The 125,140-nt window shown below is 38.4% G+C and overlaps 3 protein-coding genes and 1 long non-coding RNA gene across 10 annotated transcripts; 3 read left to right on the forward strand and 1 right to left on the reverse strand.

Annotated features, from left to right (window-relative positions):
* Positions 1-7,000: 7,000 nt before the first annotated feature.
* On the forward strand, positions 7,001-30,110 carry LOC5575858 (ORM1-like protein). Its single transcript, XM_001662217.2, has 3 exons — positions 7,001-7,354; positions 7,447-7,598; positions 29,497-30,110. The coding sequence occupies exons 1-3, from the start codon at positions 7,184-7,186 to the stop codon at positions 29,630-29,632; spliced, it is 459 nt and encodes a 152-aa protein (XP_001662267.1). The 5' UTR covers positions 7,001-7,183; the 3' UTR covers positions 29,633-30,110.
* Positions 9,486-10,652, reverse strand: LOC110678008. Its single transcript, XR_002501378.1, has 2 exons — positions 10,276-10,652; positions 9,486-10,004 (listed from the first exon to the last, which is right to left on the reverse strand). It is a non-coding gene; the product is annotated as an uncharacterized LOC110678008 (long non-coding RNA).
* On the forward strand, positions 15,786-18,977 carry LOC110678007. The gene is made up of 6 exons (XM_021850341.1): positions 15,786-16,769; positions 16,834-17,172; positions 17,231-17,526; positions 17,593-17,743; positions 18,209-18,557; positions 18,623-18,977. The coding sequence occupies exons 3-6, from the start codon at positions 17,453-17,455 to the stop codon at positions 18,784-18,786; spliced, it is 738 nt and encodes a 245-aa protein (XP_021706033.1). The 5' UTR covers positions 15,786-16,769; positions 16,834-17,172; positions 17,231-17,452; the 3' UTR covers positions 18,787-18,977.
* Positions 30,111-55,866: 25,756 nt separating the features above from the next.
* On the forward strand, positions 55,867-121,604 carry LOC5571882 (transcriptional activator protein Pur-beta). 7 transcript variants are annotated; one of them, XM_021855136.1, is made up of 5 exons: positions 55,868-56,206; positions 77,317-77,608; positions 78,236-79,033; positions 105,055-106,065; positions 120,254-121,604. In XM_021855136.1, the coding sequence occupies exons 4-5, from the start codon at positions 105,245-105,247 to the stop codon at positions 120,348-120,350; spliced, it is 918 nt and encodes a 305-aa protein (XP_021710828.1). In that variant the 5' UTR covers positions 55,868-56,206; positions 77,317-77,608; positions 78,236-79,033; positions 105,055-105,244; the 3' UTR covers positions 120,351-121,604. The 7 variants fall into 7 exon arrangements, with proteins under 7 accessions (XP_001662270.2, XP_021710828.1, XP_021710824.1 ...); XM_021855132.1 differs by having other exon boundaries at positions 55,869-56,206; positions 78,223-79,033; XM_021855133.1 differs by having other exon boundaries at positions 55,870-56,071; positions 78,223-79,033.
* Positions 121,605-125,140: the final 3,536 nt, after the last annotated feature.

Here is a 125,140-nt window from a genome sequence, read left to right on the forward strand (position 1 = left end):
TTTCAATGCCGAATCTCGGTACTTATTTTACCGAGATTTCGGCAAACCAAATTTTTTGCCGAGATCTCGGCGAACGTTACCGAGATTCGGTAAATGTTTACCGAAATCTCGGTAAAAGTTTTACCGAGAATCGTCAAATTATTACCGAGATATCAGCTGTTGGGTTCTCGGCGAATCCGTTTAAGTGTGTATCAATCATCCGTGTAAATGCTTTTGTATTCATTTCAAATTATATCTTTATCGTTTACTAAAACGAATCCTTTCCCACATCCAAAATCCCAGTGTTTTCTTGTGGAAGTGCAGAGGACTCCTCGGCTTCTATAAAGCAAGTTACACGTCAACATTTCCCTCCCATCCTCAAATTGACCTGCATTCGGACGCAGCCGGCGCCGGTATTGTTTGTTGTAATAATGAGAACACCAGTACTTACACATTGAAGATGCTACTGATCCCGAGTAATGTCTGTTGGTTCCATGTGTAAGTACAGCTGTTCTTGCAATAACGGAGTAGCAACTGCGGGCGGTCAATCATGCTCATGCTCATGCTCATGCTCAAACAAATAAGCTTTATAAAAACGAATTCGACTGATAATTCTTTTACTTTAAGAGATAGAGAGGTGCAATGTTCAGCAGAAACACGCGTTTTAAGATGTTTAACAACTTTGTAGAAAACATGAAAAATGTTAAAAATTTAAGTAAAAAGTTATGAAAAAAAATTATTTTAAACGAGTTTTTTTATACAAATGCGTGTATTTTGTGTTAAAAATTTGTTATTCTTTTACAAGATTTTTGTGCTTATTCAGTGCGGCGTGTGAGGCGAGACGAGTCGAATGAGGTGACAGTTGTTGACTCGCTCTCATTTGATGAACATTAGCCGCTTCACGTCACCCGAGAATGACTTGTCTCGATCCACACGCCGCGCAGAATAAGCACAAATGACATGGAGAGACTGGGTCATTCGGTTGACGCCTACCAAAACAGTACTGAAAAGTGCTACTTTTCAGCACCGAAAAGTAGCATTTTTCAACACTGTTTCTTTCGGTAGGAAAAGTAGGCCGTTTTGATGATCAACTTCTCAATGAAAAGTTCATTGATTTACAACGGAATTGCAAAAATACTGTTCTAGTTTCCCAAAAGTACAATTAAATTTCAAGAGAACTCACGTGGACATACATCCATGCGTATGTATCAATAGTTTTTGATCACGTAGGCTGTGATACAGTAGTACGAATGTCACAAACTTTCTCGCTCCCATCGGTATCATACAAATGTTTCATATTTATGCGTAGATCAGGTAAGACGTTGCATATAGATTCTGCTGCCTTCTCAATGACCGTCATGTTGTTCATATCTTTGATAAAACAATATTGCATATTAGTTTTTTATGCAACAAGTGGCAAAATGATGTTTTTTTCAGCACGATTTGTACATTTGTCCAACGAGGTTTGCCAAGTTGGATAAATACGACAAGTGCTGAAAAAATCGAGTTTTGCAATGCGTTGCATACAACATATTTTGCAATTACGAAAAATGCTGTTCTAGTTGGACTATTTTTAGAAACAGAACGCAACCCACATGGATAAAAATCCACGTGTTGTATAGACTCAGAGTTAACAATCACGTAGGCTATGATACTGTTCACAGAGGCTGTCACAAATTGTCACTCACATTGGTATCACATTTGAACTACATCCAGAACAGGTAAGACGCTGAGCCACGAGAAAAAGAAACAAGGTATTATATTCCGAAAAGTGACATTTGGTAGTGACGTCATTCCTATCGCAAACTCGAACGAGTGCAAAAAAAGCAAGGCCTGCTCTCTTTTACTATCCTTTAAGGCTACCCAAGCAACCTGAAGTTCGAATAAAAGGGCATGTTTTGGCTTAATCAGCTCACGTTTTAAGTAATTAACCGAAAACTTCACAGTTTACATAAAGTTATTTAGATTTCTAGGAGAATGATATTGACCTTCAAGTAAATAAGAAGTTCAATTCAAACTTGTTCTGAACTTTCTAGTTGTTGACAAGTTCACGAGTTACTCTCTCCAGAATGAAGTTCCGTAGTGTTCTCTTAATCAGCGATAAAGTTTCACTGAAACTAGATTTATACCAAAAGGGATCTTCGGAGTTCACTGCTTAAGTAAAATCCGAACTATTGGTTGCTTGGGTAATGCTCGACGATAGGAATGACGACACATGTTTTGATTGAAAATCGTTGTTTACACGTGGGAATAGCCTACCTTGATGTGTATACCGTGACGCTGAGCATGCAATTTTCTGCCATATGTTATCCACAGTTGATTCTCATGCTGGCAGATGACCCGAGCAAAGTCCAGCATAAAAAAGAAAGCAAGTCGAAAACATATTCGGTTTTCAGCATCAAGGTAATATCATAATTTAATATCAATTTGCCATTGAAATATTCGATATCATATTTTGTTTTCGTTTTGCTATGATTTTAAATGTTTGGCAATGTGTTCATTTTATACAATTATAAATTAATTCATGCTACATGTTTTAATACTATGAGAATATAAAATATGAAGCATTTATTTAATCGCAGACTCGTTTCAATATCAATCGCAAATATGTACATCTAAATGAGTTCTCAATTTGCTCTCCATGATAGCAGAAACAGTTTTCAATTTGCTGTAACCGATAGCAAAAATAATTTTCAATTTGATTTAATGGGAACATTTTTCTGCTCTCAGTTTTGATATTTTAACCGTTAAAACGACCAAAATTACAGCAAACTGAGTGTTGAAAATTCGCGACATCACAATATCAAAATTACTTCTCAATATGATCCCAAGCTTTGCTCAAGGAGGCCCGCATGAACCGCCGCAGAGAGATCCGGATTTTTTGTGAGCTAACTTGCTAACTTAACCACATCTTCTACGTCCGCTAGACGATCCGATTCTTAATTAGAAATGCTCTTCTGAGTCGGATTTGGATCGCCTAATGGATGTAGAATCAGCAAGTAGTTGGATAAGTTTATGAATAATCCAGAGCATGTAGAGAAGAGACGTGTGATAAGACCTATTCAATATTTGACGACTCCAAAAATAGTGCTGAAAAGTGCGATGGATAATAGCGGTCCCAAAAGGATTCCTTGGGAAACCCCAGACAATGCAGCAAAGCTGTCCGAGAGATTGTCTCCAATCTTTACGCTTAGTATGCGGCCGGTCAATTAAGAGCAAAGCCAATCTAGAACAGCTCCGTTGAAATCCACAATCTCGACAATTTTGCGATAGCGATATCGTGGTTGATTTTATCAAAAGCGGAGGATAAGTCCGTATACCTAAATGGCATCCGTCGGCAACCCGTGCGCCGTTCCGTCGATTACGTAAGGGGCTGTCCATTAATTACGTAAGGGTTTATGGGGGGAGGGGGATCTGAGACGTCTTACGCGCCATACAATTTATTTTTGATTTTCATACAAAAAATGTTACCAAGGGGGGGGGGGGGTTTAAAAACCCCGAAATTTGTCTTACGTAATTAATGGACCGCCCCTAAGTTGTGAAACAGAACGGATTTGACCGCTTGGGCATGAATCCGTGTTGATCGTTAGAGATGAACTGCTTGCATTCATAGAAAACTGGTTCAAGTATCACTGATTCGAACAGCTTCGAAATAGCATAGAGAGCAGAAATGCCACGGTTGTTGTAGATGTTGCTCTTATCGCCCTTCTTGTGTATAAGAAACATGTAAGCATTTTCCCATAGCGATGGGAAAGTATTGTCGCACCGCCACCAAACCGGATCGCGCCAGTGAGACTCGCGACGCGCCTCAACTCGCCGCATTTTGAAATCAGTTTTTTAGTATGGCGCTGCATTTTTACGATTTTTATGAACACAGCGCACTATTCACATATTAGCTGCGACGCACGGGGCCCGAGAAAACAACAATTTTAAATAAATGTTGGTCTTGATTTCTACGGGATACATAATACTGGTATTTAGAGAAAGCTGAAATATATGCTGAAGAGGAGTGGCTAGGTTCACGATGGATTTCTTCACCAGAACGGTATACCCCGTCAGACCTGATTCACAATGATGCAGGTAGTTAGGTCGAATGCCGTTAGGCCGAATGTCGTTAGGCCATTAGGCCGAATGCCTTTATGTCGAACGGGCCGTTAGGCCGAAGGGGCCATTAGGCCGAAATAATAATTTACTACTATTTCGTATGGCTAATACATTCATAAGGGTTTTTTCCTTGTTTTAAACAAAAGCTGTTCTTCCTAGTTATATTTCACAGCTGATAGTGTGGGCTTCTTGTAATGCAAATTATCCCGATCTTATAACTATCAATCCATTCGACTTTAAAACTCATTTGGCGGCTTCTAGGTAATGCAAATTATCCTGACCTATACCTATACGACATTCGGGCTAACGGGATAGAACCGATTCACAAGACCTGGTAGTCACTTAAGATAGGGAGAAAATGTAAGTTTGTAGTGACTGTTGCTACTAGAGACCGAAAATACCTCTGATTCGTCACAATCATCACAGGAAGGGTATTTTTCGCGGGAAGAAAAAAGATGTGGGAGTCATCTTTGGTTGATAATGCGATCCATGGATGAGGAAGAACGCGAGTTGAAATGTAATTTGATCACTGTACTGCGTGAGCTCTAGGCCAAATTTGAGTTATGCTTATTTATTGGTCGCTTCATACATGAATAAACCGACTTTCGATTATATGAAAAATTATATATCCATTAAGAATAAATCTTTTGGAAATCTATCAACTGGAATCGATAGATAGGATACCAGTACTTGTTTTAAAAATGTAAATTAAAATTCTTTGAAACAGCATGCATAAATATTCAAGTTTTCTTCGAAAAAACTATCAAAGTTACCCCGTTTTACGGTACGCGCAACGTCTTTGAATTTTCTGCTCAACAGGTATTCACAAGAAGCACCAATCCCTCTAGGCCCATCGAATTATTTCAAACTGATTACTATAAAATCTTCGCGTATATAGTTAAATCTTGATGTCTTTTGATTTACATCTACACCGTAACTATACCATATAGGGTGCAGAGCTACTTGGACACTTCAATGACTCACTTTGGCATGGGGGGTTTTTTCTTGGCCGATTTGTCTGAAACTTTAAAATAAGAAGCATTTCAATACAATGCATGTCGTGGCCAAATATGAGCTCGGTAGCTTTCAAAAGACCCCACTGCCAAAGCGAATCAAAAGTGCCAAGGATGGGCTCCGGCTCCCTAGTCATAAAGTTTGTCTGAATCTAAACTTTTGCGGGAGTGCATAAGGAAAGTTATGTCTATTTTCAAAATGGTGTAGAACAGGAATAGGGGTTTATGCCGACACGTGTAGTGACGAAACATCAATAGCTTGTGTAATAACTACCATGCCCACACAGTTACGGATCACCCACAGTGTTGGATCACTTTGGCGTTCAACATCTGATAACTCGCTCAAAACATAAACGTTGATGTAAAACATATTTTTCCTATGTTAAACTATTTGTTTTCTACCATTTGTAATGTTAAGCACAACATTCAACCACTAAATAATGGTGTATTTGACAAATGTTTAGTTGGTTCCACACAGCTATCATTATATGGTCGTTTTCTGTAAGAAGTGTCGTCAGCATTCATAAGCTCTCACAGGTGGTAAAATTCAAATGTTATAGCATAAAACATGCTCGTTCGCTTCGGTTTAGTATGAATTCATCTTTTGAAAACATTTTTCTCGATTGTTGATTCTAAATACCAAATATAAGCAATTTTAACTAGTGATCCATAATATGGATCAGGAAATGATTGTTTACCACGGTTATGGATCACTTCCAAAGAATGTAGATTTCTGCCATTTTATTGGATTCAACATTTTCAGATAATAGCACTAAGGATTAAACTACTAAAACATCAAGGTTTGTCAATTCCGTTTTTTAGCAGGCAAAAATGGGTGGAAAACTTGGTGTGGAGCGAAAACAGTTCATGTCTCAGTTACTACAATGCAGTATCACAAAGGGTTTTTTATCCTTGTTTCCAGCTCTAACACTGCTATTTTTTGCAGTAATATGTGACACATTGTTAACTTTCGCCAAATCATGCAATACAGATGCATTGAGTTGAAAATCTCTTGATTTTGCGCGATGATCCGTAATATGTCACAATTTGATCCATAATATGAAAATTGATCCATAATATGGTTTTCAGAAACCGATATAATTTTTAATTTTTGTGCAATCCTATGTAAATATTACACTCAAAACAGTTTACTAATCGAAGTCTCAATTTGAAACAAATCAATTCGTGCTTTTAAATTACAATTTTACATTTTCCATGTCGTTTTATTGAATTTTATAGGTTGGACTCCACACTATTTGATCCATAACTGTGGGGTCATGGTACATAAATGTAACGTTGCCACGATAAATATGAGTGTAATCATTAACATGGAACGAGCACACCATCCTCCACTGAACAATTACAACTTCAGATTTTTGGTTTTCTAGATTTTTTTGTTCTCCAAATTCCTAATTTGGATTCGATCCAGCAGCTGAAGTGAACAAGTAAATGGGCAATTCTTGAGAATCCATTCTTCTTCTTTCTGGCATTACGTCCCCACTGAGACAGAGCCTGCTTCTCAGCTTAGTTCTCTTATGAGCACTTCCATAGTTATTAACTGAGAGCTTACTGTGCCAATGACCATTTTTGCATGCGTATATCATATCGTGTGGCAGGTACGAAGATACTCTATGCCCTGGGAAGTCGAGAAAATTTCCAACCCGAATAGCTCCGCTTGGTCTGCGCGTTTATCGCTACGGATATCTGGGCCCAATCCTTTATGGAGATAAATTTCAGCTTTTCAAATTTCATTCATCGTCTTCTTTGCCATGGAATAGCTGCTTCACACAGGCTTAACTGAACCGATGTCCGATAAGCGCACGTATAGAAAGCATTACGATACCTGTATGTGTACCATCCATTGCAACTGAAAATAAAAACAAGCCAACCTCTGTACCTCCACTCCACATTCCGTTCCATTTGGAAGGGCAGCAACATATCACATCTGTTCGTGGCATCGTCACAATCAAAACAAACCTGAGAGGAACATCGTTCTAGAAGGTTGACGAAAATAATTTTGAAATTTACCCACTATTTTAAGGTAAAATTATCACCGAGCCCAGTGCAATAGTGCATTTTTCGCAGTCATGATCGCCGGTGGACACGGTGAACCCAATCCGAACTCCTCGTGGATGGATTCCCGGGGTCTTTGGCTGGCCTATGTGCTCGGTATAATTATATTCCACATCGTAGTCCTGGCAGTGCCGTTCATTGATATTCCTTACGCCTGGACGATCACGAATATTACCCACAATTTGGTGAGTACGGGGGGTTTGAATTCATTCAAGAGGACAGAGAAATATAATCTTATCGCGATGACGACGGATTTCATACACGGCCCTTCTTGTAGGCACATCTCTACTTCTTGCACTCGATAAAGGGCGCACCGTGGATGAGTATCGATACCGGGGACTCGCGAAAGTATACTCACTGGGAGCAGATCAACCACGGGGAACAGTTCACTGCAACGCGGAAGTTCCTGACGGCAGCGCCGATCATTTTGTAAGTCATTGCATCGTACGACTCTTGTGATGTTCATGAAGCTCTAGAGTTGGTAAAAGTCACATGGCATGAGTCATTGCTAGTAACAATTATGATTAGGCTGACCATACGTACCGTATTTGACGGTACAGTACCGTTTTCATCCCCTCGACGGGCTGTCCCGTCGTTTTATGGAAAATGCTCGAATTGTCCCGTATTTTATGAAATGGATAATTCACACTTAATTTCAACACCAGTACAACAATAAAAATAACAACATAACAAACAGTTTTTAGAAATATTTCATTCAATAAACTGTCTTACTCATCTATTTTCCAAGCAATTATTAATTTCTCAAACAGAGTTGAACTTGATCCGTACATGCTTCTGCTTAACTATTTGCGTTTCTTTACTCATATTTATGCCAAATTTTAGTGGATTTCCAAAATACGGATCTTCATAAGATAATTATTCATATAATACCTAAAATGAAAAAGAACAACTATGTGTTAACTTCTGATACGCAATTGATTGGATTAACTGTTCAAAAGGTGGATATTTGAATAAAGTAATGAAATATTAGAAAAATTTACGTTTGTATTTGAGAAATTGAGAAGTGTAACGATTTTTTTATAAAATTCTTAAAAAAAACGCTGCTTTTCGGAAATCAAAGAATGCGCTTCAAGTTTCTTAAGTGATTTTATTTTTATTGAATCATACAGACATGTAGCTTGGGATTGCATAATCTGGTTCTGCTACTTTCCCTCGAATGGCGGTTTTCTTAAAGTCGTTCTCCCAACGCCAGTTCTCAGAATGCTAGTTCCCCGAAAACCCCGTTTCCCCGAATAGCTCAGTTCTGCGAAAAGTTCAAACACTCATAATTGTCATAACCATTCGCATTTCAAGGTGGTAAACAATGCATTTTTGGCAATATGTTTTTAGTCGAGAATGATCAAATATCTCCTTCTTTGGTAGCTTATCGATCTTTCTAACTCAACACTATCTCATTACCCGAGCAGAAGCAAAGTTCTGACCATTAAATCGAGACATTGATTTGATTGACATAAGAGATAAAATATCTGAAGATAATATTAAAATTTTATTCCTGGAACTTCTGAGCCATAGCTAAATTTGATGGTGGAAGATCTAAGGAATAGCTCGCTGATATTGGTGAGATCTTATGAAAGCTAAATATGATGTGCTAATAATATTCCAGTAGTAAATTTTAGATATTATTTTCGGATGTTTTATCTCTTATATCTTTCAAGTTAATATCACTTTTGTATGTCCATATCAAAATTTGCTATTACTTAGCTTTTTTCGCCTGCTCGAGTAAAGACTATTATTGCACTTTTTTGAGCTGCATTGCTTTACAAGGGAACGGGTCATTCGGGGAAAAGTAGCACAATTGCATAATCTATGTCTTTTAAAATTGTCCCGTTTTTGTTTTTTATTTGTCCCGTTTTTATCTGGTTCGCTTATGGTCAGTCTAATTATGATTCAACTATAAATTTATTTTTAATTGTTCAATCCTATAAAACTATAGTATATACAAGTAAAGTGTACCAGTTATGGGATGGGTAAAGTGGTTCCTTATTTTACCAGATGTGAAATTTCAAAAACATTCACATTTTTATGTTTTAACATCAGGATACATCCTATATTTTACTGCTAAAACAAAACATTTCAAAATGTGGAGACCAAGGTATTTAAAAGGGAGGTAGATCAATGTGTCAAATAGGGCATTCCGCCATATTGGAAAACAATCAGACAGCCGGCTGGTTTGTTATGCTTCATCAGGTCAGCAAGCCTTGAGATCCTAGCAACATGTTTCCCCTTAAACCACTTCGCTTTGTTTCCTGTCATTTTGAGAAATCTGTTTTCGAATTACTTTTTTGAATTATTCAGTGCTGATCACACATTTTCATTACAACAAGCTGACTCGATGGTGATGCAATTAAAGACCTTAATATGTAATGTAATTATTTCTCTCAGTAACATGATGTGAAAACAGTTATGGCACAATAGTACACCTATGTCCATTGCAGTAACTGTAATCGCCGGTTGTACTGCCCATACTCGAAAAACAGTCCCATATTCTATGAGATTTCCTATATCAATGGAACTGTTGTACGAGTATGGGCAGTGTATGTACAGTTACAGTGTATTGCACATTACAGCTGTTACAGTTCATGTAAGTGGGTAGAATTGAATTTTGTACACATTAATCGAAGACTCAAAGTACAACAACTATATTTTGTAGCTTTTTCTGGTACAACAAAAATATTTAAATAATCTGCAAATAAAAATCAGTGTTGACGAATATAGAAAATGGTTACTGGATCAACCCCGAAAAACGATCGAAATGAGAAACCATTTCAGCGACTTTTATGCTCTATTTTGTCTGTTACCGTTGCAAGAAACAGTCTGAAAAGAAGAATATAGTTTAGTTACCAATCATAACCACCTCCATAGCTCAAAACTTCGTTCTCAATTTGAAATAAAACCGAGTAAAGCTTAATGGCCAATTGATGTTTCAAACAAGCTGACATTTTCTATTTCACAGCAGATTGCCAGTAACAGAATTAGTCCTTGTATGTCCTTTTTGAATATAAATTTCGTTTCAATGGACAATCACGACATTCTAGAACTAGATAATTGAAATAAGACATGGATTTAAACCAGAAAATACGCTTACCAACCACTCTACTCGGAATCTGTCTTCGCTAGAGCACACATTTTCAATTTGTTTTTGAAAACATAATAAAATAATCATTGTGCCATGGAAACGAGATCAATCAGCGGAGGGGAAAGGAAGAGCCAGCCAGCCAACTCGCCAGCTGTAATTTTATACCCCCTCGCTGCTTATCATTCCCCGCATCCACTGACTGCTTAGATCAATGTACCTTTCTATAAATACCTTGGTGGAGACACTTCAAGTCATCACGTATGGCAAAATAGAGAACCACTAAGGCCATAGCTGGTAGACACTGATGAGTGCGCTGATAAAAATTAGGTTTTATCACAGACGAAATAAAGACCTTCACGTCTCTTGCAGTTGCCAAAAATTCTATGGCACACGAGGTAATAGAGCAAAATCTAGAATGCTGTGAAATCTGTCAAACTTGGGTACCTTTTGTAGTACCAAGGGATCAAATGTAGTACTAGAAGTGGTACTTATTCTGAGCCCGACTACTGTCTTTAAACAAAACGAATAAATAATTTTCTCCTGAAGTAGACGTCACACCTGCGTCGAAACGTCGGGTTAAATAAATAAAAATCGTTTTTATCACAAAAATGACTGCGTTGCCGAAATAACATAAATATTTGAAGATACAGTTGTACTCTAACCAGTGTACATCAAAAAGCACATTTTAGTAATAAAATTATTACAAACTATGTTGATTCGCATTCTTTATCACCTAATAGCTGATTTCTGTTGTAAATTAAGCGCATAAATCAGAATTCAAGCTGGAAAACTTGCTTACAAGTTCACTGGATTCGATTAATAATACATTTGTAACATTTGTAAATAAATAACTCAAAAACCAGATGTTCTAGGACATTTTTAAAAACGGCAATAGATTCAGAGACCTCAAATTGAGTTAATAGCGGTATATTAGTGCTTAAGACAAAAACTTTTTCCGCTGTGAAATTAGCATGTAAATTAATAATATCGCCAACACATTCACATAAGTTGATTGTTACAATCTTCACAATTTGCAGATGATTTTTATATGTGTTTATAGATAAATGATAGCTAAATTTTAGTAAGCATTAGAAGAAGCCTTGCATTTTTTTTTCTTGGAACTATTCATAATAAGTCTTTGGGAGATTTTTTTGAATTGTTTTTCCGAACAAAATCTAAAAAGTTTCCAATTTTTCTATATGAATATTTAGGGAACCTGTTGAAGTCCTTAAGAGGTATCCAGGAAGAATTTTTAGATTGAACTCATGAAAAAAGGATTTGTTGGAATCACCGAAAACTGTCTGGAAAAATACCTGAATCGCCATAGGATCTTTTAAGACTGGACTCGGAAAAAATGAGACACACAAAAAAGATCACCAAAAATCATTTTAAATCGGATACTTCTCAATTTTTTTTAAATAACTATATATTAGCTATGTTTTGGCGTAAATTATTTATTGAATTTCTACCTCCAAGCTGAATGCTCGTACATTTCTTTTTACACTGCTCATGAGATCTTGGGCGAGGCTTTTCCCATGTTTATTACACAATTTCTCCCAGTTTTTTTTCTGAGCTTCATCGGTTTTGAATGTTTTTCCACTTTTCTTAAGGCCACACGGGACGTCATCATAATCACCCTATCCATTTCAAGAAGCAAATCCCAAGAACCACTCCATGTATCGATGCGAAAATGTATCACTATGATTCTATTTATGTAGTGCACAACCCAATACATTTCCAGCTTCATCGGTTCACTAAAACTCGAGATTTGCTTCCACAAAGTTTTGATGATAATTGTTAGATTGAGACGAAAGATAGGGAAAATAACACGGTCTCCCGTGTCCCCTTAAACTTCTTCTTCATTATCGCCTTAAACTTTTCGATCGAGACCACATTAACGCCCTTCGATTCGTACCAATCCATTACAGGCTTGGCGTATTGGTCAGAAAAGCGTGGGACCACGATGAGAGCAGAAGATGGGCAGCAAGCACTTCTGCAAGCATTCCTCTCGATAAATCTGCCCGTTTATGGTGCCGGCTGTAACGAACGGCTTGCTGTACCGTCCGCACTCACAGATCGCCTGCCACAACAGGTGCTTCTTCGCGAATTTGTCCATCTTTCTCTTCCGGAACATTTCCGGAACCTCCATGCGGGACATACCGACAAAAAACTCTAGGCCGGGGATTTGATTGATGTCCGACTAGATATATGTCTCGTCGTACATGACGAGACAGCCAGGCTTGACCTGAGAGAGAGGGGACAGCTGGCTTAGATTACGCGCTCTCAAAAATCACGGAAACCTGTCATAAATTGTCACTAGAAAACCGCACATTCGAAGGGCCAAGCAGGGAAAATCGTCATAATTCACATTTCAAAAAGTTGAATATCTAAAATATGGTATTGATTTTTTTTATATTTATTTCCTTTTTCATAGTGAATAACAAAAAGTGAATATGATTTTGACCAAAATAAGTTCACCTGACCGTTGTGCACAACCCAAGAATTAAAGAAAGAAGTCAAAGAAGGCAAGAAAACATTCCAACTGTCAGTGAGCTGTCTCCTCTCTCTCTCAGGGCTTGGCCAGCCACTCACGGTACAGCTTCCGCGCACGCAAGTTGGCCACCGTGTTTTGCTTGTCAGACTGGGTTTCCGTTTTTTGTGATTTTATCACATTATCCACAGAACCGACACTGCCAATCGACGTATTGGCTTTTTGATACACGGAATAGTTGAAAAGAGCGTTCAAAACTTGCTTTAAAACTGATGAAAATAAATAAAATAAAATAAAATTGACCTTCACGGCCACGTCTCCAGTGGAGAGGTTCGGGTTATTCTTAAAGTACTGTCTTATCTTCAGCGTCTACTCTGGGTATTCCGTTTTCGGTTTTCGGCCGCTTCCAGCGCGGCGCTCGATGGTCTTCGTCTCCTGAAATATATTCGCAACGCGGGACACGGTGGAATGGTGCATCCATAGGCTTTTGCTGAACAGGATTATCGATCACCGCGCCTAAGATAATCCGGGATGAAATGCTGAAAGCAATCTAGAGGAAATTTCCATACAAATTCCAATTATTGGAGCTATTCTGCAAACTTGTTTGAAGAAGCTCAAAATGTATTTCTGAAGAAATTCTTAAGCCCAGCCTGAGGATATGCTTGTAGATGTTGATAGTGAAATTCTTGATCGAATCCTTGAAAACTTTGTGGAATAACTCCTATAGGCATCCTTCAATAATCTTAGCAGCTTGTGGTGGTATTGCTCAGAAATATCAAGAAATTTTTATAAGTTGCGGGGAAAAAGCCACGTGGATAGAGAAAAATAATAATAATTCCAGGAGCTGTATCAAGAGTACTTTCTGAAGAAATATAATGATCCAAAGAAACATTTGCCTATTTTATAATCATTTATTAAGCAATTTTTCACAACTACATACTGAATAGTTGCTTTATTATATTACTTTGCAGCTGCTACGCACACATTGCAATGCAAACAATGCATTGTTCAAGTAAATCTGGCAAAATTATTAGGCTACCTATCATTTAGTGACTGTAATAGGCCTTTTCATGTGACAGATCCGTCTATGCATTTGTTTACATCGGTGGAGGACCGGTGCTAACACGGGCCTGTCAGTTTCATAGAAGAAATGTCAAAGTGCTTCTCGATCAGCTGATTTGAGACGTCATTTGAATAGGCCTATAATATATTGAAATGATGTTTATCCAGGTTTCACTTCCCAAGAAACATTTGCCTATGTTATAACCATTTATTAAGCAATTTTCATCAACTACATACTGAATAGTTGCTTTCTTATATTAGTCTGCAGCTGCTACGCACACATTGTTCAAGCAAATCTGGAGAAATTATTAGGCTATTTATCATTTAGTGATTGCTAGCATATATCGTAATGATGTTTATTCAGGTTTCACTTAAGTCGAATTAGGACTGCGGATAATTTTTAAACTCATTTAATCGATGAAATATAAGTAATAAATTACTTTCTTAGACTCATGTTCAACTAAAGCCTCTTGAAGAAAAGCAGAATTATCGTTGTATAATAATGCTTTAAAGTCTTTTGAAATTGTGTATTCCTGTCATGGAAGCTATATTTTTGAATGTTATAGAGGCTTCTTCGGGTATACAACAACATCAAATCAAGTTTTCCCAACAAACAACCGCTCATTTAACAAACACTATTATGGTAGTTTTATTCAGCAGCATGTTTAACAACATTTTAATTATTATCATTGGAAGCCTTTGTTCAGGCGTTGTTCACACACATTTGGAGAAATTATAAAGCGTGTCGTTTTATATCGACTTTATTTACAACTTTTGAATCGCTTCATAAACATTTAGTTAAGATTTTATTCAACTGGCACAAAAATAATTGAAAACAAATAAATAACTAAAATTCTTTTTACATTGCACTTCAAATGCAGAGTTATACACTACTACACTTTAAATATGCAGTGTATACACTTATAACGAAATTACAACCACTTTAACAAATTACTTGGATACTGGATTCGAACTCGATACCTTCCTATCGTCAGCGGTATGCCTTGCCATCTACGCCATCCTTGAATTGATATTGTAACCGTTCGGTGTCGAATATGATCCTCTTGTAGCTGAATATTGATCATGCTTGAGCTTCTATTCAACAATATCTAATCAACACGTGCTATGCTGATCAACAACTGAACAAGCGTATTTTTTAGCTGTTGTTCAGTGCTGATGCAAGCTGAGTTCAGTCGGCTATTTATAGCACACAGTGAGACATTTTTTGTAAATTCTGGTCAAAAATAAAGTTTATTCATACAAAGTAAAATAAATCTGAAATGATTTAGAAAATTTCATAATAATATTTAATTTGTTTAAGACTTTAATATAATTATCGCATAATTTATGATCTCTCCTCAAAAGCCATTGGTAATCGAATATAATTATAATATAATCAAATTCATTATTTTATAGATTCAGTTTTTAATTAGTTGACTATTTTAATGATTTCTCTATTTTTATTTACAGTATTGGACAACATATTTGCAACCTTTTCTATTTTCTTTATAAAATTGTCAACATTGGTAAGCTAGATCTCAGTTACTTTTGGACCGATTTGAATGAAGTTTTCACAGCTCATTAGAAATAACTTGAATTTTACCATAGATATTTTTTCTAATCACAAGTTTCAAAGTAATAACGATCTGACTAAAGTGAATTTTTCGACAGAAGATTCAAAACTTTTTATCTGAATATGTATATGGCCTACGCATTAATTGTTAAAATCTAAAACTTTGCTGAGGATTCCATGAAGCTATTACTTCAATTGTATTAGCTATGCCAATTATTAGGATTTGTCAAAACAAATCACTTTAGTCAATCCGCTTTTGAATTTGTGATTGGAAAAATCGCTTAAAAATATATGTGTGAAAATATAAGTTATGTCTGAAGACCTGTAAAAATTTCATTCAAATTGGTCTATAAATAACTCAGACCTAACCTTCATTTTGTATGTAAAATCAAACAAGTTGCAAATGTTTTGTCCAATACTGTGATTATTATGCATTTAACAAATAGTCCTCTTGTAAATATATTTAAATCATTTACACGTCAAATATTTTTTTTAATGATCCTATATTTCAGGACATAAACTGAAAATATTATCTTAACAATTATTTAGTAAATGTTAAGAAAACATCAGTTATAATAGTATCGATTTATTTTTTATATTAGCTAGGTGAACATTAGTATAAATTAAGAACTCAATGCGATTTTTGATATTTTGTCCATTTTTCGAAAATTTGGCCATGGTGTGACCTCTTTTGAAATGCTTATTTATTGCTGAACGATGTATTTTTTAGTCGTTAATTTGACCTCTTATGAATCAACTGTTCGAATGATATATGTATGTTGAATTAAGATATAATAAAATACTTATTCAGCTCTTGATCATGTTCGTGTTAGGCATCTGGAAACCGCTGAAGTGCAAAGCAACTGAAACGTTAGTTCGGCTCCTGAAATTATGTTTATACAAATACATTTGTTTGGTGGAATATAGGCTCTTTAATAAAAAGAAAAATTGCTTGTTCAGCTTATTAGTAAAACAATTTTGACAGGTTGAAAGAGAATTGTTGAAAACGTTTAATAAGTGTTGATTCTACTATTATTCATTATAATTAAAAATGCTGAACATTGACTTGAATTTGGATTTAAAGAGCATCTTATCAGCTCCTTGTACGGCGATTTTTTATTCAGCTGTTGTTACCATTATTCAACACATCAAACTACATAATTATTCGATCACACCATTGATTGAGAACTGAACAAAAGTTTATTGCTGCAGTGAAGAAGTTTATTAAACATGTTATGCACTGGGTGCACTGGACGGAACTTATTTGACGTCCGTGCAACATATAAACCAGTGCTTTTTGTTCGTGCTTGTGTCAGCCATTACATCATCCGCAACTTTCTGTATACTAAAGTGTCGAGAAAATGGAACCACGTAAAGGTAAATAAAGATGGAACTAGAGTTTATAACAATAAAACTTCAATATTTCAATCATTTCTTCCAGATTACTTTGTTGTTGTCCAAACTAAGGAGGCAGGAAAACTTGTTTTAACTGCGGTCCCGTGTCGTTGGATTCGTGATGGGTTTCTGTTTTGGCCCGGTAAAAATGCAAACAGATTGCGTATGGACCTGAACTCAGAACCAGGCAGTGGTTGGAGCAAAATCGCTTGCAGTGTAAAACGGAAGTATATTCCATCCTACGAGGAGGCCGAAATAGAAGCTGCTGAGCTTTCAGGACAAAACACGGAAAGCTCAGATTCGGCGCCACGTAGAAAGAAGCAAAAAAAAGTGAAGAAAGATGGTTTCATCAAACGGTTCGATTTCAATCACCTGGTTCCCGGAGGTTTGTGCTTTTATTTTATATTATTTCATTGTTTTACATTTGGAAATTTGCTTTTCAGAAAACCCCACTTCAAACATGCAAACGAACCAAAATCAAAGCACCGGGCCGGAACCTACAAGTGCACCAATGAATTCACAGATTGTTGTCGATTCTCAAGATCTCCCGGATGTAGCTCCTTCTTTGCTCTGTTCTGCCAGCGTGAACCAGGTGGATGAGACATTCTCCACACATCAGACCGTCGATCACTCGGTTTACCTGACAACATTGCCCTTCTCCGTAAATGAACAGCAGACGACAGATGAAATGCAGGCAGTTGCCACGGAGGGCGAATCGGAATACGTATATTTTCAGCAGGTAGAACTAATGGTGTGTTTGAAAATTGTAGGTAATCAAATATTGTTCTTATTCCTCATTCAAAAGTGACATGGACGTGAAACTGGCAGCAGCTTTACGTGCCCAAGCAAAACCGTCCGATGATGATGAGAAATTCACGTTTTCCCCAGTGTCTTCCATCGAGCAAATTCATGAGCTGGAGAAAAATCTCGCAGACGAAGCATACGCTGAGCGTTTCGTAAGTTATTGTAACCGTTTTGTTAGTTCTAGAAACATAAATGGTAGGGGGCAAGCACCAATTTTCGACCTAGCACTAATTTTCGACCCATTCATACGATTTTGTCCTACTTTGTATGAAAATTCGAAAATTGGCACGGATTTCTCGTAGATCGAAAATTAGTGCTTCTCCCTTAGTTGATGATGAATGTTGCCATTCCTGCACAGGGATGATACACACATTATGTCACACTAAGTTTGAACAATCTCGAACACGGTGGTTCACTTTTGTCCCCCACACCCACTTTTGTCACACTTTTTGTATAAGCACTCTGGAAACTTCGTAAAGATTATTGTCCATATTTCACTGTTCCATGACCACCTCCCTCACCCCCTAGGAGCGTGTCATAATGTGTGCATGACCCCACAGGGATGGCAATTCCCAATTCTGTTTCTACATTTTTCCATTCAATTTTCTCCAATACAGATTTCTTACATGAAAAAGCTCGTTGGATATGTTGGAGATAATTGTAACGGTATGAACATTTCGTACACATTAGTGGACTTCTTTTTCGAACGTAACGTGATGCTGAAATGTTCGTGGAGTGGTGCTAGTCGCAGTTCTATCATCAAACTGGCTATCAAGAATTGCACCAAAATCCTGGACATCTTTTTTTCAATCGTTCGTAGTGTGAATATTACGTTCTCCCGGCAGCTTCTGGCACAATTCTTTAAACAAGTCACACGAAACGCCAAGAAAAGGAGCGAAGCGAAGGGTTTGCGACAACCGACAATTCATCGTAGAGCAAAGAAATTGAACAACACACGATGTCAAGGTAATTATTCCGCATGTTTTTTTCAGCGCTGATTGTATTATTATGTATTTTATTTAATGTTTTAGCGGACGTTCCTCCTACCACGACCCCTGACGGAACGAAGAGTGATTGGAGCCCTTCGACAGAAGATGAATCACAATCGAGTAAATCGTCTTCGAGTGATGAGTCAGATAGTGAGATGCTAGTGAGCAAGGTGGAAGAGTCTGACCCTCGTATCAATTCATGCTAATGATTTTACACTTGATTTGACTTTCTATATGAAGATAAGTTTTAAGTTTGTTCTAAACCTTTTATTGATTTACGTTTTTTAAATACCTATCGAATAGAAAGAGATAGGCGAAACTGGGAGAGTTGCTTATACGCTTTTCGACAATGTAAACGCTATCGAACGAAATAAACGTACGGTGTTTTTTATTTGCACAGAATCTTTTTATTTTACAAAAATGTGTGTAACAGTGGAACAAAAACATGGTAGTCATCCTTATAACTTACTATGATATATTTACAAATAATGTCTGTTGGTTGATATTGATCTGGTGAATTGGAGAAAGATATGTTTGCTTTATAAATACCTAACAACGAAGAACGGATTGGCAAAACAAAAAAATCTCTTGGTAGCGCCAAAGCATAACCGCGAATAATAATTTGGCCATATTCGTTGTATGAAGCGTCTAGCATTCTAACAATTTCATTTCGTTTCGTTAGGAACCATGAATTTTCAAACGATTGATTAAGAGTTAATCCATCTCTAATTAAACAGTTTATGTTATTACTTCGGTTGATCAAGTTAGGAAAGAAAGGTTTGTTTGTTTGTTGAATTTTCTTTACAGCATTTTTCTCAAGGATTCTATTTGCTACCTGTTCCAAACAATTGTTTCCCTGTCTTAGGCATCTTTTAAGCTGAGATAAGTAGCTTTCGAACGGGTATGCGGAAATGGAATCAAGAGATCCGAACCTTTCAACGTCAGGTACCACGTGCTCTAGATTGTGTATATTGCTAGTGACATACTCTTCTCCGTAAATATTTTTGAATTCTTCAATAAACTTTTCGAAAAGCATTTGAGCCAAAGGTCTCAAATTTGCATAGAAATTTGACGAACAAATCGTAATTGCGGTGAACAAAAGGAGGAAATGGTTGTATGTTGTTTCATCTAACACGTCTCTTAGCACGACAATACCAATGTAATTCAAAAACGTACGCCATTCCGTACCCTTCCAAAACGCTAAACAATCCAGAGCTCGTATTTTACGGTGGAATTCGCATGGCAGTTTGATTTTGATAATCCTATCTGATAGTTTTTTAATTTGAAATGCGCTCAGCTTTCCGATGAATCCCAATGTACCATCTCTCCAGCCTGTTAGAAGTCGTTTCATCACGCCTAGATCTAAGAGATGGAGAGAGTCAGCTACAACGAAATCCTTGATCATATCGACTTCAGTTATTTTCAATATAGGCGATTCTTCGGCATTGTGATGTTTTCCATACATTTTCTTGCGAAACTTTTCATCAGTTCTAGGAGTACAACGTAGAGATGGAAAGATGACTGTGCGTGAGATGTGGGAATACTCGCCATGTATCGTGCATTTGAGGCATCCATTTTTGCTATTGAAATTTACGACTCCTGAAACATAGAATATTGCTATGCCTACTAAGAACATATTTGAAACTATATTGTATTGAAACAAACCTTTTACAAAAGCCCGAGCTGGAGAATCGCAAATGAAGCATCTAATTTTGATGTCGATTTTGAAACCGTTCACGATAATGCCATTTTGTAAAATGGGGATGATTTCATTGACAAATGGCGTTAAATAAGCATTTACGCTCAAGGGTTTTGAGTTTCCAAAGAAAATTCCTATGGGCATCGGTTTTAAGCCAGGCAAACCATGCACATTACACAGAATTGGCCATAATTGGTATTTTGAGCTCTTATGTATCGGGAGTCCATCAATATTAATGTTGATGCTTATTGAAATGTTTTCCGAGAGATTAGCGAACCAATGTGCTAAGCAATTTCGTAGTCCAAAGTGCCAATATTTTCCACCTGCCATTTCGATACATAATTTTCCTATACCTTGTGGAGTATCAAGCAATGTCCTCGGATCCATGGGTAGTCGCTTGTCATTGTACTGGTACCTCATTATTTGTAATAAATCTTTCAATGCTCTGTGAGTGATATTATGGTGTAGAGACCACTCTTTCATTGCAATTTGAATATCCTTTTTCTCAGGACTAATGTATTCCACGATACTTGCAAAACTGTTTTCATTGTATTGCTCAGAAACATCGCCATGTTTGCTCGAATCCTGGATATCTATTCTACGTTGACATTGTTCGGGATTCACCATGCTCATGGTGTTTTCATGGACTTCATTGTAAGAAGCTTGAAGAAAAATAGAGTTTTCAACCTTAAAGGTGCATTCAATGATACGTTTTTGTTCTTGACTTACGGGCCGACTCACTGGATATATTTTTGTAATTAGTGCTTGTACCCTTAAGTGCAGGACAAATATTTTTAAAAATTTGTTCATATTTTTCACGTGTGCGTTTCAAGCTTCTGTAAAATGAACCGCTTTTTCTGTACTTTTTGTAAATTTTATCCATTTTTGAGAAGCAAAATAAAACGATCCGAACTCTTCGAGAAGTAAAATTAAGCTGAGTTCGCAGATTAATGCGCATATATAGTTTAAGATTGGATATTAAAAAACGTTTGAAACATCATAAAACAACATCAAAGCAGACCTATTATGCTTTACTTGAATAAAAGCATACTCATATACTGTTGTTCGCATTATTTCATAGTTTTGCTAATCATGCTGGTCAATATGTTAAGTATTAGAGATTGCAACTTTTGTACGATTTGTAGTTAGTCAAATATTCAATATTTTATCAAATTGATTAGTACATCCTATAGAAGCTTTTAATCAGCTAATTGTTAAACTTATTTTGTTTAGTAGAACAAGAGCAACTATTTTTGTATTTTCGGAGGTTTATTAAGCTCTTACTTAAACCACAAACTTCAAGTGGAATAACAGTTTTTTAATAAGCGGAAATAAATTTTATTGAATTAATGATTCAACTTAAAAAATATTAAGCTATTGTTGCCATTGTTAAGCTTCTATTAAATGTATAAGTATTTTAAAAGCTTCCAATTGTTCCTTGGGTTAGCCTACTAAGGATTGATGATTTAACAACGCTAATTTAACAAACAACATTATTGCAGTTTAATTCAGCGTCATGTTTAACAACATTTTAATTATTTCCATGTGAAACCTTTGTTCAGGCGTTGTTCACACAAATTTGGAGAAGTTATAAAGCATGTCGTTGTATATTGACTTTATTCTACAACTTCAAAATCGCTTTAGGAGCATTTATCTCAGCTTTTATTCAACTTACACAAAATTAATTGAAAACAAATAAATGACCATAAATCGGTAACACTGTAACATCAAATGCAGAGCGTTAATGATTAACGGATCGCAATGATTAATTAAATGATTAATAATTAAATTCAACTTTATCTTGATTGATGATTATGATTCATGATTAAAATTTTCGAAGTCATGATTAATGATTGTGATTGATGATTAAGCCAATGTATGATTAATGAATATGATTATTGATTAAATTCAAATTTTAGATGATTAATGATTATGATTAATGATTAAACTCAGTGATTATGATTAATGATTATGATTAACACTTACGTGCCTAATGTCAAATTTGATCAAAATTTTTCAATTTTAAAATAATCCTTTTTTTAATCATCATCTATCTTATTTATACTTAGAACGTCGCGACCCATTGTGAGCCAGCACTATACAAATCTCGTCCAGCACGTGCGTGGTCTTCCTATACCTAATAACTAACGCGCTCTCGGCTACTAGGCATTCGACAATAGAAAGCGTTGTGTTTGGATGAACATCTTATTTTTCCGAAAGAGGTTTACTTCGCGAAAGAGTACCACGTGATTATTGAGTTTAAAAAGAATTCAGGTTAACTTCTCAGTCCATGAGTTCTCTCGTGGTGTAGGGGTAACGCGCCCTATCTAGTGAACAGGGAGTCGTAAGTTCGATTTTTACCCAGAAGACATGTAACTTTATCGCAAATTTCACATCAATTTTTCCATTTGATCCTATTGCGAAATATATATAATGTTTAGTTTTACTACAGTTGTTCAAAATTTCAATTTGTTTTTCAGTCGGCTTCTAACGAAATTCCGTAAATATCAGTCTTGCTGTTTGTCTTTAGAACTGCGGGTATCGATTCGAAAATTACGATGGTTGTGGATTCAATTGTTTATTGTTTTATTATTGTTTAGCAGACCAAAAGAAGCATGGCATCCAAGAGCAGAGCGTTAAATTTATCACGATCGAAAAATTGATGATTGAACATGATGTGAGCTATTTGATTCAGATTTTTTAATCATATGTGTACCAATAAATTTTCAAGAGTGTGATCCATTCGTTGCAACTTAAAGGTGTTTAGGGCATCTCATATAATTTAATTATTGTTTTTTCATTACTCTTTGATTATTCATCAATCATTCATTAATTCATTAGCTTGCGACACATCGTTTTAAACGGATGTTTCAAGCGTTATTAATAAACTTATTATTATTATCTTTATTATCGAGACTTTCAGCCTGTGGCTGGTTCGTCTCCAATTAATAAACTTAAACATACAACGGTATGTAAGGTTTGTCGATTTCCCGGAGAAAGTATTTAAAATATTGGTAAAAAACTAGTTGAATTTCAATACTTAAAGCCTCAAGCACAATGTGAGCGGCAACGCGGTACAACGGCAAAACGGCAAGCCCATCTTGAGCTACACTGTACTTGTCAAGTCAATGTTGAAAAGGATTTGGTCAACATGGGATTGATAAGTAAAGGGTAGATCAAGATGGGCTTGCCGTTTTGCCGTTGTACCGTGCTGCCGCTCACATTGTGCTTGAGGCTTAACTTTATAAAAGAAAGAACAGTGTAAAATTAGTAAGGCGACAAACCCCGGTAAATTCTAATATGTTGCTCATCTTGAGATAATATGTTTATTGTACATATAAAAGATTAATGGCATTTGCATGCCTTTCTAGTGATTTTCTATATGTTTTTTTTGTTAAGTGAAATATTTAAATAAAATTAGTTGTTTATTCATACTCCAATAATTCCTTCAAAGTGAAAGTGAAGCACTATATTGGTAGTTCTGAAACCTAGCTTTCCATACATTAAAATTCTTGAGCTTTGCAAACCTAGCCATTGAACTCATTCCCAAGGGAATTAATGAAGTAAATATTGGATTTTTTTTGGAAAAATTAGCTTGTTTAGGCGTATTCAGACTTTTTTGTATATTCTGAATCTACGTTATAGTTTGAACCAGAATTCAAGGTTTCAGAATTTTCCGTGCCCTAGAACTATTTTAAACTGTTTAAATCAATTATAATATCAATATTAAGATATTGAAAAGCAATAAAATTGTGATGTACTTAGAAAAATATGACCTTCCGAACAAGCTACAAAACACTTTAAATATTTAATCACCAAACAACCCAATTCTTTGAGAAATGTTGGGCGAAATCAATTTGAACATTTTGAACATTTCGGAGACGAACCAGCCAACGGCTGAAAGTCTCGATAATAAAGATAATAAATAAATTTGAACATTTGGTAGGAATTTTCTAACGAGATCTTTATGAAAAACTGGAAAAATATTTTTTCAAACAATGTTTCAAAGGAATTTCCGCCCTTCCTTGATTTGAATCTAGATATCAATGAAAACGGTTTGAGATTAAAAATTGGCTGTAACGAAGCTCAAACGATTTTTATATCAGATTTATTACTTTCTGTCATTTAATCATTGGCCTTTGAATAAATAACCGTTAATCAATGATTATTAATCAAAATAATGATTAAATGGCATCTCCCTAAGGCACCGTCCACAAATCACGTAATGCTCGAAGAAGGAGGGCTTCGTGAACAGCGAGGAACTATTAACAGAAATACCACCTACTAGGGAAAAAAGACTGGTTTTCAATTTTCATACAAAGTATACAGAAATCTTATGAACGGCTAAAAACCTAGGTCGAATTTTGGTGATCTGTCCCTATAAACAGAAATTCCTCATGTAGAATGGTACCACTCACATGCTTCCCACCGGGTTTTCGAATTCGGATCAACTACAACTGAGCAAATGCACCGTCTTACATGGAGGAAATATTTAAGGGTCTTTTTTAACTCGTATGGTAACGTCCGTGGGTACAAATCAAAGCCATTCTGTGCTTGGTTGGATTTGGAACTTCCTTGGGCATAAACTGTAATTCTCGCGTTCAGTATCATCATAAGGGCGTAACTGCAATGATCGATTTCTCTTAATCGATTTTCTCTTTAGCAAATTACTCAGCTGGGCAACTGCTTATCACTGCTTTTTTTTTCGTTTCAGTAGAAAGAACTCATCGTGCTTCGGCATGTTAAATCGAAAAATGTTACCAATATCGATTGACTTTCGTGTAGTAGTCCAAAGAGAAAATCGACGAAAAGACATCGATCACTGCAGATACGCCTGTATGATACTAAACGCAAGAATTGTTCTTGTCACACGATATAAGAAATGCAAAATGTATTTATACATTAAAAAGCAATGTTGTAAAATTTGTTAAATTTTGTTCAATGATTGATTGATGATTGATTAAATGTTTGACTTATGATTAAGTTTATGATTACTGAATAAAATTAGCGATCTTTATGATTTTGATTAGTGATTAATGATTAAAACATAATATTGCAAATATTAGTGATTAATGATTAATGTTTGATTTGTTGTGATTAATGATTATCATTTTTGATTAATCTTAATCATTAATCATGATTAAATTTATGATTAATCATTAACGCTCTGATCAAATGCAGTGTATACTTTTACCATGAATTAATAACCACATATAATAATTACCTGGATACTGGATTCAAACTCGATACCTTCCCATCGTCAGCGGTATATCTTGCCATCTGCGCCATCCTTGAATTCATTTATCAGCTTTCCAGTGCCCAATATAAACCTCTTGTAGCTGAACATTGATTATGCTTGAGCTTCTGTTCAACAATGTCTAATCAACACGTGCTATGCTGATCAACAACTGAATAAGCGCATTACTTCTGCTGCTGTTCAGTACTGATGCGAGCTGAATTCAGTCGGCTATTTATAGCGCACAGTGAGAAAATTTATATCAATACTGGTCAAAATTAAAGTTTATTCACAAAGTAAAAACAGTCAGAAATGATTAATCGAATTTCATAATAAGTTTGAACTTATTAAAATTTTAATTTGATTGTTCATCTAACTAACTAAAATTCATTTATTTCATATATAATATTTTTATTCGATTGATATTTTAAGTATTTGTCGTACTTTTCCATATATTAAGCATTATAGAAATATAAAATATATTTCAATCATTTGTATGTTTAATGTGCTCTTTTTGTTTTTCAAAATAATCCTATATCAGAAGACTGATTCAAAATATTTTCTAAACATGATTGAATAATTGTATTAAGAAAGCATCAGTTATTATTGTATCCAATATGTTTTTATATATTAGTAAGTAAGTGACGACTTCACCAAGGGCGAAAAGCCTTCCAAATAGAGATAAATAATAATAATATTAGTAAGTTGAATATTGTAATACATTAGGAATACAACGTATTTTTTAAATATTTTGTCCATTTTTCGAAAATTTGTCTTTGGTGTGACTTTTTTTGTAAGGCTTTATTAAACGTTATTTGGGCTTTCTTTGGATTAACTGCTCGGATGATATATCTATGCTGTACTAAGATTTTATAAAATAACTATTCAGCTTTTAATCATATTCATGTTAAGCATGGAAACAGCTGAAGTGCGAAGCAACCAAAACGTTAGTTCGTCTCCTGTACATCTGTTCAAACAATTATATTTGTTTGGTGGAATATTGGCTCTTTAATAGAAGGAAAAATGACTTGTTCAACCCATTAGTAAAACAATCTTGACAAGTTGGCAGAGATTCTTCGGAGAAGTTTAATAAGTGTTGATTCTACTATTATTCATTCCGATGACAAATATTGATCATTGTCTGAAATTTGGATCTAAATAGCATCTTCTCAGATCTTTGTAGGGCATTTTTTCAGCTGTCACCATTATTCAGCAATAATTTAATATGTATGTTTATTCGTTACTCTGGACTGTAAGTTTGGTAACAACTCTCATGTAATTATTGTTACATTATTATGTATACTTCGATGAGGTATCATTAAAAATGTTATGGTTAGTAACTTTTTCCGATATCAATAACGTCGCAGATGATAATCACTACATTTGGAAAATTTAAATTATGATCTTTTTAATCCAATGTGATTCGTACTTTACCCTCGTTAATCCATAGTCGCCTACATGTGTTAGATTTGATTTGAAAAACACTTTAAACGTTTGAAAATAACATAAAAAAGACATGATATGTTTTGCTTGAATAAAAGCATACTCACGTACTGTCATTCGCATTGTTTTTAAGTTTTACTAATCATGCTGGTCAACAATTGTAGAACAAAAGCTACTATATTTGCCTTTTCGGAGGTTTATTCAGCTTTTATTCAAAACACAAACTTCAAGTGGAATAACAGCTTTTTTATGAGCGGAAATTAATCTTATTCAATTAATGATTCAACTAAAAATTTGTTCAGCAATAATTGCTGCTATGCAGCTTGTATTAAACACGTAAGTATCTTAAAAGCCACCAATTGTTTCTTGAGGAGGAATGACAAAATAAAAAAACACAAAAATATGAACGATTTTTTCGAGTAATAAAATCAAAAACTCTGGTAAAAATGTATATTTACAAAAGCGAAATTCCGGGTGAAACTACCGACGTAGTTCGAATGCGAGAAAAAATTCGAGTGCATGAAGAGCGAGATGACAAAAATTCAATCCAATCAATTTGGACTAACAGGAGCTGAGATACAGAGCCCTTAACTTGGACATTTTGTATGGAAAAACTGCATTTGATCACTAACTTTTGTCACTGTCAAATGTGTATATTAGGGGGGTCTGTAGCCTTGAGGTTATGCTTCCGCTTCATAAGCGGAAGGTCATGGGTTCGATTCCCAGCCCCTCCACAAAAAACCCGTCCAGCCACCAGAAGACGCCTCACGGAGCACATCCATCCTCCGTCAGTTTCAGATGGTGACTGAGACAAACTGACCCTCTTCGCAGACAGCTAGCCTCACTAATAGCAGAGCTCTCGCTTACCTGCTCGGTTTGAGAGTAAAAGAGTAGGAGAAAGTGAAACTAGATGTAAATATAGATAAGTTAAAAATAGATCTGTATCGATAAAGCAGCTACAGATCAACTGAGTCCGGCACAGTAGTGGCCACGAGCACGGAGTGCCTAACTATTAAAAAAAAATGTGTATTTGATTTTATAGTTTCATTTCAAATTAGGAAATTATTGGAATTGATTAGGAATTAAATTAGTGCCTATTGGAAAATAAGAAGCTATTGTCTGTTTCATGGACAACAAAACGCGCCGCCAACAGACCGGCAAAATCATCGCCTGCAAACGATTCAAAGGAGGTTATTTGCCGTTATGTTGGTAAGACTGGCGAAACGTCAATTTCGCAGCCGCTGATTCGCTGGCAACGATTTTGACGACGGTTTCACCAGCGACGACGACGATTACAAATCATCGCGTTTGATAAGGTGCGAAATTTACAATAACATCATGATGCTAAACTGGTGGATTTGATAATCCGTGATCAAAGTTAAAGAACAAACGTCTTAAGGTGGCGCACCTGCACTAAATTTCGCTACCAACGGATTTGTATTTTGCCTCAAAGTTTGTTTTCGATGAGAAACCCCATTTTTCCCATGAACAGGTAGCCACTGTTGAAAGGAAAGGAAATCGCCTATCATTAGGCGTTTAACAATCAATTCACAAAATACAATGCTAAAATTTACCAATAAATAACTTTTCGTAAGAGTATTGCGTGTTGATTCGGACTCAGTGGCTTAAAATTGAGTGAACAGCATATCTTTTCATTTTGGTAACCCATCACAGTAATTGATCAACTTGAATTTTCATCGAATAATTTTTAGTTTTGAAAAGAAAAACTGCTTATGAAGTTTTGATGATTACGATGACAGAGCGTTGAACGTTAAAAGGTAGGGGAATTCGGGGCATATTGGACACATCAAGCAAATGCTTGTTTTAGGACCACACAATGACATTTTTTAAATTACTCTCGGCTAGTTTTCATGTTTTATGTTAGTGCGACGTGCTACATTCATTCATGTTAATAAAAATTATATTATATACTAGAAAAGTGAGATAGCAAATTAGGTCCAAAACAAGGCTAGTAAAAAGGTATCGGGGCAAAATGAACACTTGCATGAAATTTAATGATTCCAATATATTGAATGTCTGTCAATCGTTTCAATGTGTAAAAGGGCTCTCCCTCTATCATAAGAGCTGAAAAGAACCTTTCTGGATTAGCTATTTTGCTCAAAAATTAGATTCTCCCACCGCCTTGCTTATATGCCAATTTAAAGCGGAGAAAAACTTAAAGTCAAATTTCAAAGGACAATTGAAGTAAAACATAAACTTTTTTACCGTCAAACATTTCAAATGCAATACAGATTCCATGCAGTGTATGAACTTTTGATGAAGTATGCATATTCTCAGAGATTGAGGGGGTGTCCAATTTCGCCCCGGGTGTTCATTATGCCCCTAATCCCCCTACTAAGCTTCAAAATGTACTCCTATTTTTTATATTAATATTCTTATTGGAATTCCTCTACTTATTTCCATGAATTTTATTTGAATTTTCATTGAAAGCCCTTGAAGAATTTGTACAGTAGTTTTGCAGCATTTTTTTCAATATTCAATAATCAGAAAGTCTAATCAGAAATTTCCCCTCCTCAGGTTCCTGCTGACGTGCATGTACACCCGGAACGACACCGACCATTTCATCGCCAACTTCATCTCGCTGGTTGTGGTGCTGGTACCGAAGCTACCGCAGTTCCACGGAGTTCGACTCTTCGGAATCAACAAATACTGAATGGTCCATGGTAGGGATCGATGGGACCCGGAACAGGGTCCGGACACAAATAGCTACTAGCTGAAAGCATCATCACTCGTGGAAGAAAGTGGAAGTAACAGATACTGGGAGTCGGACGTAGTTTGAAGTTTTTTAACTATTTATGTGTATTACATACAACCACTATTCATAACTTCGCAAAACTAATTAGACTATATCTATATACAGAATGTTTCTCATGAAAAGGATCTGTGGGAGAATCCTACAAGTTTATCAGAGGGAATCAGAGGGAATAGTTTTATACTAACAACTTGTAGGATAACGGGAACTTTAGACGTTGGTTTATTGCGGGTGTGATTTTTACCGATCGGTAATGTTTGGCTATAGCCTGAAAACGGCATTATATTTGATTTGATATATTCGAAAGACTTGTAACGGTGTACTATGTGATTGAGGTATACTTTATTCCTGTAAGGACAAACAAACAATTTAGAAATAATGTAGAGTGTTTCATTTATGCTTCGAAAATTCCGTATTCGATTTACAAGATTCACTACAATATTTGAGTACTAATACTTTTGTCAGATGGTTCAAATCTTTAGTAGGATAGTGGAAATATATTGAGGATCATACAAGCTTAACTGTTATTCAGTAGGTTTCAAACACTTAGTACTATAAAACGAGGTATCAGCGGAGTAATATTGATCGGAATGACTGCCCTCGTGGATTTTTTTCGTTGAAAAGTTTTTGATGCATATGAATAACGCTTTTCTATTCTATGATTTGTCTAATTTGATTTGACACTACCTAAGACTTACGCCTAACGTGAATTTCGAAAATAAAATAAGCAAGTAAAATGTTTTTTTTTTTAATGGAATTGCCGAAAAAGATTTTGCTTTCAATTTTTTCTATAGGCATATTTGATTCAGCAAGAATTGATGTAAAGAATGCAAGGCGTATTTCGCGGTTCGAGGTGTTATTCATTTTGAATAAACTCATAAAGTATACGACTTGTATTAGTTTGGCCTCCTATTCGTCCTCAGTGGCCTTGAATCCAGTTTGTAACGGTATGTCAAATATTACCTATCATTGTTAACATGGATGAACGAAATACCCAAATAAACTAAATAAAAAAATCTACTCAAATATATTTTAAACACGCTTAACCCTTCCAGAAAACAAAATACAGTACATGATTTTCATTTGTCTCCAAGCAAATGTGCCTAAAAATTACATAGGAAATTATGTGATTAAATTTAGAAGTTATTTTTATTTCAATTATTGCGTTTTCTTTGTTCGCCTTATTGCCTTAGTTGTGTTCGCAACTTAATACAAAACTAAACTTACTTCTGTGGTTTCTCATAAAAATAATTCAAATTAATATAACACCAACACGTGGCAGGCATCTTATCATTAGTGTGCGTAATTATGCTGGAACAAGCGTGCGGAGACTTTTTTGTCGACAACATAGCAGCACATGAAAAGACAGCTTCGCCACCCACCGACACTCTTCCATGATGACTGGTCACTGAGAGATACTCTGAGAGAGAGAGGAGTGCTGTGGGTGCCATGCATGGTAGGCCCGTCCGTTGCGTGAGCTACCTTACCGCACTCACGTTTATGCTTTGTTCCGAAAAATGTTTCGCACGTCACTCAACATTTGTGGATCTCTTCTGTGTTTCGATTGAGTTGTTTTCAGCCAGGGGTTATGGGGGTGGTGCCGGTGCGTATGGATGCGGTGCGTCGCCCATGCAAGGGATGGGAGCACCCATCTCTCCAAAAATAGAGAGTCACCATACACAAAATTAACGAATTTTGAACACGCGTACACGAGTTGGCTTTGGGATGGCATTGAGACGGCGGGCGGGAGCGAGGTCATCGACCCACGGAGGAACTTTCTTAGTACGCACAATCAACGAATTTTGAACGGAGGTAAGTCGTTCCGACGATGTCCTTTGTGTTCCGGTTTGGTGTTCGTCTTCTTCTTGGTATTACATCCTCTCTGGGACAAAGCTCGCTTTTCAGCTAAGTGTTCTATGAACACTTCAACAGTTGTTAACTCAGAGCTTTCTTTGTAATAAAGTAAATGTGGATTTGAATAAATTTTTTGGTCGTGGTCGTGGTCGAATATATTTGTGGAATTCTCGAGAAGTACGGCTTCCCGTCCGGTTCCTTTAAGGTGCAAGAGAAAATAGCACAAAAGTCAGAACTGAAAAAGCAGTTTTCTCCATTTAAAACGACAAATTGATAGAAATAAAAACACACAGCCTTTTTAAGTAGCAAATAAAGGTGCTGTGTGTTTTTATTTTCTTCGATTTGTGTATTTAAAAAGAGAAAACTGCTTTTTCAGTTTTGACTTTTGCACCATTTTTACTTGGGCCTTAATTGTATCACTGCATTGCACAATGGTCGGAAAAAATTGAAGTTTGGCCAAAACTATTTTTATCGCCTCAATCGATGAAATATGTAATCTGGATATGTTATTAGGCGTTTTTGTTGTTTCAGAAGGGGTTATTTACAAATTACGTAACCTAAAAAATGAATATTTTTTTAAATTCAAATTGTTATTAAACTCGGCTGAAATCACAAATTTTGTTTATATTTGATCGAGTTTGATCAAAATGTGTATGAATAGTAGTAAAATATATTTTAAATAAGTTTTGTTTGAAAAATATCGTCAAAATATATGTAAAATATTGAATTATTCAAATAGCTCTAACTTGCAAATCAGCAAATTTCTGCAAAAATTTTAAAGGTTTTTTGTAAGATCTAAGGATGCTTTTTGATGTGCAATATTCGAAATGGCGGCGACATGACGCGACAAGAGTTGTTTTTCATGTTCAATATCATCAAAATTACTAAAGTGTAATATTGAATAGTATTAAAACTTCAACCAAATATTTTTTCCATCCTCATGCTCGATAAAAGCGTTGAACCATAAGCTTTCAGATAGTGGGTAACTTTGGGGAAATATTGCATTCCTAAATTATAAATTTTGTGCTTTATTTTAATGTAACATTTTTCAATTTTTTGACTTCAGCCGGTTTGCCATCATAAAAGTCATAGAAATTTAAATATTAGTTCAGTTTCAATTACGGATCATAATAATACAACACATGAGGTATACTTTAAAATTTAAAAAATCATAAAAATCTCAAAAAAGTTTTTGGTAGTTTTGGCCGCCCCTTTATATGGAGCCCGACCATTGTGCATTGCATCGGAACACTATTTTGAGGGTCATGATTGATGGCTTTCTCATGCCGGAAATCAAGATCAACAGTTCAGTCCAACCAGGGTGTCCTTTGAGCATGATACTTTTCGTGCTTTACACTTAGTTTTTGATCAGAAATATTGAAAATAGCATTCCTGGCATACTTGTTGCTGACAAGTTTGTTAGTATTCAAGCTTTTGCTGACAATATGATTTTGTTGGTCGAAAATGACAGTTAATTTGTTATTAAGAATATTTTTTTATGTTTTTGCAAAAAGTAAAATAAATTACGAAAAATCTTTTTTTCCTGCACAGAAAAAAAATAAATGTAAAACAATTACAAAGACGAAATAAAAACCTCGATGTTCCTTGCAGTTGCCCAAAATTTTATAGCACATAAGTTAAAAAAGCAAAATCTAGAATGCCGTGAAAAGTGTACTGCGATCTGTAAAACTTGGACACCTTTTGCAGTACCAAGAGACCAAATGTCGGGCTGACTAGGGTAAAATCGCCGGTTTTGGCCAGCCTAAGAGAAAATGTCAATAAAAATTATACGATAAGCCTTTTTTTTACGACCAATATATCAAATGCAAGCTTACCTCTGTATTATGTATGTAACATATCGAAACTGACTTTAAACCGTTTTTAAATTTGATAATCACGTTGGTCAATACCAGAACCAGTTTCGGCCAGAGATTTAACTTCGGTTCCTAAATTGGTCAACCGCATTGCTTTCTAATGAGAGTGGTCAAATTAGGAGTACTCTGGTCAAATTAGGTGTGTGTGTGAGTTAAAAATGTATTCTATCTTATTACAACGGAATCATAATAAATTTTGCTAACAATGTGTTAAATTTTAGGGTAGTTAAAAATAACAAAATATATCTATTAAAAACAAGATTGTTACAAAATGTATAAAACTTTCAACAAAGTTACAACACGTTGTGTTATAAGAAAATAACTAAATTATGATAGGTTCTGTTAGTCCTCATAAATAAGTTATCTTATTGAGCTAAATGAAAACGTTTCCAATGTGTACTCAGGATTTTTTTCAATTAATTTTTTTTTGCGAAATCGCGTGATTGTCAGAATTAAAAGATACGAGATATGGTAGAAATTTGTAATGTACTTGAACGCACTTAGGAACATGTTTAATCTCAATTAGACATATTTTCATTGGTTGGTAAATGGCTGGGCATGGCGTACCATTGGTACCTCGCGTACCTGAAGGAATAAAATAGACCCCTTTGTGCGGTCCTTAGCCTCTTGCCCAGCAACTCCTATCCCTACCTCCTCGCGGTACTGGCCGGGGTACGAGTAACCTTAGGGAAGATCGGGTAACCAACCCCCGGTGGGAACTTTGGTCGTATGCTGACAGGGAAGGGGGGGTTTGCTTTTGCTTCTGCAAACCTTGAGCGTCTGTACTCCATGTTAGGAGCGGCTCACAACAGCGTCTGTTCCCCATGTCAGGGGCGGCTGATCATCGTCCGAGTGCCAGAGAAGGACTCTAAGCTAAACTGCGCACTATGGTCCTCCGAACATATAGGGGGAATGGTCCTCCGGAAATCTAGGGGGTTGGTGTCAGGCCCTGCAAGCCAGCCGTAAAAAAATCAAGCAACGAATAATCAACGAGAGAATACGAACCGGGACAATCGGCGAAGACCACAGACACGACGTAAAGGGACTAGCGATTGGAAGCTCGGTACGTGGAACTGTAAATCTCTCAACTTCATCGGGAGCACACGCATACTCGCCGACGTGCTGAAGGACCGTGGATTCGGCATCGTAGCGTTGCAGGAAGTGTGTTGGAAGGGATCAATGGTGCGAACGTTTAGAGGTAACCATACCATCTACCAGAGCTGCGGCAATACACATGAGCTGGGAACAGCTTTTATAGTGATGGGTGATATGCAGAGGCGCGTGATCGGGTGGTGGCCGATCAATGAGAGAATGTGCAAGTTGAGGATCAAAGGCCGGTTCTTCAACTTCAGCATAATAAACGTGCACAGCCCTCACTCTGGAAGCACTGATGATGATAAAGACGCTTTTTACGCACAGCTTGAACGTGAGTACGACAGTTGCCCAAGCCACGACGTCAAAATCATCATAGGAGATCTAAACGCTCAGGTTGGCCAGGAGGAGGAATTCAGACCGACGATTGGAAAGTTCAGCGCCCACCGGCTGACGAACGAAAACGGCCTACGACTAATTGATTTTGCCGCCTCCAAGAATATGGCCATTCGTAGCACCTACTTCCAGCACAGCCTTCCGTACCGATACACCTGGAGATCACCACAGCAGACAGAATCGCAAATAGACCACGTTCTGATTGATGGTCGGCACTTCTCCGACATAATCGACGTCAGGACCTATCGTGGCGCTAACATCGACTCTGACCACTATCTGGTGATGGTCAAACTGCGCCAAAAAATTCCCCGTCGTTAACAACGTACGGTACCGACGGCCGCCCCGGTATGACCTAGAGCGGCTCAAGCAACCGGATGTCGCAACGGCATACGCGCAGCAACTCGAGGCTGCATTACCGGAAGAGGGTGAGCTGGGCGAAGCCCCTCTTGAGGACTGCTGGAGAACAGTAAAAGCAGCCATCAACGATGCAGCTGAGAGCAACGTCGGGTACGTGGGACGGAGTCGACGGAACGATTGGTTCGACGAGGAGTGCCAGGAGGTTTTGAAGGAGAAGAATGCAGCGCGAGCGGTCATGCTGCAGCAAGGGACCCGGCAGAATGTGGAACGCTATAAACGGAAACGGCAACAGCAGACCCGCCTCTTTCGGGAGAAAAAACGCCGCCTGGAGGAGACGGAGTGCGAGGAGATGGAACAGCTGTGCCGGTCTCAGGAAACGCGTAGGTTCTATCAGAAGCTCAACGCATCCCGCAACGGCTTCGTGCCGCGAGCCGAGATGTGCAGGGATAAGGATGGGAGCATTCTGACGGACGAGCGTGAGGTGATCGAAAGGTGGAAGCAGCACTTCGACGAGCACCTGAATGGTGCTGAGAGCACAGGCAATGAAGGACGGGACAACGGAGGAAATGCCTTCGTCAGTACTGCGGAAGATGGAAACCAACCAGCCCCCACTTTGAGGGAGGTTAAGGATGCCATTCACCAGCTCAAGAACAATAAAGCTGCTGGTAAGGATGGTATCGGAGCTGAACTCATAAAGATGGGTCCGGAAAGGCTGGCCATTTGTCTGCACCGGCTGATAGGCACAATCTGGGAAACAGAACAGCTACCGGAGGAGTGGAAGGAAGGGGTAATTTGCCCCATCTACAAGAAAGGCGACAAGTTAGACTGTGAGAACTTTCGAGCGATCACCATTCTAAATGCGGCCTACAAAGTATTATCCCAGATCATCTTCCGTCGTTTGTCACCCGTAGTAAACGAGTTCGTGGGAAGTTATCAAGCCGGCTTCGTTGACGGCCGATCGACAACGGACCAGATCTTTACTGTACGGCAAATCCTCCAAAAATGTCGTGAATACCAGGTCCCAACGCATCACCTTTTCATCGATTTCAAGGCGGCATACGACAGTATCGACCGCGTAGAGCTATGGAAAATCATGGACGAGAACAGCTTTCCCGGGAAGCTCACGAGACTGATAAGAGCGACGATGGAAGGTGTGCAAAATTGTGTGAAGGTTTCAGGCGAACACTCCAGTTCGTTTGGATCCCACCGGGGACTACGACAAGGTGATGGACTTTCGTGCCTGTTGTTCAATATTGCGCTAGAAGGTGTTATGCGGAGAGCCGGGCTTAACAGCCGGGGTACGATTTTTACGAGATCCAGTCAATTTGTTTGCTTCGCGGATGATATGGACATCGTCGGCCGAACATTTGAAAAGGTGGCAGACCTGTACACCCGCCTGAAACGCGAGGCAGCAAAAGTTGGACTGGTGGTGAATGCGGCCAAGACAAAGTACATGCTAGCTGGTGGGGCCGAGCGCGACAGGGCTCGCCTAGGTAACAGTGTTACGATAGACGGGGATACGTTCGAGGTGGTCGACGAGTTCGTCTACCTTGGATCCTTGCTGACGGCTGACAATAACGTTAGCCGTGAAATACGGAGGCGCATCATCAGTGGAAGTCGGGCCTACTATGGCCTCCAGAAGAAGCTGCGGTCAAAAAAGATTCACGCCCGCACCAAATGTACCATGTACAAAACGCTCATAAGGCCGGTAGTCCTCTACGGGCATGAAACGTGGACGATGCTCGAGGAGGACCTGCAAGCACTTGGAGTCTTCGAACGTCGGGTGCTTAGGACGATCTTCGGCGGTGTGCAGGAGAACGGTGCGTGGCGGCGAAGGATGAACCACGAGCTCGCCCAACTCTACGGCGAACCCAGTATCCAGAAGGTGGCCAAAGCTGGAAGGATACGATGGGCAGGGCATGTTGCAAGAATGCCGGACAGCAACCCTGCAAAGATGGTGTTCGCTTCAGATCCGGTTGGTACAAGAAGGCGTGGAGCGCAGCGAGCTAGGTGGGCGGATCAAGTGCGTATCGATTTGGCGAGCGTGGGGCAGAACCGAGGATGGAGAGATGCGGCCACGAACCGAGTATTGTGGCGTGAAATTGTTGATTCAGTGTTATCTGTGTAGATGTTAACTAAATAAATGAAAATGAACATATTTTCAAACGTAACGTACCGTAAAATTGGGTGTTACGGAATGAGAAAAAAAAATAAATCAAATTTTGAGCAACTTCCGGTTTGTCTATAATTGAACAAAAGACAGTCCTACCATTCTTCCGGTGGCTATATCAAAAGCCGATTACAATGATAGCAATTCCATGACAGTTTTCTGAGTGAATCATGAAAATGTGTTATTTTTGGTGGAAATGCAAAAAGGGGTGTTAAGGTATTTTAGTTAGGTAAATGAAATTATATTTTGCAACAGCAAAGAATTACCTTTCTGGCCAGTACGTTTTAAGTTTTCCTTTACATAGGTTAATCCAATTGCCTAAGTTTTCTGCAATCTTAAGCTGATGACACTTCAATTTTTTTTGTTGAGACTGTTTTAAAAGTAAACCTTTTCATTTCAATTATATTTAATGATTGTTGTACTAATGTGGAATAGAATAATAACCTGCAGTTTCCTAGAAACTATGCAGTGTAATTATCAGTGAACTGCCCATCATATGTTAGGAGAATTCAAACGAGCTTTTAGCTTGAATAGTAGAAATGGCTAATTATCCTTGTGAAATAGCACCATACTTAAACACACACTTGCATCAAAGACAAATTAAAGACCTCCATGTCCCTTGCAGTTGCCCAAAATTTTATGGCTCATAAGGTAATCTAGAATGCCGTGAAAGGTGTACTGCGATATGTCAAACTTGGGTACCTTTTGCACTACCGAGGGACCAAATGCAGTACTAGAAGTGGTACCCAATCTGAGCTCGAGTGTAACGGATCTGCTTGCATGCAACACTCAGTACCACAGCCAAAAAAATCGCTATCAAAAGTTATACTAACCTCATAGCACAATGCGCTTTATATCTGACAACGCTAAACATATGGTCACAAAGCACATTTTTTTCCGAAAGAGGTGCACTTTGCGAAAGAGGACCACATGATTACATATTGTGCTGGAGTCGAGTTCAGAAGTTAACTTCTGTGTCCATGAGTCGTGAGTTCGATTCTCACCGGAGAGATGTGTAACTGTTTTTGCAAATTTCACATAATTTTGTCCATTTAATCCAATTGAAAAGTATATGTAATGTTTAGTTTTACGGTAGTTTTACAATAAATTTGTCAAGTTATGAAATATGACCTTCAGTGATGTCTTCATAACTTTGTTATTTTCCAACCAATTTGGAAGCTCTTAACGTTATTGCATGAGCATAGATGACCGTACAATTCGTAGTTGCTACTCCATGATTGACCAGAACAATCGAAGTTACACAGGGAATTGATGAATGGGGCTTGGGATTAGCTTACCATTCTTTAATGTGCACAAATCGAGAGCTTACGGTCTTACGGTCATCGGGGAAGGGAAGGAAGTTAGTTAGACAACCGTTATTTCTAGAGACCGAGTATACCTCTGCATCTCCACAGTTGTCATGGAAAGGATATATGGTTAGTGGGATAAGGTAGGGATCTGGGAGTCACCAATGTTTGGTGATGCAATCCATGATATAATTACGCCTAACCGGATTCGCGCTATAACTAGATAATCGCATCACGCGCAGAACTAGTGTTTATCTGAGACTGAGAGAGACTGGCGAAGAGGAAAAATATCAACGTCATATGCAGCCCAGATTCCGCTGTCATGAAACGTCAAATGCAGCCCGCCGTTTTTATGGCTGCAAAAGTGAAAAGTATTGTATTCACAATAAACTGTTCTATGTCTGTTTGAATAATCCACAAAAGAACCTTGTGTCAGAGCGGAGTATAGTAAGTCCCATGGAAAATGTGTATATTGAAGGAGGTAATTATTTGTCTGTTGTAGCGTTTATCAGCTGATCATTCATATAAAAACGATAATAAAGTTGACACATACTCTAAAAATAGATTAAAAATGCTTAACGTTCTTTTGATATTTGTTTCTTCGTTGTATGAAAGACATGTGGGATATATAGTGAGTTGCTGTATCGATAACCAATGGTCTGTGTCAGAAACAAAGAAATGATTGTTTTTCAATCTTCGTCATATTCAAATCAGCGTCAACAATTTCCCATAAATCGACGTAACGCTGATAACGCTGAGTCCTTAAACAGGGTACCTAAAATAAGAAAATTAAATGCAGTTATTGGGATAATTATGTAAGAGAATTTGGAACTAAGACTTTCATAACAAATGAGGTGAAAACTTTTGGCAAATGAATCAACAAACGCAATTCACGCAAGTTTAAACATAAAGCCTGATTCGCTGCTGACAAGTAATTTCTCGGCCTATCTTGACGCATGGGAAATTTCTGCAAGGAATCGCTCAAGAATGCACTTTTTTCTGATCGCAGTATGCAGTTGAAAAGAACTGTCAGTTCAAATGGGAGTCGCTGTAGAAAATTTCTGCAAGGAATCGACGAAAAACTACTCCCAATTTGGAAGCTCTTAACGTAAGTCTCTTTAAAATTAAATTTATCAAAAGTTTGTACAAAATTAAATTTGTCTAATATCAAAACTAAACCTAGTTAAAAGTAGTCTTCTCCATTGTTTTCTTTTTTTTACTTAAAAGAATAATCGTTGTTTGACCATTACTTCATGAATACCTAACATATTTCAAATCTTTTTACATGCATTTAGAACAAATTTAGTTGTTTTCAAATACAACAAATAAATTTAAATAATAGTTTTGACTTAGCTATTTAACAAAAATGCCCAAAAACATGAATTTTCAATGGAAAATACTATATTTTTCCAATTTTTTGGTAGTTAAACAGTAAAACTTAAGCTGAAACAAGTTTTTCTCAATCGATCAACCTTCAAAAATGTCTTAGAAGCATTTTTTCTTAAATTTTATAACAAAAATATTATTGAAATTTAAAAAAAAAAGTGTACATTATTTAACTCGTAGTTATAACAAGATGCTTTATAAACTTCAGTTAAACAGTATAAACGTGAAGTTCGTAGTTGCTACTCCATGATTGACAAAAATCAATTTGGACGAATTCAGATGTAAAATTGTGGAAAATAATGGAATCGTTCTGGTGGGCTTCGATCCCACGGCTCCCAATACGCTAGACTGTGCGCGTTAACCAACTACGCCACAAAGCGGGTAACGATTCTACAGCGCAATCGGTCAACCTGAAATCAAAGTCCGCTAGGACCCCATATTCTCCTTCACAACCCTACATCTCCTTCGGATTTCTTAGATGCCCAATTCGATTCTTCCGTTCTGTGGCGTAGTTGGTTAACGTGCCCTGAAATTACCTGCGACACCATTAGCATAGGATAATCAATAATTATTCTATCATTAGGGCTTTTGTAGTCTGTAGCTTTTGTAGTATTGACTTTTAAACAAATAAATAAATAAATAAATAAGAATTATCTCGGGTATTTCGCTCCAAATTGAAACAATTCGAACGCATACCCGACGGAAGAAAATTTGTTTGTGAATGAACATGATTATAGTTTACCTTTGGTTGGACCATGATTTCTCCATCTATCCGGTATTGGGTGCTGTCCGGTGCCAGAAAATCTCCCCCTACTTTTTTTGTATTGCTGCGTTTTGGTCAACTGGTCAACATAAATTTTGTTATCTCGTTTAATAAGATGTGGGAACCGCACTATCAAAGCTACCCGCAGTGGCAAAAATACCCCGTTTTACGATACTCGATTTTAAAGGAATAAAATTGTTGGAAACATTGTAAAAGTACGCCTTATCGATCAATATCAACCGATTTTGCGATATTTTTTTTATCGGCAGCTTCCAATCGATTCGTGTTATAATCTCTATTTCGAATTATTAATCCTTTGTGATTGTATGGAAGTACAACTTTTTCACCATTACGGTGAATCAATGAATGAAATTTTCCCATTATGATAATGTTGGCGCGCGGTGCGATGCGATGATGCATGACATGACTCCCATGCTTGCTACAGTAGTGTCACCACCCACGGTTCGACCTTCGCGGGGTGCCTTCCACAATCATCATGTTACGGGAGAAATAAATAAATACCGATTTGGGATGTCATACATTAATGAGGGGTCTTGCCTATATGTATGTCGTATGCTTATGCTCATGATGATGGTGTCGTTTCTACCGTTCAGTATTTACGTACATGTACCTAGTGCATGACTGGCAACTTGCTTAGGAAGCCGCTCAGTTATGAAAATCGATGATTATGTCAATGATGAGTGCTTTAAGAGTCGCAAATATCAGTGGGATAAGCGGTGAGTGATTGGAATTTCAATTATATCACTTGTACACGTGGTATTTGTGCAACTGGTAGCCAAGAGGAATTATGTTGTCGTTTTTATAGCATCTGTTTATTGGGAAATTATTTGAAGGTTATTATAATTAGACTTTTTTTTCAGAAATAACATTTTTCAACCATCTATGTAAATAGACATTGGAATTCATGGATGTCAAAAATATTTGTTTGCTAATGACACAGGCTTCTCCGCCTGCGTGTCATTTGTAGTAGAATGCATAAAAGTTTGGATATTTTTTCTCATACAGTGGGATTCCGTTTTTGACAACAAAATTTTCAGTTGCCAAAAACGGAACCGTGCCAAAATCGGAACCCATATTTCAAATTTTATTTTTCAACTATTAATTTTGAAAACATCATCACTATGTTAATACGTCATTTTTTTGGAATCATAGGGCGTTGAGACTTCGAAAAGGTTCACTTCGAAGCATTTTTCCGAAGGGTTATACTATGCTATGAATCTATAAACCCGTCATGTTAAATCTGGCAAACGTTTTTTCTAGTGGCGTTTATACGCCTCAACGTCTTCAATTATTTTTTAGAAGCTTTATGTATAATTTTTGTATAAGAGGGCCTTGTAAAACCAATAATCGCATAAGTGACTTTTATTGAAGAACTGGACATTTTCTTAAAACTATGAAAGAACACGAAACAAATATTTTTGTTTTCTTTTAAAGAAGTATTTACGAAACAAAAGCGCTGGGTATTGCAAAACATTTTTTTTTTCTAATTAAATGAACATTTAAAGTCAGTTAAACTTTTGGACTTAAGCGAAAAATTTTGAAAAATTCGGTAAGTTTAGAATTACTCATTCAATATATGTTTCTGATAAAGTAAAGCATTTCATAATGAATGGTTGACTGCATCAAAAGGGCAAACATAAACATGCGATAATGCATAAATGTGACTTGTTATTTTGTAGAATTCAATTTTTACTTGAAATAATTTTTAATTAAGCTTTATGTATGTTTTCCATCTACCTTATGAAATCAACTGAAATTTACAGGATCCTGTTATGAAACCTGGCACGGTAAATGGCTGGGCATGGCGTACCATTGGTACCTCGCGTACCTACAGGAATAAAATAGACCCCATTGTGTGGTCCTTAGCCTCTTGCCCAGCAACTCCTATCCCTACCTCCTCGTGGTACTGGCCGGGGTACGAGTAACCTTGGGGAAGATCGGGTAACCAACCCCCGGTGGGAACTTTGGTCGTATGCTGACAGGGAAGGGGGGGTTTGCTTTTGCAAACCTGGAGCGTCTGTACTCCACGTTAGGAGCGGCTCACAACAGCGTCTGTTCCCCATGTCAGGGGCGGCTGATCATCGTCCGAGTGCCAGAGAAGGACTCTAAGCTAAACTGCGCACTATGGCCCTCCGAACATTTAGGGGGAATGGTCCTCCGGAAATCTAGGGGGTTGGTGTCAGGCCCTGCAAGCCAACCGTAAAAACACATCAGCACAGGAACGTCAACGAGAGAATACGGACCGGAACAATCGGCAAAGACCACAGCGACGAAAATGGACTTGCGATTGGAAACTCGGTACGTGGAACTGCAAATCTCTCAACTTCATCGGAGGCACACGCATACTCTCCGATGTACTGAAGATCCGCGGTTTCGACATCGTAGCGCTGCAGGAGGTGTGCTGGACAGGTTCGATGGTGCGAACGTTTAGAGGTAATCATACCATCTACCAGAGCTGCGGCAACACACGTGAGCTGGGAACAGCTTTTATAGTGATGGGTGATATGCAGAGGCGCGTGATCGGATGGTGGCCGATCAACGAAAGAATGTGCAAGTTGAGGCTCAAAGGCCGGTTCTTCAACTTCAGCATCATAAACGTGCATAGCCCTCACTCCGGAAGCACTGATGATGACAAGGACGCATTTTACGCGCAGCTCGAACGCGAATACGACCGCTGCCCAAGCCACGACGTCAAGATCATCATAGGAGACTTAAACGCTCAGGTTGGCCAGGAGGAGGAGTTCAGACCGACGATTGGAAAGTTCAGCGCCCACCGGCTGACGAACGAGAACGGCCTACGACTGATAGATTTTGCCGCCTCCAAGAACATGGCCATTCGCAGCACCTACTTCCAGCACAGCCTCCCGTATCGATACACCTGGAGATCACCACTGCAGACGGAATCACAAATCGACCACGTTTTGATCGATGGACGGCACTTCTCTGATATTACCGACGTCAGAACCTATCGTGGCGCTAACATTGACTCCGACCACTACCTGGTGATGGTGAAACTGCGCCAAAAACTATCCGTCATTAACAATGTACGGTATCGACGCCCGCCTCGGTATAACTTAGCGCGACTGGCCCAACCGAACGTCGCTGCCGCATACGCGCAGCATCTCGAGGTAGCGTTGCCGGAAGAGGGCGAGCTTGACGAAGCCCCTCTTGAGGACTGCTGGAGCAACATAAAAGCAGCCATCAACAACGCAGCCGAGAGCATCGTCGGGTACGTGGAAAGGAGGACATGTGACGATTGGTTTGACGATGAATGCAGGCAGGTTTTGGAGGAGAAGGATGCAGCGCGGGCTGCAATGCTGCAGCAAGGAACGCGACAAAACGTGGAGAGATATAAAAGAAAACGAAAGCAGCAAACCCGCCTATTCCGGGACAAAAAGCGCCGCCTGGAAGAAGCGGAATGTGAAGAAATGGAACAGCTGCATCGTTCACAAGAAACGCGAAAGTTCTACGAGAAGCTTAACGCATCCCGAAAAGGCTTCGTGCCGCGAGCCGAAATGTGTAGGGATAAGGACGGAAGCATCTTGACGGACGGACGTGAGGTCATTGAAAGGTGGAAGCAGCACTACGATGAACACCTGAATGGCACGGAGAACACAGGCGCCGAGGGTCACGACAGCGGAGGAAGTGGCTACGTCAGCACGGCGGATGAAGGAAACCAACCTGCCCCCACATTGAGGGAAGTTAAGGATGCCATCAACCAGCTCAAGAATAACAAGGCCGCTGGTAAGGATGGTATTGGAGCTGAACTCATCAAAATGGGCCCGGAGAGGTTGGCCGCCTGTCTGCACCGGCTGATTGTCAAAATCTGGGAAACGGAACAGCTGCCGGAGGAGTGGAAGCAAGGGGTCATATGCCCCATCTACAAGAAGGGCGACAAACTGGAATGTGAAAACTATCGTGCGATCACTATCCTGAATGCCGCCTACAAAGTGCTATCCCAGATTATCTTCCGTCGTCTATCACCAATAACAAATGAGTTTGTGGGAAGTTATCAAGCTGGTTTCATCAACGGCCGCTCGACAACGGACCAAATCTTCACTGTACGGCAAATCCTCCAGAAATGCCGTGAATACCAAGTCCCAACGCATCACTTGTTCATCGATTTCAAAGCGGCATATGATAGCATCGACCGCGAAGAGCTATGGAAAATAATGGACGAGTACAGCTTTCCCGGGAAGCTCAAAAGACTAATAAGAGCAACGATGGACGGTGTGCAGAATAGCGTGAAGATTTCGGGCGAACATTCCAGTTCGTTCGAATCCCGCCGGGGACTTCGACAGGGTGATGGACTTTCGTGCCTGCTGTTCAACATCGCGCTAGAAGGTGTCATGCGGAGAGCCGGGTTCAATAACCGAGGTACGATTTTCACAAGATCCAGCCAATTTGTTTGCTTCGCGGATGATATGGATATTGTCGGCAGAACATTTGGAACGGTGGCAGACCTGTACACCCGCCTGAAACGTGAAGCGACAAAAGTCGGCCTGATGGTGAATGCGTCAAAAACAAAGTACATGCTGATAGGCGGAACCGAGCGCGACAGAGCCCGCCTGGGGTGCAGTGTTACGATAGACGGTGATACTTTTGAGGTGGTTGATGAGTTCGTCTACCTCGGATCCTTGTTAACGGCTGATAACAACGTTAGTCGTGAAATACGGAGACGCATCATCAGTGGAAGTCGCGCCTACTATGGGCTCCAGAAGAAGCTGCGGTCGAGAAAGATTCACCCTCGCACCAAATGTACCATGTACAAAACGCTCATAAGACCGGTGGTCCTCTATGGACATGAAGCATGGACCATGCTGGAAGAGGACCTGCAAGCACTTGGAGTGTTCGAACGAAGGGTGCTTAGGACGATCTTTGGCGGAGTACAGGAAAACGGTGTGTGGCGGCGGAGAATGAACCACGAGCTCGCTAGGCTCTTCGGCGAACCCAGTATCCAGAAGGTTGCGAAAGCCGGAAGGGTGCGCTGGGCAGGGCATGTTGCAAGACTACCGGACAACAATCCTGCAAAGATGGTGTTCGCGTCAAATCCGGTTGGCACAAGAAGGCGAGGAGCACAGCGAGCGAGGTGGCTTGATCAGGTGCAACAAGATCTGGAGAACGTGGGCCAAAATCGAAGTTGGAGAGACACAGCCATGGACCGAGTAAATTGGCGTAACATCGTTAACGAGGTTTTATCAAATTAATTGATGTAATACCAACTAAATAAATAAATAATGTTATGAAACCTCAAGAACCTTAAAGGAATCTTCAGGTTCTCATAAGAAATCTGCAGAAAAAAAACGCTTGAGCTCTGAAGCATCTTGCCAAGCATCCGTAGGAACTTGCATAGAGTTCTCAGGATCTTGCTTAGGCTTTTGCTGCTTGGAATTCCGCTGCGATGTTGCTGAAAATTCTCAAGTCTCCAATGAAAAAATTAAAAGTTTATTATTATTAGGCTACCACTAGCACACCTCAAATTCCTCTGGGAACCTTTTCAAAATCTCCAAGCTTTCGCCGGAAATAATAAAAAATACTACTAGAAATTCACATTATCCCGCTTAAAATTTACAGGACGCCTTAGAGTTTATTAGGCCAGATTTTGGATATAATTCTCCATAACCAATTATATACTCTAAGGATCCCTCAAGAAGCCCTCAGTGTCCACTTGGAATCTGTAGATATCCTCATGAATTCGTTAAAATTTCTGAAAAGTCCCACAAGAACCAAGAATCATTTAAGGATTCCTCAGGGTACAGTTAGGAAAATCATAGACTCAGCTCGTAAGGAACATTTTGATGATGTTGAGACCCACCGTTGATTAACAATCTTGTACAGAATTTTGGATCGTTTCTTAACAAATCTAACGCCTAACAGTGTCTATAGAAAAGAGGGAACGTAGCTTTAAATAGTTGACACAGAAAGACCAATATCACAGACAAAAAGTTAAAACATTCTCAGTCGTATTAATGGCACGCTTTAATGATATTATCGAAAATAAATTGTAGTTTGGACTATCCGCATTTGTCATGGTATTTAATGAAATTTATTTAAAGGTATGATACACGATATTTTGCTGTACATATTTATATCTATTATTGCGGTGTGTTTTTACATGCGCAATGTACGTAAATCCATAATAATAAAGACAGTAAGCTAACAAGATGAGACAAAATTTATGATTGTTACTCTGTGTGAGTCATAGATTTTTTGTTGCTCTTATGTCAGTGCTGGTGCTTTGTTCAAACAAGCTGTTCCAAATCTGAAGAACAGTTTAACAACTACCGAAAAGCTAAACATTACATATAATTTGCAATTGGATTAGATGGACAAATTGATGTGAAGATTTGCGAAAATCTTCACATCAATTTGTCCATCTAATCCAATTGCAAATTATATGTAATGTTTAGCTTTTCGGTAGTTGTTAAACTTCCACTCGGCTGGTTGGCCGTAAAACCACGATTCATAATTAAAACAAGTATTGAAGAACAGTGTTTTAATTGTATCACCTACTGGCGGACTCAAGTGGGCTGGTCACTCAATTAGAATGCCTAAGAAAAGAGATGGTCTTTAGTTGAGATACGGGTGGAGATTATTGGCCTCATGAAACGTTGCCAATGCATGACCAATGACCATTCTGAGGTAAATAAGCGCGTACGCGGGTCCTTAGTAGTTGGTGAGATTTGGGGAAATATTGACGAACATTGAGCTCTGATATGTAATCAGTGTGAAGTGAACATGCTATACAAATGACTAAAGCAACAAACACCATAATATTTACAAAAAAATTCAAATTTTAATGGTATTGAAAAATGTTGCCAAAAACGGATCCATTTTGTTGCCAAAATTGGGGGGTGCCAAAATCGGAGCATGCCAAAAACGGAGCATGCCAAAAACGGAACCCCACTGTACTTGCAGAAATAGAAAATTGCTCCCAATGCTTACAAAACTCAACTTATAATATTCCCACATAAACCAAAAGCTCTGTATTTGAAATCTTCAAGTAGACATGTTGTCACAATGAGAGGGTTTCCAATAAATTGTTCAAAGGAAGTTAAGTATCTAGGGCTCATGCTAGATAAAAAAATAACTTTCAAAAATCACATTGAGGGCATTTATGCCAAATTTGATACATTTAATGTATTAAATGTCTTTTTGCAATTCCGTTGCAAATCAATCAACTTTTCATTGAGAAGTTGATCAACATAACGGCCTACTTTTCCTACCAAATAAAACAGTGCTGAAAAGTAGCACTTTTCAGTACTGTTTTGGTAGGCGTCAACCGAACAACCCAGTGTCCTAGTCTCTTCATGTCATGCTTATTGTGCGCGGCGTGTGAGTCGAGACGAGTCGTTCTCACCTCGGGTGACGTGATGCGACTAATGTTAATCAAATGGAAGCGAGTCGACACCTCACCGACTCGTCTTGCCTTACATGCCGCACAGAAAAAGCACAATTGCATCTGATTCTTGAGTTTGTTCTATGTCTGGCGTGAGGTGAGAATTGTCGGTGTCCTATAGCGAGGTGGCAGTTCTCGACTTGAGCGGAGTGACTTTCCATTTGGTTTACACGGCGAGTCACTTCACTAGAGTCTACATCCGTTGTGCGATCAGGCTCCGACACAGGTTGGCGATACTTATGAGGGGTCGGATCGTCCAGCATTTGTAGTCACTGTGCTTTCTTACCTGTTCATTCCTCTAATAGGGAATATAGATCTGCATGATACCGATGGGAACGAGAAGAATTGTGACATTCATGGGTACTACTGTGTCACAGCCTACGTGATTGAAAAATACTGAATTGAAACTACGCATGGCTGTATGCCGATGTGGGTTCTCTTGCAATGTTTGTTTGTGCTTTTAGAGTTCATCGAGTTGAAACGGCATTTTTCGAAATAGCAAAAAATGTTGTATGCAACTCGTTGCAAAACTCGATTTTTTCAGCACTCGTTGTATTTATCCAACTCGGCGAGCCTCGTTGGATAAATGTACAACTCGTGCTGAAAAAATCATCATTTTGCATCTTGTTGCATAAATAACTATTATCCAATTATTAACAGAAAATCGAAACTTTGTGGTTCTTCGGATGGATTCCTAACCAATTGCTTGATCCATAAAGATACGTTGACAAAAATTCATCGATTTTCTAGCCAACTTTTTAAACTTTTCGGATTTTTCTCCGAACTTTTTATAATAGTCTTCTAAATACTGATTTACCACCATTTTCCAACTAATTTACCGTCCCAAAATTTTTAAACGATATAACATTCAGTTTTGACATTTCAATCAACCATATAAGAAGGATGACGGTAAGTATTCCAAATTCTTTGTCTATGCTCCTAAAGAGAAAAATAATTACGTCGAAAATTTCTTGTAGAAAATTATCAAAAATTTTTTTTTATCGCAGTACGTAGTTAAGAAGAAATGTCATTTCAAATCAGTGCGCATCGTACCTTCGTGCTGTGCGTACACGAATTCTCTCTGCTCTTGGAAGTTTTCTTAAAAACTACCTAAAGCAATAAAACAGTACTTTTCAGTGCTACAAAAACAGTACTTTTCAGTGCTAAAATTAAAAACGGTACTTTTCAGTGCTACTAAAACAGTACTTTTCAGTACTATTTTTTCTACTATTGATCCCTTTACGATCCTTGTTTGGACCCGTGCCTTCGATTTTTCGTTGGACCCGTTGGCGAAAGCTAGCGGTGGTAATCCTTCTTGGACACCGTCTTGGGAAAAAACCTTTCGAAGGTCACGTCTTCTTTCGTTTATTAATTAAACATGGTATCAACAACTAACAAAAGGAAGGGTGAATCTCTGAATTCACTACTTCCTTCCAAAAAAGTGGGTTTTAAAACTGTCACTACACGTGGCAAGAATGGAAGAAAGGACGTTTCCCCGGAATGCGAACTTTCTTCCAAGGGTGAAATGAATAATTGTATCGAAATGAGCAATCAGTTCGATGCTCTAGACAAATTTTCCGAACACCAAATCGAAGCAGCCTCTAGCCCAGGCTCTTTGATTCAAGTGAGGAAGCAAAGAGTGCCGCCTATCGTGGTCAGTTGTTCCGAATTTGGGGGATTTAGGCAGGAGATCTTGAACTCCATTAGGGGAATCAAGGTTTCCTTCCAAATCGCAAAGAAAGGAGACTGTCGCGTTTTGTCGGAAACTCTTAAAGATCGTGAGCTTCTTCTCAAACATCTTGAAGAGAAAAAGCACAATTTTTTTACTTATGACGACAAAACTGAACGTTTGTTCAAAGTTGTCTTGAAAGGTCTCTCAAGTGACTATAAATCACCTGAAGAGATCCAAAATGGAATAAATGATATACTTGGATTTTCCCCAGTCCAAGTAATCATTATGAAAAAGAGAACCCAATCTGGCATTGTTCGGAAAGGGCTTTCTCAAGAATTTTATTTAGTTCACTTTAACAAAAAAGAACTAAATAATATTAAAGCTTTAGAAAAAGCAAAACTGTTGTTTGATGTCCGTGTGACATGGGAACATTTCCAGAAACCTGGAGGAAATTACCAGAACCCCACTCAGTGCCGTCGGTGCCAAAAGTGGGGTCATGGTACAAAAAATTGTCGCATGGATGCTAAATGCATGATTTGCGGAGGTTCTTCTCACGCCAAAGACGTCTGTCCAGTGAAGGAAGATACCACCAAATTCATATGTTGTAATTGGGGGGCTAACCATAAGTCCAATTTTTGGAATTGTCCTTCACGCAAAAAGGTCATTGAGGCTCGTGCCAGGCAGATGAAAAATAATATCCGTTACGATAACGGTCGTTTCCGGAATTTGCCTGGTAGAGTTTCGAACAATGCTCATTTTTCAGTTAACGATCGCTTGATCATGAATCATACCCATCAGGAAGATCATAATCATGCTCATTCACAAACTAATTTTAATCCGTCGGGTAGCCGTTCGAATCTTTCAATTTCGAATGTATCTACCCACGGTAAATCCTTTGCCGATATCGTAGCAGGTAATTTGAACTCTTCCCCTGTTCGATCCATGGGTACCCATTCTACTTGTTTCAAATCAAATGGAAAAAACCCTACCGCCACAGGTAACTCCGCTTCTTCGTCAACCGGAAATTCCAATGGGAAATCACATGACATGTCTGCCTCTGATTTTAATTTTCTAACTGAACAATTGAATCTAATGATTGATGCAATGTTCAAAGCCACCACTATGACTGAAGCAGTCCAAGTAGGTGTAAAATTTACAAATCAAATTGTTATTGGATTACGTTTTTCTAATGGATCCAAATAATAATTTAAATATTTTAAATTGGAATGCTCGTTCTCTGAATGGTAAAGAGGACGAGCTGTTTAATTTTCTTACGGTTAATAACGTGCATATAGCAGTTATTACCGAAACGTATTTAAAACCTGGATCTAAACTCAAAAGAGATCCTAACTTTTTTGTTTATCGTAATGATCGACTTGATGGGGCATGTGGGGGAGTTGCAATCATCATTCATAGGCGTATAAAACATCAACTGTTTTCATCATTTGAAACTAAAGTTTTTGAAACTTTAGGTGTTTCTGTTGAAACACAGTTTGGTAAATATACTTTCATAGCTGCCTATTTGCCTTTTCAATGCTCTGGGCAACAAGTTAATGTGCTCCAAACTGACTTGCGTAAATTGACTCGCAATAAGTCAAAATTTTTTGTCATTGGTGACTTTAATGCCAAACATCGGTCATGGAATAATTCTCAAAGTAATTCCAACGGTAGAATTTTATTTGATGAGTGCTCTTCAGGATATTTCTCAATTCAATACCCTGATAGCCCCACATGTTTTTCCTCTTCTAGAAATCCATCTACGATTGATTTGGTCTTAACCGACTCTAGTCATCTATGTAGCCAACTGATTACTCATGCTGATTTTGATTCTGATCATGTCCCTGTTACATTTCAAATATCCCAAGAAGCGATTCTCAATCCTATCAGCTCCACTTTCAATTATTTACGAGCCGACTGGAATATATATAAAACGTATGTTGACTCCAATCTTGATGTTAACATTTCTTTAGAAACTAAACTTGATATTGACAATGCTCTTGAAACTTTAACAAATTCCATTGTTGAAGCCCGGAGCATTGCAATTCCAAAATGTGAAGTAAAATTTGAATCCGTGATTATAGACGATGATCTTAAACTCTTGATCCGTCTTAAAAACGTGAGGAGAAGGCAATTTCAACGCACTCGCGATCCTGTTATGAAAATTATATGGCAGGATTTGCAGAAAGAAATCAAGAAACGTTTTGCTCAATTAAGAAACAAACATTTTGAAAATAAAATTTCTCAATTGGACCCTGGCTCTAAGCCCTTTTGGAAATTATCGAAAATCTTGAAAAAACCTCAGAAGCCAATACCGGCATTGAAAGAGGAAAACAAATTATTACTAACTAATTGCGAAAAAGCTCAAAAACTTGCTATGCAGTTTGAAAGTGCGCACAATTTTAATTTAGGACTTACTAGTCCAATTGAAAATGAAGTTACTCAGGAGTTCGAAAATATTCTCAATCAAGAGAACGTTTTCGAAAATGCCTGGGAGACTGATTTGGAAGAAGTGAGAACTATTATTAAAAAATTCAAAAACATGAAAGCTCCTGGCGATGATGGAATTTTCTACATCCTCATCAAGAAACTTCCAGAAAGTAGCTTATCATTTTTAGTTGATATATTTAACAAATGTTTTCAATTAGCATATTTTCCTGACAAATGGAAAAATGCTAAGGTTGTTCCAATTTTAAAACCAGACAAAAATCATGCAGAAGCTTCTAGCTATCGTCCAATCAGTTTGCTTTCCTCCATCAGTAAACTTTTTGAAAAGGTTATTTTGAACAGAATGATGGCACACATCAACGAAAATTCAATTTTTGCCAATGAACAGTTCGGATTCCGCCATGGACATTCGACCACTCATCAACTTTTACGTGTAACAAATTTGATCCGTTCCAACAAATCTGAAGGCTATTCTACTGGTCTTGCTCTTCTAGACATAGAAAAAGCATTCGACAGTGTTTGGCATGAAGGTTTGATTGTAAAATTAAAAAACTTTAATTTTCCAACATACATTGTTAGAATAATTCAAAGTTATCTGTCAAATCGTACACTTCAGGTTAATTATCAGAACTCCAGATCTGAAAGATTTCCTGTAAGAGCTGGTGTTCCTCAAGGCAGCATTTTGGGACCAATATTATACAATATTTTCACATCTGACTTACCTGAGCTACCTCAGGGATGTCAAAAATCTTTGTTTGCGGATGACACAGGCCTCTCCGCCAAAGGACGAAGCCTGCGTGTTATCTGTAGTCGATTGCAAAAAGGTTTGGATATTTTTTCTTCATACTTGCAAAAATGGAAGATTTCTCCTAATGCTTCCAAAACTCAACTAATAATATTCCCACATAAACCAAAAGCTCTTTATTTGAAACCTTCAAGTAGACATGTTGTCACGATGAGAGGGGTTCCAATAAATTGGTCAGATGAAGTTAAGTATCTAGGGCTCATGCTAGATAAGAATTTAACTTTCAAAAATCACATTGAGGGCATTTAAGCCAAATGTAATAAATATGTAAAATGTCTCTATCCCCTTATTAATAGAAAATCAAAACTTTGTCTTAAGAACAAGCTGTTGATGTTCAAACAAATTTTCAGGCCAGCCATGTTGTATGCTGTACCAATATGGACTAGCTGTTGTAATACCAGGAAGAAAGCTCTGCAGAGAATTCAAAATAAAATTTTGAAAATGATTCTGAGGCTTCCTCCCTGGTATAGTACCAATGAGTTACATAGAATATCCAATGTTGAAACATTGGAACAAATGTCAAACACAATCATTAATAATTTCAGGCAAAAATCGTTACAATCTTCTATTGCCACGATTAATGCGTTATATGTTTAGGTTAAGTTAGGTTAAGTATATTAAAAACGTTTTTTTTTTCTCTTATAAGCAGGTGAAATCAACTCACCTGTAAAAAAACTGAACTGCTACGGCAAATGAAATGTAATATGTTGTTAACAAAATGTTAATTAAATCTTAAATTTGTTTTACCAAATTAGGATGATAGTGTTGTCAAATAACACAGAACACCTAGATATAAGAAATGAACGTAATGTTTGGAATGATACTAATAAAGAAATTAAAAAAAAAAAATGTCATTTCAAATGGAGCTCACCATAAAGAATTTTTTGACCAAGAAATTTTTACTCTTCATACTTAGCTTATATCGTTTATTTCAATGAATGTATTAATTAATGCATGAATATCTCAATTCTACCAAAAAAGGTTAAACAATATTTTTCAGCAAAAATAAAAAGAAATACGAAGTTAACGAATTCCGCGATCCCTTACATCAATACTGGTTATTGATATTGAATACAATATTGATTAAAAAGTTTGTTGTTTCTAACAAATATTGGGTAAAATGATCTTTTATAGGACGAACCTATGCGAAAAAAATACGTACCGTAAGCACTCACTCCACCATCAATTTACTCACGATTTTTTTGTTTCTTTTGAGGCACAAAGATTGTTTGTATCTCAGCAAAAATCAAAAGATACGATTAATCTCTTTTCTATAAGAAAAAGTATATAAAAAATAACTTTTAATTGGCAAAAATCGTACGCAAACATCACGTGCCCCACCTACTCACCTCAATATTATATTGCAATTGAGGATGTCTTTCTTTTGAGGTAAAAAATATCGATTCTATCTCTCCAAAATTCAGAGATATTGATTAAGAAGTAATAATAAGAGTAATACGAAAATCGGTCGGACAAACTTGTTCAACAAAATCGTTAAATATGTAATAATATTCTTCATAGGTGAACAGATCGTTTCTATCTCAGCGGAATTCATGGATATAGATTTATAAACATTCAATTCCCATAAAAAATAGGGTAAACTGATCTTTAATAAGTCAAAACCGTACGAGAAATTAACATGCAGTAAACACTCACCTCACTATCGATTTGCCCATTGAAAAATCTTTCTTTTAAGGTAAAATATAGATTTTATTACAGCGGCATCCAGAGATATTGAATTTAAAGATATTTTTTTCGCAAAAAAGTCCATTGAATGGCAACGAATTTATTATCTTTCTAATTTATATGTGTAAGCTATTCTGTTACCAAATCATTTCTTTTGCGACCTTAAATTGCAAAATGTACTTATCTTTCTATTTAAACCATTGACATATGTAATATATGTTGGGTAAAGCAAATTTAATTTAAATGTTTAAGCAGTTAATTATTAACGGCTCTAGAAATGCGGGACATTTTTTATGATTTCAGTGAACATTTCGCGGGACACTTTTCAGCGCGGGACAAAAGGTCAAAATGCGGGACTGTTCCGCGAAAAACTTGACGTCTGGTCAATTTAAGGCAAAAACTATTTCTTGTGAAGCAGACCATCCTTTATTTCCCAGTGGTGATAGCTTTTCATTCATTTGCGAACGATGAGCTTTACACTCAGATACCAAGGGCTTTCAGCGCGAGATCATAAATGCTCAGAAACAACAAGCTACACACATGGTTACCAATGGCTTTTAGGGCGAGATCAGAAGTTATGCGAGAGTTGTGCGAGAATTTATTATTGAACAGATTTGAGTTCAATGGAAACTTTATATTATGTTACCGCACCAGCCGGGAAACTGCTGTAGTTTCCCATCCGTTGTTGTGGAGACATTTTGACGTCGCGACGCGCCGCGGCTATGCTTGCACCGAGGTGTCAGCCCCTAGCGCGTTGCATCCAAGTGTGCGTGCGCGATTTTCCTTTTCGTCGGCTGTTTCGTTCGTTTCTTCATTCCACCACTGATTGCGATGAGTGCCCCCCACTCGCGCATTTTGGACAAAAAGTCACTCAGGTTTCGCGATTTTTGCTTGCTTGACGGGCTTCTCTCACTCTCGTTGCCGTAGCCCGTCGGTGTCAAGTTCGGCAGAAGGTTGAACGCGCTTTGGCAGAGTGGCCATCGTTCCGTGGTGTTTGTCGTTCAGTTCGGGTGATTTGAAAAGAGAAGTGCAGAAGACTAAAAAGCAGCTAGCTAGAGTAGAGGCTGCCCTCTGTGTGCTCCAACTGTGCGAAGCAAAAATCTACAATTTATGGTGAGTGTTTGATTTTCGGGACGCCTTGTTGTGTGATTCCGGACCGTGACGGTGTCTGCCCTCGGAATACTATCCTCCGGAATTACGGATTACGGCCTAGGAGGCGGAAAAGTGGATTACGTGCGTCGAAAGCTGGTATGTGGATTTTGTGTGAAAGTTATGAAATTGGAAGAAAAAGTTTTTTTTTTCTCTGCTGCCTCTTCTCGGCTCTCAGTAGGCTGCTGATGGGGTTGGTTTTTGGATTGCCGGGGGGTGGTAACGGGTTGTGTGTGTGCGCGCTGAGGGTTGCGCGGTGAGTGGTTGCAAAAGGTGGCGGAGAGTGAGTGAGAGAGCGTTGAAAATTCAGTGCGAGTATCGAAGGGAGGGAATTGAGTTCCGAGTTTTCCTCCGCTAATGTTGGTGTTCGGGAGATGGTGTTGGTGATGGAGCGTGAAGTGTTGCTGGCTTTTTGTTTGCTTTGTTTTATTGAAATGTTATGAAATTATTTGAATATTTTGGTTTTCATTTTTGTAATCACTGATTACATTTACCAGGTGAAACATTGTATCAGGTAGAAATTCTGTCTAATCAACTGACATTGTCAGGACTGGTCAGGACTCTTTTTAGAGACATGGTCTCTATTTTAATGTAGATCTTTAAAATGTATCTATTTTTAAGGAAAGGCTTCTATTTTTTTTAACAAAATGGTCTACCAGATGGTTTACTATTTTCTTCTATCTCTTGCAGTTAATCCTAGTGCATAATTAATTAAAGTTCGCCGACGGCGCAAAAAAATCGTTATACCCGTTCTGCGGCGTAGTTGGTTAAGCCCTGTCTAGCGTACTGGAGAGTCGTGAGATTGAAGCCCACCAGAAAGATTCCATTTTTTTTTTGTTTTCAAATTGACACTTGTGTCTTTGAGTTTCTGGCGTTACCAATCGACTGATAAGCCGTAATAGTAACTACAGCCCTGGTTTTGTGATTCTAGGAGTTCCTGAACTTCCTGAATTCAGTGACTCTTACACGCTCAAAAAAGCGTTCTGGAAAACATGAACTGTCAAAAATACACCGTGAACTACCATGATTGGTCTCGTATAGGGTAGATGTACCAATAATGGATGTACTAAGCACGATTGAACTTCAATTAATCGCCTAAATTCAAGAAGCGCAATTAATGTACATGTTAATGTTGTAACGGGAAGTAACGACCATTGACTTAATTAGAAAAATGATTTCATCGCAGTAATCCACGGCATGTCAGTGAAAATTAATACCTCCACTATTGGTACGCTGTTCCTTTAGTTGCGGTATATTTTTAATTTGTGTTCCTATAGTTGCGGTATCCGTGGGTTTCTTATGAGATCCTCCATTATAGGAACACTTTACCGCAACTATTGGTACAAGTAAGAAAAGTTTTAGTAAAATTAGTGATATATTATCAGTTTTAAAGCAATTTGAACGCTTTTTTCAACTATTCCGTGTATCAACAAGCCAATATGTCGATTGGCAGTGTCGGTTCTGTGGCTAATGTACCAAAATCCGTGAAAACGGCACTACCGCAACTATAGGAACACCCACAACTAAGGGAACACTTACCCTACATGATCTAGTTCACGGTGTATTTTTGCTTGTTGACGAGTTGAAATTGTTTAATAATTTCAATTCGAGAAATTATTGCTCGATACAACGAGGAACCTTTCCTGCTTGCTTGGAATACTTCTTTGCTTTCTTTTATTTTTAAGAAAGGCGACAAATGTGAGATTGCCAACTACAGAGGGATTCCATCTTTAACAGCATGTTCAATAGTTTTTTTTATAATAATAACGAATAACTCTCTTTTCGAATCATGCAAGAACTACATCTACTGATCAGCATGGATTCTATTCAGAACGGTCAGTGACTAGACTACTAACCTTGTCGACTTTACCTCGCTGTGCATTCGGTCAATGGATGCAGGAAAGCAAGTCTATGTCATCTACTACTTACTTACTTACTTATTTGGCTTTACATCAATTATCTTGATAAAGCCTCGTCAACAATATTTCGCCAATTCACTCGGTTCATGGCCGCTTCTCTCCATCCTCGACTGTGACCCACGCTCTCCAGGTCCTGATGCACCTGGTCAATCCACCTAGCTCGCTGCGCCCCACGCCTTCTTGTTCCGACCGGATTCATAGCGAACACCATCTTTACAGGGTTGTTGTCCGGCATTCTTGCAACATGCCCTGCCCAGCGTATCCTTCCAGCTTTAGCTACCTTCACGATACTGGGTTCGCCGTAGAGTTGTGCGAGCTCGTGGTTCATCCTTCGCCGCCACACGCCGTTCTCCTGCACGCCGCCGAAGATCGTCCTTAGCACTCGGCGTTCGAAAACCCCAAGAGGTTGCAAGTCCTCCTCGAGCATAGTCCACGTCTTATGCCCATAGAGGACTACCGGTCTTATGAGCGTTTTGTACATCGTGCATTTGGTGCGGGGGTGAATCTTTCTTGACCGCAGTTTCTTCTGGAGGCCATAGTAGGCACGACTTCCACTGATGATGCGCCTTCGTATTTCCCGACTAACGTTGTTATCAGCCGTCAACAAGGATCCGAGGTAGACGAACTCTTCCACCACCTCGAAGGTATCCCCGTCTAACGTAACACTGCTTCCTAGGCGGGTTCTGTCGCGCTCAGTTCCGCCAACCAGCATGTACTTTGTTTTCGACGCATTCACCATTAGCCCGACTCTTGTTGCTTCCCGTTTTAGGCGGGTGAACAAATCTGCCACCGTTTCAAATTTTCTCCCAATAATATCCGTGTCGTCCGCGAAGCAAACAAATTGTCCGGATCTCGTGAAAATCGTGCCTCGACTGTTAAGTCTGGCTCTCCACATGACACCTTCAAGCGCAATATTGAACAACAGGCACGAAAGTCCGTCGCCCTGTCGTAGTCCCCGCCGAGACTCGAACGAACTGGAGTGTTCGCCAGAGATATTCACGCAGTTTTGCACACCGTCCAACGTTGCTCTGATCAATCTTGTGAGCTTCCCGGGAAAGCTGTTCTCATCCATGACTTTCCATAGCTCTACGCGATCGATACTATCGTATGCCGCCTTGAAATCGATGAACAAATTACGCACCTGGTAGTCACAGCATTTCAGGGGGATTTGCCGCACGGAAAAGGTCTGGTCCGTTGTCGAGCGGCCGTTGATGAAACCTGCTAGATAACTTCCCACGAACTCGATTGCTGATAGACGACGGAAGAGAATCTGAGATTTGTAGGCGGCGTTTAAGATGGTGATTGCACGATAATTTTCACACTCCAGTTTGTCGCCCTTTTTGTAGATAGGGCATATAACGCCTTGCTTCCACTCCTCCAGTAGCTGTTCCGTTTCCCAGATTCTGACTATCAGCCGATGCAGACAAGCGGCCAACCTGTCCGGGCCCATCTTGATGAGTTCGGCTCCGATACCATTCTTGCCAGCGGCCTTGTTGTTCTTGAGCTGTTGAATGGCATCCTTAACTTCCCCCATTGTGGGATCTGGTTGGTTTCCACTGCACTGTGTTTTATTTTCTCGATTTCATGCGCTTTTTGAATAGCGCCCAAACCGTTAATTTTAGTGATATAGTTTGTTCGGAGAAGATTCTTGGTACATTAAAGCGCAACTTTTGACGAAAAAAAGTTTTGTGATCAATCCACCTAGCAGTGAGATAGAAAAACTATTTTTTCAAAACATTTAGATAGACATATGGTGTCTTCGGCAAAGTTGTAGCATTGGCAATTTGAAACAACTTTGTCGAAGACACGATTTTTATATCTCTTATACTTTTTGAGATATATGCCGTTGTATGTGAATGGCCCCTAAAAATCATACTTTTTATCATAACATTTTTCCATAATTTTTAACATTTTTTGTGTTTTCTACAAAGTTGTTTGTCATGGAAAACCCGTGTTTCTGCTGAACATATCATCACTCTATCTTTTGAAGTAACTAAGTTATTCATGAATTACTCTTTTTCAAGGGGTAGTTTAGGCCTCTATAACTGGCTTCGGCGCAAAATGGCGCAGACAACACTTACAAACCATGAAATCACCATATCTCCCCTTTCGGCATTTGATAAACACTTTTGTCTATAAGCGTCTTTGCATGGGTTTTTACTATCAAACAAATAAGCCTTGTTAAAACGAATTCGACTGATAAATCTTTTATTTCAAGAGATAGAGAGGTGCGATGTTCAGCAAAAACACGCGTTTTAAGATGTTGAACAACTTTGTAGAAGACATGAAAAATCTTAAAAAATTAAGTAAAAAGTTATTAGAAAAAATGATTTTAAACAAGTTTTTTCATACAAATTTGTGTACTTTGTGTTAAAAAATTCGTAACTCTTTTACAAGATTTTTGTGCTTATTATGTGTGGCGTGTGAGGCGAGACGAGTCGAATGAGGTGACAGTTGTTGACTCGCTCCCATTTGATTAACATTAGCCGCTTCACGTCACCCGAGAATGACTTGTCTCGATCCATACGTCGCGCAGAATAAGCACAAATGACATGAAGAGACTGGGTCATTCGGTTGACGCCTACCAAAATAGTACTGAAAACCAATCGTTTCTTGAGCTCCGTTTGACATATCCGACAATGCTTTCGGCAGCGTCGTTAATGGCTGCTTTGACTGTCCTCCAGCAGTCCGCCTTCATCCGACAACGCTGCCTCAAGATGGTTGTATCAGCCGCTCGAGATTGCACCGTGGTGGGCGTCGGTACCGTACATCATTGATGACGGATAGTTTTGGGCGCAGTTTCACCATCACCAGGTAATGGTCGGAGTCAATGTTAGCGCCACGATAGGTTCTGACGTCGGTTATGTCGGAGAAGTGCCGTCCATCGATCAAAACGTGGTCGATTTGCGATTCTGTCTGCTGAGGTGATCTCCAGGTGTACCGATACGGGAGGCTGTGCTGGAAATAGCTGTTACGAATGGCCATGTTCTTGGAGGCGGCAAAATCTATCAGTCGTAGGCCGTTCTCGTTCGTCAGCCGGTGGGCGCTGAACTTTCCAATTGTCGGTCTGAACTCCTCCTCCTGGCCAACCTGAGCGTTCAAATCTCCTATGATGATCTTGACGTCATGTTGAAAAAATCGATTTATTCCAAATTGTATCATAATTCCAACCAAATATTTGCCTTCAAATGTGAATGCCCATTTTTAGCGAAAAATGGCGTGCCACAAGTCGATATGGAATATGTCGGACGAAATCTGGTCTAAGATGACTGCAATGTCAATGACTTTGCAACAATGTCTTGATGTAAGAAATTATATAACGCTGAACAAGTCAAAACTAGTAAAATAAACGTGGTTGAATCACATATAAAAATCGCATACAGGTCGTATTCTATTCTAATGAGTTGGATGAATGACATGAAATTCATGGAGCCAAGGGCAACACTGCGGAGCTATCACAATATATTGAAAGGTATGACCAAATTCATGCGACTAAATAGTTCTACGAAATACATCAAAGCAGTGCGGCTTACACTAGGAAGACATTGAAATGAAAACCAGATAAGTTACAGGTTGATGGAAATTATGGTGAGTGATTTCGAAGACTAATGGGCCATCTATAAAGAACAGGAAACAGATGTAATGGACTATGTTGACGACAAATGGAAGAAAACATCGAGAGCGTGAAGAGCTACGGCGTCAACAGGATAGTTTTTGACAGGACAGAAACTGTTAGAGGATCGAAAATATGGGGAGTTTAAAAAAGAAAGGGCATACAAGAAAAATATAAAAAACCGCAGAATCAGAATGTTCACCCGCAGAAGCAGCTCATAAAAACTTTAAGTTTTCTAGAACAATACAAACGCAATTCGAACCCAAAAAAATCAAATAGCGAAAAAAATAATAGAACAAATGATGTAATCCTATATTTCGACGTCGAAGGATTTTCAAGTAACGACTCTTCCCCATTGAACTTATGTCCAGCACACCAAAAAAATAAACGAAGAAAACACATTTCAGTTTTCTAGATTGAACATCTAAATAAAATAAGTAAGTGAAAGAGTAGAATGGGACGAGACATAAAGATAGATGATGAAGAATAGAGTTAGAGGAAGGATTAGTTAAATATTGTTATCAAGGCGGATCCGCAAATCGCACACGATCGTTCGTTCTGTTCAAAATACATTCGGCAACCGTTCATAACCGTCGTCATCAAGTGGCGTCACATCGCCCACCAATCTACCGAAACAAGCGTACGTACGGTAGAGTGATGTCTTTGTGATGTACTACACAGCGTTGTCTTCTCCGTGCAGAGATCACTCGCGATAGTCGCCAACCAGCTTATAAACGCTCGCTTCCAAAGAGGGGGTCAATCCTGCTTATGCCTCCCCCCGACCACAACGGACGAGATTCACGTGTATGCTGCGTGTGAGACAGTGTGGGTCTGACTGAGTGTTTGCACACATGGGAGCCGAAAACATCAAGATTGAAGCCAACGTACTGTTCAGCTGTAGCATACAAGGCAATCATCAGCTTCTCTCTCTGCTATGCCGGAGTACCCGGAGTGAGCATAGTGGAGTGTGCAGTCCCCCCTCAGTTATGCATCAATGTTGGATTAAGCATAAAATTTTTTATTAACTTTACTACTATTTGACTATGCAGCGACATTTTTCCGTTTTCGTTTGAAATAAAATGTCGACTACATTCCTAGAATCGTTGATTCATACATGTGGGCAGTGAAAGAAATACCACATTTTCCTAAGGTGAAACAGTTTGGAATACAACTTCTAAGATTGTACCAAAACTTCAACGGCACACGCTATGTCTGAACCAGACGATTATAAAAATCGAATGTACATCGGATTTTTGCACGCTAGAGTTTAGTATTTGGGTTATATTTGCATAATCGGAAAGTTTTAAAATATTCCATCGGTGAAATTTTGATTTTTTCCACTTTTTAGCCATTTTTCATACTAAATTCCATGAAAATCAAGTTTTCAACGCATTTCCGCCCATACAAAATGTATGGAAAAAATTTCACCGATAGAATATTTCAAAACTTTCCGATTATGAAAATATAGACCAAATACTGATCTATAGCGAGAAAAAATCCGATGTTGTTTCGATTTTTATAATCGTCTGGTTCAGACATAGCGTGCGGCACTAATCTCGCAAAAGAAGCATCCAATAACAGTGCAATTTTTATTTTGGCTTTGTGCACAAGCAGAAAACTTAAAATAAGATCAGCAACGTTTGCCTACTGTTTCTACAGTTTAGTGCCTTTGAAAACGTGAGTAGGGGCACAAGTCGGCCATTGTTAAGGCCATCTTTGGATTCCGAGATGTTTCACCTTAATAAGGCGATTCTAAAAGAAACGAAACGAATTGTGCTCTGCAAGAAATATTCATGGAATGCGGTTATCTGATAATGTCGATATACCGTCGCAATAGTAACAAAAATCATAAAATGTTACAGATTTAGCTAATTTGGAACATTCGCGTTCTTGAGGAACGAATAAATCTAAGCCTATTTAAATTTTGACGTTGCGTTCAAATTGCGCACATTTTACAATGAGCGCCGCTATATGCTTCCTCTATCAATACACCTTTAATCTATCATGCTGTACTAGTGTTCCCATATTACCTAATCCGAGGTAGAGTAAAGTGGGGAAAAAATTCGAGTGGGACAAAAGTTTCTTTTTAAGATTTTAACTCAACTCCAAAAAAATATCATAGACGTCTTGGTAGTTCAAAATGCTATTCAAATAATAGACTTTTACACTAGATATTATAGAAGTCGATTGAGATTTTGAAAAGTTATGGCTTTAGACGTAAAAATTGTAATAAGAAAAAAAAATAAATGAAATGTTTTTCGATTTTTTTATGTAAACGCAAAGCTAGGCGTATATCAGGATGCTTTGAGATGAATTTGTTTTTGCATGAATCAATTTTAAAACTGTTATAATTAAAAATTGTTCCAAGATTCAGCTCTACTTGAACCAACCACCTAGCTTGTTGTGCTTCTCTTCGTCTTGTACCGGCTGAATTGTTTTATTGTATTGTATTGTTGACGGAATTGTTGTCTGGCATTCTGGATACTTTGGTGACCTTCTGGATTTTGAGCTCACCATAATTTGTAAAACTGAATTTGGGGGGCGAAAAATCTGGAAAGGGGACGAAAATTATGGTATGGTAGCAATTGAAAAACAAAAATATTAATAAATTATTATAGACAAAAATTAACTATTGTCATTGAGATTTGAATGTTTTTTACCAAAGATAACATTGAATGTATTTTGAAAGAAGAAAATATTTGAGAACTTTTGGCGATACTTGAAATTTATTTCGAGGTCCAAAATAAAGTTTGGTGACTTTTTGTTGAAGGATCTTTAGAATAAGACAGCTTAAGTTTCTATAATTTTTCACGCGTTTGTTATACTATTCGTTTTGATATTTTATTAATAAATTCTTATCAGTATTTTCAGCACAAGACATTTCAGCTTTTTTTTTGTAATTTGGTGGGAAAATCGCGTTCCAACGATAAAACCAATAAATGCCACGTATATAATTCACTTAACTTAAAAATAGGCCTGACTAACATCAAATTGCATGAAACAAGGGCTTTAGAAAAAATCTAAATTGCACTGAATTAAAAAAAAAAAACACATTTTTATAGGGTAAAAATCTAGTCTTCGCCCCTAAAAAATTTGCACTAATCTTCGCCCCTTCATACAAAAAAGTTTAAATTTGTATGAAGGGGGCGAAAACTAAAACAGGGTGAGTTAGCCTTCCACCCTAACATTTTACAGGGTGTCCATCCATCCGGGAAATCCGGGAAAAACACGGGAATTTTACTTGGCCGGGAAAAATACGGGAAATACCCGGGAAATTGTTGAACACACCGGGAAAAATATGTATTCCGAATATAAGTGAATCAATTGTTTTCAATTTTAAGTAGGTACTGTAGAAAAACTGAAAAATTTTGCCACAAGATACACAACTGACAACTCAAACTTTGCATTATGATTAACTTTTGGTGCGATGCTAGAGGGATAGTAAATGGTTTCTAGTGATCCTAATTAACGAAAATCGTTGGTTTCCTGAAGAGATTTATGGCATTTTTTGTATCAATTTCTATCGATTTCTTTTGAGATGATTTAAGCGTTTCTGGCGTCAAGATATTGAGCCAATTCAATGGAAATTTCGTTAAACCAAAGACAAATTAAAGACCTCCATGTCCCTTGCAGTTGCCCAAAATTTTATGGCTCATAAGGTAATCTAGAATGCCGTGAGAAGTGTACTGCGATTTGTCAAACTTGGGTACCTTTTGCACTACCGAGGGACCAAATGCAGTACTAGAAGTGGTACCCAATCTGAGCCCGAGTGGGACGGACCTGGTTAAACATCATTGAGATCCTTGAAAAATTTGAAGAAGGACACATAGTGATTCCCGACAAGCTTCTAGGTGAGATGCTTGATAGGTTTAAATAAAGATTCACGGCATATTCATGATGAGATTTTTACGGTAATTTATGCGATAATTGACCAGGTAATTTAAGGTGCTTTGGAAAATAACTTGGAAGTTAAGTAGTGGATAGCCTATAACACTACAAACAAGATTAATAAAAGATTTATTTTTATTCAGTAGAATTCAAGCGCTTAGTGGAAAGCTGATCTAAAAAGATTTTTTTCTGGAGTAATTTTACTACTAAAAGTAAAAGTATGGGCCAATTATTATTGTAATTATTTATTACTGCTGGATTTTCTGAAAGAAAACACCTGTCACTATTTTATTTTTAGTTAAATTTATGAAGAACATTACATCAGTTTTGAACACGGATCCTCCGCTTTGTATCTTGAGTACATACCACTGCTCCATCAATGCGTTGAGCAAATCCTTATGATTTCACTCAATACGCTGATTACGTCTATTTGTGCTTTTACACATTAGAGATAGAACATTATCGGAACTTTGAAATCTCCAAGAAGTGGAGATAGAATGCAATATAAATTTGAAAGTATCAACAAGTTTATTACGAACTTTTTGTAAACTTGAATCATATGACATTCCTCAGTTTGTTTTGAATCGCGATTGATTTATCAAATTCATATACTACGGGCTACAATACTTGTGCAATAAAAATAATTAAAAAGTCATAACAAAATAAAATAAATGTACTAATGCAATAGACGCCAGTGACTAAGTTTGTGGTTAAAGATTAAATGAGGATTACCAACAAAGCTGAAACCCCCAAGAAGCTGTAGGAACTTTGCTTGAAGCCGATGAAAATGCCGTTGTTTGATGCACTCGCTATTTAGCGCTGGAATTTTCTTTTCTTCCTACATCTATTTGAATTGGAATTTTAGTGTGTTATGTAATACAGTCGAAACTGTGCAGTGCATCAAACTACTCATATAAAGATTTTTGAAAGTTTTTTTTGACGTAGGACTACGTCTTTGTTTTCTATATTGGGGTGCACTTTAAAAGTACGGAAAATGAGACATGTAACGAAATTAGGGGAGATTTTGAACGTTAATAACTCAGTTGTTTATTAACCAATTATTACGTTTTTAGTATTATTCGATCAGAAATGTATCTACGCATCGTTAGTAATATATCCGATAAGTGAATTTTGTTGTTAAACTATTGAAAATTTGATAAAAGTTGACCCCTTTCTTATCCAACCAATCACGTTCGAGCACTTTTCGACGGTGTCGCTTCCCACTATAAAACCAAATGGTCCCTGCTTCTTCCCTCAGTCTTCTTTTTGCGGTCGGACTGTGAACACATTCTCGCTTTGCTGTTGCACCCGCGTCACAGTCCAATTTGTGTCGTCGGAAGAGGAAGACGCTTCTCCGAGCGGCAAACTACTGCTGCTGTGAGAAGCGTCCAAGCCATCGTCGTCGCCGCCGCAAATTTATCCGCGCTCCCAGATTTCGACCCGTGATAAATTCAGCATCGGCGGTCAATAAGCAAGCCCGTTAGGAGCCAATTACCAGAAGCCCCCAGAGTTGCTGATCCGAGGAGTTGCTGCTAATCGAGCGTCGGAATCGCTCGAGATTCCAAGAGTGAGCATCGTTTCCAGATTTCGACTTGTGCCCGGGGATCCACTACCCGTTGCTGTTGCTGTTTGCGTTGAGGATTTCCCGTTTGACCATTGCAATCAAGTGATAACTTCCCGCAGTGCTATTTATCTGCCATCGGACCTTGTCAGGACCATCAAATTTGTGGAAAAGAGTTGAAGGAATAATATTTCCGACCTTATTAGATCTTATATTTCTCAATCAATCTCGCAGCTTCATACAAAATTTAATTTGTAATGAATAATTGACTATTCGTGGACGCTGCTGCAGTGCCGTCGGGTGAGTGCTCAACATTTCACAACGATTGTAAACTAGAGTGGAATTTCCGACAGTGTCTTTGATTTGCCATATTTTATGAGAACACTTCGATTACGAAAATGATCACATGTAACAAAATTGCGACATGTTTAGAATGCTTTTGAAAAGAAATTAAAGAGTTGTTTGTGTAATATTCCCTAATGTGTTTACCACATACTTGCTATAATCTCTTAATTCATCTCATAGCATCATACAATAATTGATTTATTACGAATAATTGACAATACGGCAATTTGAGGATATTTCCGAGGACGCTGCTGCAGTGCCGTCAGGATGCAATAACAGCACAATGTTCATCTTGTACATCCCTTACTCAGACATCAGTTTCATATAGCCTATTTCCCAGATAAGAAAACGAAGAATTTGAAAGGAGGAGCATCATCTGCTATTCTAAGGGTATAAAGCATCCCTCCTTCGTTGAATTCGGTTTCATTCTGTTTTCGCTTTCGAGCTGGTAAGAGCTCCTCCAAACTTGCTCAGCTCCTCGCTACCAGAGGCAAGCTGTTGATCACCAAGCGGCGGCAAGTTTGTACGAGATGGCTGAAGAAAATCGACCAAAGCCGCTTGTTGAAGCGCACATCGTCATCCGTACCGCAAATCTCATCGGGCGAGGAGGATTGCAACCAGTGCGCCGTAAAAGTGTGTCCGTGTTACGCAAATTCAACAATTCAATCGGCCCTTTTCAGAGCCAACAAATGTGTTTTAAAGAGTTGATTGTGTAATATTCCCTAATTTGTACGAGATGGCTGAAGAAAATCGACCAAAGCCTCTTGTTGAAGCGCACATCGTCATCCGCACCGCAAATCTCATCGGGCGAGGAGGATTGCAACCAGTGCGCCACCAAAATGTGTCCGTGTTACGCAAATTCAACAATTCAATCGGCCCTTTCCAGAGCCAACAAATGTGTTTTAAAGAGTTAATTGTGTAATATTCCCTAATGTGTTTACCACATACTTGCTTTAATTTCTTAATTCATCTCATAGCAGCATACAATAATTGATTTATTACGAATAATTGACAATACGGCAATTTGAGGATGTTTCCGAGGACGCTGCTGCAGTGCCGTCGGGATGCAATAACAGCATAATGCTAATCTTGTACATCCCTTACCCAGACATCAGTTTCATATAGCCTATTTCCCAGATAAGAAAACGAAGAATTTGAAAGGAGGAGCATGACCTGCTATTCTAAGGGTATAAAGCATACCTCCTTCGTTGAATTCGGTTTCATTCTGTTTTCGCTTTCGAGCTGGTAAGAGCTCCTCCAAACTTGCTCAGCTCCTCGCTACCAGGGGCAAGCTGTTTGTACGAGATGGCTGAAGAAAATCGACCAAAGCCGCTTGTTGAAGCGCACATCGTCATTCGTACCGCAAATCTCATCGGGCGAGGAGGATTGCAACCAGTGCGCCGTCAAAGTGTGTCCGTGTTACGCAAATTCAACAATTCAATCGGCCCTTTCCAGAGCCAACAAATGTGTCAAAGAGTTAATTGTGTAATATTCTCTAATGTGTTTACCACATACTTGCTATAATTTCTTAATTCATCTCGTAGCAGCATACAATAATTGATTTATTACGAATTATTGACAATACGGCAATTTCAGGATGTTTCCGAGGACGCTGCTGCTGTGCCGTTGGGATGCAATATATTTTCTATTGTTACGTGGTCCTACGTCACCAGTTCGTACAACCCCATAGGGATGTACCCTTATAGTTTTTTCTTCTGTTCTGTTTACTTTTCCAAAGTCTAAAAGAAGTTCCAAACCGGTACGGTTAGTACTTAATCTTAACTTATTGTATGAAGTTTGAAACCAGTTCAACTTTATCCTTTCCAAGTTGCTTCAAAGTTACCATTTGATCTTAACTTGTACTTCCATATCAAACTAAAGTTCATTATAGGTGTGCTTAGTGCTTTTATTGAACTTGATACTAAAGTTCATAACGAGTTCATCATAAACGATTTAATCAGCAAAAAAGTTCCATAAACCTAATTCCGGACCAAATTTGAACTTATGAGTTCACTAATAAAGTCTAATCTGAACTGAACTAAGCCATCAATTTGGAGGTTATTTCCGCCGTGCCAAATACTTTTTCACCGGATTCTAAAAATTTAAGAGACTTTTTGATCAACAATTTGAATTGATTTTAAAAAAAAGCCAAAGACCTAGTATAAAAATAGTTTAAGCAGCAGTTCTTAGTTCTGACATTTTTTTATGTTTGTCCAATACTCCTGCGGAATTCAAACCAATATCATTCAAAGAGGGGCGACTCGTAACCTCTCTTTCTATCTGTTCTACGACTCTAAAAATGACTATTTCGACAAATTTAGATTACAAATCAAAAAGTTTATGATCAAAATCGTCCTATCTAACAAATATCTACCCATTAGATGCAAATTTGTTGCTGAAGTTCAAGAATTTCTAATCGTGGAACAGGTAGATTTGAGGTTAGGGAATCGCCACTGATTCAAACAATTCATAAATAACTTAGATCAAGTCCTCTGAATTTGAACTAATGGAATGAAAACAAAACGAAAAAGTGGCAAATGATTTGCGTACCTAATTCTGAACTACTCAACATACTAGAGCAAATAGCTGCAGAATTTACAAAACCCTGATAATATGATGAGATTAGATTTCAATACCTATTAAATCCTTTACTCTATTTAATCTAACATGTAACTGCTATGGTATTGCTATTTTTTATAATTTTTGACAATCTTTATGTAAGAAAATAAAATGATCTAATATTATCAAAAAATCTTTACCGATGAAAAAATCTTTTGAAATTGAAAACGAATATTTTGAAAGCCAAATCAAATATCAGCACTTACTAACAAAGGTCGGAAAAATAGCAAGTCGAAGGATTTTGATGTAGTCCGGTTTAAAGTTTTTAGGCATCCGGGAAAAATCCGGGAATTGGAAAACTGAGTTTGAATGGACACCCTGATTTTAGTTCAGTGAATGAAATGCTGGACAAACCAATCGCCACAAAGCAGGGTTAGTGGACTTCCTGGCATCGAATATGAAGAAACGTAGCTCGTTTGGCAACGGTAGAGTAAGGTGGGGCAAAAGTTCGACCTTAGTGGTATAATCAAAGTTTCCAGGAAAACAATAGCAGTTGAAACAAAACAAATACCATACAGTGAACCTTCAACATACTGGCTATAATTATGCTGAACAAACTTGGGTCAAAATATGTACCTATTTTTAGTTATAACAATTTCAAAATTAATTGTCTTAAACGAACTTTTGGGGGGAAGGGGGTGTTAAGAGTTCGAATCTAGTGTGGGGCAAAAGTTCGCTGGCTAAAATTCAAAATATCGATACTGTTATGACAGGCATACTTTACACCAGCCGTAAACTCAAGTTTGCCGAAAAATACACACTAAATTTTCATCAAAAAATTGCCCAAAACAGGGTTAATTGTAATATACTCAAAAATAGCAATATTTCGCAAAACTAAGTGGAAACGTTAAATTTATGTGACATTTTTCGCACGATCAAACAAATTTTGCTTAATTTGAAGATAATATGTGGATTTAATTTGCAAATTTTTCCGTGAGTTTATACAGGGGTCGAACTTTTGCCCTGTTGATTCGAACTTTTCCCCCCTAAATGCTAAACATTGTTACCAAGCATTTATGCAAAAACTAATACACCTCAAAGCATCTTTATGATAGGCCTAGAAACGCCCTTACATAAAATATTAAAAAGATTTTATCTTCAATAGGTTCCATGCAACGAAAGTTTGACCAAAAATTATATTATCGAACTTTTGCCCCACCTTACTCTACGTGTGTTGTTCGCTGTAGCCGCACGATATGGTTTCCGTCTGGGAGGGAGAAACCGATACGAATTTTATCTACTTCAAGGAGATTTTGCTCAATACGGTGTTGCTGAAGCTACGTTTTCAAAGATCCAAAAGAGATCATTGTCTGTACTCTTCAACAAACAAAAACGACGAAATCTATTACGTGCCATATGAAGACGATTTACTTATCATTCGAACCATTGAAAACTTGAAGTAACAATTGTCCCGTGAGTTCAAAATGTCCGATTGCGGCAAGGAGAAGTTTTTCCTTGGAATAAAATAAGATTATGATAGTTAGAAAGAAATCCTTCAGTTGTTCGAAGAAAGCAATGCACACAAAATTCAGAGGAAATTCGACATGATAGATTCCAATGCAGTGAACACGCCTATGGAAAAAGAGGTACGGTTGAGTCGAGCCGGAAGCAAAATGAATGAACGATTCTATACCATTACCCGGAATGCAATTTACTGGAATACCACTTACCGGAATGTACCATAACCCGGAAAAAACATTTTCCGGAATGTACCATTTACCGGAATGCACCATTTTCCATTTCCGACGACCTTTTTCAATACATTTGTGTACAATATTTGTTCTCTTTCATTGATGCTCAGCACAAATTATGTCACGCTAACCATGGACATTCTTGACTTGGTTTCCATAAACACTTTTTCAAAAGACATCTTCAAATAGCTATGGACCAAACATGTTGTTCTATATTCCGGCGTTACGACTCAACTGGGACAAAGCTATTCTAGTAGCATTTCTACAGTTAATAACTGAGAGCCTATGTCAATCGACCACTTTTACATTCGTTCATATTTTGACAAGTATGTAAGTACTCCAGCTCTGAAACGTCGTCAAGTTTGCCAACCAGAAATAAAAAAAAGAAATAAACATTGTGGCCAAATATGAACTAAGTAGCTTTCGAAAAACCCCACTGCCGAAGTAAATCAAAAGTGTCAAGAATAGGATCCGGCTCCATATATATCGAAAAACTATGTCTTCAAATTTAGAGTATAAAACTAAACATTGCTGGCAAGGATAAAAACAATGAAAAGAATTTTTTGTATTATATATATTTGATGTCAAATATTAACGAGGTCAATACAAATCGAAAAAATCGCCTATCAACTAAGGTAGGGTGCATTGGAGTAAATGGAACATCCCAGCATTTGAAAATGTTTGGGTTTATGATAGTTTTCTTATCCCCTTCAATTAAACAATTAAAACAGTTTAGAATCCGATTTAAATATTGTATAAAAAAATAGAAAAAAAAACATTATTTTTGCGAGGGAAGTATCATACAACAGTGCAATTCTTATTTTAGCTTTAAAGCTCCCCCAAATCAACACGATTTTTTAAGCGAATTCGACAAAAAAAATGACGTGATTTTGTTGTTGAGTTGTTTCAAGCACTCTTGTATGGAACCATCCCCAGACAACCAGAAATCGCATTAAAGATCACGTTACAACTCGTTTATTCATACTAATTACTTCAAACTCGTTAAACACCGTGGATAAACTCGTCAGATTGATGAGTTTCCTCGCATAAAACACTTCTTTTCTGAGTTCATTTGTACATTTTGTTTCGTCCCGTACACACGTACAAAGTAAGTCGGATCAATCCGTAGCAGCTGGCAAATCATCATTTGTTATCATAAGTTAAGTCGCATAATATTGCAGGTTAGTTCGGTAGAATATTTATACACTCGCATTGTATGTTATTATTCATCACATAATATATGCACGCATATCGCCTCCACTTTTGTACGTAGAAGGCCGTTTCGCAACATCTTATAAGTGAAATTTTGCACATACAAATCCTCCAGGTGATTTCGTTATACGTACATTTTGGTTGTCTAGATCTAGACCGATACGACGAAAATCGCTGCGAAATTGCGTCACTGTGGGTTGGATACGCTCATCAAACTGTGCATGCAGCGCATGTCGCTGTCGCCGTAAAAAAAACGCCTTGATTTAGGGGAGTCATTAGGTTTGAGGAAATCTAATAAACCAAGACGAAACTAAGAGTGCCTTGGTGATCGAGAGTAGGGAGTCTATACGCCATTGTGACGTCCATTTCTGGATTCCGAAATATTGAACCTCAATTGATCTACTTTTCCTTTGAATTTTCTTGATTGTGCTATTTTTCTACGAATGTCATAACTCTGAATGTCTGTACCCCGAATCCAGGATAATATACTAGAAAGAATAGTAAGCAATCAAAGAAGAATATATTTGGTTATTTTCGACTAAACACATTTTGCCAAAAATGCCGAGATCGGTGGAACTCGAAAGAACCACCAACCAAATAAAGAAGGGTGAATATCAGATGACCCGAAATGGGTAATTCTAGAAAAAGGGATATACGATAGATTTGCATTCGGTTGATTGACGTTTACAGAAACGACATTCGGTGAATTGACACTCGGCGAAAAGTAGCACAACCAGTCGTGTTAAAAATTCTAACCATTGCTTATTTATTAACATTTGGACACTTGGAGAACCGACGGTCGAATTTCGAAAGTAAAGTTACATAGTTTTTGGCTACAACTAGCCAGTTCAGCAAAGACAAGCTGAAAGAACAGCTTTTTTTTTTAAAGAAGGGTAAATCATCTATGAAATGCAAATTTATGAAGATGGTGCATATTGACATGATCAAGTACGAAGATATCTTAGACTCCTCTTCGATGCTTACGCATTTAGAAGGAAGAACTTCCCCTGTTCATAATCGTTAGTGATCATTTTAAATATTTTAAGGACCTGAAGGACCATAAAACGGATAAAAGGACGTTAATGAAAAAGGCGAGAAATAGAGAAATAATTTTCCGGTAAATGGTCCTTCCGGGTAAATGGTTTTCCGGTTAATGGTCTTCCGGTAAATTGCATTCCGGGTAATGATTTTCCGGGTAATGTCGGAGAACTGAATGAACCTTACAGAGAACTCCTAGGCAGCTTAATGTATTAGATGCCATGTGCTAGACCTGATATTTGTTTTTTTTCTTTTTTCTGTTAGTTACCTTGGACGTTACCACTTATTGGAAATAATTGTCAGTGATTTGTTTACACTTCTATAAAGAACAACTGATGCAAGTTTGATCAAAAAAGTTTTGTTTAAAAATAATGTCAAATGGATCTTGAAAGAAGACAAAACATTGTGAACAAACACCAAGAACATTTTTAGTAGAAAGCTGGATCCTATTCTTGGCAGTTCAGATTCACTTCGGCAGTGTTTTTTTCAAAAGCAACTTAACTCATAAGTTAACTCAAAGTTTCAGACGATTCGGCCGAGGAAAACCCCCCATGCCAAAGTGAATCACTTCCAGCCCAAGTAGCTTCTTCTTCTTATTTCTGGCATTACGTCCCCACTGGGACAGAGCCTGCTTCTGAGCTTAGTGTTCTTATGAGCACTTCCACAGTTATTAACTGAGAGCTTACTGTGCCAATGACCATTTTTGCATGCGTATATCGTGTGGCAGGTACGAAGATACTCTATGCCCTGGGAAGTCGAGAAAATTTTCAACCCGAAAAGATCCTCGACCGGTGGGATTCGAACTCACGACCCTCAGCTTGGTCTTGCTGAATAGCTGCGCATTTACCGCTACGGCTATCTGGGCCCCTGCTCTGCCCAAGTAGCTCTGCACCCTATTCAGTTCCAAGCTGACTAAAATGTTGAAGATGCCAAAAACAACAATTATTCGAATGCTCAAAACCTACAAGGAAACCCTGAGTGCGGAAACGAATAAGCAATGCTACGAAAAAACTGAAACTATAGAACGTTACCTACATGGTGCGTTAAGGCTAACCCCGGTCTTTCGATCCTAGATGTGGCCAGACGGTACAACACTAACTTTCAAACGGTGTGGAACACTCTTGCTAGGGAAGGATATAAGTCGTACAAAGCCAGCAAACATACAAAACTTACGTAAAACTCAATTAAGCAAGTTCCCTCGTTTTACATCGCTACAGTACGTTAGGTTGTGCTAGAAAGATTCAAGTTCGTGTTTTTCGACAAATGCGCGAAGAATGCCATGATTTGGCAAGCGATTTGCTGTTGTGGCCTGGAATTGGAATCATTCGTCAATTTCTTGATGATAACATCCCAAAGTTACATCGAAGAATGCCTGAAAAGCGTGTATTGCCGTTCATCTGCAAGCATAGGGGCGCTCAGTGAAGCAGACTATGTCCTAGTAGACTGGCCCTTAAACAAAAAAGTTGTAAAACTCAACGGGGCAACCCCTAGATATGAGCCTTAGAGTAAGAAAAACGCTCTCTCAAAATTTCAACTCAATTGGTTGCTCCACTAGGTTGCGCATTCGATTTGAAGTTTGTATGGGATATTAGTCTCAAATATATTGAAAGTTGATCCTATGTCACTGTTTCGTTCCGTATACTAATTGTTCGCGTTCAAATAAGCCCAGAATAACAAATACACTAGTTGATACCCTAATGAACATAATTGCAGAAGGTTGTATCTGGATTAAGTCTCATTTTCATTACTCTTTCAGTTGTTGAAAGTTAGGCTTAGATCAGCACTCCCGTACAGTCACATATATGCATGCGACATGTGCCTCAGCTCGCCCAGCGTCATAGGTGGCTATGATGCGCTTAGTGGCTACCTCCAAGCTATGTTGAAGAAATACAAGCAGTATTGCATGATATACTTCAGATGGTTAAAACACCAAACTGACAAACGCGACCAACATTTCACAAAGACGGTGACCATTTGATCATGGTACAATCTTCTACAATATTCTTCGCTATTACATCAAGTAGTGTTTTTGACATTCTGGGTCCAATTGAACGCGATCATCAATTTTCCTGAACCAAACAGTAGATGATGTGCCTTTGCTCATATGTTTGAGCTGAAAATCCCATATTAACTTCAATTCAAATGCGCCAGCTGATGGAACGACCAAATGAGCTGAATTTTTCAGAAAAACTTCCTCTAACCCTAAGAAATAATCCTGGGGGTGCCCCGTGGAATCATACAGCTTTATTTTTCTCCCATACGGAGCTGGGCCAGTCTAATGTCCTAGTGAGGACGTAATGCTAAGAACAAGAAGAAGAAGAAGAACAATATATTTACATCCAGATATCTTCACGACAGAGCGTGTGATGTATCTCTGCTCTCCAACACTCCTTCTCATCAAATAACCACCGAGCTCCTTTTTTCCTCTGAGCTCGTACCGGTATCGAACTCCTCCTAGCTGCCGAACTTCTTCTAGCCTCGAGCTGGTCCTAGCATACTGCACCTTGTTTCTAGCTCCTTCTTGATATCGAGTTCCTTCGAGGACAGCCGAGCACTCCCATCGATCAACCAGCATCTGCAGCCTGTTTCTTAGCATCTTGTCCCTCGACTTGGTACGTGTCTAAGCTACCTCCTCGTCCAGGCTTTAACTCCTCAGCGCATGCTGCCTCCTCGTTTCTCCTGCTTCTTTGTGGTTCCTCATCTAAATGATCTCAGCGTCTACTCCAGGTGTTTATGGGCCCATAACCTGTTGAAATAACTGCAAGAAAATAGAGAAGCTGAGTGTACCTATTCTCCAACAGTTTCCACTGTACAGACTTTGAGGGCTCCATGAAGAGGAAGGTTCTAAATTTCATTTAAACTGTAGAAATATAACTGTCTAATTTGCTAACTTTGAAGTTTCAATAAAAGTGTTGGAGAGATTTTCGAAATTTTTTGGCTTACGAATTACTGGTCTTTCTGTGGGTCTCAATTTATTTTTAATCAGTTTTTACAACGTCACCATAATTTTTAACCATAGTTCCTTATGCCAATGGATTAATAGTTGATTCATAAATGTTGTGTAACTGTATAAATACATTCGCTATGGGTAATGCTGGTCATGAGGTATAGAGCGTGCGAGTTCGAGAGTCGTCGTCGGTCGGTATGGTGAGATCACGTTCGACTCAGGAGAAAGAGTGCATGTGAGTGAATGGCGATTGAAAGGAAGGTATAATCATCAGGCTGGCAATCAGAGGAGAATTGAAAAGAAGAAAAGATGTTGGAAAAATGATTGAACTTTGCCAATTTCAGAAGATATTTTTTCTTCTCGCACTATCTTCCAGACGTTCCCAGTTGGACCAGGAAAAGAAGCGACCCGAATCGGATTGGTAATACGGATGTGAGCTTGGGGAAGTTGGGATCGATCCGTAGGCAGGTGCTGGAGCACAAATTTAGAGTTCAGAGTAGCCTTCTGGTGTCGGAAGAATTCCCAAAGCAGACGTTCGTCAGGAAAAATTTCATGGAACAACATCATCCGAAAAGTGAATCGATCCGGACTTGCCGTTGTCGTTGGTGCAATCGGGAGGATTGTTTTCGGGCGACCTGAAAAACAGAAGTGCTGGAAAAGTTTGAAATGTGAGCAAATTTTTTTTGAAAACATCATTCCATACCGAAGGATAGAGAAAAAAAAGTAGTTTCGAGGTGACTGTGCAAAATATTAGAGAAGTCCGACAGGAACGAAAAAGATAATAGAAGCTTAGTGGATGACGTAGGTCATTCTGTGAAAATAATCAAGATGTTTAGTTGAAAACCTGATTTAGAAGCGTTATGTGTGTTTTAGCAATATTGAATCAACTTTTCTTCCCTCAAAGCTCATTGCATATGCTTTTATTTTTCTAATTCTTACTTAAACTATCATATTTTCTTTTCTTTCCTTTATATTTCGGTGGTGCATTTCAACTTCTTCTGATGGATTAAATGGTCCTGCTGTTTCGTGTTCATCTTACCTTGCCTTGAAAACATCCGGAAAAAATTGAATCAACGAATGAAATAATGGTAATTTTGTGGTGATTATGGTGATGTATATATCGCGCTTCATATGTGTATTTAAAATTCAATATTAAAAACTCGCGTTCGGTGTAATGATTCGCGTACACACACCCGTACGTGTGCCGTGAACGAATACCATCGAACGGAACAATAAAAACGTCACACACGTCAATTTTAATACAAACTATCGAAAAAAAAAGACGCACCATACAGTGGAAAAACGCGACCATAATCAAAACGTGCATCCAGTACAGGTGATTCGTCGTGTCGTTTAGCGAGAAGCGACCAACGAAGGGGAAGCAGCAACACGCGAAACCGAAAATGATTCGCGAATGACCAAACGAAAGGAAAAGCGATAAAGCAGGAGCAGCAACGAAGAAGCACCAAACGAGGAGCGGAGAGGTGCTATCGATTTTCCTCGCGATCCAGAGCAGCAGCAGCGAAGAAGATCGGTGACAGAAAGAGAAGGGAAGAGAAGTGTGTGTGTCGGTCGAAGAACAGCTGAGACGCGGACAAGTTTGTAGGCCACTCTGGCAGAAAACAGCTGCGGCACTGATAGGGGTGTGTGTGCTAGCGGAGAGCCGTGGGTGAAAATTTTAATGATATGAAGTGTGGATACTGTCGTCGTTGATCGATAGTGGATTGTGCTTTCCAAAATTTTCATCTTTCCTTCTTGTGGCAAACAAAGAATACGTAGTGTGTGTCTAGAGCCTCAAAAGGTGGGCTAAGGCAAAGGAGGTGAAGAAGCCAAAAGAAATAGGAGCCATCCATAGTGGTTCTGTGGGTGCCGAAATCGAAGAGAAGAAGAGGGTGGTTGTGAGGTGTTGAAGGTGGAAAAGTTCACGCACTCACGCACGCGAGTGAAACATCTGTTCGTTGTTGAACAAACGGAACGCCGTGGACAGAGAGTGTTGTTGGTGTGAGAGGGACTCAGTCCTGAAAGCAACGAGAGCGACGACAACACAAGCAGCAGCAGCAGCACAGCACACAGGTTAACGACAGCGTTGCCAGGTAATTGCACGGGGAGTAGTATGTAATACAAAATCTCGAAGGGCATTTGGAAGGAAACAAAAAGCGCTCAACGCTGGCTTATATTCGATTAGTTATGTGCAAATTTCATCCACGGAGAAGTAAGCTAGATTTAGTCGCTGCGAGCGAGCGATCAAATGTATAATGATTGATTTCTGTGTGCAAATGTACTCATGTTACAAACCAGCGGAGCTTTTGCCTATTCTACGTACACTACCCTTTAACCCATGGCCGTTGACCGGAACGACCGAGGTGGTGAAAAAAAAAACTTTCGGGGTTTATAGTGCATTTCTATGTAAAATCGATGCAATTGGTTCAACGCTTTTGTTGAGTAATCGTTATTGTATTTTTATTAATCAAAATCTTGCTAACTCTTTCTGAAACAGTTCATAAAGCTATAACAAATTATACAGCGTAACAAAAATGACATTGTTGCGTGTCTGAAACCATAGATGTTTACATAGAATTAAAACAAAAAGTGATTTAGTGATCCTATCCACCTAGCATGCAAAACAGGATTTCATTTAAGATACAATTTGGATTGAATTCCACGATTAATTTTTAATTAATAGACTTTTTCAACATTCTCACAGTATCTATACAAAGTTCTTTGTTTCTCTTATATGGCAAAACAGTATTTTTGGCAAATATTATGAACTTAACTGATAAGTATTGTTTAAAACATAAATATTCAATTCTGTGACAAATTAAGAAAATAAAAATTGCCATACAAGGTTGTCAACTTGCATGCAAGTTGGATGGAATCGTTAAATTCTGCAGTCAATATCTGAAAAAATATACGTGCTAGTTCATTTTTTAAAACGATAGTGGATTCAGCAACGCCGAATCAAATAAATAGCGGTATTTGGATGCTTAAGACAAAAAAGTGTTCCGCAGTGTTACCGCTGAAATTTTCAGCAGGTCAAAACAAATTAATATTTGGCTCAAAATTGACACAAAAACTTGGTTTTATGCTTGATTTATCAAGCATTGTCACTTGAAGATTCTTAAAAAAATTTACGCCTATATTATAGAAATATACGTTTCACCTTTTAAAGGACAATTTCTATCCATTCCCAGTTTTCCCGGATAATAACGTACTATTCAGTGAATGGAATAAACCATTAGTGTACAATACAACGTATTGGATTGTAATTGAATGTCGAGGCAACATTATTCTGGTTTGTAGATACAATTCATAAACAATGCAATATTATGTAACAGAAGACTGTATTGTTTTATTTGATGATTTTGTTCAAATTCTTATCTTCTGTGTAGCTTGACTGATATGTTGACTGATAGCATTTAAAATGATGGGTGTAAATATTCAAAAAGTAAATAGTAAATATTTTACAAAACCATTGTAAAAAATAAGTGATTTAGCTGTGATTCAAAGAACGAATGTAAACATATTTTCTTCTACATGAATTAAAATCCATTTGCTACTGTCGTATATATATATGTTATCTACACAGATTTGAAAGCCGCATTCGATCGAATTGACCATGAGATACTTCTTCGCAAACTCCTGAAATTAGGTGCCTCCAAAAGGCTAGTTTGTTGGCTGCGCTCGTATCTGGTTGGAAGAACGCTGCGTGTGCAGTTTGGTAATGAGCTTTCAAATACGTTTACTAACAAGTCGGGTGTGCCACAGGGAAGTAATCTAGGTCCTTTACTATTATCTCTGTATATCAATGATGCTGCGTTGCTACTTGGACCAAATTGTAAATCCATATTTGCGGATGATGATCTACGTCTCAGTTCGAACAATTGAGGACTGTCATCACTTGCAAGCCCTCTTAGATCGATTTGTAAATTGGTGCCGAAGAAATCGATTGACGATAAGCATCACAAAATGCTCTGCAATGACTTTCCATCCATCATTGCCAAGGCAAATCGCCAGCTTGGATTTATTTCTAAAATTGCGCAAAACTTCACGGATCCCTACTGTCTTAAGTAATTGTATTGTGCCCTTGTCGGCCCAATTTTAAAGACTGCCTCGGTTGTTTGGACTCCTCACCAACTCACTTGGAACTTGAGAATTGAGAGGGTTCAAAAACGGTTCATACGGTTTGCGCTGAGAAGTTTACCATGGCGTGACCCTGTAAACCTACCTCCCTATCCAGATAGGTGCCAATTACTCAATCTGGACACGTTGGAACGTCGGCGTAATATTGCACAGATTTCCACTGCAGCTAAAATTATCAGTAACGAACTGAACACTCCAGGGTTGCTATCCCGAATCGATTTTCGCGCCTCCAGATGGACTCGCAACACAGCTGTGATCCAACATCGATTTCATCGCACCACTTTCGGTTAGGGGTGGTCCATTAATTACGTAAGGGTTTATGGGGGGAGGGGGGGTTGAAGATTTCTTACGCGCCATACAAATTATTTTTGGTTTTCATACAAAAAATCTTACCATGGGGGGAGGGGGGGTTGAAAAACCGCTAAAATTGTCTTACGTAATTAATGGACAACCCCTTACAACGAGCCTTTTTCTGCGATGTTAAGGACCTTTTCAATTGTGGAAGAGGAATATGAATTCGGTGAACCTGCTAAACGTTTTGTCAACCGTATTACGCGATTACGACTAGTGTGATTCTCACTTTTTGAATGTTAATGATTATGTATTGTAAGTTGTATTAATTGCCCCTTTTATTATCATTTAGACTAATAAGTCCGATGAGTTACAATAATAAACAAATAAACAAATATCCGTCAAGTTGGGGGACAATCTATACAAACACCAAAAAGAAATGCTGTCAGAAATTCTTCCTATAATTCTGGATTCTGACAGATATGCCACCAAAAACATCTAAAATTTAAAATTTCAGTGGATTTAAAAATTAATTTACATTTTCTTTTGAAAATTTCCCGTTAATCTGCTCCTGGAATGTTTAGAAATGCAAAAATCATTCATCTCATAACATTGTTCTGCAACGCCCCGTATAGGTCTGAGTTAAAAAAAACTAAAACTCTCGTCGATTAACGAATTCTCAATGGATTTCAATTATTTTTGTCAGTGTACTCGTACACATATGTAATTTCTAAAAGTGGTCAAAGAAACTCGGGAATATTTCTATGGCTGGAATTATTCCGGTGGGTCACTGGGTCAGGCCACACTGTTTCCTTCGTCATGCCTTTTGAAATTCCAGACATTATTTCTAAGCACGAGCTAGTGATCCTTTATAAGAGAGATACGCGGAAGCTGACATTTCTGTCAAAGTGTGAGCCAATCGAGCAGCCAGAGCTGTCAAAGCGTGAGCCAAACGAACATGCGTTATGTTTGTTTTGAACTTGAGGAGTAATGTAATCCGCTTGAAATTATTTCGGTGAAAGTTGTTTTACATAGAGCAAAAATTATGAAATATTTACCTCTTTTGAATGTTTATCAATGCGATATTTAGTTAGTATTTTTTTCTGCTGTTTATTAGTTTGAAAATGTAGCTCAAAGATGTATAACGAAACAAAATACACTTTTTAGCAATGAGAAAGTCATGTCCGTGTTATAATATTATTCTCGACGCCGAGCAAACTCAGCACTGCTGGTCTGTTGCCAAATCATTCCATTTTTCTTCCGCTAATCTCTCATATAAAGGATCACTAGCACGAGCAATTCAAAACAATCAAATCTTTTCAGTGATATCAGGTATCAGGTATCAGAAGGCTGGCTCCAAAGGCACGTTCCCCACCAGTTGGGAGATTTGTGCCATCGCCATATTTGAGCCTATTTCATCATCTACCCGATGGGAGAGGAAAGGAAAGGGAAAGATGGGAGGAAATAGGAGTGGGGTCCCTTGAAGAGGGAAGATCGCATAAGCGAAATGAGAGCATGTAGCTTCATACCACAATGGGTTCGAACAGCGCCCTAAAAAGGGCTAAAGAGAGCGTATAGCTCATTACCACAGCGGGTTTAGAATAACAGAATGTCCTGAAATTCAGGCTTCTGAATTCAATTTCACTTAATAAGTGTTTACCAAGTAATTGGAATCGCATTTGCGCAAAAACTGGACAGTTACATATCAGGTGATACGAAGTTCCATAATCGGAATCACAGCTATCACACACAAATGAGTCAGTACGCTGAATATTTGCCATGTGATAGTTGAGTCGGCAGTGGCCTGTCAACGTTCTGACCAAGAAACTGCAATTCTGCTTTGACAGATTTGTTAAATACTTCACCACCCTTGGCGATGGCTCAGTAATGTATAATTTTGTTTGACGACACGACTCCAAACTATTCCAATATTGCTTGTGCTGAGTTGCCGCCCAAGAATTTATCTGAAGCTTCACCCAGCACTTCGAAATTGAAATAGCTGGCTCAGGGCCAATGAAGTTATGCGACGCTCCATCGCGAGCTAGCTCATCAGCCAATTCATTTCCAGCGATGGAAGAATGGCCAGGTACCCATACAAGGTTTGTTTTACAGAGTTGACTGAATTCAGTTCCTCAATTTGAATTCGACATGCGATACCAGCTTCGACCTTGAGTTGGCCGAAGCAAGAGCTTTTATAGCAGCCTGACTATCTGAACAGAAGTGAATGACTTTACCCATTACGCGCTGTTGAAGTGCTGATTGCACTCCACACATAAGAGCAAATATTTCCGCCTGAAAACCGGTGCAGTTTCTACCAAGCGAGTAAAACTGATTCAGCTCACGAGAATATACTCCTGCACCAGCTCTACCTTCAAGAAGGGAGCCATCAGAGTAACATACTATATTGTTTGATATACTTCTTTCCAAATAGCCAGACGTCCTCTCTTCCCATGAAGGGAATTGTGTGGTAAATGTCCTGTAAGGAAAGTGACAAGCAATTGTGAGATCACATGAAGCAAGAACAATTTTGTCCCAATTCACCAAAAGAGGAAACAACGAAGTATGTGTGTAGATCTACGATTCACTGGATTTATCTCCAGTAGATCCAGTACCCATAAACGGTAAGAGCAAGAAAGTGCTTCTTGTTTAAGATGTATGTGTAGTGGCACAACGTTGAAAAGGGCCTCGAGCGCTGCCGTGGGAGTTGTAGAGAATGCACCAGACACCGCCATCAAGCACATCCTTTTAAGATGGCCCAATTTTGATTGGATTGTTCTCACTTCGCCCTTTTGCCACCACACAAGACATCCATATGCCAATATTGGTCGAACAACTGTTGTGTAAATCCATTTGATATACTTGGGTTTGAGGCCCCAAGTTTTCGCCCCAAGGTTCGCCGGCATTGACCGAAGGCCATGCAAGCTTTTCTGACTCTGAAATCAATGTGAGATGTCCTGGAATCTAGAACGACTCCGACATACTTTACCTGATCAGTTACAATAATCTCAGTGCCAAAAAGACGTAAAGGTCAAGTTCCATCACGGTTTCGTCTTTCCGTGAAAAAAAAGAAAATAGATGTTTTATTTGGGTAAACCGAAAGGCCATATTGGCGAAACCAACTCTCGACTACCTGAAGAGCACTTTGCATCAGGTCGAATAGGGTGCCTTTGCACATACCAACTATCAAAGATAGATAGTCGTCGGCAAATCCAGAAGTGGGAAAACCGCTATTATTGAGTTGCCTCAATAGCGTATCTGCTACGAGATTCCACAAAAGTGGTGACAAGACTCCCCCTTGGGGACATCCGCAAACACTCAATTTTTGAATCGCTGCTTGACGCAATGTCGAGAAAGGATGTCGGTTTTTGAGCATTTGATGAATCCATTTGGTAATCATTTTAGGTAGCCCATGGTTTCGGGCGGCTTCCAATGAGGAGTCATGTATGCCAAATAAACATCACTGATGTGATGATCGATAATGCGTTCCAGACATTTTAGAAGAAAAGAGGTTAGACTGATTGGTCTAAAACTCTTCGCTTCCTCATACGACGCACGTCCTCCTTTCGGGGTAAACTTTACAGTAATATCACGCTAGAATCTGGGAATGTACCCTGTAGCAAAACTGCTTACAAGTAGCTTTTTCAAAACATGTTTGACAAACTCAAATCCCCAAACAGGATAAATCCCATCCGCTCCTGGAGATTTGAAAGGAGCAAAACTATCAAGTGCCCATTGAATCGATTCAGTAGTTACGATACTGCGAGACATTTGGTTCATCCATAGATGCTATGTCCACTAGACCATAGTTTCCCAAACTGTGGGTCGCGACCCCCAGGGGGGTCGTGAGCTGCTCTCTGGTGGGTCGCGAAAAAATTCTCAATTTGTATTAATTGCCTTAGATTTGTTTCTACATTTTCACATGTCTCCTCGAATTGAAGTAAAAATGGTTAGGTACCTACTGATGATCACAGCTTGACGTGGCATTTCAAATTTTCTTAAAAAGATGTTAGAAAATTGAAGCTGTCAAATATTTTGTTCAAAACAAACTTTATTTTTCATATAATAAAAGTTTTTCGTAAATATGGCGAACTATTTTACATCAACGCTATTGTACAAGGAGTTTGGATAAATGTGTAGATTTACATACTATATTTCTGTGTCAAAATTCTGAAACATAAATTCATGAAACATGAAATTTTACAATATTTGTTCAGTAAATTTTGTCACAAATACTGGGAGTCAGTGATTTTCACTAATAAACTGCACTTTTACCGCTAAAATTTCTAGTCGAGCAAAAAATAACTACCGACAATAGCACAAAATTTATAACTTTCTAGTTCAGAAAAAACTTTTTTTTCTTTATTCCTGAAATTCTATTTAAAGTTTATATTTCCATAAAAAATGTTTAATAGTTAAGTATAATATTTCGATGTGAAGAATATTAATTGAACGAGAATTAGTCACATTGGAATGTTGGCAACACCGGAAACTCTGTAATTTAAACGTTTTTGGTGCATATCGTTTCCAATAAAATAACGAAATACTTCGAAAGTTTCAAAGGAAAACTAATGTATCAACATTTGTCACCTGGTGGGTCGCCAGAAACATGCCAGAGGGCTAGGTGGGTCGTGCGCTCGAAAAGTTTGGGAACCTATGCACTAGACTGATGTCAAACCATGCTGATATGATCATTCAATTACTTTCAGAGCAACACTGCTTTTTTGCTGTAGAACATAGTAGCCTGGATTACTTTGATCTATTCTACCCACCAGGAGCACCACTGTTGCCTGCCGGGCAGTTGGTTCAGCATGCAAAATGTATACCCAGTTTATGATTATGAATAGCAATTTATCCTGACGTCCAATCAAAATGTGGTATTCGGCAAAGTTGTAGCTGAAAGGATTTCACATAAGAAGATTGTATTCACTTTTCCATAAAGCATTATGACGAAGAGTTAGTGGGCTCAACACAAAAGGATGGCGTTTTCCATAGTAAACTCCATATAAACTTCAAATGGCCTGTGCACAGTCAAATTTCTTCCGATTCATTTCAAACTTTGGGAGGATGCTATTTACCATAATATAAGTCGTTTAAGCATAGGGGAGCCAAAACTACAAAATTTGCATCACTAATGTCCACTAGACTGGCCCAGCTCAGTATGGGAGAAAAATAAAGTTGTATGATTCCACGGGGCACCCCCCAGGATTATTTCTTGAGGTTAGAGGAAGCCTTTCTGAAAAATTCAGCTCATTTGTTCGTTCCATGAGCTGGCGCATTTGAATTGAAGTTAATATGGGATTTTCAGCTCAAACATATGAGCAACAGCACATCATCTACTGTTTGGTTCAGGAAAATTGATGATCGCGTTCAATTGGATTTAGAATGTCAAAAACACTACTTGATATAATAGCGAAGAATATTGTAGAAGATTGTATCACGATCAAAATTAATAAAATTGGTGTTTTAACCATCTGAAGTATATCATGCAATACTGCTTGTATTTCTTCAACATAGCTTGGAGGTAACCACTAAGCGCATCATAGCCACCTATGACGCTGGGCGAGCTGAGGCACATGTCGCATGCATATAAGTGACTGTACGGGAGTGCTGATCTAAGCCTAACTTTCAACAACTGAAAAAGTAATGAAAATTAGATTGAATCCAGATACAACCTTCTGCAATTATGTTCATTAGGGTATCAACTAGTGTATTTGGCACTTTGGGCTTATTTGCACGCGAACTATTAGTATACGGAACGAAACAGTGACATAGGGTCAATTTTCAATATATTTGAGACGAATATCCCATACAAACTTCATAACGATTGCGCCAGCTGGTGGAGCAACCAATTGAGTTGTAATTTTGAGAGAGCGTTTTTCTTACCCTAAGGCTCATATCTAGGGGGTGCCCCGTTAAGTTTTATAACTTTTTTGTTTAAGGGCCAGTCTAATGTCCACACATCAGGAGAAGTGTGAATTGAATAAACATTTTAATTCCAAAACTTCTTCATCAGATGAAGTAAAGTCACCATTAGGTAAGCGAATTTCGTTCACTTGGAAATCCTTAGATTTTGCAAGGATTTTGTTCAGCCGACTGACTTCACTCAAACTGGGAACATTTATACAAAGGTTTTTCCAGCCGGATCGTTCAGCAGAACGAAGAGCCTTCTTGTAAGCCTTGCGAGCCGACTTGAACGACTGTGATCCAGCTGAACGGCGTCTGTTCCAACTCCTTCTACATTGTTTCCTGAGTCTAGTCAGATCGGAATTCCACCATGGGGTTCCTCTTGTAGTCTTCACAGATCGCAGAGGACATGCTTCTTCAAAAGCTTCCATAATGTAGGATGTTCTAGTATCAACGGCATCATCCAGATCACTTGGATTTTCAATGGACGGGGCATATCCATGAAATTTGGTCGCAATCAATTCAATATAGAGTTCCCAGTTTGTTGACCGGGGATTTCTAAAACGCAAAGTGTGCGCAGTTACATTTGAATGTTCAAAGAAGATGTAGCGATGATCAGATAATGATTCCTCATCTGATACATGCCAATTCGTCAACTCGTGACTGATTCTGTTCGAGCAGAGCGTTATGTCTAGCAATTCTTCTCTATTAGATATTAGATTGGGCGATTGCCTATGTTAAGTAATCCAAGATTGTACTACTTAAGTATTCCATCAGACTCAAATTGATATATGAGCTGCCCTAGATGATGTGATGAGCATTTTTATAGCATTGGCATCACTGCCCACAACCAACGGAAGGCCTTTTGATACGCAGTGTACGACAACTCGTTTGAGGTCATCCGTTGAGGATGGTTCATCATGTGGTAAATATACCGAACAATAGATGTATTTCCTGTTGAGGTCACTAACAGAAACATCGATTGTGACAGCACATACATCTGGTAGTTAACTCAAAAATGAGTGTAGCAACGATTACTTTATTAACGAGCACGCATGCGCGGTGCATGGAGCGCGAGTTTTCCATTTCAAGTTTGCTGAAAGTAGCAAAAACTGGATCCACTAGGTTACCTAGATAGAAGTTCCCTCTACGAAAGTAGGGTTCTTGAACTAGCGCCACTTGGGCTGTACTATTTTGCATGAGTCTGGCATGAGTCACAGGCTCCGTTAGCGGTTAGGTTTAATCTCTTCATTCCTAGGAACGGTACGCATTATACCATAAATTTGGGGTCACCTGTGAGGTGGACTTTTACCACCGGAACAGGCAGTCCGTAGTTTTAATTATTAGCCAGTTGAAGCAACCGCTACCGACACTACGCGGCTATCTAGGCTGCTCGGGAAATGGAGGTTAATATTGATGATTAACTCCTGACATGCCCAAGCAGCCGTTATTTCTAATCACGAGCAATTCAAAACAATAAAATCTTTTCAGTGATAGATAAATGCTGAGACATGTATTCACCTACACAAAAGATTCATCCAGCAATTCTCCCAGGAATTCGCATTGAAATTCATCCAGTGATTTATAAAGGGATGCTTAAATGAATTTCTCCAGCATTTGCTTAGGGAAATCCTTCAGTAGGGTTCCAATAATTCCCCCATGGATTACTTCAAAAATCTTCCACTAGTTCCGTAAGTTATTCTTCCAATAATTCATCTATCTATTTCTCCTCTAGGATATTTTCCACAAAATACTACGGAAAGCCTTTCTGGATAAAGCGTTGAAGAAATTCGATTATTAATTATTCCAGAAAATCTTAGAAGACTCCATCGTTCCTACGGCGATATTTTTCAATCATGCACCTGGCCATTCTCATAGAAATTTTGACAAAAAATTGCTCTATTAGTTCCTCTAGTAATTATCCATGTATTCTTCAAAAGTTTATTTACGGTTTCCGCCAGAAATTGCTTCAGTAATTTTTCTTGCAATTTCTCCAAACATGGCAGAGGTTCAACGATTCTTATAAAAATTCTGCATGGGCCTTCCTTAGCCGAGTGGTTAGAGTCCGTTGCTAAAATGTAAAGCCATGCTGAAGGTGGAAATTTCCTTGACTTCTCTGGGCATAGAGTATCATCGTACATGCCACACCATATACGAAAGCGAAAATGGCAATTTAGACAAAGAAAGCTCTCAGTTAATAACTGTATAAAGTGCTCATAAGAACACTACGCTGAGAAGCAGGCTCTGTCCCAGTGAGGACATAATGCCAAGAAGAAGAAAAAGTAATATGGCTCGCTACCGACGTTCCTATTATGGACCCACCTGGAAATGCAAATTATGGACTCTCTTGTGTGGTTTCATTTACAAAACTGTTCAAATAGTATTTATGCGCCTCAACCCAAATATTTTGCCCAAAACTTCTGACTAACAATGCAATCGAAGTTCCCCCGGTGGATTTTCATAGGAATGAGGTTGCTTTGAGTGTTAATTTTATGTTTCTCTATAGGGGTTCCATAATACGCAAAGGGTCCATAAACGGCATCGATTTTCTACATTGAACGTAAATTAAGAAGCAATTCTTCTTAAGTACCACAAGAAGCTATTCTTTTTTTTTTTTATCTTTATTAAGGAGACTTTCAGCCAGTGGCCAGCTATTCTAGGAAACTCTATATTTATCCACGAACTCCCAAGAATCTCTTCAGGATTTCTAAGAAAAACCTTTATGAGGAATCCCATGACGCTAAAGCAGGATTTTTGTCTTTAAATTTATCCAGGAATTAATATAAATGATTCTTCCGATGATTTCCTCAACAAGTTGTCGAGTACATTTTACATGGATTCTTTGTTAAGTGAATAAAAATTGTCATCGAAACAGACGCAAAACAAAGCACAAAGCAAGCACGCCCACAATCATTGTTAAAAAAATTGTCATGACAAACACAGTGGGTAACATTGTGGCATCCTTTTCAATTCAGTTCAGTTCAGATTAATCAGTTGTTTCAAGCACTGAATATAATTTGTTTCATGGTTGTTATTCGATAATGTGGCAGTGTTAATCAATACGGAAAAAGTTCTTGAAAATTGCAATGCGAAGTCTAAAAAATCACTAGGCACGCGTTGAGCGATAATTGTCATACCGTCAGGCAGAGATACCTTTGATTCCGGGGGCTACTTTTGAACCTCTCTTTTTGGATTTATTTGCAGCATAACTATTAATCTGAGCTATTTGGGTCTTCAGAACTTTTATTAACTCTACAACCAGGCATGAATGTTTTTGAAACAACAACAACAATAACAGGATAAACGAGAAAATATATAATAAAATCCGAACATATATTCGCAAGATACAACACATTTTATATGTAAACATTATTTGAATGATTCACATATCGTGCAAAGTTTTTGGGAGCATCACAAAACTATCAAACAGTAATGTTTAACAGAAATTTGTGATAATCTTCTTCTTCTTGGCATTACATCCTCACTGGGACAAAGCCGGCTTCTCAGCTTAGTGTTCTTATGAGCACTTCCACAGTTATTAACTGAGAGCTTTCTTTGCCAAAGTTGCCATTTTCGCATTCGTATATCCCTTTCGGGACGAACCAGCACAATTGTGCTGTTCGGCTTCCTTGACATCGAATGACTATTTCAGCCAATAAATCATTGTTTTACTAAACTTTTTCGATTTCGATTATTGAATTATCATTGATACTTGTAATCAAGCACAACAGCTTTTGTTTACATCGTGTTTAGAAACACCAGCTCAGGGTAAACAAAAAGTAAACAAACACCGTAAGAATTGAAAAAGTTTTATCTGTCGCAACTTTTCAACTATTCGTTATTTCTAGGTATGCACAAATACGAATCGAGAGTGAATGAGTCCTTCTTTGAAATGGTGAAGACCAAATGAGAATTGATTCACACAGCAAATATTTCTGGAGGGACAAAGTGGGACCAGCACAATTGTGCTGGTGCCGGCACTTACCCGGTCGATGTTCGTTGTAGACTACCAATTTTCATTTTCAGTATTTTGATCGAATTAAGTGGCTGAATCTGGTTCTAATGTCCACAATAGTGCATAATATTGCATTAAAACATGAATGAATGATTTCATACGAATCATAAGGATGATGTACCGTTCGAAAACTATGTAACAGAAACTCATAGCTTTGGTTTAAAAACTTTTATTTTTATACGTCCATATCTGAAATAGATTGGGAATCACATTTAATGTTTTAAATCTCCTTTAGCAAAGTTTAAGACAAAGTAAAAGTTTAGGGGAACGTTCAAAAATTACGTCATTCATTTAGGGGAGTAGAGGTGTATGAAAGTGCGACAGTGCATGTGGGCAAAAGCGTCATAGTGGACATGGGGAGGATTTAGATTGACTTAAAAACAATGGACGTAATTTTAGAATTTCCCCTTGCTTTGATAATCGATCAACACCATGTTGACGCGATAATCCATTTTGGTGTTCTACAATGTATGCCGGTTCAATATCTGCCATAATATTTATGAAATTTGAAAACTGAAACCTTTACTTACTATTTGCTTCCGAACCACAGAGTCCTTTAAATGGCATACTATTGATGTATGCAGCCCATGCTAGTCTTCTTCATCTTCTTCTTGGCATTACATCCTCACTGGGACAGAGCCTGCTTCTCAGCTTAGTGTTCAATGAGCACTTCCATAGTTATTACCTGAGAGCTTCCATTGCCAAAGTTGCCATTTTCACATTCGTATATTATGTGGCAAGTACGATGAAACTGTATGCCCAGGAAAGTCAAAGAAATTTCCATTACGAAAAGATTCTGGACTGACCGGAAATCGAACCCAGACACCTTCAGCATGGCTTTGCTTTTTAGTCGTGGACTCTAACCACTCGGCTAAGGAAGGCCCCTGCTGGTATTACTCGCAAATGTGTTGTTTATGATGTATGAAATGCGTTTGAAATAGTTTACTTAACTATTAAACAATGTATGAAGTTATGGAGGCTAGATTATCCGCTCATATAAAAAATATCGTTTCATTCCTTTTACGTATAAAAATATATTGTCTTAATCTGGAATTTTGAGACTTAGATAAGCTGATATATTAAAAATAAAAATCTGTACTTTATTGCCGTGCGTATAGTGTTGCAAAGTAACTAGCAGTATCGATCAAAGAAGTTTATGTTCAATTCCCGCTGCAGTATTTTTTTCGTCAGATACGTATTACGATTGTGCCATTTGGCGTTGCATGCTAGTCCGTTGATTCGTGTGATGCTTCTTTTAAAGGCCATAATCGTACATAATGTTTTCCAGGATACTTTCCACGGTAGGATTGACAGCTAAAAATGTACATGCAATCGAAACGAAAGGGAAAACAAAACTTACGAGTATGGTCGAGCTTTACATTTTCCTTAGTAATCTAACGGTCACACCGATTGCGAAACTTTAAAAGCTCATGGAAAATCAAAAAGTCTACTGTTTGCAGCTGTCTTCTGTATTGTCTTATTAGAATCATTGTCAGTGTCTTTATTTTCAAATCTTATAGTTTCCAAATATTTAAATACATTAATAAAAATGATTGTTCTATGTAATTTTTAAATTAGCTGGAATATATGTATGTAACAATTTAAAAAATCAAATTCATTCTTTAATATGGTTATTGACCTGATTTTGTCAATCCTTTTTAAATGGGTTTTTGAATTCCCTGTTATATGTAAGTTATCCTTCATAGTTCTTTCAATCCTACAAACTACTAAAAACTAATACAGTACTGACCCGATTTTGTCTGCCCCCGATTTTGTCAGCTTTTTGACCCAATTTTGTCAGCCTATCTTTAATATATCCAAAAATTGTCTTCGTCATGTAGTACCCGTTTACATTAAAACTGATGACGATGATCGATGTCATGCACGCATGGGCGTAGCCAGAGGGGGCAATGGCAATCATCCTTCCCTCTGTACAAAAGAACAATTTTACTATGAGAATTAATCTTGTGTTTGAATTCTTCAAAGATTGTCTCCAGCCCTCGTATTTATGCAGTAGTTACGTCATGGTAGATTATAAAACTTAAAATGTCTACCAAACATCAGACTTTTTGAAAACATCTTGCCAGACATTGTTCGAAGGTTTTATCAACAGTCCGCAATGGAGATGTGCAGAGCTGAGTAGTTGACAAACGAATTACATACATTCTCGAGTATCAGTAAATCGTGCTTCGTTACTTGACAACCTGGCAATTATTTGTTAAAAATGAAAAACCGAAAAACACAGCCGAGTTCACGAAAAAGAAATTTGGTATGTAGGTTCATTCATGAATTCCTCTAAAAAATTCTCTAAAGGTTAAGATGCATCGAAGCCAAACCTCGAATTTTCAAGAGCACATATCTAGAGAACCAGGTAACCGTTTGTACTGGAATTTTAACTCATTGGTCACATTTTGTTACATTCTTTCAGGGTTTTTTAAAGTAATATCTCGAAGATTTCCTTTAAAATTTGCTGCCAATATTGGTTTTCTGCCTTGAATAACTCTATAAGCTCTTGAAAGTATCCCTTCAAAACTACATTTTGATGTAATTTGCTCACAGTATTCTTAATGTAGTTTGGCCTAGGACTCATCAATAGTTTCAAAAACTCCTCTTAAAACTGTCTTAGAGATTCCTTCAGAAATTCCTCTAATTACACTTATATTTTTTTTTGCAAAATTGCTAAGATTATGAAGGATTCTCACTGGAATCATCTCACGAGATTTTTCATTAATTCGACCAGGAATTTCACGAAGATCTTTTTCAAGCATTTAATCATCCCATAGGTATGGAAATAATTTCAGATAGGGTTTCAATGCTAGTAATGAACCCCTTAGTAGCTGAAATTCATTCTAGTCGCTTTTCCGCAATGATATCTCAGACGCATAAACGTTTTGTGGAGTCTAACAACAAATTGAATGTCTTTACTTCATAGTACGTCTATGAAACATACAAAATCATTCGATTTTTCCAGCGAAATATGCATTTGAAAAACTGTTGTCCGAATGCCTATTATGGACCCTCCCGGGGTTTGACGTTGCGTATTATGGACCCTCCATTTGATTCCCATGTAATCCGGCTCGCTGTCGACGAGCCTATTATGGACCCACCTGGAAATGCGTATTATGGACCCTCGCGTGTGGGTTAATTTACAAAACTGTTCGAATATCTGTATTTACGCGTCTCAAACCAAATATTTTGCCTGAAACTGCTGACAAACAATGTAATCGAAGTTCCCCCGGTGGATTTTCATAGGAAGAAAGTTGCTTTGAGTGTTAATTTTATATTTTTCTGTAGGGGGTCCATAACCGGCATCAACTCCCTATTTATTCACGACTTTATCGAATGTAATTTATGAATACCTCTAAGAACACAAAAAAATCGCAAACTAAAGAAAGTTTCTTAAAATATTATTTTTAAATTTTCATACTGGAAACAATTTTTTTACAACAATTCCAGGTCAAATTCTTGGTGAAACTTTTAAAACAATTCTATAAAAATCTTAAAAACAGTTCTGGATGAATTTAAAAATGTTTTAAAATTTACATAGAAATCTTCAGTTGAAATATTCTATGAATTATACTTAAAGGAATTGCAAGAAGAGCTTCGAGGCAATTACTGATGCCATTTTAAAAGAAATTCTGGGAAAAAACCTAAAGAAATTTTCGATTGATTTTTCTTAAGAATTTCGGTGTCCTAAGAAAAATGCTTAGATAATTCAACGGTTAGGTAGAACTAAGATTCAGATTGATGCCGGTTGTCTTACAGGCCAGAGCAAAATTGCCGATCAAAGGGATCCTTTGGCGTGAAATTTGAGAATGAAATTGTGAGGGCCGCTTTTCTCCCCCTGATAAATAAAAAAAAACCTGACTACGCCCATGTCCTTCGCCCCCCTTTAAAAGCTATGTAGGTCGTAAACGTAGTTCATAAGCAAATATTAACACGTTAAAATTTGAAAAACAGAAACAAAATATATGTCCCGATTTTGTCAGGTTCCCCATTTTGTCAGCCTAAAATTCATCGGGGGGCTGACAAAATCGGGTCTCTACTGTATTACAATGATTTAAATTCCATTTTAGGCAAATAGACTCGATGTAAAAAATAAAATAAAGTAAATTTGATATTGGGAGCCAGATAGCCATAACGGTATACACGCAGATACTAAGCAAGATCATGCTGAGGGTCGTAGGTTAGAGTCCAGCCGGTCGAGCATCTTTTCGTAAAGGGAATTTTCTCGACTTCCCTGAGCGGTGAGTATGATTGTACCTGTCACACGATATACACATGCAACATTGGTCGATTGACAAAGAGAGCTGTTAGTTAATATCTGTGGAAGTGCTCATGAGAAGTTGAGAAGCAGGCTTCTTTAGCGTCAGAAAGAAGAAGAAGAAATTTTATGGTAATTATTTGCACTTAAAAACGTCCAAGCTGTCGGGCGCATATGACGTAAATTTACATGAATTTTTAGGAAAGCTGCTTACGCAGACTGAATATTTTGACGTTTACATTTTAGCTCTAGGAATAAAATGAATGATTCCAGTTATTTAAAATAAATTAGTTCCATGTTACCAACCTTAACAAAAACATCGTTCAAGCATCATTTGAAGGAGGGCTATGTGATTTCAAAAGTGATAGTGTATGTGTTAGGTAAAGTGAGTGAAAGAGGTTGGAGGGAGTCTCTAAAAAAATAATTTAATTTTCGAGTCTAGTACACGACTCTGACAACGGCCTTATAGTGGAGGTCGAATTATGCGTAACTGTCAAAGGATACAAACTGTAGTGGAATAAAATGATATAGTTCTCAATTCGGTTTTCATTTATTTATAGGTATTCCACTAAACAATTCGAAGGTTTATTATTATTTTCAATTTTAATTTTTATTGCATTATTATTTTTGAGGAAAACATCCCACATAATTTAGGAGGATATATACAAACATAGCAAAACAAAGACGATTTGATTGAGCCAATTAGTTTTCAAGTTATTCACAAATGTATGTTTACCCATTTTTATATGACGTAGACTAGTTCTTGAATAATCTCGATAAACGTCATCGTCACGTGATGCTTTGAATCTTAGAGAGAATATGAAGTATTTTTATCTCTCGTACATTGTTCTCGTTCCATTTATAAAAAAAATCATATTAACTAAAGTACATTTTTTTTAAATTTCAATTTGCATTAAAAAAAACATAATTATTTCTGAATTTTTGGGTCACCCTATCTCACGAAAGAGCACCCTAATGACGAAATAAAAAAATACGGGTCCAATTTTTTTTAAAAAGGCATGACTTGAATAACTTTCTTAAAAAATAAAAAAAAAATATTTTTTTTCGAACATCGACCGCTTTGGGGACGGACCAGCACAATTGTGCTGGTCTGAATTTGACCCTAAAAAGTTCATGGAGTGATAGAATAGCCAAAATAAAGAATGTTTTGTTCTACGAGATGATGAGTTTATAAGGTAAATTTTGAAATAATCACTCAAATATGGTCCGTCCCAAAAGGGATATCGTATGGCAGATACGATGATACTCTATGCCCAGGGAAGTCAAGGAAATTTCCAGTATGAAAAGGTCCTGGACCGACCGGTAATCGAACCCAGACACCTTCAACATGGTTGTGCTTTGTAGCCGCGGACTCTAACCACTCGGCTAAGGAAGGCCCCAAATTTGTGATAATATTATGTTGAAAATGGTTGTTTCATAAAAATAACACTGCCGAACAGTTTTTTGTCTCAAGCACCAAAATACCGTTATATACATAATGAAGGTTTGCTGAATCCATTGCCTTTTTCAAAAATATCATAGCTCGTCTAGGTTTAGAGATATTGGCTCTTGAAAATGCAAAATTTGACTATTTGAGCCAACTTGCATGCAAGTTTGACAGCTTGTATGGCAATTTATTTGTGTAATTTGCCACAGAATTCAAACTTCTCGTGTATAACAATACTTATTCACGAAATTAATAATATTTTCAATGCTATAATGTTATTTTTTGATGGCTTAGAAAAGTAACGTATTCCGCCTTATAAAAGAAACTACGAATGTTGTATGGAGACAGCAATCATTAGCTTAGCTTAGCTTAGCTTAGACTGACTACACATATCAATGGTTGCTATTCCGTGATTGACCGGAGTCAGTGAAAATGCACAAAGAATCAACTAGAAGATCGGCTGGGATTGGCCATAATCTTCTTCAGTGTGCATAATTCAGTGCCTCTATTTATACATGGTCAATAACGGCGCCGGCCACGTCCTTGCAGTCAGGTGGGATTGGGGGAAGGAATGTTAGTGTGTAACCTTTGCTATTTGGAGACCGTGTTTGCCTCTGCATCTCCACAAAGGTTACTGGGAGGGATGTTTGTTAATGGGGAGGATCGTTGGGTCACAGGATTCACTTTGATAAGCGATTAGACCATGATAAATAATTATTGGTGAGATATAAACATGCTTATATGTAAATATTATTTTTTCATTTGATATGAACAATATCTATGTAGAGAAAAATTATGCCGACACTTGACGTGACGAACCTTTCAAAGTTTGTTGAATAAAGTGAACCTTTCGCAAGTCTACACTCGTAGTGTCGAACCATTCAAAGTTTTTTTTAATTACAAAAATAAATGTAAAAGGAAAAAGGTGTTTTGAAAAAAAAAATTAGACATTAATAATTTATGAATCAGAGTTTATGTCGACACTCACAGTGACGAACCTTTCATAGTTTGTTGAAAAATCATATTTACGTCTCACCGTTGTAACGATTAAAGGTGCAGTCATACATATTTTATAGATTAGAAATAGTAGCATGAAACAAGCTCACCAATTGATCCGTCATCCTTGAGCAGCAACAATCCACTTTCAGCTTCACTCATTTGATCGGCTATATAAAAGCACTCAGAGAAAATAGGCGCACGACCCGAGAGGGAAAACAACTGACGACTCTGTTGTATGGAGACAGCAATCATGTTGAAAAAATCGATTTAATGTAAATCAAAGCGCAATTTCAACCAAATTATATCTGAAATTAAAGTTCAAGTTCTATTTTGCATGCTTGGTGGATTATATCACGAAAAAGTTAGATAAATCATACTCTAGGTTTTATGTAGTTTTATACAACTTTAGCGACCTGTAGGTGAAAATTGTGACGTGCTGGAATATTTATGAGAACAACATCAGATTCAGCAACCCCAAATCTACTAGACACCTATTTGATCCTTGAGACACGCAAAATTGTCATTTTTGTAACGCTGTGTAATTGATCAAAGATCTTAATTGCTTATATTCTTCTTCTTGGCATTAACGTCCCCACTGGGACAGAGTCGACTACTCAGCGTAGTGTTCTAAGAGCACTTCAACAGTTATTAACTGAGAGCTTTCGTTGCCTAAATTGCCATTTTCGCATTCGTATATGGTGTGGCAAGTACGATGATACTTCTATGCCCAGGGAAGTCAAGGAAATTTCCATTACGAAAAGATCCTGGACTGACCGGGAATCGAACCCAGACACCTTCAGCATGACTTTGCTTTGTAGCCGCGGACGCTAACCGCTCGGCTAAGGAAGGCCCCAAAATTGCTTAAGTAATTACTTAATTTATTACGACTTTTATTTTATTTTAAAACATTCGTAACCGACAGTTCCATTTGAAAGGGAGTTATTTTTGATGCTACAAACTAAAAATTATGAATAGCATGTTTCGCAGCAAAGTGAGTAATTCTCGCTGAGACCGGCTTACTATTCACATTTGGTCTTTCATAATGTTCAAATTTATGCTTATTCGAATGTTCCTGTTGAGTAAGAAACTGCATTCGGTTGACCAATTGATGGATCCTGGGATAGTTATAATTAAAACAGTTTTTGACAATTTTTTGTTCACTCAAACTGCCATAACTCAGAAATTTCTTCAACAACTCCTACACAATAACATGGTTTTGGAAAGAGAAACATAGGAGCTTTAGTGGTCATATTGGATTTTTTCAGAAAAACTGAAAAACTGAGTAGTCGTTGATACTCCGAGCAATGCAGTCAATGGGTAACATATTTATAGGAAATCATGCAAAGATGATATAGGTAGCCATCACACAAGCACTTAATTAATTAGATATTGGTGCAAAGTACGTATATCTCTATGATCTTATATTCAGAACAGCGAACTAGATGTATAATAGTCTGCAAGGTACATTGGCGTAGCTAGAGTTTTCGTGGCCCGGTGTGAAGTCTCATTCGCGAGACCTTTGAAATAGTAGTGTGTGCCGTTAAGCCAATAATTTCAATTCAATAATCTTGACAGCTATTTCAGCTATTAATTCGAAGTTCTTAAAAAGTATGCAGCTTTTAATACCGTGTATTTTTTAAATACGCCATCTTTCATGGGTCTGGGTCATTTGGCATAAGTTCATCTAGCATCAAGCCGTTTGTCATAAAAGACATTTGGCATAACAGTCATTTGGCATAATGGTCATTTAACATAAACACATTTATAAAGAACAGGTATATTTTGAAAGAAAGGATTTTATTCTAGTTATGCGAAATGACCGTTATGACAAATGGCCATTATTTCAATTGGGGTTATGCCAAATGACCCTATGCCAAATGGCTTTAAGCCAGATGAACCGTTCCCATTTTTCATGGCTGAGTGGAAAATTATCAGGTCTTCTAGGATATAATATATTCGGTTATGACTGTAAAAACGTGATCTCTCAAATACTAAATATTTTTGGATATTGTTAACGTGAAATAGCTAGTTATCTTAAGTAAATTTTGCACTACAACTTTTTAGACACAAATTTGGCGAAGTAGGCATCGAACAACAGGGATTTTTATTTTAGCTTTGTGCATTAGTAGAAAGCATAAAACAAGAATTTAATGCTTGTTAATTCAATATTTGTTCAGTTAAGTGCTTTTAGAATGCGGACAGAGATATGACGTAAGTCGGCCATTGTGATGACCATCTCTAGATTCCAATATGGTTCACTTTAAGCACAGTGGATAATGTAAATAATCAATTCGCCTAAGACTACATATCATCATATGAACACTTTTGTAATAATAATAGTTAAAAGATAGTCTTTTTATGGAGAAAGAAATTGTTGTTGAGAGAGAGGATCAAAGAAATAATCTACATAGGCAAAAATATTGAGATGTGGATAGTCGACTGTATTATCGCGCAGGAATAAATAAAAAGGGTCTTATTTTAAATTTTCTTCTTCACATTCTCAAAAAGTAGTATCTAAAATCTTAAAAATACACATAACAGCGAAATTATAGCTTGTTCATGGTAACAAATGATAGTTCGTTTGAAAGCCATTTTGTTCGTATGTCACGCCACTTTAGTTTTATTTATATGAAAAGATGGATAGATTTATAAAGATTATGTTCTCTTGTAAATACAAAAGAGCAAAATACCAAAACTAAAGAAAACATGCTTCCCTTTATTATTGTTATTATTATTATTATTATTACTATTATTAATAGCTTAAATAGGATGACTTCCGTTTGAAGGCAAATAAATTACTAACATTATTCTATGTGCTTTATACTACGTTCAGTATAGAGCTGATGTTACGTAATAAAGGCTATCTCTTAGAATTCATACATCTAGTTTTCACTGTAAATGAGAAGTATGACGTTTGATATCAAGATATCCTATCTTTGGTAATATCAGCATTAGCCAAACCAAATATATCATTGTGTAAAAGACCTGAAAATTGTCACTCAGCCCTGAAAAATGACGTATTTAAAAAATAAACGGTATTAAAAGCTGCATAATTTTAATTTTTCAATATTTTACAGAACATATTTTGTAGGCAAGGAACGCAGTGTCACGTGTCAGTTACCATGGATTTGATAGCTATTGAGTTACTCTTTTATATGCAAGCTAAAAATGTTGCCCCAATTTGCCCCTGTAAATGTTAGAGGAAGGTGAAATAGTCGATTTTTCAACATTTAATATCATATAACTCCGAAAATATAAGAGATACATTTTTTATGTCTTCCAAAGAAATGCGTATTCTATCAATTAAAACAACTTTGTAGAACATGTGAAAAATCTAAAAAATACCCAGAAAGAGATATAACAAAAAAATTAGTTTTAAGGGGTCGTTCACAAAAAATGACCCATATCTCTTAAAATTCAATAGATAGAGCTAAAGTGTCTTCAGCAAATTTTCATGTAGTGAAATTATCTACAACTTTGCCGAAGACGCCATTGTTGTATCTCCACTTTTGCAAAAAAGTGAAAATCTGTCTCACTGCTAGGTGGATTCATCACAAAAATAATTCTTGCTTAAGAAGGGCTTCAACATCCCGAACAACTTCTCTGAAGACACCATATCTCTAAAACCAACTTTTCTGGTGCAAAACATTTTCGATCACGAATTTAGGCCCTTGGAAGCACTGTGCAATGTGAGTGTATAAATTTTCTACCGAACTAACCTGTGATCTTATGCGACTTAACTTATGACAACAAATCTTGATTTGACAGCTGCTACGGATTGATTCGATTTACTTTGTACGAGTGTACGAGATGAAATAAAATGTGCAAATGAACTCAGAAAAAAAGCGTATTATGCGAGGAAACTCATGAATCTGACGATTTTATCCACCGTGTTTTGCGGGTTTGATGTAATTTGAATGAATAAACGAATTATTACGTGAACTTTGATGCGACTTCTGGTTCTCTGGGTTATTCACAAACTGTCTATGGCAATCCCCCAGGATTTTCGCATGAGATCCCTTGAAGAATTCAACCAGATTTTCCAATTCAATTTTTTTCCAATAATTCCCTCAGAAAATTTTACACAGAAGCCCTCAAAGAATTCTTCCAGGATTTCTGACAGGAAAATTTTCACAAATAATTAGTGGGAATTCCTGATAAAAACGGTAGTTATTTCTAAACGAAAGCCTGAAGAAATCACTGATGGAATACATGATAAATACCTACAGGAGATTTTTTTATGACTCCGGATCTATTAAAATATTTATTGGAAAAATTACAAAACGAAACCGTGCATAATATTCCGGCGAAGTAGGCCGTCATTGAGATTTGTATTGGCCATCGATGACTGTGGGTAATTCTCCTCACGATTGCGATTTAATGAATATAACTTGGTTTTCAACTGGCATAGCTGAAAAAGTACCAGCATAATTTCTGCATGTAAGCGCAAGTAGTGATACCGTAAAACGGGGTAACTTTGATAGTTTTTTCGAACGCTGCTGTTTCAAAGAATTTTAATTCATATTTTTAAAACAAGTATCGATATCCTAACTTTTGATAGCAGTTGATAGATTTCAAAAAAAATTTCTTCTTAATGGATATATAATTTTTCATATAATCGAAAGTCGGTTTTCTGTTTTGGGGTAACTTTGATAATAGAGCATCAATCGAACAAAATAGAATGAATTACGGAGCATTTGTAGGGTATTGCATACCTTTAGGCGTTTAACGCTATATGGAAATTTCTGACTTAGATTACAAAACTGGTCCAAGTTTGTAAACATAGTTTTCGCTAAGAGTTTTGAGACCGAATTCGAGTTCTACTATAACTAGGCTATCAAGTATAAGTGACGAATTCATTATGACTTCATCAAATAGTGATCGTAGAACAGATTGTTTGAGAGCATTTCAAAATTGCTAAAATCTTATAAATTTTCCATATCAAAGTTACCCGCATTATCAAAGTTACCCCGTTTTACGGTACTTTTCTGAATCAATATTACTTATGATGACTGAGTTTTATGTAGGGTAGAAGCACCGGTTTTGGCCATACGCCAGTTGTAGCCATAGGGGATTATACACCGTTTTACAAAGACAATCAGCATGAAACTTTTTGTGTTCAGTAGATCACATTCACATGATATAGGTACACTCATTTACTCGTCCAAATTGATTCAAAACATAAGAAAAACAATTCATTTCCCTTATAATTTTAACTCCCATACACCTAATTTGGCCAGGGCACTCCTAATTTGGCCACTCTCATGAGAAATCAATGCGATTGGCCAATTTAGGAACCGAAGTTAAATCTCTGGCCGAAACTGGTTCCGTTGGCCTATATTGACCAACGGGATTTTCAAAGCGAAAAAATGGCTTTAGCTCAGTTTTGATATTTTACACACATAATATGGATTGAAAGATTGCATTTGACATATTTGTAGTGTAAATACGGCTTCCCATTTAATTTTTATCGATATTTTCTCTTAGACTGGCCAAAACCGGTGCTTTTACCCTAGAACTTCCACAGAAGTAACCTCGTTACGCAGCATCTACTAACTAAACGACTTAAATTTATGACAGGCGACCAGCCTCAGGCAGGGCATTAGTCAACACTTCGTCGGCACATCATAGGTACTGTAATTACAGTATAATCTCAGTGACAACGTTTGTTACAACATTCGGTATCCCCACACATCCTCTGTATTTTTCTGAGTTACCCTCTCAGAGATCTGATTGTTAGACATCATCCTTTCACCGGCATATTCAACGCAGCTGGCGAAGTGGAGCTTGAGGCGATCATAATCCCAATATACCTAAGGCATCGCTAGGACTCTATGGTGCAATCACCTAATGAGATAAGCGCCTTTTGCTCGGACTTGCGGTTGTTGACCGCCATCACTTTCGTCTTGTGATGGACCAGTCCCAGTGTCCTAGACCTCATCCATTCCTCAACTATGGAGATAGAAGAGTGCGTTGCTGTCAACTCTACTTCCTCCATCTATTCACCATTGACCACTAGGGTGATATTTTCGGGGAAGCCAACAATCTTAACACTCGTCGGAAGGGGTTGCCTCAGTACGACTTCGTATATCGCATGCATTTTTTGTCCCTCTTCTTTGTCATGCAGTTCAATCCTACCAACAAAATAGCTTTCTAGAAGCTTAGCGGTGAAGTGCGTGAGCTATCGCTTCCCAGCTTGCGCTGTTAAACGAATTCTTCACATCCAGATTGTCAAGCGCGTAGTAACGGATGCCGCTCCTTTTATGCTCGATTGCCACCTCAGCTGTCTGCATGACTGACAAGTATAGATTTACCTTTCCTGAATCCAAACTGGTTGTTGGACAGACCGTCTGCACCTTCCGTATATGGTACTAGCCTGTTGAGGATCAACCTCTCCAACACCCTTTTGCTTGGCATCTTTATTTAAGTCTAGGATCATTTCACCAATCTAAGTCCGCCTTATGCTCCGCACATCTAAACCAAAAGGCGATAACTAACTTCGTCGTGTTTCGCATTGCTTCAGAACCTCAGCGTATTTCACCTCCTCAGTTTTGATAACGAGGGACTGCATGTGTTAAGTATGCACTGGCCCCTTCCCGAACTAATACCGTGTAAGGTGGTTCCGGGGAGAAAAAGGGTCTGAGGTCAAAGGCGAGCTATTAGAGTGTGTCGATTATCGATCGCAGCAACTCGGACGATTTCTCTTAGGGCGCTATAACCACTGCATCTACGTGAGTTGTGGGAGTGCATATGTGTTGGGGATAAAGCGAGTTGTGGTAAAAGTTTGCATTGTTATACAGGTTGCCAATGGAAGAACGTGGTATAATGACGAAGCATTGAAAGCGAAGGAAATGTCTTGATATTCGTTCCTTGTTCTAGAGATGTCCAAGAAAGTAAGCGATAGGTAGATCATACAATGGATGAGGAATGGACGTGTTATTGAATCCATGGAAATCATCTACTTATAAAAAAGATAGTAGTTATTCGATTACCTTAGTCTTAGTCTGCCCTACGAAATGTTACTGATATCAAAATTTTGCTCTATTCTTTACAGATCAACCGGTTGACTGGCAACTCTGTTGTTGAACGTTACTGTTACGTCCGGCCCTCGGTAGGATAGGTGCCCCCGGTTCGGAAGTGCTCTCAGCGCTACCGGCCATCTTTTCTTTTGGGACCCGGGTACAGAAGCGGCTTGTAAAATAAATTTTAATCTGACGCTCGGTTGGTTCGGCGGTGCTTCTGAAATGTCCGACACCGGCAGTGGACACGACGGAGCCCAAAAGGACTACTCGCAAAAAATGGACGGCGGTGGCGGTGGTGACTTTGATTCCGGTCAGCAAAGTCAACAAACCGAACAAGAGCTGGCCACCAAAATGCTGCAGATCCAATCGAAACGATTCTATCTGGATGTGAAGCAGAATCGCCGTGGTCGGTTTATCAAAGTGGCCGAAATCGGTGCCGACGGTCGGCGCAGTCAGATTTTCTTGGCCTTATCGACGGCGGCTGAGTTCCGAGACCACCTATCGACGTTCAGCGACTATTACGCGTCGCTGGGACCACCGAATCCGGACAACGTGCCCGAAGATGGCAAGCTAAAGTCAGAGATGATGATCAAGGACAATCGACGGTACTATCTGGACCTGAAGGAGAACGTCCGAGGCCGGTTTCTGCGCGTATCACAGACGATTACTCGCGGGGGTCCCCGATCGCAGATTGCCATTCCGGCGCAGGGGATGATCGAGTTCCGCGATGCCCTGACGGATCTGTTGGAGGAGTTCGGCACGAACGACGGCGGATTCAAGGGCGAACTGCCTGAGGGGCGCCACATGCGTGTGGACAACAAAAACTTCTACTTTGACATCGGACAGAACAGCCGGGGCATCTACATGCGGGTGTCAGAGGTGAAAAGCAACTTCCGGACCGCGATAACCGTGCCGGAGAAGTGCTGGTCGCGATTCCGCGACATCCTCACCGATTACTGCGACAAGATGAAGAAAACGTCCGAGTCAACCACATCGTCGATCACTGCCGATAATCCATTGCAGAAGCAAACATCAAATAATATGTAAATTAGTGACGAGAGCGAGAGAGAAACAGATATCTTTTCGGTCCCGTTTCGTTTGTTTTCCCCCTTTTTGGCTAAGTTTAGTTTTTCCTATTGTACGCTTTCCTGTTTTCGGTTTCCTTTTCCGTTTGTTTTCCCTGTTTCAAACCGTTTTTCGGAGATTTTTTGTTTTTATTTTCTTTTATTTTTCTTGGTTAATTGTTACGTTTTCTTACTAGTTTTTTCCCCTGAAGGATGATATACTAAATTATAGAGATGAAATGATGAGTATAAAATATATTATACATATAGTTATAGCAGAAACAGAAAGAGAAAGATAAGATCAGATGTAATCTGAATATAAATTGCAGTTATAAAGATTTAAATAAAACAAAACAGAAGAAAATTTAACAAAGTAAAATTTAACGACGCAGACGAAAACACAGAAAACAAAAACAAAAAACGAGCGAAACTAAAACAAAACTAGCAAAACAACAACAACAAACACACACACATACTCACGAACGCAATAGGAAACGAACACATTTTTTTGGATAACGCGCAACTCTCTCGCCTACAACCGCACTCTCTTCTTGGTGACTTATTTCTAGTGGTGAACGGCTGTGCAACACGTGCATGCAACTGTTGAACTAACAAACAATAATTCATGATTTTGAAATTTTCAGCCAACATTATCGATACTTCTGAGGAACTTCAAAGAAAGCTGCAATTCTACAATCAACAAAAAAAAATCTGTTGGATTTGAGTATCAAATCCAGAATGTCTGCATGGGAAAAAATTCTGTAGTAAAAATAACTATTTTAGCTGACTACGCCCATTCTTGAAACTACCATGGAAATTCAGACCAATTTGTGGGAAGAATATGATGGTTAATCCACAATCAAGGGTTGTCTAATAAGATCGAAATGTACAATACGGTTTCCACTATTTAAGGTTTGTTGGAAATATCAAACACTGATGCTGAGTAGTGCCATCGATGCTGCAGTGTCACATTCAAGTAACGATACTCAAATAATCGAACATTAGGGTCAAAGGTTTCTTTTGAATAAAGTGTTGTTTTCATAGATGTTGTCAATCTATTATTATTTATTAAGTATTCTTGATCAACAGTCTCGTGTTCGCACAGTCTCACCGCAAGCCAAAATTCTATCTTATAGCAGAAAGGCAAAGAAAAAGTTAGGCAAATCCACGAGCATCTTATCGGAGCAGTGATAAAGAACGTAGCCTCAATTCTTAGCTGGAACTGATGTAGCAAAAGAGAAACAAAAACAAATGAGAAGCAGAACAAAGCAAAAACAAACTAAAACAAATAATTTAAAAGATAAAAAAGCCATAGCAAGAAAATAGAAATAAAATAAAAACAAACAGATAGAAGAAGAAACTGCAAGCCACCCACATAGGTAAACACACACTACACACACTTACACAAGAACACACGTACCAGCAAAAGGAGAATTCACTGAAAAAATGATGATGAAATATGCAAGTTAATGAAAAAAATCAGAAATAATAGAACTAGAATTAAAAAGTCCCTCTTTTTGAGCAGAGCAAAGTTATCTATATGCAGAAGCTGCAATGCTTAAAGTGCAAATTGGAGAGCAAGGAAAAGGGGAGAGAACACACGTAAATAATGACATAGTCAATATATATTACTGTTAAATGTTACACACACAGAGAAACAAAGCGGATGGGAAGATTGGCGATTGGCAACAGATAAAACTAAAAGTGGAATGAGTATAATCGTATCCAAATTTGCTGACAGATGTAGCGCAAGAACCTTGATGAATCAAAATTTTGCTTACCTTTCTAGCGCTGAGTTACTCGTAGATGTAGGGTCTAAATGAAAGTAAGAAAAAAACTAGTAGCGTTTGACGACAACAGACACAAAATTAAGCGGACCCATCTGTCGAAGCAGTAAGTTGTGTTTTTTTATTCAATGAATCGTTTACGTTGTTCCATTGTGATTAAGTTTCTCTCGTATATAAATAGATTGGATAAAAACAGCAGTATGCTATAATTATTAATTCGCAAAAACGAATCGGTATAAGTAATATAGTTGCGTTTCGAGAATCATGCTTGGCATTGATTGAGACAGAAGATAACTGAAGCAGAAATGAAAGCAAAATACTGGTCACCCGAGAGAGCGAAAGCTAGATAAAAGAGATAAACCGAGAAAGCCTCCTAGAGGCAGCTACAAAGTGCACGACGAGAGATCGGGACCAACAGCTGTGATCTTAAACAAGAGTAAACAAAAACGGATGATATGATATCATGAAAAAAAAAACAGTTTTCTTAGAGAAACAAACAGAAACCCAAGGCAAACCAAGTTCGCTTTTGTTATTCCCGGAATGGGGTGGGGGAGGAGTCGTTTTCTCTCCCGGTGATTTTTCCCCTCTTCTAATAATAACACTCTATTCAGGGTTGTAGTTACGTTTTTGATTATTGGAGAATGTAAGCTAGGATTTAGTGAATACGACCGTATGCGTGACGCGTCACGCTTCGCCCTCTCTCTCTCCGTTTTTAAAGAGTTGTCGCTGTTAGGGATCGTTCAAATATTACGTAACGCAACAGGGGGAGGGAGGGGGTCTCACATAGTGTTACGGTCCATACAAAAATTTAAAATTCTCCATACAAAAGTTGTTACGTGGGGGAGGGAGGGGGTCTAAAATTGCCAAATTTTGCGTTACGTAATATTTGAATGAACCCTTATACAGTTGCTTTTGTTAACGCAGAATATATGTATTGGTGCCTCACTGTCACGAATTCTGTGTCTATTGGTTTTGTACACGTTTTTGAAAGGTACGTTTTGGAATAATTTTAGCGGTAGATTCATCTTTTTGGCTTATTTTCCAAACCAATAGTTTTGTTATGATGATTCGATTCTGAAGCATGGATTCTGATGCAAATTACTGTTGTGTATGCTGTTCACTTGAACAAAATTCTCAGTGCACTGCACAAGAACATCCGGAGAACCCAAAAGTGGCCTCCAAATCCAGTTTTAGTTTATGGTTAGTGTATTCACGACAAGACATAAAGAATGAGCCGTCGCTCGAACACCGTTTCCAAAAGGTTATTGCCCTGCAATAACATGACCTGCCAAGTGTATCTCTCCAGAACTTATTACTTTAGGAAACTGGGTACGTCGTAGAATTGGGTGAGCTCATGGCTCATTCCTCGCCTCCACATACCGTTCTCCTACACACCGTCCGTCAAAGATGGTTCTGAATACTAATCGCAGGCATGACAGCCTATCACGAAACGTCCCGCGGCAGTTCTTCGTCATCCACCGGCACAGCGATTTCACGATCGCAATCTACTCGGGAGATCGAGTCTTCTTCCGACAGAAAATGCCCTCCATCTTGTGGGTTCGGTGAATCAAGGTATAGGCCTATTCACAAGACGTTCCAAATCAGCAGATCGGGAAGCCCTTTGACAGTTCTTTTATGGAAATGACTAGTGTTTGCACCGGTCCACCACTGATGTAAAAAAATACAAAGACATGTGACAGGTCCATGAAACGGCCTATGGGAGTATTACCATCCCATAATACTCAGCCAGTGCTACAACCAACCATAATAAATTATAGCACTTAATGCAAATTTGAATTTCAAATATAAGTTGCATCGCAGTAAGCATGGTTTTCTGTGGTATCCATAGCAACCAGATTTTTCACTCCATTTGTACAGTTAGTAATGAGCAGAAAAATAACCAGACGCTTTTGTAAAAACGTATTCGCTTTCAATTGTAACAAGTTTTGGCGACGTGTTTTTAGTGAAAATTGAAAATCGAAGCAAACTGCAAAGCCGAAACTTCGACAATTGTGATTATTCTGCGCGGCGTGTGAGTCGAGACGAGTCGCTCTCATCGCGAGTGACAATTGTCACCTCATTCGACTCGTGTCTCCTCACACGCCGCGCAGAATTGGCACGAATGACGCAAGCATCAGGAGAACCGGCCGCATCACGTGCTGAGCAACCGATCGGAGACATCCAAACGGCGCAGATTCTGCAGATCACCCAGCTTCTGCAGCGGGTTGCAGCTCCAAATCAGCCGAATCCGGAGCAGACCCTGGAAGCGCTTCTCTTGAACATCAGCGAGTTCGTTTTCGACCCAGTGAACGGCATCAAGTTTGAGAAGTGGTTCTCTCGGTACACGGATCTTTTCGAGAGCAACGCACGCCATTTGAACGACGCAGCCAAAGTTCGGCTGTTGCTGCGAAAATTGGATACCACATCCCACAGTCGGTATCTAAATTACATCCTCCCACGATTGTCGAGGGAGGTCCACAGGACTGAAACGGCTGTCATCCACGAACAACTGAAGTGAAGCCAAAAATTTGGTGCTGGAGAAGGTGCTGATTGGCAGCTCGTCCAAAAATACAATGTTTAGGCACGAGACACACTCGTTTTCGAATGCGACATTCATATTTTACCTATCAATCTGGTGTTAAGTGCGTATAACTTTATCCAGTTTTTCTGTAATTGCTAGATAATTTAGCCACATTTTATAAGACAGAACGATAAACGATTATCAATAGTATAATGTTTTTCTCATACGACATTTGTCGCTTCCGCGCGGGGTTTGATGAGGGCAAGGCCTAAATTTGTTTACTCCAACACTAGCGCCACACAGATGGTGGTAGGCTTCAAGAACTAGCGCTTTCTTCAGGGGGTTGGGGAGGTCACGTTCAGCGACACGGTGGAAACGCAGAAAAAGATTTTCGGCCAGCAAACCTCACTTTTCCGTCGTCGGTTCCAGTGCCTTCAACTGATGAAAAGTGAAGGCGATGACGTCATCACGTATGGCGGAAGGGTCAACCGAGCGTTGAAAACTTGGATTTTGCGAACCTGACAATGGACCAAATCAAATGTCTGGTGTTCGTCACCGGACTGAAGGCAACCAAGCATGCAGAACAAGATTGCTCACCCGAATGGAGAACGAGAGACTAGATTCCAACAGCTCGTTAACCTGAAGGCGGATAACAATTTGATTGAGCATCCAACCTGCTCCAAAGCAACAGTGCATGCCATCAGCGAGAAGATGATACCAACAGACGTTTCCAAATTTTCGTTTAAGTCTTAAGTCAAATCCCCGAAGACGCCATGCTGGCAATGCGGGCAAATGCACTTCGTCAAGGATTGCACATACAGCAGTCATCTGTGCAAATCATGTAACCGGAGAAGGGGTACTGCGGTTGTTTCACCAAGCCGTCAATCGCGCCTACTGGTCCGGGAGGGAGAAACCGATGAATCACACCGGTACACTCAACCGGCACGTCACAACAACGCTGAACGGTCGTCAAGCCACGCTGCAGCTTGACAACGGATCACCAATCTCCATAATCAGTGAAGAAACGTGGAGAAATATTGCCTGGCCCGTCAGTCAAGGGACTCAACTTATTCAGCTCGGAATGGATGGACCTCTTCGACATGTGGACGAAACCATTGTCATCGTTCAATCAGGTGAATCTTTCCAATTCAAATTCCTTTTTTGGAAAGAACTGCCTCCCTGAATTTAAATAATACTCTTGCACACTGCTAGAAAGCCCATATTCATATTCTCCAAGTTGGACGGTAGCAAGGCGTTCAGTATCATCGACCTATCGGATGCCTACCTACAGGTAGAAGTCGATGATGCATCAAAACGACTGCTTACCATCAACACACACCGGGGCCTATTCAACTTCAACAGGCTGGCATCTGGTGTCAAGTCAGCACCCGGTGCGTTTCAGCAGCTATGATTGCTGGAATTCCTGGATGACTTCATAGCATTCAGCGAAACCGAAGAGCAACACTATCAAACGCTCTGCAACCTCTTCGACCGTCTGCAGGAATACGGGTTCCACCTAAAATTGGAAAAATGCCATTTCTATCAGCAGGAAATCAAGTACCTGGGGTACATAGTAGACGAACAGGGACTACGTCCAGATTCGGAGAAAACAGCTGCTATTTCTTCGATGCCACGTCCAACTGATGTCTCTGCACTGCGGTCATTCCTGGAGGCGGTAAATTTTTAAGGAAAATTCATCCGTGAAATGCATCAGCTTCGAAGGCCGCTGGATCAATTGCTGAAGAAAGATGCAAAGTTCGTTTGGACTGCCGAATGCCAACAAGCTTCCACCGACATCAAGCACGTTCTTCAGTCGTATCTACTCTTCACCAACTACGACACCTCGCTCGAGATCATCATGGCCGGTGATGCATCCAAAACTGGCATAGGGGCGGTAATCAATAAAACACTATCGTCGGCCGAACAAAACTACGGGCAAATCGAAAACGAGGCGTTCGCTCTGGTATTTGCTATCACCAAGTTTCACCGCATACTGTTGGGTCGAAGGTGCAAATTGCAGACTGACCATCAGTCACTCGTGAAAGTCTTCGGATCGAAGAAAGGAATTCACATTCACACGGCCAACCGGCTGAAGCGATGGGCACTCACTCTGCTCGGATACGATTTCGAAATCGAGTTCGTGTCCACAAATGATTTAGGCAATGCCGATGTACAATCGCGCCTCATCAGCAATCACGCGCGTCCAGAGGATCTGCGATACGTTTTGGATAACACATTCGGGCAACTACCAGTCACGTTCCAAATGGTGAAGCACATCGGAGGACTCAACAATTGTGCTTATTCTGCGCGGCGAGTGAGGTGAAACTAGTCGAAAGGGGTGACAATTGTCGACTCGCTCTCATTTGATTAGCATTAGTCGTCTCACGTCATCCGAGGTGAGAGCGACTCGTCTCGACTCACACGCTGCGCAGAATAAGCACAAATGCAAAAACTCATCCGGTTTATCAAAACTGGCTGGCCAAGCAACTGCAAGTCAATTCAAGATTCGGCATTACAATCAATCTTGGTACGACTGGTGATACCGGAGTATTTCCGGAAAAAGCTTCTGAAGCAGCTACATCGAGGTCATCCTGGTATCGAGCGAGTAAAAGCCATCGCTCGGAGCACCATCTACTGGCCGAACGACGACATCGGTGAGTATGTTGGACGTTGCTCCAGTTGTGCAAATGCGCGAAAATCGCCACCACAAGCAGAACCACATCCGTGGCAGAGCGCAGAAGGACCATGGGAACGCATCCATGTCGACTATGCCGGACCGATCAACGGATCCAGGAGGGAGAAGGATAACCAGCATCTGCAGCTCTTCAAACTTCCCAGCAGGTGTATCGATCAACTCCATCCAATCTGCTCGATGGTAAATCCCCTTCCAAAGTACTGAATGGCAGAAGAATGCACTGGATCTGCTCAAGCCTTCATCAGCGCCTCCACAAGCACCAGCTCCAATCAAGTCTTCTCAATCACAAAAAATCACTGCGAGAGCAACCGTCTTCGCGAAGGTTCACAAATATAATTCGAGCTGGAGGTGGCAGTCCGGAGTTGCAATCGAGGCGATTGGGAACGTACATTACAATGTACTTCGTCCTTCTTGACAGCACAAGACCTAACTGATATTCCCGAAGATCAAGATCAGCGTGAATAAATCAATCATCCAGGACCATCTGGTTGTTCAACGCCGCTAGCATCGAGACCAACAAGAACCGTCAAACCTCCACGGCATCTTCAAGACTACGTTCTCTCTTAGGGGGGAGATACTACCATCCCATAATATTCTGCTAGTGCTACAACCATAATAAATTATAGCACTTAATGCAAATTTGAATATCAAATATGAGTTGGATCGCAGTAAGCATGGTTTGCTGTGGTATCCATAGCAACAAGATTTTTCACTCCATTGGTACAGTTAGTAATGAGCACGAAATAAAATTATACGCTTTGGTAATAACGTGTTTCAATTGTAACAGGTATGCAATGATATTTTTGGCCGACGTCACGCAAACTCTTTCCGTCCTTGTTGTCAAACAGCTTTTTCAACGCTTCCTTCTTCTTTTTGGTCATTACGTTCACCCTGAGAGAGAGGAGACAGCTCACTGACAACTGGCTTGTTTTCTTGGCTTCTTTGATTTCTTCTTCTCATTTTTGGGTTGTGCACTATGGTTCGGAGAGCACAAACTGGGCCAAAACCATTTTCAAATCATATTTGTTATCAAAAAGATCATAAAATTAAACAATTTCAATGGCAATTTGAGTCCAATCGACAACATTTAAATAATCAACGATTTTATTTGCGAGAGCACAGGAAAAAAAAACCTGAATTTTCAATCACGTCCAGTTTTAGTTAGGTCAAATTTTGACGGTTTTTCACGCTCTGCCCTTCGAATGTGCGGTTGTCCTGTGACAGTTGATGACAGGTTCGCTTGACTTTTGGGAGCTCGCAATCAAAGCCAGCTGTCTCCTCTCTCTCTCAGCGTTCACCGAACGGCCGCTACCGGCCTTCCGTTCCACGCTCAGTGATGCCAGGATCCGGTAAACTGTACTCACGGGAACGTTTTCGTCTCGGAAGTGGTCTACGGTAAACCATTTTTCACGATGATTTCCACGATGCGTTTCGTAAAACTGGAGTGCTTGCTGTTTCGACGCCATCTGCGATTGAACTGACAGCACCCGAGCGAAATGAAGTATGTCAACCATTTTAGGAAGTCCAGAGAGCAATTCTCTTGGAGAGAAAACAAATTACTCTTTTCTGGCATAATTCCTGGAGCAATCCCGCAAAAAATCCTTGAAGAAATTCAAGTATCCTATAGTCAAGTGCTGTTTAGAGGAACCCGTTGAGAAATTTCGAAAGAAGCACCTTGAGTGGTTTTGGAAGAATCCCTGGAAAAATTATAGGAAGTATCCGCTATAGAATTTCTGGATGACCCCAGGAGAAATTCATGGAGACATTCTTAGAGAAATTATTTGAACTTCTGAAAGGATGTAGACATTCCTAATATCTGCTAACCTTGAAGCTACTCGATGCCCTGGGAAGTCAAGAAAATGTCCATTACGAAAAGATCCTCTACCGGTGGGATTCGAACCTACGACCTTGAGCTTGATCATACCACTCACGCGCACAGCCTGCTGCGATCTGGCAAAAGATGTTTAAATTAAAAATTTAAAATCAAGTTTTAGTCCTAATGAATTTTGTTCAGCACAGCATACATACAGACAAATCTATTCGATTTTTTTGCTTCAAACTTTTATTTTTGGTTTATTATTCAATTGAGATATAACTCCGAGAAAATTATCATTTTACAGGAAACAATAGTTTCTATGACTTTCTTACTAACAATCATATTCCAACCACGGTCATGCAGAGGCTTTGCACCTTTTCTACTACGAACAACAATTTTTCTTTAATTTGTTTTCAGATTTTTTCCAAAATTTTTACCGTGCGTAGAATCGCACTTGACAAATAAAATTTCGGCATAAAACGAGATATCAAAACCATGTGTTCGTACGTATTATAGTATGCTATTACATTATAATGATCAACGTTATGCGTGTAGCAACCAAACGATAAAAAAGTAACTCTTAATATCCTTTCTAAATGTGATAATCGCTACCAGTATGGAAACTAATTTGACAACAAAAGCATTTCAAGATGGAGGCAAAAAGTCCAAATCAGGTCCAAACACTCGAACATTGTTTTTGTTTTAGCCTAGAGCACAGAGTCCTTATTCCGCCAAGCGGAGCTTGAATCAACCGAACGCTGCGTCCAAGACATAGCCGGCCACGTCCTAGCAACTACCACCAACAGTGAAACAATAGGGGAAGAAATGCCAACCGAAAAAAAAAACGAAAAAAAGCATGATTTTCGAGTAACTTATTTCACACCTGTTAAAAAACCTTTGAATTAGAAGCGAACATTAGGCAAAAAAAGTTGAGGATTAGGCCATTTAGTGTTGATTATTTGATATAAATGCAAGAAATCAAGATTGGACGAACGTCTGAATCGATGAAACAAATACAGCAAATAGTATGACAGAAAATGACAACCGCCTCAAAAAGAGGATCAAGAAGTATAAAATGGAGAACTGTTCACACTGCACCGTTGAGAGAATGGACACACAATACAGACAAAACACAAAAACACACACACAGTGAAATGATGTGGGTTTAGAGGTAATAGTGATGTTAATTGGACTAATGCAGCAACTCACGATAAAAAATACACAAACACAGCCACACAACGGGAAAATTTGTTTTTGTTTTGGGACACACGGTGTGAGGTATTTTATGAATTTGGAACCTGAAGCAGAAACAGAAACAAGCAAACACACAGAAGCAAAGAAAGCAAAATGGTTCTCTTTTCGGTTGATACAAAACCCGGAAGAAAAAAACACAGACGCAAGTAAGCGAAAAGAAGAATTCAGCAGAACCAGATTATCATCAATTATTAATTGAATTATTATCTACTGCTACCATTACAGCAAAACAAGAAAAAAAAAAACAAAACAAACAAGAAACTATTATGAATATTGTGAAGAATTTTAACTTATGTTGTCTTTTTCTCAAGTCTATTATAGCGATAAAGAAAATAATAAATAAATATAATAATGAAACAACAAAGGAAGAAATAAAAAAACGACAGATAGGAGGACAAATAATAAATGAAAAAAAAAAACTGAAGAAAAAAATACAAAAATACAACAAGATGAAACATATAGTAGGTATTAATTAATGATACAACAACTGTTCCCGAATCGAAACGACGTTCATTGCAGTCACAAAGCAGCTGTACAACATGTATCTAATGGTGTGTGTGCGTTGTGCAATGTTCTTTTGTTCTACACTACCCGTAATAAGTACCGTACTCACTTCGGAAAAGTCTTGTAACACTCGGTTGAGCTTTGAATCACCTTCCAAAAAGTTTTAACATCACCTAAAAACAGGCAAATCCTCGTAGTAGTGTCTCAAAGTTTTGATAATTATGTAAAGGTGCGATCTCCAGCAAAGCTTTTGGTTAAGAACATTTGAATGGCTAATAGTGTGTTTTTAAAATCTATGTTGAGAGACTCACACTCAAATCTTAATCAATGAGCTCTCCCGTAAGAGCAAACTCAATAGTGATCCGCTTTGCAATACTCATGATTGAGTTTTCCATGCCAAATCACTCAATCATAATCGAGCCGGCAAAAGGATAACTATAATTCTACCAAACTAACAAGAAATCTTTGCTTTGTTCTAGAAAACTGTGGAAAAACGAGGCAATGAGTCAAACAGATGAGCCAGTTGAGTGATTGACAACTCATGCATGAGAAATCTCAATCATAAGTTTTTCACAACAGTGGTCCTTGTAACAACAACAGTCCTTGTAAGATATAAACTTCTTGGGTAAAGTTGACCAGAAGATGAAAGAAACCGCAAAGGTGTAAAATTTGATTAAAAACTCCGCTGCTTACAAGCGTGTTCAATTTGTGCTTTTCAAACTAGTTCAAATCGTGAGCAAAGTTATTGTAGAAGAGGAACTAGACCTGAATAATTCGAATATGAAATGACCCCAGTGTTGACAGACCCCACTCAAATCTCATTCAATGAGCTCTTCCGTGAGAGCAAACTCAATAGAGATCTGCTTCTAAAATCTCAAGCTTGAGTTTTTCGTGGAAAATCACACTCAAGCCGTCAAAAATGACTCAGTCAAGCCCGTTAAAAACTCGTGAAAACCAAATGTTTTTGTTACGTTAGAACGGATTACTATAATTCTATCAAGGTAATAAGAAACCTTTGCTTTGTGAGAGAAAACTGTGGAAATACAAGGCAATGAGTCAAACGGATGAGCCAACTCATCTTTGACTTTTTGACTGCTGAGTTGTATGATTCACAACTCACGCATGAAAAATCTCAATCGTGAGCGATGAGAATTTGAGTGTTTCACAGCACCACTGGTTCTATCTCATGATCCTAGTAAGATATAAAGTTCATGTCTTCGGTAAAGCTGTTCAGAAGATGAAGGAGACCGGAAAGGTGAGAAATTTGATTCAAAATTCCGCTGCCAACAAGCATGTAAAATATAGCTTTTTAAACTAGTTCTATCTCGGCAGTTTTATAAGATAGAAAATTCAAGTCATGAGCAAAGTTGTCGCATAAAAGAAACTAGACCTGAAATTTTTCGAACATGAAGTGAATCCAGTATTAACAGACTCACACTCAAATCTAAATCGATTAGCTCTCCCGCTATAGCAAACTCATTGGAGATCTGCTTCGAAAATCTCATGCTTGGGCTTTTCGTGCAAAATCACTCAATGATTCAGTCTAAAAACCCGTCAAAAACTCGTGAAAACCGAGTGTTGTTGATTACGTAGAAAGGATAACTATAATTATAATTCTACCAAACTAACAAGTAAACCTTGCATTGTGAAAGGAAACTGTGGAAATGCGAGGCAATGAGTCAAACAGATGGGCCAACTCATCCATGAGTTTTCGACTGCTGAGTGACGTGATTGACAATTCACACATGAAAAATCTCAAGTGATCCTCAACGCCTACAATGAATATGAAGTGAGCTAGACCTGAATTTCTTGAATTCGAGATGAATGAGACTCTTGTCACTTGAATATGAAGTGAATTGAAGCTGAATTATTTCAATATGAAGTGAATCAGTCTTGAATCATTTTAAAATTGATCCAGTATTGAATCATTTGAATGAGAAGAAAATGACAGAGTTGGTATCTTAAAAATAGGAACCTTTGAGACCTTTTTCCTGAAAACAGAGACCAGACAGGAACCAAATAAAGAACAAACAGGAATCACTCGAGTGTGAAGAGAACTAGACCTAAATTTCTTGGATTTGAGATGAATAAGATTCTAAACTTCTAAATATGAAGTGAATTCGAGCTGAATCTCTTGAATATGAAGTGGTTCAAACGTAAAATTAAACAAATATGAGGCAATTCAAACGTGAATCATTCAAATAGTAGTAAATTAGACCTGAATCACTTGCATATGAACTGAACCAGTCTCAAATCACTAAAATAAGAAGTGAACTGCAGGGGCTAGACTAGACAGGAATCAAATAGAGAACAAACGCCTTTCGGAAGATTCCTCGTTTCGTTGAAATGATGTCTTGAAATTTCATCGCCAGTCACATATAGGCCTTTCACGAGACGTTTGAAATCAGCTGATTTTGAAGCACTTTGACAAATTTTTTATAGGCCTTTTCACGAGACGTTTCAAGTCAGCTGATTTTGGAGAACTTTGACAGTTCTTCTATGGAAATGACAGCCCCGTGTATTCATCGGACTGTCACCGATGTAAACAAATGCAAATACGGACCTGTTACATGAAAAAGCGTATTGATTTAAGATTCAATATTCTGCAGAATGTTGCAATACTTGTTCAAGCGAGTTCGTTCTTATAATGGGAAGTTTATATTGTTTTATTCCGTTAGTTCCAGTGAAGCCACGATCGAATCGTTTAACGCTGGACACAATTTTTAGTTGTTGATATTTCCCCCCTGAAACCAAGCGAATTAATGTTGCGTTTAGAACGCTCGTAAAACCGTTTTAAAAATCGTACGTGTACACGACACAAACACAAATAAAAAGCTAGCGACACAAATGTCTCTGTTGAATATTTCTTTTATATTTTTTATCGAAGCTTGTCATTCCTGACGGAACACCCCCACGTGTGCGTGTGTCTGTGAATCCCTCAGCCTACTACTACGATTGATGTGGAGTGTGTGTGATTCCGTCATCTCTTTCTTCGGTTCGCAGCTCGATTTATGCAGCACGCCACACACAATCGAAGTCACCCGTGCGTTCAACCGCACAAGAAACACGCAAGCACTCGCAGGGGAAACGTCAAAAAGGCTATTTTCGCGTATTTTCTTTAAGTTTGATCCACGTCTTTTTTCCATATTGTACGCTACACAGGGTGATCGATTTCCACTCTGTTTTATGTTAACAGTGGTAGCGCTATACGTAAATACAAAACAAAATCGTAGTTCAACTTCAGCAGAAAACGTTGAAGTACATTCAGAAGAATAAAAAAAAACGAAAGCTCTTTGAAGAAGATACACAAACGACAAATGTGTAGAATGATAAATGCATTAAAAAAAGAATGGTAAAAACTAGTTTTCCTAGCCAACATAAAAAAGCACGAACATCATACTAATAGCAAACCAGAGAACGAAGAACAAAAATCACCTGCGCGATTTTATTTTATTTTTTCCGTTTGTTTTTTTAACTTTATAGCAATTCTTCAAAACAAAACATCTGTGTTTTAGATTAAGTGCTTTGTTTACCTCGTAAGATAACTTATTACTTTTTGTTTGTTTTCTATTTATATCTCTCTTTCGTAGGCCATTCGATTTTTTCAACATGGTACTCTGCCCGATAGTTGACATTGGGAATGACGAACGCTGTCAGATGGAGGCCTACTTTGATCCAAAATGTTGAATCTGTATTTAGTCTTAACTTTTCGGTTTTCAATTCGAACTTTAGCCACTGACAGCTGGCAGTGCAACCGACCGCGCGCCTTCTTTTCGCACCGAATATCAGTGCTGCGCGAAATTTATTTTATTTTTTCCTAGTTTTTGCCTTGTTGACAATGTTAAGTGATTATTTTTAATGATATTTTATTTTCGCGTTTCGCAAACCTAGGTATTCAAATTGGAGTAAAATAAAATGCTATGACTACCTTTATCGATGATACAAAAAAGGAAAAAAAATAAGAAAACGATACAAACAAAAAAAGAATAAATGAAAAATATTTTTAGGTGAGATGAAGTTTTTCGGTTTGATTTTTTATATAGGAATCTAAATTATTTAATCCGTTTTGAACGCTTTTCCTGAGAATAACAAAAAGAGAAATAGAACAAAATCAATAAGATTTAAAATAAAAGGAAAGTATAACAAACAGTGAAAAAATTGCTGCAAAAATACGCAACAAACAAAAAAAAAAGGATAACGCTGTAGAGTTCGCGAATCAAATGATCAATCTAGATAAACGGTTTTATTCTTTGATTAAGATACTAGAAAGGAAATAAAACACAAACACAGAGAGAGAAACCAGAAATGGGCATACCGCAACAACAAGTAGAGAACAAGAAAGAGAGAGAAGTAACAAATAAAAAGAAGATGAAAGAAAGGATCTATATAGAATACACGAAATGTAGAGGGTTATAACTATTAATAATTATCACTCGTGGCCGCGAAGGCCCCTCGAAGGGTGTCCAGCGCGAGCCACGGGGATGTGATGTGATGTGTGTAAGCAGTAAGCATTCATTCGTAAGTAACAAACAAAAAACGTATAAGAGCAACAACAGGTCTCACAGACACAAACAAACCAACCAACCAATATGAGAAAACCATTTAAAAAATGCGAAAGCTGTGATTCACGTTATGAGATCGGGTTTTTTGCAAATCCAGTTGAAACTCTTCGTATATAAATCTCCCGCTGGCGTGATGGAAATAATTATTTTCAAAAGAAAAAGTAAATGTAAATCAATAATCATCAAATATGGACTCGACAAAAGCACCTTTGATGTGTGACAAAATTCAAGAAAATTGACACATTCAAAATTTTCCATTCAACACACAGAACTAAAGGTTCGGAGTTGGTCAAATTTTCCCTGATAACAATTAGCATTGATTGGTTCGGCTCGATAGAAGAAAAATAAAAACCATAAGCAGCCCCAGCACCAGTTATGAGCAAGTAACTAAAATAACCACGTACAGAGAAAGCGAGCATAGCAGGCGACGGCGGCGGGGTGGTGAACACACACGGAGAAACATGCACTAGTGTTGTAATGGATTAAGGAATACAACAAGTCGACAGCTTAAAAAGGTGTTTTGATTATTTGATTCAGGTGTTACAATGTTAGTAGGAAATATACTAATAAATGTGATTACAAACAACAAAAACCAATAAAGAAAAAAAAAACAAAGTTTTGCGTTATGTTCTTGATTTGCTTCGAAATGTTCTTTATGATTGCATCAAGATTTGATATGCATCTCAAACCTACTTGAGAATTAAGTAGAATAGTCAATTTAGCAAGGTGGGTATTCTTAAGGCCCAAATATCATAAAGTTGAAACAAGGCAGTGACAACTATGTTGCGAATAACAATTGATTAACAATTATTTTAACTTAACTTCACTCAAAGTAAGCGTCGGCACATCAACCTCATCCGCCTTATTTATATAGCTAGACTAGGCATATTCTTTACAGGTATCTTAACTCCATTCAGGTGTTCATGAAAGTGCTTCCACCTTTCAATCACCTTACGCTCATCTGTCAACTTACTTAGAAGCTGATCATAATATACGTAACGTTAGAAAGTACAGGAAGGGGTATCAAACAGCGTTAAGGCCAAGGTTACGGCGCATACAGACATTTGAAATATTTCTTACAGAAAGCTTTACGGAGAAAGGAGGTCGACAATTTTCAACTTAAGCATTACGTAATAAATGGACGAGGCTTTATTCTTAGTTTTTCAAGAATTCTGAAACTTGGCATTATGTTTCTTAAACCAAGCTTATATACTTCAAGTTTTCACTGAAGCCTAATTTGCTGCTGAAAAGGAATCTCTTAAGAAATTTCTCGTCGATTCTTTGCAGAAATTTCCGACAGCGAGTCCTCATTTGAATTAAACTTTCTTTTCAACTGCGTACTGCGTTCAGAAAAAGTGCTTTCTTGAGCGATTCCTTGCCGAAATTTCCCACGCATCGAGATAGGCCAAGAAATTACTTTTCATCAGGAAACCAAGCTGGAGTCTTAAAAGGATGGTTTTAGAGCTTTTGGATAACATGGGTACATGCCCGGAAGAAGTGGCCACTGAACTGGTGGCTATCAACTAGCTTGCTACACCAACGTCCTTTTGAATGCTTTAAGACTAAGTTCGCAAATCCATGAAGTTTGAATCCAGCATTTGGCCAAGTTATCCAATAACTCTTTTACCAAGTTTCGTACACCTCGATTGGAAAAGTGTAAAGATGATTTATAATAGGGATAGAGCCACTATATTACACATGGATTAGTTGAGAATTTCACCTCATGATGGTGCTAACTTAGAGAATATTACTTCATGGAGCTCATAAATTGATTATTTCGTGGTATGTGTCAGTACACTGAAAATAAGGAAGAATGATAACTTTTGCAAAATTGCTCGGTTTCTTTAGCTCAACAGACGAGTTAGAAAACTAGTCTTCGAAAAATTTGTTCATTTGTTCAAAGGCTACACAAAGATTATTTAGTTAGTTTCATATTTTGACATTACTGCTCTTAAAGCCATAACTGTCCCATATGGAAGAAGTAGGCATTGAGAAAATAGAACTCAAGTTTAAAATTTGCCTTCTCATACAAATGTTCATAATTTTCTAGTACATTTCCGCATGTCATATTCATTAAGCGTCACCGCATGCCCGTTTTGCCACTATTGATCAGCAAAAAAATATAAACTTGAATATAAAAAAACTTTGTGATGATTTATCGCATATGTGCCTTAGCTTTGCGGACGATATCGACCTTATTGGAATCGATCGCAGGTCAGTGGAGGAGGCTATCGTGTCTTTGAAGAGGGACACAGCAGATTGGTCAGGGTTGCAAAATGGTGAGTCGACAACCAGGAAGGAGCGTCCAATATAGCTCTGGTCCTCACAAGCCCCTACCTCACGCTTCCACGGGTCTAACGATGACAAAGACCGCCAGCTAAGGGTTGCGTACTTAGCTGGTAGTGCAACCTGGGCACTGTTGTCCTTCTGACAACAGCTAGAGTGAGGAGGTGCCAGGTGGGAGCTTGGGATTTTTACCCTTTCCAAGTGAAACTCGTACATACAGCCGTATGGAATACCACCTTTAGTACTTCCTTCGGGAGGTGACCGAGCGTCTGGTCCATCTGACCAGGGGCTCAAGCATGGTCTACCTAGGATGTGGCGGGGGTTCATCAGTGGGCTCTGGTGAATCTATACAAAAAAAACCACATATCTGCAAGTAACCCTGAACAAGCGACCTGGTACCGCTTTCAAAGTACCTTAGCCCTCTGGAGTGCCAACCGGCACATCAGGATGGATGCCAGTAAAATCCTGATTATGGTATACTGGTCACAACGCAGAACAACGGACAGGACACGGATTACGGATTCGATACGTCGACTAACAGTCGTGGGCTGGCAGCGTACTCTACTGTTCCCTGAGTAAGGAAGGGTGACACCAACTTGAAACGGCGAATAGGACTATGAGGAAACTGCCTCCGTCCTGATAAAACCTTGGCAGGCCTTCGTGTACGTTCGAAACTCGTCACCAACCTCGGTGAGTAGAAGGCTCAGATGTAACATTCCTGACTTACGCCGATCCGGCTCTGAACACAACCCCCATGAAGGATTGTGTCAACCCTAGCATGGCCTCCCTGCTTGCATAGACAACCATGGGATCACGAGAGGCGACTATTTACAACGAGTAGAGATAGCGGCCCGAAGGGGGGACCCAATCGAATGGAGCAAATAATCGATTTGGATGGAGAATCTAGTGGAGGGAACGAAGACGCGATAGTATTCGCAAGGAGCGGAAAGATGCAGAGATCGCCACCCGGATAAAAACGTATCATTCAGTGAATGGAATAAACCATTAATGTACAATATAACGTATTGGATACAATACAGCGTATTGTAATTGAACGTCGAAGCAATATTATTCTTGTTTGGATATACAATTCAAAAACAATATAATATATTGTAACAGTACATTGTATTGTTTTTAATTGGTTCTATACCTTACAATTTTGGCCAAATTCATATTTTCGCATTAAACAACTGTTGCTTTTTTCTATGTAGCTTTACTGAAAGAAATAAACAAAACAAGTTCAGAAAGCAAGAAATGTTGGGTGAAAAATATTCAAAAAGTAAAATTAAGTAGTTTTTTAGAAGTTACTTGACATTAGCTGTAACGACGAATACAACCATGATACAGTTCGTTGAATTATTTTTGTATTGTACAACAATACACGAATTGCTAATCAAGACAATACATGAACATTATATCGTATTGTGTTTTCAAAATGTTTGTATGAGAAAATATTTATATTTGTATTGTTACGATACTTAACCACCCATACATTATATTGCAAAAATCTCATATACCATACAGTGAACTGTTCAAAACAATATATTGTACTGTAATTGTATTGTCATTTTACATATACTGTATTGTATATCCAATATATTGAATGGTACTGTTACAATACGTTATATT

Source organism: Aedes aegypti, chromosome 3, assembly GCF_002204515.2.
Source record: "Aedes aegypti strain LVP_AGWG chromosome 3, AaegL5.0 Primary Assembly, whole genome shotgun sequence".
Lineage (NCBI taxonomy): Eukaryota > Metazoa > Arthropoda > Insecta > Diptera > Culicidae > Aedes > Aedes aegypti.

Excerpts from the sequence above, each read along its gene's own strand:
- LOC5575858 (XM_001662217.2), top strand. The coding sequence starts at position 7,184 with ATGATCGCCGGTGGACACGGTGAACCCAATCCGAACTCCTCGTGGATG. Across the intron at positions 7,355-7,446 it reads CGAATATTACCCACAATTTG|GCACATCTCTACTTCTTGCA; the intron begins GTGAGTACGGGG and ends CCCTTCTTGTAG. Across the intron at positions 7,599-29,496 it reads ACGGCAGCGCCGATCATTTT|GTTCCTGCTGACGTGCATGT; the intron begins GTAAGTCATTGC and ends TCCCCTCCTCAG.
- LOC110678007 (XM_021850341.1), top strand. The coding sequence starts at position 17,453 with ATGAACAGCAGACGACAGATGAAATGCAGGCAGTTGCCACGGAGGGCG. Across the intron at positions 17,527-17,592 it reads AATACGTATATTTTCAGCAG|TGACATGGACGTGAAACTGG; the intron begins GTAGAACTAATG and ends CTCATTCAAAAG. Across the intron at positions 17,744-18,208 it reads AAGCATACGCTGAGCGTTTC|ATTTCTTACATGAAAAAGCT; the intron begins GTAAGTTATTGT and ends TCTCCAATACAG.
- LOC5571882 (XM_001662220.2), top strand. The coding sequence starts at position 105,245 with ATGTCCGACACCGGCAGTGGACACGACGGAGCCCAAAAGGACTACTCG. Across the intron at positions 106,066-120,253 it reads AAGCAAACATCAAATAATAT|GCCATTCGATTTTTTCAACA; the intron begins GTAAATTAGTGA and ends TCTCTTTCGTAG.